This window comes from Tachyglossus aculeatus, chromosome 17 (assembly GCF_015852505.1).
Source record: "Tachyglossus aculeatus isolate mTacAcu1 chromosome 17, mTacAcu1.pri, whole genome shotgun sequence".
NCBI classification, from domain to species: Eukaryota; Metazoa; Chordata; class Mammalia; order Monotremata; family Tachyglossidae; genus Tachyglossus; species Tachyglossus aculeatus.
The window spans coordinates 43,426,346-43,545,557 of NC_052082.1; the positions used below are offsets into that span (position 1 = coordinate 43,426,346).

A 119,212-nucleotide genomic window follows, 5' to 3' on the forward strand; every position below is an offset into this window, starting at 1 on the left:
GTGACTTTGGGCAATCACTTCCCTTCTCTGTGCCTCAGTTCCCTCATCTGTAAAATGGGCAGTCACACAGCCGACTCTCCCCCTCCCCACAGCACCTGTATATCGATCAATCGTATTGATTGAGCGCTTATTGTGCGCAGAGCACTGTACTAAGCGCTTGTTGCCAATCTGTACTTCCCGAGCGCTTAGTACAGTGCTGTGCACATAGTAAGCGCTCAATAAATACGATTGATTGATTGATTGATTGGGAAGTACAAGTCGGCAACATAGAGAGAGCTCACCTCCTCCAGGAGGCCTTCCCAGACTGCCCCTCTCCATCCCCCATCTTACCTCCTTCCCCTCCCCACAGCATCTGCATATATGTATATATGTTTATACATATTTATTACTCTTTATTTGACTTGTACATATCTATTCTATTTATTTTATTTTGTTAGTATGTTTTGTTCTCTGTCTCCCCCTTTTAGACTGTGAGCCCACTGTTGGGTAGGGACTGTCTCTCTATGTCGCCAGTTTGTACTTCCCAAGCGCTTAGTACAGTGCTCTGCGCACAGTAAGCGCTCAATAAATATGATTGATTGATTGATACAAGTTGGCAACATATAGAGAGCTCACCTCCTCCAGGAGGCCTTCCCAGACTGAGCCCCTTCCTACCTCTCCCCCTCGTCCCCCTCTCCATCCCCCCCATCTAAACTCCTTCCCTTCCCCACAGCACCTGTATATATGTTTGTACATATTTATTACTCTATTTATTTTACTTGTACATATCTATTCTATTTATTTTATTTTGTTAGTATGTTTGGTTTTGTTCTCCGTCTCCCCCTTTTAGACTGTGAGCCCACTGTTGGGTAGGGACTTTCTCTGTATGTTGCCATCTTGTACTTCCCAAGCGCTTAGTACAGTGCTCTGCACACACTAAGCGCTCAATAAATACGATTGATTGATTGTGTGACTTTGGGCAAGTCATTTCACTTCTCTGTGCCTCAGTTCCTTCATCTGTAAAATGGGGAGTCACACAGCTGACTCTCCCCCTCCCCATCCCCTCCCCACAGCACCTGTATATCAATCAATCGTATTTATTGAGCACTTACTGTGTGCAGAGCACTGTACTAAGCGCTTGGGAAGTACAATCAATCAATCAATCGTATTTATTGAGCGCTTACTGTGTGCAGAGCACTGTACTAAGCGCTTGGGAAGTACAATCAATCAATCAATTGTATTTATTGAGTGCTTACTGTGTGCAGAGCACTGTACTAAGCGCTTGGGAAGTACAATCAATCAATCAATTGTATTTATTGAGTGCTTACTGTGTGCAGAGCACTGTACTAAGCGCTTGGGAAGTACAAGTTGGCAATATCTAGAGACAGTCCCTACCCAACAGTGGGCTCACAGTCTAGTTTGTACATATGTTTGTACGTATTTATTACTCTACTTATTTATTTTATTTGTACATGTTCACTCTTATTTTGTTAATATGAGAAGCAGCGTGGCTCAGTGGAAAGAGCACGGGCTATGGAGTCAGAGGTCATGGGTTCGAATCCCGACTCCACCACATGTCTGCTGTGTGACTTTGGGCAAGTCACTTAACTTCTCTGAGCCTCAGTTCCCTCATCTGTAAAATGGGGAATAAGACTGTGAGCCCCACGTGGGACAACATGATCACCTTGTATCCCCCCCCAGCGCTTAGAACAGTGCTCTGCACATAGTAAGCGCTAAACAAATGCCATTATTATTATTATATGTTTTGTTTTGTTGTCTGTCTCCCCCTTCTAGATGGTGAGCCCACTGTTGGGTGGGGACCGTCTCTATATGTTGCCAACTTGTACTTCCCAAGCGCTTAGTACAGTGCTCTGCACACAGTAAGCGCTCAATAAATATGATTGAATGAATGAATGAATAATGAAGACTGTGAGCCCCCCGTGGGACAACCTGATCACCTTGTATCCCTCCAGCGCTTAGAACAGTGCTTTGCACATAGTAAGCGCTTAACAAATACCATTATTATTATTACTATTATTATTATTATTATTATTATTATTATTATTATTAAGCACTGGGGTGGGTACAAGAAGAAGCAGCGTGGCTCAGTGGAAAGAGCCTGGGCTTTGGAGTCAGAGGTCATGGGTTCAAATCCCGCCCCCGCCCCTTGTCATTCATTCAATTGTATTTATTGAGCGCTTACTGTGTGCAGAGCACTGGACTAAGCGCTTGGGAAGTCCAAGTTGGCAACATATAGAGACGGTCCCTACCCAACACAGTCACAGTCTAGAAGGGGGAGACAGAGAATGAAACAAAACATATTAACAAAATAAAATAAATAGAATAAACATGTACAAATAAAATAGAGTAATAAATACGTACAAACATATATACAGGTGCTGTGGGGAGGGGAAGGAAGTAAGGCGGTGGGGAGGGGGACGAGGGGGAGAGTCAGCTGTGTGACTTTGGGTGAGTCACTTCACTTCTCTGTGCCTCACTTACCTCATCTGTAAAATGGGGATTAAGATTGTGAGCCCTCCCGTGGGACAACCTGATCACCTTGTAACCTCCCCAGCACTTAGAATAACTGTGAGCCCATTGTTTCTAGACTGTGAGCCCACTGTTGGGTAGGGACCGTCTCTATATGTTGCCAACTTGTACTTCCCAAGCGCTTAGTACAGTGCTCTGCACACAGTAAGCGCTCAATAAATACGATTGAATGAATGAATGAATAATAATGATGATGATGGCATTAAGCACTTACTATGTGCTCTGCACACAGTAAGCGCTCAATAAATACAATTGATTGATTGCAAAGCACTGTGCTAAGCGCTGGGGAGGTTACAAAGTGATCAGGTTGTCCCTCGAGGGGCTCACAGTCTTTAATCCCCATTTTCCAGATGAGGTAACTGAGGCACAGAGAAGTGAGGTGACTTCCCCAAAGTCACACAGCTGACGGTGGAGCCGGGGTTTGAACCCGTGACCTCTGACTCCAAAGCCCGTGCTCTTTCCACGGAGCCACGCTGCTTCTCTAGCAGAGTGCTTTGCACATAGTAAGTGCTTAATAAATGCCATTATTATTATTATTATTGTTATTGTCAGCTGTGTGACTTTGGGCAAGTCACTTCTCTTCTCTGGGCCTCAGTTGCCTCGTCTGGAAAATGGGGACTGTGAGCCCCCCGTGGGACAACCTGATCACCTTGTAACCTCTCCAGCGCTTAGAACAGGGCTTTGCACATGGTAAGTGCTTAATAAATGCCATTATTATTATTATTATTGTTATTGTCAGCTGTGTGATTTTGGGCAAGTCACTTCACTTCTCTGGGCCTCAGTTGCCTCGTCTGGAAAATGGGGACTGTGAGCCCCCCGTGGGACAACCTGATCACCTTGTAACCTCTCCAGCGCTTAGAACAGTGCTTTGCACATAGTAAGCGCTTAATAATTGCCCCCATTACTACTATTATTATTACAAGCAAAGTAGGTTTAACGCCAAGCACCCTTTCATCCCCGGTTTACGGATGAGGCCCAGAGAAGTGAAGTGACTCGCTCAAGGTCGAACAGCCGACAAGCGGCCGAGCCGGGATTATAACCCGGCACCTTCTGAATCCCAGGCCCGGGCTCCACTGAAGCAGCGTGGCTTAGTGGAAAGAGCCCAGGCTTGGGAGCCAGAGGTCGTGGGTTCTAATCCCGACTCCGGCTCTTGTCTGCTGTGTGACCTTGGGCAAGCCACTTCTCTGCGCCTCATCTGTAAAATGGGGATGAAGGCTGTGAGCCCTACGTGGGACAACCTGATGACCTTGTATCTCCCCCAGTGCTTAGAACAGTGCATAGCACATAGTAAGCGCTTAATAACATCATTATTATTACTATTAGCCACTATGCTAGGGTCACCCCCTTTACCACGTAAGCTCCCTCTAGACCATAAACTCGTCATGGGCTGGCGAATGTGTCTGCCAAGTCTGTCGTATTGTGTTCTCCCAAGCGCTCAGAACAGTGCTGCACAGAGTAATAATAATATGTTGCAAATTTGTACATATGTTGCCAATTTGTACTTCCCAAGCGCTTAGTACAGTGCTCTGCACATAGTAAGCGCTCAATAAATACGATTGATGATGATAATAATAATAATGATGGTATTTGTTGAGCGCCTACTAGGTACCAGGCACTGTACAAAGCCATGGGGTGGATACAAGCAAATCGGGTTGGACGCAAACCCTGTCCCACCGGAGGCTCACAATCTTAATCTCCATTTTACAGATGCACAGAGAAGTGAAGTCACTTGCCCAAGGTCACACAGCCGACAAGTGGCAGAGGCGGAATTAGAACGCAGAACCTTCTGACTCCCGGGTCTGTGCTTCATCCACTGTGCCACGGTCACCCCCTTTACAGCGAAAGCTCCCTCTGTACCGTAAACTCGTTATGGGCCGGGGAATTTGTCTGCTAAATCTGTTGTACTGTGTTCTCCCAAGCGTTCAGAAGTGTGCTGCACATCGTAAGCGCTCAATACGTTCCAGGTGATAAGCACCTGGAGGGCAGGGAAGGTGTCAGTTATTCCGACACTGCACCAAGAGGGTGCTCAGTAAATGTGGGTCCTACACCTCCTGTTCTCGTTGATATTTATTAAAATAAGCAAATGTTTATTTTAGGACTCACTCGGACCTGCCAGTATCAAGGAGATGACGTCTTGGGGCCTTAGAGTCCTCTCCCTGGTGTGGTTTCTTTTTTGTTTTTAATAATCATTTTAATTAATAATAATTTGGGTATTTGTTAAGCGCTTACTACGTGTGAAGCACTGTTCTAAGCACTGGGGGAGATACAAGGTAATCAGGTTGTCCCACATGGGGTTCACAGTCTTAATCCCCATTTTCCAGATGAGGTAACTGAGGCACAGAGAAGTGACTTGCCCAGTCACACAGCTGATAACTTGATAACTCACCCACTTGTACTTCCCAAGCGCTTAGTCCAGTGCTCTGCACACAGTAAGCGCTCAATAAATACGATTGATAATGATGATGATGATGATGATTATTGATGATAAGTGGTGGAGTCAGGGTTAGAACCCATGTCCTCCGACTCCCAAGCCCACGTTCTTTCCGCTTCTCTTGTAACGGTAGCTGATAAGCACTTAATGTGCGCCAGGCACTGTACTAAGCACTGGGGCAAGATGGGTTGGACCCAGTCCTTTTCCCACATAGGGATCTTAATATCAAGTTAAGTGACTTGCCCAAGGTCACACAGCAGGGGTGTGGCGGAACCGGGATTAGAACCCACGTCCTCTGACTCTCCGGGCCCATGGTCTTTCCACCAGTTGGCTGTTTCATTTAATTTTAGAAGGAAAAGGGCCCACTCCGTTCCGTTTCCCAGATGGGGGAAACGGGATGCTGCTGCCCGGATTATCTTTGTCCAGAAACGCTCTGGACATATTACTCCCCTCCTCAAAAACCTCCAATGGCTACTGATCAATCTGCGCATCAGGCAGAAACTCCTCACCCTGGCTTCAAGGCTGTCCATCACCTCGCCCCCTCCTCCCTCACCTCCCTTCTCTCCTTGTCCAGCCCAGCCCGCACCCTCCGCTCCTCCACCACTAATCTCCTCACCGTACCTCGCTCTCGCCTGTCCCGCCATCGACCCCCGGCCCACGTCATCCCCCGGGCCTGGAATGCCCCCAATCCCTCTGCCCATCCGCCAAGCTAGCTCTCTTCCTCCCTTCAAGGCCCTGCTGAGAGCTCACCTCCTCCAGGAGGCCTTCCCAGACTGAGCCCCTTCTTTCCTCTCCCCCTCGTCCCCCTCTCCATCCCCCCGTCTTACCTCCTTCCCTTCCCCACAGCACCTGTATATATGTATATATGGTTGTACATATTTATTACTCTATTTATTTATTTATTTTACTTGTACATTTCTATCCTACTTATTTTATTTTGTTGGTATGTTTGGTTCTGTTCTCTGTCTCCCCCTTTTAGACTGTGAGCCCACTGTTGGGTAGGGACTGTCTCTATGTGATGCCAATTTGTACTTCCCAAGCGCTTAGTACAGTGCTCTGCACATAGTAAGCGCTCAATAAATACGATTGATTGATTGATTGATTGATGGGGGAAAGGGGAATCTCTCCTCGGAAGAGCACCAACTTTGGATCCCCTCCCTCCTTCCCGCTTAGAAACAAAACGTGACCATCACGGACCACCATTCGGCCACGGAGGCCTTCATGATGTACATGCGGGACGAGTACGGCTCCCGGGGGGGCTGCCCCGCCGACTGGGTCTGGCTGGTGCCCCCGATCTCGGGCAGCCTCACTCCGGTATTTCGTCAGGAGATGCTCAGCTACATCTTGTCTCCTTTCTACTACTACCAGGTACGCAGGCCGGAGGGAGGGGACTCCCAGCTGGGGGGGGCCAGGCGAGCGAAGGGACGCAGGAGGAAGAGTAGAGAGTCTGTATTTACCATCATCAATCGTATTTATTGAGCGCTTACTGTGTGCACAGCACTGTACTAAGCTCTTGGGAAGTACAAGTTGGCAACACAAAGAGACAGTCCCTACATAGAGACAGTCCCTACCCAACAGTGGGCTCACACTCTATTTATGTCATTTTGTTAATTTATTTTGTCCTGTTGTCTGTCTCCCCCTTCTAGACTGTGAGCCCGCTGTTGGGTGGGGACCGTCTCTATATGTTGCCAACTTGGACTTCCCAACCGCTTAGATCAATCAATCAATCGTATTTATTGAGCGCTTACTATGTGCAGAGCACTGTACTAAGCGCTTGGGAAGTACAATTGGCTTAGAGCGCTCTGCGCACAGTAAGCGCTCAAAAAATACGATTGAGTGAATCATCATCATCATCATCAATCCTATTTATTGAGCGCTTACTATGTGCAGAGCACTGTACTAAGCGCTTGGGAAGTACAAATTGGCAACATATAGAGACGGTCCCTACCCAACAGTGGGCTCACAGACTAAAAGGGGGAGACAGAGAACAAAACCAAACATACTAACAAAATAAAATAAATGGAATAGATATGTACAAGTCAAATAAAAAAATAGAGTAATAAATATGTACAAACATATATACATATATACAGGTGCTGTGGGGAAGGGAAGGAGGTAAGACGGGGGGATGGAGAGGGGCACGAGGGGGAGAGGAATGAATGAATGAATGAATGAATATCAATCTGCATTTTACAGATGAGGTAACTGAGGCACAGAAGTTAAGTGACTTGCCCAAGGTCTCACAGCAGACAAGTGGCAGAATCAGGATTAGAATCCAGGTCCTCTGGCTCCCGGACCTGTGCTTTTCCCACTAGGCCATGCTGCTGGTATGGTCACTAATTTAAGTCGTCTAACTGCCTGCTTCCAAATTTGAACTGCCGAAGGAAGGAATAATTAATACTTTTATAGTGTCTTGAAATTCTTAGGGTGACAAACTTAAAGTGCCGGTAATTATTACACTACAACAAGTTGACTGCGTCACCTCTAGACTGTATGCTCCCTGTGGGCAAGGGGACGTTTCTACCAACTCTGTTCTAGTATACTCTCCCAAGTCCTTAGTACGGTGCTATGCACGCATAAATATGACGGACTGATCACGTTAAATTCCTCCGACTGCCTTTGAATTTTACCCTCCTAGTTAAGAGCTCGCTACCATTAATCCAGGGATGCAGATTAAGCGTTCTGATCTTCCTGGTGCCAGTCTTGAGACTGACAATAAAAGGACCCCTTCCTTCCTCTGGCTATCTGAAATGAACTGCATTATGCTCATATGCCGTTTCCTCTTTCTTGCCCTCTCCACTTCGCCTGTGGACTGACGGGGGTCTGTTTAAAAACTCTGCCAAAGGCTTTGAGCTCCTCAGATGTAAGTGCTACGGTATTTAAAAATAAGGCAACATGTTAGTATGTTTGGTTTTGTTCTCTGTCTCCCCCTTTCAGATTGTGAGCCCACTGTTGGGTAGGGACTGTCCCTAGATGTTGCCAATTTGTACTTCCCAAGCGCTTAGTACAGTGCTCTGCACATAGTAAGCGCTCAATAAATACGATTGATGATGATGATTACCTTTTTTCTTAGCAACTCAGGGCAAATACATTCACCATTGAGAGTAGGCTAGAACTGTTATACTGACCTTTAAGGATGACTTTATCTCAGGGAAGTCTTAATTGAAAAACAGCTTCTGGCATCCTCTTCCTCCCTTCCTTCTTCCCCTTCCTCCCCCCCTTCCCCTCCTTCCATCTCCCCTGCTCTACCCTTCGGGCGACTCCCACCCCCCATCACTTGCCCACAGTGGGCATTATCTGTCATGTAGACTTGCTATGACATTGTGTGGCCATTGTGGAGTAAGAGATACGGTGGAAGAAGCATTGTTGAACCACAGAGGTAAACTAAGTCAGTCATCTTTCCCCCTCCAACTATCCTTGCTCTTTTTCCTCTTCAACCCAGCCCGCACACTTCACTCCTCCAACACCAAACAACCTACTTGTACCTTGATATATCATATTATTATATTAAATGTCTCACATCTTCCTTCTGGCTGGCCCGGAATTCCCTCCCCCTTCATGCCCGACAGACCACCACTCTCCCAATCTTCGTGGCCTAGTGGATAGAGCACGGGCCTAGGAGTCGGAAGGACCTGGGTTCTGCTACTTGTCTGCTGTGTGACCTTGGGCAAGTTACTTAACTTCTCTGTGCCTCGGTTACCTCATCTGTAAAATGGGAATTAAGACCGTAAGCCCATGTGGGACATGGACTGTGTCCCAACCTGATTAGTTGGTATCTACCCCAGAGCATAGTACAGTGCTTGGCACATAGTAAGTGCTTAACAAATACAGTGCTCCGCACACAGTAAGCGCTTAATAAATATGATTGAATGGACAAATACCATTAAAAAAATACATATATATCCAGGAGGCCATCTCTGAATAAGCCCTTTACCCCCACCCTATTCGCCCTCCCCCATGAGTCACCTATGCAATTGGGTATGTATCCCTTAAGCAACTTTGCTTCTTACCCAAACCCCTTGGCACTTATGTCCATATATACTCTGCTTTTTCGGCTATCTGCAAGTTAGCACCGGTTTCCCCCACTAGATTGTAAACTCCTTGAGGGTAGGGATAGTGTCTACCAACTCTACTGTATCGTACCCTCCCAAGTGTTTAGTTCACTGCTCTGCACACCTAAGGGCTCAATAAATACCACTGTTTGGTAACGGACTGTGATTTTCAGTTGAATGTTTTGTGTGGGTAATAGGATTGGACTGCACAGTTTCCGGGAAAAATTCACCTTCAGCAAAAACTCTGGAAAACGTCTTTCAAAGCACCTCATGTTTTGTGAAATAATGAGTTTGAAGGACAATAATGCAAGTGATTTCTGAGGTTAGAGGAGCTCATATAAGAAAACCAATCTCATTGCCCTATTAAAACCAGTTAGGATCCATTGGTGTGCATTGGTCAATTCTACGAAAAAGGACAAGCTTTGTAAATAGTATTCCCTGCAAAGAACAGTTATTGCTCTAGGAATTCAAATTTAATTTTGGACGTGCAATTCAGATTCAAAACGTATCAAATATAAAGTCAGATAAATCCTATGTGAGACTACCTTCTTTTGGATTTGGGTTTTGGGTGGCTTTTTCAGTCTACTGAGTAGCAGTTTCTCATCTGTTCTTCCTCCTACTGAGTCTGTGAGCCCCATGTGGGACAGGGAGTGTGTCCAACCTGAAAAACTTAGGGCAGCACTTGGCACACAGTAAGAGCTTAACAAAGGCCATCGTTATTATTATTATTACCTAGTAGGTTGCGACTCCTAGAGCAGTCACCAGGATGACATGGAGTCTCTTAAATGAGATGAGAGTACCTGGGAGGGGAAGGGGAACTGTAAGCTCACTGTGGTCTGCTAATTGTTGTATTGGACTCTTTCAGCCACTTAGTAGAGTGCTTTGCACACAGTAACCGCTCAATAAATATCATTGATGATGCGGATGAATGAAAAACTGTCCACTCTGCAAGCATATTGAGAACTGGTGGTGGTGGTAATGTAAGAGGGTGAAAGCAGGGCTCCATGTCTCCACTGTCATCACCACAAGTTTACCCACTTGTCGTTTGGCTATTATCACTTTCAAGCCACTGGGCGGATGGGGGAAAAGAGACTTCATGTCCCCAGCGGGGTTTTAGGCAACTATGGTGTCACCTTTTTTGCAGAGGGGAAACTTCAGGGGCAGTGGGGTGTCCTGCATTGGCTGGGCCTAATTCAAATGCGTCGGCAGGGAAGGCTGTGGCTACACGTGGAATGAGAAAGCCCATCTTGTTATCCAGATTCCTAAGGAACAGGAGACTGTCATATTTATTTATGTCTATTAATGTCTGTCTCCCCCTCTAGACTGTGAGCTCGTTGTGGGCAGGGAATAGGTCTGTTGGTTGGTATATTGTCCTCTCCCAAGCACTTAGTACAGTGCTTTACTCACAGTAAGCATGTAATAAATACAGCTGAATGAATGATGAAAAAGAACAAATGTTTACGTTTGTTTTCATCATTGGATAACGTACTTTATACTAACTACCTTGTGAAAATGGGAGCCCAATCAGTTGGTGCCTCTTGCCCACTTCTGCTCGACTATGAACAAACTGTTGTGCAGCACTGGAACTGTGACTTTACCGGCCAGTGAACCGATCACCTTCCTTCCCCGAATTACATTTGCATGTTTGAATCGTACCGACTAAAATGCCTAACTTCTTATATTAATTTTAAAATTAAAATACAAACTAAACTTCTTTTCTTCTTCATTCATTCAATTGTATTCATTGAGTGCTGTGTGCAGAGCACTGTACTAAGTGCTTGTAAAGTACAATACAGCAGTAAAGAAAGACAATCCCAATGGGCTTACAGTCTAGAGGGGAAGCTCCTTCAGCATTAGGCAGAGCATCCTAAATCACCTGAAAATGGAAAAAAAAAATAAATATAGGTGAACAGCAGTTTGCTAATATAAATTTCATAAATTCTCAACTTCAGTAGAGGAAACAAAAAAATACACTAATCACTAAAACACTAATATACCATAGGTATATTTTAATGGCTTTTCAAATCTGGTAGTAGAGACCTGAAACCAAATACTACATCGAGATAACGTGTTAAAAATTAGCTGTCGTGTGACATCTGCCACGAACGTGATCATCAGAAAGGGTTTTAAAAGCATGTTGGCTTTTTCCTGTTCCAAGAGAACACCAATTTCCCATCTTCCCGAGGCTCTCCAGGGCCAGATGTAGACTGGGAACACTGTAGTTATCCTAGGATCCCAGAATCACAGCAAGGCCTATTTTACTGAGGGGGGATTCAAGCCCCCCAAGTGCCTTATGACCAGGAGGAAGGAGCTAGAGACTTCCAGTATGGGGCTTGTTCCATGTTGGAGAATGTTATTTTGGTGTACTGTACTCTCCCAAACAGTACAGTGCTCTACACATAGTAAGCGCTCAATAAATGCCATTGATTGATTGATTGTAGTTCCTAAATTGCCTGCTTTCAGAAGGAGTCTCCCTTCCCAAGTGAGCCCTCCTTCTCGCTCCCCCATTCCTACATTTTGGGGGGCCCCAACCTGAAAACGTAGCCCAGGACCCATGGCAAAGTTGTTCAGTTGATGGGTACATCTCTTCCAATGATCCAGATTTAGTGTGCCTATCCAAATGATTCTGGATCATCTAGAGTTCTGGGTATTTCTCAATTCTGGGCATTTCTCAAACATCTGCTTCCCCCCGCCCCGAAAATGGACACAAAAAAGCACTAGTAAAACCGTATATGGATTCACATCTGCTCTGAAGAACACAACCACCACCCATCAGGTAAGATTTGAAATGACCTAATAATGGAAGAAGGAAAATGAGTTTGGGGCCTCTGGCTAGGAAAGAGAACTCCACAGCACAGCATGGATGTATCTATGCTGCATGGTATTCTCCCAAGTGCTTAGTACAGGGCTCTGCGCACAGTAAGTGCTCAATAAATATGATCGAATGAATTAATCTCACCAAAGGATCCCAACTTTTGTTGGGTAATAACTTCCCAAAAAAGGATTACTAACCCTTAGTGCATTTTCTTAAATTTTATTCCAAATTCTACTTTATTTTTCTGAAGGCAATTATTTCTATAAAATCTGAAATCATATCTGTAATACCTCATAATGAGAGATAAAAGCTGGATCTCATTTAGGTCTATTTTTAGAGCCCTTTTTTCCCCCCATCTCGTGTTGTCTGATAGTCTACAATATTAGCATACGGCTTCCTTGCCATTCTTAGACGCTCAGGTTTACACTCAGTCTAAAATGGTTTCCTTAGCAATAAAGAATCAGTTAGTTTACCCTGCTGACATTTAACGGGGAGTGATCTTGGGGCTGTTTCTTCTCTGTCAGTTAAAGGCTTGAATAGCGTTAATGCTCATCAAATGAAATATCATCCACTCACGCTATGGTGTTTTAGGAAACAAAAATCTTACAGACAAGGATTTGAGACTGATTGTACTTTTAAAATAAAATTGAAGTCAAACCGTCTGTTATTAACAGTCGATATATTTTTCTCCCTTACGCTTTTTGAGGGTCACTAATTGAGAACACATCGTTTCACCGCTTACCACCATTTTACAGTCACACTTTGTATATGTAGCACATACATAATTAAACAGTTGCTGAACATATACAAATGAAGCAGAGATAGAGTCCATGAGGTGCTGCTGTTGAGAGTATCGACCATCATGTTTACCAGGCCTGTCATGACGTTTGCCAACAAAAAGAAAAGTAACTGGTTTCGGTTAATAGCGGCAATTAAACAAAGATTTAGAGGTTTTCTTTCCTTTTCTGGGGTTGGAGAGCCTGTTTCACGCTTCTTCACCGCACCGGAGGATTGGATAAGATTCCAAGAACAAGGCACGTCCACCCCTTTTATCAGAAACTTCGAGAGGACTAAAAGCACATCACCCAGTAATAAAAAACTGAGAAACGACAAGCACTGAGCAACTGTCCAGATGCCAAAAGCTAGATTGGCCATCCTGCGAGACACGGGGCCTATATAATCTTGTGTTACGTGAAGAAACGTGAAAAGGCCTGAAACTATTAGAAGCAGGCTACCTATGGCTCTAATCCAATCGCTAAGGAGAGTTCTTGTTTTCAGCATGAATAGGCCCGTTTGTACACCGGCCAGATAAATTGCCAGATATCCCCAGATGGAGAATATTCCCTCTCGGTTGGCGTTGAGCATACCAACCCTTGTGCCTTTGCCGTCACTGCCATGTAAAAGGAGCACCTTCAGCTGGGCAAGGTCAAGAGCTATCTGGTAAAACACAGCAAGACCCGTGGCGACGACCCAGGATTTATGCGGGGAAACTAGAACCAGGAGCAGTGAGGCTGCCACTTTCACGACTGCTAAGGTGAAGAAGAAGTTCCAGTGAACTCCATACTCGGACAAATGTTCGTGATACCCGACGGATTTTACGCTGATCAGTCGTCCCAACCCTAGGAAAACTAAGGGCCAAACGGAGAACAGTTGCCTTGCGAGGTAGTGGAACTTGGACCGCCCAGTTCCCGGGCCTCTCCTAACCTCCGGGCAAATGAGGGCATTCCCAAAAACGAAGGCTCCCACTCCTAAGTCCATCACTCCCGTTCCGTACACTTCCGTCTTGGCATACCTCCGGGGGTACAGTGGAAAATCTACCGCCAAGATGCTGATGGCGGTGAGCACGTTGATAAATACGCGGAAATGAGTGACGGCCGGGATCCGCTCGGGCTCTAGCCGCGTTTTCAGGAATTCCTGGATGATTTTCCGAGGGGGGGCCCTGAGGTGGCAGTTTCTCCTGTTGTAGATTTGGTAGAACATACCTGCACCTAAGGAGGTTAGGATAAGTGGCACAAGGGAGAGGACCGGAGACAGAACAGTACAGGAAGTCACGAGCGGAACTACTAGGATGGCAAAGTCCACGAGGAGATGTATGCCCCAGGTAGAGTGGAGCTGGGAGAGAATGAGTAGCAATCCCCTGCACACTGTACAGATGGGGGGCAAACTCAATCCCAGCGTAATTTCCAGTAGATTAGTTCCATTGAGGTTGCTGACAAAGGCTTCTTTCATCTGCCTTTGGGACATTTCTTCTTCCTGGGAGACAAAGGAGCAAAATAGTCGATGAAAGGGAAAAGCAGCATATCCCAGTGGATAGAGCATGGGGCTGGCAGTCAGAAGGACCTAATAATAATAATAATGGCATTTACTAAGCACTTGCTATGTGCAAAGCACTGTTCTAAGCGCTGGGGAGGTTACAAGGTGATCAGGTTGTCCCACGGGGGGCTCACAGTCTTAACCCCCGTTTTACAGATGAAGGAACTGAGGCACAGAGAAGTTAGGTGACTTGCCCAAGGCCACACAGCAGGCAATTGGCGGAGCCAGGATTTGAACCCGTGACCTCTGACTCCAAAGCCCGGGCTCTTTCCACTGAGCCACGCCCCAGCAGCACCACTTGTCCGCTGCGTGTGGCCTTGGGCAAGTCACACCACTTCTCTGGGCCCCAGTTTCCTCTTCTATAAAATGGGGATTAAGACTGTGAGCCCCATATGGGACAGGGACTGTCTAACCTCATTAGCTTGTAGTTACCCCCAGCGTTTAATACAGTGCCTGGCATATAGGAAGCGCTCAACAAATACCATTAAAACCCCCCACAAACAAACACTTTCTTGTGCTTTGGTTTTACCCCTAGGAAGAGTTTATGACTCTGCTCATTTTACAGATAAAGAAACAGGGAGTTTAAGTGTTTTGACCAAGGTCCCAGAGTGAACTGTGGCAGCACTCAGATGTTCTATTTTTTAAAAAAATAAATGGTATAATAATAATAATGTTGATGGCATTTATGCGCTTACTACATGCAAAGCACTGTTCTAAGCGCTGAGCACTGTTCTAAGTACCTGTTTGGACTTGCCCCCAAGTCCAGTGTTCTAGCCACTCACTCAATCATATTTATTGCACACTTACTGTGTGTAAAGCACTGTACTAAGCGCTTAATAGCCGCTCGACAGCTGGCTGCCCTTGTACTGGCTATTGAAAAGACTTGAAATATCATCTTAAAAATCTAGGCATCTAGAATACACCCTAGGTATAAAACTAATCATTATTATTTATTAATTATTATTAATATCAATAATAATAATAATCCTTTCGTGATCTGTTTAGGATGAAACAATGACAGATTTCCAATTCAAGTTCATAGCAATAATACAACTAATTGTGGTATTTGTTAAAATGTTTCTGTGTGCCAAGCGCTGGGGTCGATCCAAGCTATTCATGTTGGACACAGTCCCCGCCCAACACTTTTGCATGTGAAACTGCTAAGTTTCCATGCGATACCAAGGGTCTGTATTGCTTATGCTTTTTGACTTGCCCTATCAAGAATTTCAATTAAAAAGCTGCTGAACATTTAGGGGAGATCCAGTAAAGATTATGCGCTTCTAATTGGGAGCACCAAACAAATCATTTAAAAACAAATTCAATTACGTTTTTAAATCTATATACATACATATCTATATGCATATATATGTACATATATATATATATATATATATATATTTATATGCCAAGTGTAAGAAGGGAGAGGAAAGAAAACGAACACTGTTTTGTGGAACAAAAGTTCCCCAGCCTGAGACTACCGGGTGTGAGCCCGCTGTTGGGTAGGGACCGTCTCTATATGTTGCCAACTTGTACAGTGCTCTGCACACAGTAAGCGCTCAATAAATACGATTGAATGAATGACTATTACTGACGGAAAGCTTCCCTCGGTCGAAGAAGACACCAAATATCCCTCCAACAAAGGCACGTTTTCTGGCCTCTCCCCTAAACGCCACAGTCCGCTGCCTTCTCCCCAACCCGGCTGGTCGTCTCTCGGGACCCTCCGCGCGCTTACTACAGTGTTCTGCACGCGGTAAACGCCCAGTAAGTACCACCGAACGATGGATTGAACCGAGGGGCCTACCAGTCCCATCACCAACCTGTGGCTAAGAGCTGTAAAGCTCTTTTATCCAGGACTGGATAGAGGGAGAGTCCCAGGCCCTGGAGTGGTGGAAGCGCCTGGCCAAGCTAACCCAGGACTGGGGACTCCGACAGGGGACGGGGGGCCGCAAAGGAGACCCCAGCCCCTCCCACCCTCCCCATTCCTTCATCTTCTTCTTCTGGTTGCAGAACTGGTCCGGCTGCACAAGAGGTAAACGCATCCTTCCCTTCTGAAACACAGTTTCACAGCTGCCAAGGCGGCCCAGCCCGCCTTTCCCGTTGGCCGATTCCACACGCGCTGTCCCTGAGAGGGCTGTCACGTCCAAGCCAAGGCCAGCATCATCTCCCCATTTTAGGCCACGCCGGACGGAGATGCTGAGGCCCAGGGCTGGGAACCTCCCGCCCAAATCTCAGAATTGGGACACATGGAGGAGGGAGGGCCTAGTAGAGGCAGGCCACCCCTGTGTCCCTTCTCAGAAACCTTTGCTGTGGCCCTCCTCTCCTCCCTTCCTGCCATCTTTAACCCCTTACTCACCTTCTGCTTTTATTTAATGCCATTTGTTCAGTACTTTGCTCTTGCGCCAGTCACTGGACTAAGCTCCGGGGTAGATGCAGCGCTAACCGCTTAGTACGGTGCTTTGCACACGCTAAGCGCTCAATAAGCGCTCCCCCCCCCCCCTTTTAGACTGTGAGCCCACTGTTGGGTAGGGACCGTCTCTAGGTGTTGCCAATTTGTACTTCCCAAGCGCTTAGTACAGTGCTCTGCACATAGTAAGCGCTCAATAAATACGATTGATGATGATGATGATGATGATGATAAATATGAGAAGCAGCGTGGCTTAGTGGAAAGAGCCCGGGCGTGGGAGTCAGAGGTCGTGGGTTCTAATCCCCGCTCCGTCCCTTATCAGCTGTGTGACTCTGGGCAAGTCACGTTACTTCTCAGTTCCCTCATCTGTAAAATGGGGATTAAGACGGTGAGCCCCACGTGGGACAACCTGATTGCCTTGTATCTACCCCAGCGCTTGGATCAGTGCTTGGCACATAGTAAGCGCTTAATCAATCAATCAATCATATTTATTGAGCGCTTACTGTGTGCAGAGCACTGTACTAAGCGCTTGGGAAGTACAAGTTGGCAACATATAGAGACGGTCCCTACCCAACAGTGGGCTCACAGTCTAGAAGGGGGAGACAGAGAACAAAACAAAACATATTAACAAAATAAAATAAATAGAATAGATATGTACAAGTAAAATATATAGAGTAATAAATATGTACAAACATATATACAGGCTATACATAGATACAGGCTTAACAAATACCATCATTATTATTAATAACTAGGACTGACTGAATGAATACAAGACAGGATGGCCGCAGTCCAGGCCCCACGTGGGGCTCACAGTCTTTATCCCCATTTTACTGCTGAGGGAACTGAGGCTCAGAGAAGGGAAATGACTTGCCCAAGGTCACACAGCAGACAAGTGGTGGAGCCAGAATTAGAATCCAGGTCCTCTGACTCCCAGGCCTGTGCTCTTGCCACTGGGCCAAGCTGCTACTTCTAGTTCAATTTCCTCTGCTTCTAAACACACTTGAGTCTCCCATTCTAAAATAAACACGTAAATAAATTCTGGCTTCCAGCTGCACCTTCTAATTATTGCCCCATCCACTACTTGCTTCTCCAACTCTCTCCTTGGTCTTTTTTTTTTTATGGTGTTAAACTCTTACTATGTGCCAGGCACTGATTTAAGTGCTGGGGAAGTCACTCAAGTTCTCTGGGTCTCACCTCATCTGAAAAATGGGAATTACCACTGTGAACAAATTGAGAGGCCTGCATTTATCCCCCTGCAGCTCAGTTATGAGGCTTAGGTAGAGGGGTCACCGATGACCCTCCCAAGTCAAGGAAACCCTTGTGACATCACAAATACTGTGCTGGGCACTCAGTGTAATGTGACGACATCATAACTTCTATTTAATAATAATAATGGTCTTTAAGTACTTACTATGTGTCAGGCACCGTACTAAGTGCTGGGATGGATACAATCACCCTAGTCGGAGACAGACCGTGTCTGTTGTGAGGCTGACGGTCTCAATCCCCATTTTCCAGATGAGATCACTGAGGCCCAGAGGAGTGACTTGCCCAAGGTCACACAGCAGCTTGTGTGGAGGGAGGATGGAGGGAGAGCTAGAACCCATGATCTTCTGTGCTCTATCCATTAGGCCACGCCGCTTCTCTAATAACAACATTTATGGCATTTGTTAACTGCTTACTGTGTGTCCAACACTGCGCTGCTTCTCTAATAACGTTTATGGCATTTGTTAACTGCTTACTGTGTGTCCAACACTGCTCTAAACGCTGGGGTAGATAGATACAAGACAATCAGGTTGGACGCAGTCCATGTCCCACATGGGGCTCCCAGTCTTCATCCCCACTTTACAGATGAGAAGCAGCGTGGCTCTGTGGAAAAGAGCCCAGGCTTTGGAGCCAGAGGTCATGGATTCAAATCCCGACTCCGCCAATTGTCAGCTGGGTGACTTTGGGCAAGTCACTTCACTTCTCTGGGCCTCGGTTCCCTCATCTGTAAAATGGGGATGAGGACTGTGAGCCCTCCGTGGGACAACCTGATCACCTTGTAACCTCCCCAATCAATCAATCAATCAATCGTATTTATTGAGCGCTTACTATGTGCAGAGCACTGTACTAAGCGCTTGGGAAGTACAAATTGGCATCACATAGAGACAGTCCCTACCCAATAGTGGGCTCACAGTCTAAAAGGTCTCCCCAGCGCTTAGAACAGTCTCCCCAGCGCTTAGAACAGCGCTTTGTACATAGTAATCGCTTAATAAATGCCATTATTATTATTATTATGAAGGAACTGAGGCCCAGAGCGAGAATACTCATCATAATAACGGCGGTATTTGTTTCGTGCTGACTCTGGGCCAAGCACCGGGCTGAGCTTTGGGGTGCCTAAGAGCAGGTGGTATTATAGAACAGTCCTTTGCACATAGTAAGCGCTTAATAAATGCCATCATTATTATCATAGGGCAGAGCGGCCGTGGCGGTTGGGGCTGAGGGAGCCCCCCCCGCCCCCCCGTCTTTGGGCGGGGAGGGGGGGGGAGGGGGGGGAGGCGGGGGCCCCGCCCCTTCCCCCGGGGAGCTGGGCCCACGTGCGGCCTCCGGCCGGCCGGCCGGCTTGGGGCCGGCTTGGGGCCGGGCACAGCGCGGCGGAGCAGGACGAGCCGAGCCTGCCTCTGCCCCCGGCCCCGGCCGAGCCGGCCGACGGGACCTTCCCTCTCCTCTATCCTCCGCCAACTCCACTTTTCTCCTCCCTTTCCCTGTCGTCTTCTCTCTTCCTTCTCCTCCTCCTCTTCCCTCTCCACCCCCTTCCCCCTCCTCTTTTCTCCCTCTCCTTTCTCCTCCCCTTCCCTCTCCTTTCTTCTCCCTCTCCTCTTTTTTCTCCTCCCCTTCCCTCTCCTCCCTCCTCTCCTCTTTTCTCCTCCCTTTCCCTCTCCTTTCTTCTCCCTCTCCTCTTTTCTCTTCCCTTTCCCTCTCCACCTCTTCCTTCTCCTCTCTTCTCCCATTCCCTCTCCTCTTTTCTCCTACCCTTCCCCCCCCTTTTCCCCCTCCTCCCCCCTCCCCTTCTCTATCCTTCCCTCCTCTCCCCTTCCCCTCCTCTTTTCTTCCCCTTCCCCCTCCTCTTTTCCCCTCTCCTCCCCTCTCTTTTCTCCTCCCTCTCTTCTTTTCTCTTCCCTTTCCCTCTCCACCTCTTCCCTCTCCTCTTTTCTCCTACCCTTCTCCCTCCTCCCCCTTCCCCCCTCCCCTTCCCGCCTTCCCTCCCCTCTCCCTTTCCCTCTCCTCCTCCCCTTCCCTCTCCTCCTCCCCTCTCCCCCCTTTTCTCCTCCCCTTCCCCCTCCTCTCCCTTTCCTTCTGCCCCTCTTCCCCTCCCCTCTCTTCCCGCTCCCTCCCTTTCCGTGCCCTGCCCCGCGGTCCCCTTGCGGTTCCCCGCCCCTCCCCGCCCTCCTTCCCTCCCGTGTCCCTCCGGTCCCGTCCCGTGTCCTCTGTCCCGTGTCCCCCGTCCCCAGTCCCCTGTCCCTCCGCCCGCCCGTCCCCTGCTGTGCCGGTCGGTTCCCCCCGCTCCCCTCCGCCGCCGCCTCCGCCTCCGCCTCCGCCGGGCCCGGGGTCCCATGGGACCGGTAAGCGCCGCCCCCGTGTCCCCGGTGTCCCCGGTGTCCCCGTGCCCCCCCCGCCCGCCCGGGCCCGACCCCGACCCCCCCCTGCCCTCCGGCGGGCAGCGCCCCCAGGCCCTCTGTCCCCCGGGCCGCAGCCCCCCGGAGGCCGGCCTGGAGGCGGAGGTCGACCCCTGTTCCCGGCCCCCTCCTTCCCCACCCCGTCCCCCGGCCTTGCCGCACCCTTTCAGCCCCTTTCCCCGTTTTGCCCTTGAGTCGGCCTTTCCCTTTCCAGCAACGCCCGCCGGTTTGGCAGCCTCCCTGCCGGGGCAGAGCGGGAGGAGCCCGCCCCGACCCCATTTCCAGCCCGGGCTCGGGAGCCAGAGGTCAGGGGTTCGAATCCCGGCTCCGCCACTCCTCGGCCCTGTGACTCCGGGCAAGTCACTTCACTTCTCTGGGCCTCAGTTCCCTCATCTGGAAACTGGGGATCGAGTCTGTGAGCCCCACGTGGGACAACTTGATTATCTACCCCAGCGCTTAGAACAGTACTTTGCACGTAGTAAGTGCTTAATAAATACATTATTATTATCATTATCACCTCTTTCTGACATTTCTGGACTCACCTGGGATCCGAGTGAACCCAGATTCTCTATCACATAATAATAATAATAATAAATTATGGTATTTGTTAAGCGCTTACTATGTGCCAAGCACTGTTCCAAGCACCGGGATAGGTACAAGGTAATCAGGTTGGCCCAAATGGGGCTCACAGTCTTAATCCCCGTTTTACAGCTGAGGTAACTGAGGCACAGAGAAGTCAAATGGCTCGCCCAAGGTCACACAGCACAAAGCCAGAATTAGAACCCAGGACTTCTGCCTTCCCAAGCCCATGTTCTCTCCTCTATGACTTCAGGCTGTCTGTGCTCCCTCCCCCTTATTTACCATGCAGCCATTCAGTAGGCAAGGTGGCTAGGTGGATATAAAGGTGATTTTTTTTTTAAGGTATTTGGTAACTAGGTGCCAGGGACTGTATTAAGCACTGGGGTAGACATGAGCAAATCAGATTGGACACAATCCATGTCCCACTTGGGGCTCCGGCCTTGATCCCCATTTTACAGAGGAGGTAACTGAGCCCCAGGGAAGTTAAGTGACTTACCCAAGGTCACACAGCAGACAAGTGGCAGAGCCAGCGTTAGAGCCCAGGTTCTTCTGATTCCTAGGCCTGTGCTGTAACCATTAGGCCACACCGGCTACCCTTCCCTCTCCACCCCCACAATAGCACCCTGACTTTGAGGAGGAGCTCCCGTGGGAAGAGCGTGTAAAATTTCCCAAACTCGTGGGGTGCAGGGCAGATTTCTTCTTTGTGGGGGCAGGAAGGGGGGGGTCTCTCTCTCTTTCTCTGCCCTTCAGGGTGACCTTATTGTCAGCCTGGCAGGGCCCGGCTCTGCAGGAGGAGCGGTAAGCTGACTCAGAGCCACCCGGAACCTGCCCCAACTAGGGCCCGGCATTCCGGGATGTGTTTTTTCCCCTGCTTTCTTGGCTCTACCTATTCCTCCCCTCACTGGCTTCCCTTTCTCTATTACCGTGAACCAGCCTCGTCAAAGCCTTCCTGGACCAAAGCCTGTGTTCCGACCGACCGACACGTGGTGGTAGCGTCCCCCAGCCCTCTCAGAGTGCCGGACACCAGAAAATATGCTTAGAAAGGTAAATGTCCTGCCTCCAAACAGGGCGATTCTTAACCTAAGTTAATGGGGGTGGGTGACTGTTGTTGTCTTAAATAATAATAATAATAATAATAATAGCATTTATTAAGCGCTTACTATGTGCCAGGCACTGTTCTAAGCGCTGGGGAGGGTACAAGGTGATCAGGTTGTCCCACATGGGGCTCACAGTCTTAATCCCCATTTTACAGATGAGGGAACTGAGGCCCAGAGAAGTGACTTGCCCAAAGTCACACAGCTGGCAGTTGGCGGAGCTGGGATTTGAACCCATGACCTCTGACTCCAAAGCCCGTGCTCTTTCCACTGAGCCATGCTGCTTCTAAAGGTTTAAGGCCAGGGAAACCCCAAATTCAGTCATTCACTCCAGTGTCTTTTCAGCCCGTCCAGACCGTAAGCGCCTTGCGGGCGGGGAATGTGTCTACCGATTCCACTTTATTGTATTAATTCATTCATTCCCGGCTCCACCACTTATCTGCTGTGTGACCTTAGGCAAGTCACTTCTTTGTATGTCAGTTACCTCATCTGTAAAATGGGGATTGAGACAGAGTCCTTGGCACATAGTAAGCACTTAACAAATACCGCTATTATTATTATTCATTCATTCAATCTTATTTGAGCGCTTTCTGTGTGCCGAGCGCTGTACTAAGCGCTTGGGAGAGTACAACTGTTGTACTCAATTGTTCTAGTGTACTGTCCCAGGCGCTTAGCACAGTGCTCTGCACACAGTAAGTGCTCAAATACAATTGATTGATTTTTGACGGGGAGTTCAACCTGTGTTTAAAACCTCGGTCCTTTTTACTGTAGTCTTTTCTGCCTTCAGGAGAGTATAGGGAAGAAGGTGGTTTCTGTCGTGTGGGTAACAAACCAGAAGAGAATTAAGGGGAATGAGGGCGTCCCCCCTGACAACACACACGCTCCCCTTCCTATCCCATCGTTCCCTCATTTCCCCACAGGATTCGCCCTCCCTTCTGCATCCTCTCTGCACTTGGGTCGGTATCCCGTCACCCCCTGCCCCCAGCGCTTTTGTCTATATTGTTATACCCTTCCGTTTCTCCTCTCTCGTGTATTTTAATGCTCATCTCCTCCTGTAGACTGCAGATCGATTAATTGATAATGTCTACCAACTCTGTTGTAGCATACTCTCCCAAGCGCCTAGTACAGTGCTCTGCACACCTTGAGCACTCAAATACCACTGATTGATTGATTTTTCTATTTGGACTAACTTATTTAGTATTCAGCCAGTCGATCATATTGATTGAGTGCTTTCTGGGTCTGGAGCACTGTACTAAGCACTTGGGAGAGCACGATATAATGATAAACAGACACATTCCCTGCCCATCAGATAACTCGGGGAACGACCCTAGCTGGATTCCAGGGGGTGCGATTTCAGGATAGGTGTCTGCCCCCTCAACAGTGCTCTCATCATCAATCGTATTTATTGAGCGCTTACTGTGTGCAGAGCACCGTACTAAGCTCTCCTGAACAGAACATGTACCTTCCCGAAGAACTTGGAAACAGACCCTGAAGGCTCGCTCAAGTTCTTGCACGTCTCAACCCGGGGCTTACCTGTATCTGTTTGCCTTGGTGTTCAGTGGATTTCAGCTTGGTATTTATTTACAGTGGATCCTAAAGACGATAGCATGTGAAGCCACCCTAGGTTCATGCAGGGTCTAATCAAAATGCTTTATTCAATTCATTAATAATACTGGTTGGGCACTTACTGCGTGCAGGACGCCGTTCTAAGCTCTGGGGAGAGTACAATAAAGTCGTTAGACCCGATCCTGCTCTCAAGAAGCATTCATCTAGCAGGGGGAAACAGATATTAAAATAAGTTGTAGATAGAAAGTGCTTAGACATCAAGAGCATTTAGACATCAAGAGTATAAATAATAATAATAATAATGATGGCATTTATTAAGCGCTTACTGTGGGCAAAGCACTGTTCTAAGCGCTGGGGAGGTTACAAGGTGACCAGGTTGCCCCACGGAGGGCTCACGGTCAATCCCCATTTTACAGATGAGGTAGATGAGGCACAGAGAAGTTAGGTGACTTGCCCAAAGTCACACAGCTGGCAATTGGCGGAGCCGGGATTCAAACCCATGACCACTGACTCCAAAGCCCGGGCTCTTTCCACTGAGCTACGCTGCTTCTCAATCAGTTGTATTTATTGAGCACCTATCATCATCATCATCATCAATCGTATTTATTGAGCGCTTACTATGTGCAGAGCACTGTACTAAGCGCTTGGGAAGTACAAATTGGCAACATGTAGAGACAGTCCCTACCCAACAGTGGGAGCATTGTAATAATGGTAATTATTATGTGCAGAGCATTGTCTAAGGCTCTAGGAAGAGTGCAGTGTAACAGAGTTGGAAGACCCATTCCCTGCCCACAAGAAGTTTACAGTCTAGAAAGGAGAGATATAAATATAAATAAATTACGGATACGTGAATGCTGTGGGACCCCTAGCCCTCACAGCTTTCGAGAGAAAGGGTTTGGTTTGGCGGTGTGGCAGTAAGGCCTGATCTTGGGCACGGCCGCTTGTGTTTGGCGGGGAGAGATTTGTGTCCCTGCCACGTGAGCGAGGATGTGGTTGTGAACACTGTGGGCTGGGCACGAGTCCTAAACGGCCCCACCTTGTCGGCAACTGACTGAACTGAGGTGAGAGTAAATCCCTCGGAGCAGAGGGAGAAATTTACAAGCTTCTCACTGTGGTGTCCTGCTTTAACGTCTCTGTGCCTCAGTTACCTCACCTGTCAAATGGGGATTGAGACTGTGAGCCCCAAGTGGGACAACCCGATACGCTTCTTTTCCACCCCAGTGCTTAGTACAGTGCCTGGCACGTAGTAAGAGTGTAACAAATACCACAGTTATTATTATAAGTGCTGAAGGGTTTAGGGTGGAGTATCAGATTGTTTAATGTATATATGTTTGTACATATTTATTACTCTATTTTACTTGTACATATCTATTCTATTTATTTTATTTTGTTAGTATGTTTGGTTTTGTCGTCTGTCTCCCCCTTTTAGACTGTGAGCCCACTGTTGGGTAGGGACTGTCTCTCTATGTTGCCAACTTGTACTTCCCAAGCGCTTAGTACAGTGCTCTGCACACAGTAAGCGCTCAATAAATACGATTGATTTAAGGCGTTCAGATCCAGGTGCGTAGGAAAGGCAAAACGGAGGGGAAATGAAGGGTTATACAGGGAGATATGATTTCAGGGTAGGGCTTTGACTATGGGAAGAGTGAGGGTGTGTCAGTTATGAAGGGGGAGGCATTCCCACGCAGCGGAGAGGGGGTGGGAAAGGGGGTCCAGCAATCTGTTGTCTTCCTGTGAGACGGGGGGGGGGGGGGGTCCTGGCTTCTGGCCTTGATCGGGGTGACGTAAAATATAATCGGTTGATTGTTGGAGGGACCTTACTGTACCTAATAATATCATAACTGTGACATTTGTTTAAGCACTTACTATGTGAGGCAGCGTGGCTCAGTGGAAAGAGCCCAGCCTTTGGAGTCAGAGGTCATGGGTTCGAATCCCAGCTCCGCCAATTGTCAGCTGTGTGACTTTGGGCAAGTCTCTTAACTTCTCTGTGCCTCAGTTCCCTCATCTGCAAAATGGGGATTAAGACTGTGAGCCCCCTGTGGGACAACCTGATCACCTTGCAACCTCCCCAGCGCTTAGAACGGTGCTTTGCACATAGTAAGTGCTTAATAAATACCATCATTATTATTATTATTATTATGTGCCAGGCACTGTACTAAGCACTGGGCTAGAGACAAGATAATCTGGTTGGGCACAGTCCCTGTCCCACATGTATGAGCTCGGACCAGGGAGTTACAGGACCTGGGTTCTAATCCTGCCTCCCCCGCTTGTCAGCCGTGTGACCTTGGGCAAGTCACTTAACTTCTCTGGGCCTCGGTTTCCTCATCTGTAGAACAGGAATCCAATAATTACCTAGTCCACCTAGGCCAGCCCTCCGCTCCAGTTCCGTGGGCCACAGTCTATAGGTCATGGCTGGAGGAACCCCAGCAGAGAGAAGGAGTGTGGTCTAGTGGCTAGAGCCCGGGCCTGAGAGGCAGAGGACCTGTCTGCAGTGCGGCCTTGGGCAAGTCACTTCTCCAAGTGCCTCAGTTACCTCATCTACAAAACGGGGATGGAGACTGTGAACCCCACGTGGGACAGGGACTGTGACCAAACTGATTAGCTTGTATCCACCCCAGCGCTTAGGACAGTAGTGTCTGGCACATAGTAAGCGCTTAACAAGTACCACAGTTATTATTGTGACCCATAGGCCACTGCCCTGAGATGGGATCAGAGGGCAGTCCATGTTGGTGGATGGTCTGGGAAGGGCCAAAGCCGCACTTCTTCTCCCATGCCCCCTCTGCTGCCATTCCCAGAGTGTGGCTTACTAGAGAGGCCAACCAATCCCCAGCCAGAGAACTTGCCCATCATCATCATCATCAATCGTATTTATTGAGCGCTTACTATGTGCAGAGCACTGTACTAAGCGCTTGGGAAGTACATAATTGGCCCATTGAGGAGAAAACGGCCAGCCGATCTGGTTACCGGCCCCTCCCAGCTTCTAAATCAACTGCTTCTACTTGCCCGCGGCCATCCTCGTTGGTCCCCGTCCACCGTAGCCGACCGGGGAGGAGGTGGGTGGGAGGGGAGAGGGAGGGCCCACGGTGGGAGAGGAAGAGACCCATCCCTGCTCACCTGATCCCTCTCTTTTCCTTCCTCCCAGGTCGAAGATCGCCAGTCCAACTCTGCCACCAAAGAGGGGTCCATCCCCGGGACCCTTTCGGGTGACAACCTCCAGGCTTTTCTGAGTGACGAGGGGCAACTGCTCCGACTGGACGACCTCACAAAAGTGAACCCGGTCACCCCGGCGACAGGTACCGCAATCCCCCGGAGAGGGGACGGGGTGGGTAGCCAGCTCAGCTCCTCGCCCTCCGGGGTCCCCTCTGTGCCCAAGGGGCGTCTGCCCCATCCACTCCTTGTCTTCCCCAGCATCTCTTGGGAAGCGGGGGCCTGGCCTACTCCTCCCTGGGCTCCATCGTGGTCTGATGGACATTAGTTAGCTGGTCTCTTGTGAAAGTACCCTGAGCTAATAGTGGGTGGAGGGCAATTTAGATGCCCCTAGCAAAGGCCGTGGGCTGGTATATAGGGAGTTCTCCTCTAACTTGGGTCTACTCCTAGCTTCACCGCTTGTCTGCTGTGCGACCTTGGGCATATCACTTAACTTCTCTGAGTCTTAAGTTACCTCATCTGGAAAACGGGGATTACTACTTACTGTGAGCCCCTGGTGGGACGTGGGCTGTCCAATTCTGATCAGCTTGTGCCTATTCCAGTGCTTAGTAAGTGCCTGGCACATAGTAAGCACTTAATAAATACCCTAAATTTTTTTTTTTTTAAATGTCGGTGTTAGGTAAGAACTTCAGGCCTGGGGAAAATCACATTCTAGCTATGGCTGACTCCTTGGGAATTAATGGGTCAGTGGACAGGCTGTTTGAAATGCCACCGTGAACATTTTTCAGTACGAATTCCCAATTATAGTTGTGGTATAAATACCACAACTTGTGTATAAATACCACAAGTTGTGATATAAATATCGCAGTTTAGTTGTGTATAAATACCACAACTACAATTGGGAATTTGTATTGAAAAATGTGCCAATCACTGTGCTAAGCACTGGATAAATACAGTCAGGTCAGGGACAATCTCTGCTCTACATGGAGCTCGCGGTCTAAGCGGGAGGGATTAATCCTCATTTTACAAATGAAGAAAGTGAAGCACAGAGAAGTTAAGTGGCTTGCCCAAAGCCACATAGCAATCTTGGCCTTCAGAGTCCTAGACTCTTCCCACTTGGCAACTCTGTTTTCTCAATTCCTCTATACATTCCTATGCCATTATTACGTCCCTCGGTACTTGAGTGCAAGCAGCGTGGCTCAGTGGGAAGAGCACGGGCTTGGGAGTCAGAGGTCATGAGTTCAAATCCCGGCTCTGCCGCTTGTCAGCTGTGTGACTTTGGGCATGTCACTTAACTTCTCTGTGCCTCAATTACCTCATCTGTAAAAGGGGGGTTAAGATTGTGAGCCCCTCATGGGACAACTTTGTATCCTCCCCAGCGCTTAGAACAGTGCTTTGCACATAGTAAGGGCTTAACAAATACCAAAATTATTATTAATTATTATTACTCCCCTTTTTTAATCATATTTTGGTGCTTGCTTGCATAATGCTTGCTATATACCAAGCACTGTACTAAGCACTGGGGTTGATACAAGATAATCAAGTTGGATGCAGACCGTATCCCACACTGGGTTCACAGTCTTAATCCCCATTTTACAGATGAAGTAACTGAGGCCCCGAGAAGTGAGGTGACCTACCTAAGATCACACAGCAGATTGAGCGGAGCCCCATGCTCATCCGGGCAGGGCCCAGACCTCCGCCCGTGTACTTCCCAAGCGCTTAGTACAGTGCTTTGCACACAGTAAGCGCTCAATAAATGCGATTGAATGAATGAATTTAGCTTTAATTCTGTCTGTTCTGACAACTTGACACCCGTCCACGTGTTTTGTTGTCTCCCCCTTCTAGGCTGTGAGCCTGTTGTTGGGTAGGGACCGTCTTTACATGTTGCCAACCTGTACTTCCCAAGCGCTTAGTACAGTGCTTTGCACACAGTAAGCGCTCAACAAATATGAATGAATGAATGAATGGCAGAGCCAGACTTAGAACTCAGGTCCTTCTCCCAGGCCCGTGTTCATTCCATTAAGCCTTTCCATTGCTATTTTACTGTATTAAATACTGTTAAAGTGGCAAAAACATAAAGAAACATAAGGCACTGAACAATCCAGCAAGTCTGAGGCAGAGGCTGGGAAGGGAGGCAGCGTTCACACCTTAGCTAATACCTCGCTCATGCTTTCCGTCTTCCCCTGTTAAGGTGCCTGTGCCAACTTTGGATCACGTGGGAAGGACATTCTATAATTCTTACTGTGAAAGCACCGGTTATAGCCGACCTGAGTGTAGGAGAGAGACAAAGGTACAGAGGGATGCTCACACATACACAAACACGCACATACGTGGGCACTCACAGAGGAAGAAGGGCACACATGGCTGGAGGAGGGGAGTGGTTTGGGTGGAGGAAAAGGATGGGGGTTGTGGGTGGTACCAGAGCACTTGGGATGAGATGAAAGAGGCAGGTGGTTAGAGCCTGAGAAAGGATGGAAGGGACCGGGGCTACGGGAGTGACCTTGGGCAAGTCCTTTTTCTGTGCCTCAGTTCCCACATCTGTAAAAGGGGACTTTTACAGCCCTATTTGGGACAGGGACTATATCCAACCTGATTACTTTGTATCTACCCCAGCGCTTAGTACAGCGCCTAGTAAGAATTTAACAAATACCATTTAAAAAGAAGGGGAGGGGCATGCGAAGGGAGGGGGCATAGTGGAGGTCCTGGAGTCTGGAGGCCAACCTCCCTCTGCTTATCTCTCTGGGCTCTTAATAAAAATAGCTATTATGGTATTTAAGTGCTTACTGTGTATCAGGCACCGTACTAAGCGCCGGGGTGGATACAAGCAAATCAGGTTGGACACAGTCCCTATCCCACAGGGGGCTCACAGCCTCGATCCCCATTTTCCAGATGAGGTAACGGAGGCTTAGGGTGACTTGCCCAAGGTCACACAGCAGACAAGTGGCGGAACCGGGGTTGGAACCCATCGCCTTCTGATTCCGAGACCCGTGCTGTAGTCACTAAACGATGCTGCTTCCCTTCTGGGTTTCCTCGGTAGCCCCCAGGCCTGCTAAAAGCCCCCCTTTTAGACTGTGAGCCCACTGTTGGGTAGGGACTGTCTCTATATGTTGCCAATTTGTACTTCCCAAGTGCTTAGTACAGTGCTCTGCACATAGTAAGCGCTCAATAAATACGATTGATGATGATGATGATGATTCTAGCAGGAGCCCTGGGGGCCCAGTTGGCCCTGACCATAGCCACAATCCTCCTTCTGGTCAGCCGGTGATGGAGGGGTCATTGGGGAGGCGCTGTGGAAATAATAATAATGATGGCATTTATTAAGCGCTTACTACGTGCATTGCACTGTTCTAAGCGCTGGGGAGGTTACAAAGTGATCAGGTTGTCCCACGGGGGGCTCGCAGTCTTAATCCCCATTTTACAGATGAGGTAACTGAGGCACAGAGAAGTTAAGTGACCGGCCCAAAGTCACACAGCTGACAATTGGCAGAGCCGGGATTTGAACCCATGACCTGTGACTCCAAAGCCCGGGCTCTTTCCACTGAGCCACGCTGCTTCTCTAGCCATGCTGCTTCTCTAGTGCTTCTCACGCTAGAAAGGAGGAAATGACCTCCTTTCTAGCGTGAGGTTTGTGTGCCCGCAAGGAGCTACCTGACCATCCGCGGTGTGTCTGTTTCAGTCCTGAAATGCCTGCAAGTGAGATACGCGGCCAGTCTGTTCTACACCACTGCTGGCTGTACCCTAGTGGCCCTCAACCCGTTCCAGCACATCCCGCACCTCTACTCTACTACGCTGATGAGACTGTACCACTGCACCCCTCTGCCCCAGGTAAGACCCCCGCCCCCTCCTCTGCGGGGGCAGATTCGGGGGGTGCTCCGGGCTCCCCCCGCCCAGAGCCGTTCTGGGACTCGGGGACCGTTTCTCACCGTGCTCGCTGCCCGCCCTCTCCGGTACGGCTTAGCGGCTAGAGCCTGGGCGTCAGAAGGACCTCAGTCCTAATCCCGGCTCTGCCGCTTGTCGGCTGTGTGGCCTTGGATGAGTCACTTCACTGGGCGAGTCACTTCTCTGTGCCTCAGTTACCTCATCTGTAAATTGGGATTAAGACTGTGAGCCCCACGTGGGACAACCTCATCACCTTGTAACCTCCCCAGCGCTTAGAACAGTGCACATAGTAAGCGCTTAATAAATGCCGTTATTATTATTATTATTATTATTATTATTATTTTTATTCTCTGGGCCTCAGTTCCCTCGTCTGTGAAATGGGGATTTCAGACTGTGAGCCCCCTTTAGGCAGGGGACTGTGGCCTCATCACCTGCCTGCTGCGTGACCTTGGGCAAGTCACTTCACTTCTCTGGGCCTCAGTTCCCGCATCTGCAAAATGGGGATTTCAGACTGAGCCCCATGAGGGACGTGAACTATGTACCACCTCCTTAGCTTGTGTATACCCAGCACTTAGTACAGTGCCTGGCACATAGTAAGCGCTTAACAAATACCATAAAAAATTTTTTTTGAAAAGGGGAAGGGCTTCCACTCCTCAGTCCCACAGTGGCCCTACTCCAGGACACCCATGTTCTGAATCCCACCCTGCCCAGAGGCAGGCAGCCTCTCACCCCACACCCTACCTGCAGGTCCTGGGTGCGAACCTTTGTGTCTCCCCTTTCAGGAGCTTCCGCCTCACATCTTCACCGTGGCCGAGCAAACCTACAGGAACATCAAGAGTTTAAGCGAACCTGTCAACCAGTCCATCATCATCAGCGGGGAGAGTGGTGCTGGGAAGGTTTAGAAGCTGATTTTGACTTTGACTGCCCCTGCCGCTCCCACCCGCCTCTTAACAACCAGCTTGGCATCTGGGTTGTTGTTTGGCAGGGTTTGGGTAGATTTCAGTTGCTTTGGAAGCTTTACCAGTTCAGCACTGTATATAAGTGCTGCTTCTCAAACCCAGGCAGATATGGTCGTTCTCAACTGACTCACATAAGGGGGAAGGAGGATATATATCTATATCTCTAAATATCTATCTACATATAGATATATCTATAGATGCCTTGGTAGATAGATCTATAGATATCTTTCTACAGATATATAAGTGCTGCTTCTCATATGGTGATACTCAGCTGACTCATGGAAGGGAGAAGGAGGATATATAGGTGTATAGATACATCTTTATAGATGAATCTATTTATAGGTGTACCGATAGATATATAGATGTATCTATAGATAAATATCTAGATGTATCTATAGATACATATATAGATGTATCTATAGATAAATATATATATGATATATAAATTTACCGGGCTATAAGTCCCTTATCAGGCCCCACTGCTGGAGAAAGTGCACTTAAAAATTGGGCAAGAAGTTCAACCAGTCAGACGTGGTTCAGCCCAGCCCTTCCCCCCGCAAAAAGGGCAAAGGTGAGAAGCTGCCGGGGCCCCAACTGACTGGGGTCGGCCCCATTGTCTCTTGGGACCAGGAGACTTGAATCAAATCTTCGCCCTGGCTGTTGCATTTGGGGTTGGGAGGAGAGGGGTAAAGATCCCCTGGGAGCGGGAAAACAAGGCTGTCTTCCCCCACAGACCTGGACAACCCGCTGCCTGATGAAGTTCTACGCGACGGTCGCTGCCTCTTCCATCTCCCAAGGGGGAGATGCCACCGTGGAGAGGATCGAGAGGCGGGTTCTGGACTCCAACCCTATCATGGAGGCTTTCGGTAAACGCTCGCTCAGTCTCCCCCTCCCCATCCTGCCTTCCTTCTGTGTCACGCTCCGCCCCACCCCTCCCTCCATTGTCAGGATGACTCACCCAGCCTCTTCCCACTGCAGCTTAAGTCCATTCGTCTGCTTCTGCCCTCGGGGGCGGGGAGACCAGCTTCTGGTGAACCCCCACTTCCTCCCCCTCGTGTTTTAACTTGGAGGCTTGGAGGCGGGGAGAGGGCCCAAGGGGTTCTGCCGCTTTCAGCCTGGAAGGTGGGAGGCAGGATGTCACATGGCCTAAGCGATGGTGGGGAAAGGATATCACACGGGAATTCCAATGGGAATATATATCTCCCATTGGGATATATAGATATGTGTGTGTGAATACTGAGGTGGGGGGTGGTGATTTTTAGGAAATGCCTGTACTCTGAGGAACAACAACAGCAGCCGCTTCGGGAAGTACATCCAGCTCCACCTGGACAGGTAGCCATCGCAAGATCCAACCACCACGATGCTTGGCCGCCTGTGGCCAGCAGAGACCCGGCCCCGACGCGGGCAGACACGGGGATCCCTCAAATGGGAAAACGTCGGCAAAATGTCCCCTCCCAGTCCCTGCCCGGTTGGAGTTCGCTGCCCTCTTTTCGCTCCCCAGAACTCAGAATGAAAAGTTGGGCCCGGCGCCTCTGACCGCAGCAGGAAACAGGTTGCAGCTCAATTGGTTCCCGGCTTTAAGCCAAGCCCCTTTGGCCCTCCGCTCTGCTTGCCCTTGAAGCTCAGCTGGACACTCCACATTGACCTCGCCCCCACCCCTCCACCGTGGGTGCGTGTTGGGGGAGCGTGGTGGGGGGGCTCTGACTTGGCCGGGACCCCTCCCCAGAGACCAGCAGATGACCGGTGCCTCGATCCAGACCTACCTCCTGGAGAAGACGCGTGTGGCCTATCAGGCTCCCTGTGAGAGGAATTTTCACATCTTCTACCAGGTACCGCCCAGCGGAGGTGAGGCTCTGCCCAGGCTCGAGGCTGGGAGCCTCTCACCTGTCCTCCGCCCACTTCCCGTACCTTCCCAGCGTGTCGGGCCGCTCTGCCGACTGGCAGTTGGGCCATCTGCTTGTCTTGTTGTCCAGATTGCCAAGGGTGCCAGTGCAGAGGAGAGGCTAGAGTGGGAGCTGCCCGAGAATGCGGACTTCTGCTGGCTGCCCAATTCCTCCAGGACCCTGACAGGTAGAGGGGTGCCAGAGTCTGGCCAGCAGCGCCGCGGCCCGTGGTTAGACTCGACGAGGTCGGGGTCTTGAGCAGGGGGCCGGGAGTCAGAAGGTGGACGGTTTCCCCAAGTCTCCTTAGGGCTCTGTAGTCAGATCCCAGCCTCTCCGCTTCAAGTGGATCGAGCACAGGCCTGGGATTCTTGCCCCGGCTCTGCCACTTGCCTTCTGGGTGACCTTGGGCAAGTCGCTTCACTTTTCTGGGCCTCGGTTACCTCATCTGTAAAATGAGGATTGTGCCTGTCGAGCCCCCTGTGGGACGTGGACTGTATCCAGCCTGATTACCTCAGCGCTTAGAACGGTGCCTCGCACATAGTAAGTGCTTAACAAGTACCGTAAAAAAAAAATGAGAGCGAAGCTCTAGCTGCTGTCAGGGAGAAAATGTCCCTGGGTCCCTGCTCCCCTCAGACCCTTATGGAGCCAGCCCCTGCCCAGGCTCAGGATGGACCTTATTTAGCAAAGGAGGCATGGAACCAGGGGGTTGGGACAGATCTGGATTTGGGGGCAGGCAGGAGGGAGAGGAATTTGGGGGCTTTTGGTTGGGCTGTGGCACAGTGTGGGTATAACACTGGCCTTGGGCATGATGAGGGTTATGGGTCATGATGAGAGAGAGAGAATGTGTGTGTGTGTGTGTGTGTGTGTGTGTGTGTGTGTGCGCTCTTCAATCCAATATTTTCTAAATTTAGTTGACCACAAAAATTTCCAAGTTCAAACTTTCCAGTCAGTAATAATAATAATGGAACTTGCTAAGCGCTTACCATGTGCCAAGCACTGTTCTAAGCACTAGAATAGATAATCAGGTTGGACACAGTCCCTGCCCCATATGGGGCTCACACTCTTAATCCCCGTTTTCCAGATGAGGTAGATGAGGCCCAGAGAAGTGAAGTGACTTGCCCAAGGTCACACAGCAGACAAGGGGCAGATCTGGGATTAGAACCCAGGACCTTCTAACTCCCAAGCCCTGCTCTCTATCCACTACGCCATGCTGCTTTTCAAAACATTCACTGTAATAATACTGTGGTCACGTGTGTGCTGCTCTCTTGCAGAAGATTGCTTCCAGGTGACAAGAGATGCCATGCTCCATCTGGGTATTGACTGCTCTGCACAGAACAATATTTTTAAGGTGGAGTGGGAAAGGCGCTCTAAGGGAGGGGAATGTGCTGGGATCTGGTTGGGGAGGGAATTCCCGCCTTCTCTTGGCCAGCTGGGGAATCGGCTGCCCCCGGCAAGCCGTGGGGCTGGAGGAAGAAGCATTGCCCTGGGAGTCGGGGACCCGGGTTCTAATCCTGCTCTGCCACTTATCTACTGTGTCACCTTGGACGTGTCACTTAACTTCTCAGGATCTCAGTTTCTGCAACAGCCAAATGGGGATTCAATACCTGGTCTCCCTCCCCCTCAGACTGTGAGCCCCATGGGAGTTGGGCAGTGTCCGACCCGATTACCTTGTATCTGCCCCAGCGGATAGCGCGGCGTTCGGCACATATTAAGCAATCAGCAACTATGACGGTCGTTACCTGGTGTCCCCCCAGGTCCTCGCGGGGCTGCTGCACCTTGGGAATGTCCGATTCGCTGAACCTGAAGATGAGGCAGAGCCCTGCTCTCCCAAGGATGGGGCCAGAGGTGAGCGGGGACCCCAGCCTGCCCATCCCCAGCCGGAGCCACTCCAGGTGGCTTCACTTTTGGACCGTGCCCCTGACATGTCGGAATGCCAGGAGCCGGGACGGCAGGAAGCGGATCCCCTTGGGACTGGCTGAAGCGACCCCCAGGGGATAACACCGGGAGAGACTCCCCCTGAGTGACCATGGCCCCCTGAGTGACCATGGCCTGTGGTCCCAGGGTCCGTGGAGACGGCGTCCCTTCTGCTGCAGGTGCCCCGGGAGCCGCTGCTGGCCGGCCTACAGATCCGGACTCTCACGGCCGGGAAGCAGCAGCACATCCTCAGGAAGCCCTGCTCTCGGGCTGAGTGCGAGACCCGCCGGGACTGCCTGGCCAAGGTCACCTATGCCAGGTACTGGGCAGCCTTCCCCTCCCTTCCCCTCCCTTCCCTACTCTCTTCCTCCCTTCTCTCCCTCCCTTCCCCTTCCCCCAACCAGACGCATCTCCTCCGAGAGGCCTTCCCCGACTAAGCCCCCCTTTCCTCTTTTCCCACTCCCTTCTGTGTCGCTCTGACTCGCTCCCTTTTTCTTCTCCTCTCCCAGCCCCAGAGCACTTATGTAAATATCTGTCATTTATTTATTTCTACTCATGCCTGTCTCCCCCTTTAGATTGTAAGCCCGTTTTGGGCAGGGAATATGTCTATTGTTGTATAGTACTCTCCCAAGCACTCAGTACAGTGCTCTGCACACAGTAAGCACTCAATATGACCGATTGACTGACTTCCTCTTCCCTTTCCCCTTTTCCTTCCTCTCTCTCCCCCTCTTGTCTTCTCCTCTCTCATTCCCCTTCCATCCTCCTCCTCCTCAATCAATCATATTTATTAAGTGCTTACTGGGTGTGGAACACTATACTGTGTGCTAGGGAGACTACAATATAACAAAATTGGTAGACACATTCCCTGCTCTCAAGGAGTTTACAGTCTAGAGGGCAAGACAGACATTAAAATAAATTACGGTATGTGCTGTGGGGCTGAGGGTGGACGGAATAAAGGGTACAAACCCAAGTGCGAGGGTGACAGAGAATGGAGAGGGAGAAGGGAGGAGACTTTCCAAGAGCTTAGTACAGTGCTCTGCCCACAGTAAGCACTCAGTAAATACGATTGAATGAATGAATGTGATTTTAATAAGGCTTTGAAGATGGGGGGAGTGATCGTCTGTTGGATATGAAGGGGGAGAGAATTCCATACCAGAGAAAGGATGTGAGCGAGAGGTTGGCGGCGAGGTAGATGAGACTGAGGTACAGTGAGTAGGTTGGTGTTAGAGGGGCTGGGTTGTGGTAAGAAATGATTGAGGTAAGGTAAGAGGGGAGACAGTGATTGGGGGTTTTAAAGCCAATGGTGACGAGTTTCTGATCGATGCAGAGATGGATGGGCAACCACCGGAGGTTCTTAAGGAGTGGGGAAACATGGACTGAACATTATTTTTAAAAAATGATCCGGGCAGCAGAAGTATAGACTGGAGCGAGGAGAGGCGGGAAGCGGGGAGTTCGCAACGAGGCTGCTGCAATAGTCAAGATGGGGTAGAATAAATGCTGGTATCAGTAGTTTGGATGGAAAGAAAAGAATGGATATTAGCTATGTTGCGAAGGTAAAGCTGACGGGATTTGGTGACACGGAATGTGAGGATTGAACGAGAGTAATGAGTCAAGGATAATGCCAAGGTTATGGGCTTGTGAGACAGGGAGGATAGTGGTACTGTCTATAATAGTGGCAAAATCAGGGGAAAGACGGGGTTTGGGTGGGAAGGTGAGGAGTCCTGCTTTGACCCCACTCCTTCACCCACAACCCACCAACCCCCTCATGGTCCATTTCTCATCATCATCTCTTTGCAAGCATGAGAATAGGGTGGGTGTCTAACTAGTGATGTCAGTGCTTGGCACATAGTAAGTGCTTACCAAATACCATCATCATCCAACCCTGAACAATACACCTGAGCTCTAGAAAAGCCCAAGAAAGCCGGCCATTTCCTCTCTGACCCCCTGTCCTCAAATCTAACCGGATTTCTCCGCTCCCCCAGGCTGTTTGATTGGCTGGTGTCCGTGATCAACGGCAGCATCTGCTCAGAACCTACCTCGTGGACCAACTTCATCGGTGTGCATCCTCAGTAACCGCCCCTTGGCGCTTTGGTCTAGGCTGAAATGATGAAAAAGCCACAGTAGAGTCTTCTCTCTGGGGACCTAGGAGCAGGGTGGGGGTTAAATCATCATCCTCATCATAATAACTGTGGTATTTGTTAGGGAAGCCGTGTGGCCTACTGGATAGAGACCGGGCCTAGGAGTCAGAAGGACCTGAATTCTAATCTCAGCTCCACCGCTCATCTGTTATGTGACCTTGGACAAGTCACTTAACTTTTCTGTGCCTTGGTTAACTCATCTGAAAAAAATGGGCTGTGTGTAAAGCCCTTGGGAGGGATCCCACCTCTTTCCTTGGTTCCTTTAGCTCTGCAGGACATGGGGGAGTGAGATAATGAGGGAGGTGAAGGGAGGGAAGGAGTTTTTTTTTTAAATGCATTTATTAAGCGCTTACTATGTGCAAAGCACTGTTCTAAGCGCTGGGGAGGTCACAAGGTGATCAGGTTGCCCCACGGGGGGCTCACAGTCTTAATCCCCATTTTACAGATGAGGTAAATGAGGCCCAGAGAAGTGACTTGCCCAAAGTCACACAGCTGACAATTGGCGGAGCCGGGATTTGAACCCCTGACCTCTGACTCCAAAGCCTGGGCTCTTTCCACTGAGCCATGTTGAGTTATTTCCTTCAAGTGGCTCTTGGCCTTTGAGTCCGATCCCTGTGCCCTGCCACCTCCACCTGTTTCGCAGGTCATCCCGACTGGGAGTCAGAGGCTGTGGGTTCTAATTCTGGCTCTGCCACTTCTCTGCTGGGTGCCTTTGGGGAAGTCACTTTGGTTCTCCGTGCCTCAGTTACCTCAGCTGTAAAATGAAGATTTGAGACTGAGCCCCACGTGGGACCAAGACTGTGTCCAACCTGGTTTGCTTGTGTCCACCCCGGCGCTTCGTACGGTGCCTGGCACATAATAAGTGCTTAACAAATACAATAATAATGATAATGATATCATTATTATTATTCTCTGTGCCTGTTATATCATCTGAAAAATGGGAATGAAGACTCTGAGCCCCATGTGGGACAGGGGCTGTGTCCGACCTGATTACCTTGTATCTACTCCAGAGATTAGAACAGTGCTTGGCACATAGGGCTTAACAAATACCATTATTATTATTATTATTATTATTATTATTATTATTATGGTTACAAGACTGTGTCTTCCCCCCCACCCTCTCCACCTCCACAGGTCTGCTGGATGTGTACGGGTTTGAGTCCTTCCCCAGTAACAGCCTGGAGCAGCTCTGCATCAACTATGCGAACGAAAAGCTTCAGCAGCACTTTGTGGCCCACTACCTGAAGGCTCAGCAGGTAGGACTTGGGGTAACCATGTTGGCAGGGTTCAATCAATCAATCAGTCGTATTTATTGAGCGCTTACTGTGTGCAGAGCATTGTACTAAGCGCTTGGGAAGTCCAAGTTGGCAACATATAGAGACGGTCCCTACCCAACGGTGGGCTCACAGTCTAAAAGGGGGAGACAGAGAACAAAACCAAGCATACTAACAAAATAAAATAAATAGAATAGATATGTACAAGTCAAATAAATAGAGTAATAAATATGTACAAACATATATACAGGTGCTGTGGGGAAGGGAAGGAGGTAAGATGGGGTTCCCCCCTCCCTCACCGCCCCCGGCCCTGGCAAGGCGGGGAGCCCGGTCTGAGGTTGGGGCCCAGAAGGGTCCGTGCTGGGGGCGTAAAGGGAACACTCGCCACTTTTCTTTTTTAACGATAGCATTTATTAAGCGCCTACTATGTGCAAAGCACTGTTCTACGCGCTGGAGCACTGTTCTACTTCTCTTCTCCCACTCTCTTCTGGATTGCCCTGACTTGCCTCTTCATTCAGGGAAGCAGCGTGGCTTAGTGGAAAAAGCCCGGGTTTGGGAGTCAGAGGTTGTGGGATCTAATCCCGCCTCCACCGCTTACCAGCTGTGTGACTTCGGGCAAGTCGCTTCACTTCTCTGTGCCTCAGTTACCTCATCTGTAAAATGGGGATTAATAATAATAATAAATAATGGCATTTGTTAAGCGCTTACTATGTGCAGAGCGCCGTTCTAAGCGCTGGGGAGGTTACAAGGTGATCAGGTTGTCCCACGGGAGGGCTCACAGCCTTAATCCCCATTTTAAAGGTGAGGGAACTGAGGCCCAGAGAAGTTAAAGTGACTTGCCCAAAGTCACACAGCTGACAATTGGCGGAGCCGGGATTTGAACCCCTGACCTCTGACTCCAAAGCCCGGGCTCTTTCCACTGAGCCACGCTGCTTTGCTGTGAGCTCCACCTGGGACAACCTGATTACCTTGCATCTCCCCCAGTGCTTGGCACATAGTAAGCACTTAAAGAATAACATTATTATTACTATTATCATTTATTCTTCCAACCCGGGCTTTGGAGTCAGAGGTCATGGGTTCAAGTCTTGGCTCCGCCACTTGTCAGCTGTGTGACTTTGGGCAAGTCACTCACTTCCCTGGGCCTCAGTTACCTCATCTGTAAAATGGGGATGAAGGCTGTGAGCCCCACGTGGGACAACCTGATCACCTGGTAACCTCCCCAGCGCTTAGGACAGTGCTTTGCACATAGTAAGCGCTTAACAAATGCCATCATTATTATCTGTAATTTATTTGTTTATCTTTTAATTTATTTATATATATATATATATATATAAATGTCCATCTCCCCCTCTAGACTGTGAGCTTGTGGGCTGGGGATGTATCTGTTGTTGTATTGCACTCTCCCAAGTGCTAAATACAGTGCTTTGCATCATCATCATCATCAATCGTATTTATTGAGCGCTTACCGTGTGCAGAGCACTGTACTAAGCGCTTGGGAAGTACAAGTTGGCAACATATAGAGACAGTCCCTACCCAGCAGTGGGCTCACAGTCTTTGCACACAGTGAGAGCTCGGATGAGTACCTGTGGTGAGGCGCAGGGGGACGGCGGGGGGCTTCTCTCCCAAGTCCCAAGCGCAATTTGTACTTCCCGAGCGCTTAGTACGGTGCTCTGCACATAGTATGTGCTCAATAAATACGATTGATGATGATGATGATGATGAAGTCCCAGCAGGAGGCCACTGTTCACCCCGCTCCCGCCCGCTTCCGCTCCAGGAGGAGTACGCCGCCGAGGGCCTGGAGTGGTCGTTCATCAGCTACCAGGACAACCAGCGCTGCCTGGACCTGATTGAGGGGAGCCCCCAGCAGCCCATCAGCATCTGCTCCCTCCTCAACGAGGTGGGAGCGGCCCAGGGAGCCGTCCCGGCTGTCCTGGCGGGGGCTGGGGGGGTGTGTGTCTCGGTGGGAGGGGCCCCTTACCGAGCCCCCCGACCCTTTTCTCCCCACCCCGGGCAGGAGTGCCGCCTGATGAGGCCGTCCAACGCGGCCCAGCTCCAGGTCCGCATCGAAAGCGCCCTGGCCGGGAGCCCCAGCCTCGGCCGCGACAGGCTGAGCCAGCAGCCCGGCTTCACCGTATCCCACTACGCCGGCCCTGTCCGCTACAACCTCCACGGCCTGGTGGAGAAGAACAAGGTGAGCGGCGCCGGGGGGGGGACCTAGTGGATCCAGCTCGCTCCTGGGAGTCAGCAGGTCATGGGTTCCAATCTCGGCTCTGCCACTTCTGTGACCTTGGGCACGTCGCGTCACTTTTCTGGGCCTCAGTTACCTTCTCTGTGAGACTGTTAGCCCCGTGTGGCGTCCAACCCAGTGCTTAGGACGGTGCCTGGCACCTATTATTAGTAACAGTAATAATAATAGTGATAACAAATACCATTAAAAAAAGCTCAACAAGAGGCAGTCTCCAAGTAAGGCGGTAGGGAGTTCCCTAGCTGGAACGGTAAGGGACATAATGGGAGTCAGAAGGTCAGGGGTTCTAATCCTGGTTCCACCACTTTCCCGCTGTGTGACCTTGGGCAAGTCGCTTCACTTTTCTGGGCCTCAGTTACCTTCTCTGTGAGACTGTTAGCCCCCTGTGGCGTCCAACCCAGTGCTTAGGACGGTGCCTGGCACCTATTATTAGTAATAGTAATAATAATAGTAATAACTAATACCATTAAAAAAAAGCTCAACAAGAGGCAGTCTCCAAGTAAGGCGGTAGGGAGTTCCCTAGCTGGAACGGTAAGGGACATAATGGGAGTCAGAAGGTCAGGGGTTCTAATCCTGGTTCCACCACTTTTCCGCTGTGTGACCTTGGGAAAGTCGCTTCACTTTTCTGGGCCTCAGTTACCTTCTCTGTGAGACTGTTAGCCCCCTGTGGCGTCCAACCCAGTGCTTAGGACGGTGCCTGGCACCTATTATTAGTAATAGTAATAATAATAGTAATAACTAATACCATTAAAAAAAAGCTCAACAAGAGGCAGTCTCCAAGTAAGGCGGTAGGGAGTTCCCTAGCTGGAACGGTAAGGGACATAATGGGAGTCAGAAGGTCAGGGGTTCTAATCCTGGTTCCACCACTTTTCCGCTGTGTGACCTTGGGAAAGTCGCTTCACTTTTCTGGGCCTCAGTTACCTTCTCTGTGAGACTGTTAGCCCCCTGTGGCGTCCAACCCAGTGCTTAGGACGGTGCCTGGCACCTATTATTAGTAATAGTAATAATAATAGTAACAACTAATACCATTAAAAAAAAGCTCAACAAGAGGCAGTCTCCAAGTAAGGCGGTAGGGAGTTCCCTAGCTGGAACGGTAAGGGACATAATGGGAGTCAGAAGGTCAGGAGTTCTCATCCTGGTTCCACCACTTTTCCGCTGTGTGACCTTGGGCAAGTCGCTTCACTTTTCTGGGCCTCAGTTACCTTCTCTGTGAGACTGTTAGCCCCGTGTGGCGTCCAACCCAGTGCTTAGTACAGTGCCTGGCACCTATTATTAATAATAGTAATAATAATAGTGATAACTAATACCATTAAAAAAAAGCTCAACAAGAGGCAGTCTCCAAGTAAGGCGGTAGGGAGTTCCCTAGCTGGAACGGTAAGGGACATAATGGGAGTCAGAAGGTCAGGAGTTCTAATCCTGGTTCCACCACTTTTCCGCTGTGTGACCTTGGGCAAGTCGCTTCACTTTTCTGGGCCTCAGTTACCTTATCTGTGAGACTGTTAGCCCCGTGTGGCGTCCAACCCAGTGCTTAGTACAATGCCTGGCACCTATTATTAGTAATAGTAATAATAATAGTAATAACTAATACCATTAAAAAAAGCTCAACAAGAGGCAGTCTCCAAGTAAGGCGGTCGGGAGTTCCCTAGCTGGAACGGTAAGGGACATAATGGGAGTCAGAAGGTCAGGGGTTCTAATCCTGGTTCCACCACTTTCCCGCTGTGTGACCTTGGGCAAGTCGCTTCACTTCTCTGGGTCTCAGTTCCCTCATCTGGAAAACGGGGATGGAGAAGTTAAGCCCTATGTGGAACAGGGACTGAGTCCAATCTGATTAGCTTGAATCCACCTCAGCGCTTAGTTCAGTGCCTGGCATACAGTAAGCACTTAACAAATACCATTAAAAAAAAAAAAGGCTCATTAGGGGCCGGTCTCCGAAGAGGGACTCTGTGATATTTATTTTATTTTGTTAGTATGTTTGGTTTTGTTCTCTGTCTCCCCCTTTTAGACTGTGAGCCCACTGTTGGGTAGGGACTGTCTCTATATGTTGCCAACTTGTACTTCCCAAGCGCTTACTACAGTGCTCTGCACACAGTAAGCGCTCAATAAATACGATTGATATGAGGAGAAGCTAGAGCCAACAAACCCTTCCTCCTCTGCAGGCTTTTCTTTAGGGCTGCTAACAGGGAGAAAAGCGGGGTTCAAGTTTCACCCTCCCTCTAAGGTGACTAACAGGGTGAGGGCAGCAGGAGGGTGAAGCAGCAGTAGTCAGTCATTCAATTGCATTTATTGAGCATTTACTGTGTGCAGAGCACTATACTAAGCGCTTGGGAGAGTACAATATAACAATAATCAACACATTCCCTGCCCACAGCAAGCTTATAGTCTAAGGAAGCGGGACAGCCCTTTTGTTGCCTGGGATGGACTGTTTGGTGATGGGCACTTAGGGCACTTCTGTGGGCACTTAGGGTAACCACTGGCACCAAAGGAACTGTACTGGATAACAGCGTTGGCCTTAGTTTCTGGTCTTATTGAGGGGTCACTTGCCCTCAGTCTGCTAGCTCTCTTCCTCCCTTCAAGGCCCTACTGAGAGCTCACCTCCTCCAGGAGGCCTTCCCAGACTGAGCCCCTTCCTTCCTCTCCCCCTCGTCCCCCTCTCCATCCCCCCCATCTTACCTCCTTCCCTTCCCCACAGCACCTGTATATATGGATATATGTTTGTACATATTTATTACTCTATTTTACTTGTACATATCTATTCTATTTATTTTATTTTGTTAGTAGGTTTGGTTTTGCTCCCCCTCTTAGACTGTGAGCCCACTGCTGGGTAGGGACTGTCTCTATATGTTACCAACTTGTACTTCCCAAGCGCTTAGTCCAGTGCTCTGCACACAGTAAGCGCTCAATAAATACGATTGATGATGATGATGATTCCTCAGTCTGAATCTAGACATTTGATTTTCACCTCACCCTCAGCCCCACAGCACTTCCGTATACATCCATAGTTTATTTTAATGTCTTTCTCCCCCTCTGGATTGTAAGACACGCAGGTAAGCGTGTCTACTAACTCTGTTGTCTTGTCCTCTCCCAAGCACTTAGTGCAGTGCTGTGCACACAGTGAGTGCTCAATAAATACCGCTGAATAATCGGTAGGCCCACGCTCCTCTGCTGTGGGGCTTCACCCCCTGAGGAACAATCTCCCGAGCTTTCTTCAGAGCTGGGTCTCTGGGTTGCCTGGACTCCCAAGCTACTGTCTGGGCTCCAGCCTTGGGGTCTTGAGCCAGTCGTGGGCCCCTCTGGACCTCTTCTACATCTGGCCCGTACTGAGCTGACCGGCCCCTTCTCCCCGGTACGCCTCTCCCCCAGGACCCGGTGCCCCCGGAATTGCTCCAGCTCCTGCAGGGCTCCCGGGACCCTTTGCTCCAGATGCTGTTTCCCGCCCAAGAGACGGAGCAGAAGGACCCGACGGCTCCGAGGAGGGCCACCGTGGTCTCCAAGTTTAAAGTGCGTGCAGGGGGGGCGGGGGGCGGGGTTCCACTCTGATCCCTGCTCCCATCGCCCCCCACCTACCCACCCCACCCCTCGAGCCTCCATTTGGGCCAACGGGTCCCAGCCCGACCGACAAGCACCCGGTGCTCACCGGAGGGCACGTGAGGTTTCGCTGGCTCCAACTTGCGGGGACCCCTTGCTGCCTAAGGTGACGGGGTTCCCTCGGCAGCAAGGGGCTGGGTCGCGCCTGGACCCCCCGGCTCCCCCCTCCCGACGACTCCATCCCTGTCTGCCCGTTTCCCAGGACTCCCTCGATCAGCTGATGGAAATCCTGCACAGCACCACTCCGCACTACGTCCGCTGCATCAAGCCCAACAGCCAGGGCCAGGCCCAGACCTTTCAAACCCAGGAGGTAATGCTTGGGAGCCCCTCTCCCTCTTCTCCCTACCTCTGTGCACCTTGGGCGCCTTCCTCCGTCATCCTGGCCCAGGAACGGGAGCTGGGATTTAGATTCAGCAGTGCAGGGACACACGTGCGTTCGCCTACACGCGTGCACGCGTGCTCTCACCAGCCAGGGAGTGGAGAGTGAACTCGGATCTGTAGGGGGAGGGGATGGATCGCAGGACCTCTCCAACATCCCCTCTCCTCCCCCCGCCTCCCGCTGCAGGTCCTGAGCCAGCTGGAGGCCTGTGGCATCGTGGAAACCATCCACATCTGCGCCGCCGGCTACCCGGTCCGGTGAGTCGGGCTTGCGCCACGGGTCTGTGGCTGGTTGCCGGTTTTAGACTGTTGGGTAGGGACTGTCTCTATATGTTGCCAATTTGTACTTCCCAAGCGCTTAGTACAGTGCTCTGCACATAGTAAGCGCTCAATAAATACGATTGATGATGATGATGCCGGGGAGGGCGGTGTGGTGGCAGAGGGGGCGGGACAACAGCCCCGGCGGGAGGAACGCGTAGGTGAACCCGCGGTGCTCCCCGTAAGCCGGGCGTCCCCGCCGGCAGAGCGCGGAGGACCGGGACGTGAGCCGGGCACGTTTTCCGTTGCCTCTCAGGGTCTCCTTGCGAAGCTTCATCAAGCGATATCAGCTGCTGCGAAGACCCCACCTCCCTAAGGCAGAGGTCGCCCATGGAAGCCGCGGCTCCTCAGCCCCCGCGGGGCACCCAGGTGAGTGGGGGAATCCCCCAGGGCGTGTGTCGGGGACACCCAGGGCGTGAGTGGGGGGCCACGACAGCGGCTTCTCAGAACTAACTGCGCGTCCAAGGCATCCCGGAGTATCCTCTCCGGGAAAACGGCCGGCTCGAGCGATGGGAGTTTTCATTTTAAGCCTTTTTATTGGGGGGGGCCTTGTCTCGTTACTCTCTGGTTCTCTTTCTCTGTCTCTGTCTCCCCCTCTGTCTCTCTCTTTCTCCATAGCTTGCTCTCCTGTTCTGTGTCTCTTGTCGAAAGGCCACCCCGGGCCCTAGGGTAATGGACCCTGACCTGTCCTCCCAGGGTCTCTTCTGGCCCACTTCCCTGTTGGAGTCTTTTTCCACAAAGAGGCCAATCAGGTAAACCCACACTATCTCCTTTCCTGTGAGTTACTCTGAGAGCTAGGAGGAGGAGGAAGAGAAGGAAGAGGAGTCTTTCTTGAGTCAGCCAGTCAGTCGTATTTACTGAGTACTTACTATGTGTAGCTGTACTAAGTGTGCTTGGGAGAGTGCACTGTAACAATAAATAATAGACACGTTCCTTGCCCACAACAAGCTTGCGGTCTAGCGAGGGGAAACAGACATTAATTTAAAAAAATAATAGGTATCATCAGTCGTATTTATTGAGCGCTTACTGTGTGCAGAGCACTGTACTAAGCGCTTGGGAAGTACAAGTTGGCAACATATAGAGACAGTCCCTACCCAACAGTGGGCTCACATAAGTGCTGTGGGGCTGGAAGAGGGGAATGAATAAAAGAAGCAACTCAGGGCGACACATAGGGAATGGGAGAAGAGGAAAGGAGGTCTAAGTTAGGGAAGGAAAACATGTACTTTCAGTAAGGCTTTGAAATGGGGGAAAGTAATGTCTGTCTATTGAGCACCCTCTTGGTACGGAGCACTGTACTGGATGCTTGGCCAGTACAGAACAAAGTGACGCACTTATTGTCAACAGGGAGCTGACACCCACCGAACATCCCTTGCATCGGTGGTATTTATTGAGCGCTTACTATGTAAAGAGCACTGTTCTAAGCGCTTGGGAGAGTACAATAGAACAGAATTAGGAGACACGTTCCCTGCCCTTAGTGAGCCTCCAGTCTAGCGGGCAGCGGTGTGGTTCCTGATCCTGGAAGCCATGGCCCTTTTCTATGACTGTTGCAGGAGACAGGAAGGGGGCAAGGTGCCGGGACTGTTGGGGAGGCAAAGTAATAGACGGCTCCCATTCAGTCAAATTTATTGAGCGCTTACTGCGTGCAGAGCACGGTACTAAGCGCTTGGGAGAGTGAGTACGATATAACGATAAGCACATTCCCCTCCCACAGCGAGCTTACAGTCTAGAGGGGGAGACTGACATTAATATAAATGAATAACTAAATTACCGCTATGCACATAAGTGCCGGGGGGATGAATAAAGGGAGCAAGTTTAAGGACTTACAGTTTAAGAGCTCTGAGAGGAAGACAGGCCTGAGGTCCGCTCAGTTTCTTCCTGAGCCGCACGATGCGATCGGTCCCTGTGCTGCTGCAGAGACCGGCCATGCCTGGTCGTTCTCTGACCCGGGGCCCCGGCGGGGTGGCCGAGGTTCCCCCGCTGTACGTTGTTGGCAGGCAGCGGCCCAGCCAAAACCCCTTGCTCGGTCCCCGCTATCGTCAGTCGTTGGTGCTCAAGCCTTCTGCCGGCTTTGCCGTGGCCCGCAGATGGGGCGGAGGAGGGGTGCTGAGCCCTGGGTGGGTCCTGGCAGGAGGAGGGCTCGGCTGGTGGGTGGGTTGGGGACGTAGCGGCCCGGGAAACCGAGGCCGAGGCGGTCAGTCATCCCATTTTCCTGATTCAAAGGGTGACAGGTAGAGATGGCCCGAGAGTGATGAAGTCAGGGTGGGTGGCTCTCAGGTGAACCTGTGGGTGATCTCGTCTTCCTGTCCCCCAGGGGGGTGCCCGGCAACCGACGCCGAGCTGCGCTCCTTCGTCACGGATGTGCTGCAGACTCTGGCCCTCGAGCAGGAGGCCACCGCCGCCCCGCCCCCCCGGTCAGGGGGTGGGCCGGGCCCCGTCTCCGTGCACTGCGGCAAGACCAAGGTGTTCATGACCGACTCCGTGGTGAGCGTCGCCCCGGGCCCGACTTGCCCACACCCACCCAGAGCTTTGGGGACCAACCAACCCGAGGACAGGGGGGCTGGGCAGACAGGGCAGGGCTCGGTTTTGACGGCTACGGGATCCCTGTCATTCATTCAATCGTATTTATTGAGCACTTACTGTGTGCAGAGCACTGTACTAAGCGCTTTCCTCCCTCAGAGATAAGGAGGCTCAGAGATCAAGGAGGGAAAAGGAGAGACTGGCCCCTGAGTAAAACAGAGAAGGGGAAGGGGCCTGGACACTCGTCCTTCTCGTAACAGGGGTTTGGACAGGGCAAGACAAGGGTGAGGTTGGAGCCGACCTTAAGTCACCAGATCTTTGAGGTGGGATGCGTTTTCCCAGAAACATGAAGAGCTGGGTGTCGGGTGGAAAGGCCAGCCCACAGACTCCACCGCGCTCCGCGCAACGCGATCTCCCCCGCTTCTAACCCTTCCCGTAGCTGCGGCTAACGCTTCTGGGTAGGAGCCCCGGGAGAGCTGGGCTTCCTCACCGTGGCCCCCCGGGCACTGACGCGATCAGTCCGCACCAACACTGACTTCCCCCGATCTGACACAGCTGGACCTCCTGGAACGGCGTCGAACCCGGGCCCTGGCCGAGCGCGCCCGCCGCATCCAGTGCTGCTGGAGGCGGCACCGGGCCAGGAAACGGGGAAAACAGAGGCGGGCCGCCACCCTCATCCAAGCAGGTAGGATTTGCTGGCCAGACCCGGCGGGAAGCAGCTTGGCCTACTGGATAGAGTCCAAAGGACCTGAGTTCTAATTCCTGCTGTGTGACACTGGGCAAGTCACTTAATAATTGAGGATTAAGACTGTGAGCCCCATATGAGCCCCATATGGCTCTGTCCAACCTGAGTAGCTTGTATGTACCCCAGCGTTTAGAACAGTGTCCGGCACATAATGCTTAACACATACTATTATTATTGTTATTATTATTAGGCCAGTGGGCTAGGCAGGGAGGAGGGGCAGGGGTGTTCGCTGTCCTACAGGGAGAATTTCAGCAGAATTTCACTGGGCCGCCACACCAGAGAACTAGCAACTCTCCAATAAAAAGGGAGCTAAAGGTGATCCTAGGAATCACAAAGCAGTTAAGTTTCACTTCTTATATGCCTGCACATTAGTAGCATTCGTAATGAAGTTTAGGAGTAACCAAATGCAGAAAAGCACAACCTACCCGGGGTGGGGGAAGGCAACATTGTTTTTGGAAGGAAAAATCAGCCGCATTTTGCTGGGGTTATTTGAAAGGGCCAGTAAACACATAGATAGAGGGGAGCCTGCAATCCAGAGTTCCACTCCTAAGTCTAAGAAACAGAGCCATCAGAGGATAGGCAGGAATTTTTTTACGCTGGTCAGGAAACTGGCTAAAAGTAGGAAACAAAAGGAGAGGGCTAAAAAGTCACTAAGTAGCCTCCTTTCAGGTGGAAGGATTGTTTTTACCGTGGGGTCCCTCAAGAATCAGGGCGAGAAGCATTGGGAGCCTAGTGGAAAAAGCACGGGCTGGGAGCCAGGAGACCTGGGTTCTAAGCCTGGCTCTGCCACTTCCCTGCTGTGTGACCTTGGGCAAGTCACTTAATATCTCTGTGCTTCAATTACCTCATCTGAAAAATGGGGATTAAGACTGGGATAGGGACTGTGTCTGACCTTTTCTTCTTTTTCAATGGTATTTTTTTTAAGCTTTGCTATGTGCCAATCAATCAATCAATCACTCGTATTTATTGAGCGCTTACTGTGTGCAGAGCACTGTACTAAGCGCTTGGGAAGTACAAGTTGGCAACATATAGAGACGGTCCCTACCCAGCAGTGGGCTCACAGTCTAAAAGGGGAAAGTAAAGGGGAAAGTAAAATGCCAGGCACTTTACTAAGCCCTGGGGTACATATGAGCTAATCAGGTTGGGCACAGTCCTCGTCCCACATGGAGCTCGCAGTCTTAATCTCCATTTCACAGATGAGGTAACTGAGGCCTAAAGAAGTGAAGTGACTTGCCTAAGGTCACACAGCAGACAAGTGGTGGAGCCAGGAATGGAACCCACGACCTTCTGGCTCCCAGGCCCGTGATCTACACTAGGGCCTGCTGTTTCGGGGTAGATATTAGATTAGATTGGGGAAGCAGTGTGGCTCAGTGGAAAGAGCACGGGCTTTGGTGAGGTCATGGGTTCAAATCCCGGCTCCACCAACTGTCAGCAGTGTGACTTTGGGCACGTCACTTAACTTCTCTGCCTCAGTTACCTCCTCTGTAAAATGGGGATTAAAATTGGGAGCCCCCCGTGGGACAACCTGATCACCTTGCAACCTCCCCAGCACTTAGAACAGCGCTTTGCACATAGTAACCGCTTAACAAATACCACCATTATTATTATTATAACCAAGTTGGGCATTGTCCAATCTTAATCCTCATTTTACAGCTGAGGTAACTGAGGCACAGAGAAGTGAAGTGCCTTGCCCGAGGTCCCACAGCAGACAAGCGGCAGAGGCGGAACTAGAACCCAAGTCCTCCGACTTTCAGGCCCATGTTCTATCCACTAGGCCACCCTGCTCCACTTTGGTCAGCATCACTGTGGACCAAAAGGTGATCATCATCATCAATCGTATTTATTGAGCGCTTACTGTGTGCAGAGCACTGTACTAAGCGCTTGGGAAGTACAAATTGGCAACATATAGAGACAGTCCCTACCCAACTGCTGCTGTTTGTGTAAGAGCACCTGATAAGAACTGAGTCACTGCATCATCAGCCCTCTGCGTTAGGATGGCGGGCTGCTGATTCTCTAACTAGACTTGTTTCCCTCGAAACCCATCAGCTGTTCGCTCCTGGTTAACTCGGAAACGGATCCGGAGGATGCACCGTGCTGCCACCATCATAAAACAAGCATGGAGGAAATGGAAAGTGAGTATCCTTACCTCTTGGAACCCAGCATATCTCAGCTCCATGAGTTCAAGTCTAGCCATCGATTGTATGTATTGAGCGCTTACTATGTGCAGAGCCATGTAGGAGAGTACATTATAGCAGAGTTGGCAGACATATTCTCTGCGTCTGAGGACCTTACATTCTAAAAGGAGAAACAGGCATTAAAATAAATTGTGGATATGAACATAAGTGCTGTGGGACTGAGGGTAGAGTGATTGTCAAGCGCTTAAAGGGAACAAATCCAAGTGCAAGGGCGATACAGAAGGGTCTGTGTCTGAGGACCTTACGTTCTAAAAGGAGAAATAGGCATTAAAGTAAATTGAGGATATGAACATAAGTGCTGTGGGACTGAGGGTAGAGGGACTGTCAAGCGCTTAAAGGGAACAAATCCAAGCGCAAGGGCGATACAGAAGGGTCTGTGTCTGAGGACCTTACGTTCTAAAAGGAGAAATAGGCATTAAAGTAAATTGTGGATATGAACATAAGTGTTGTGGGACTGAGGGTAGAGTGATTGTCAAGCGATTAAAGGGAACAAATCCAAGTGCAAGGGCGATACAGAAGGATCTGTGTCTGAGGACCTTACATTCTAAAAGGAGAAATAGGCATTAAAATAAATTGTGGATATGAACATAAGTGCTGTGGGGCTGAGGGCAGAGTGATTGTCAAGCGCTTAAAGGGAACAAATCCAAGTGCAAGGGCGGTACAGAACGGAGTAGGAGAAATGAAGGCTTAGTCGGGGAAGGCCTCTTGGAGATGTGATTTTAATAAGGCTTTGAAGGTGGGGAGAGTGATGGTCTGTTGGGTTTGAAGTGGGAGGGAGTTCCTGGCCAGATGATGCAGGATGTAGGTAGGTAGATGAGGTAAAAGGAGTAGGTTGGCGTTAGCAGAGCGAAGCAAAGGTGCTGGGTTGTCGGTGAGGTAAGCTAGGAGGGAACAAGTGACAGAGGGCAGGAAAGCCAGTGGTAAGGAGTTTGATGCCAAAGTGGATGGGCAACCACTGGGGGTTCTTGAGGAGTGGGGAAACATGGACCGAACATTTTTTTTTTTTTAGAAAAAAATGACCGGGCAGCAGCGTGAAGTATGGACTAGAGTGGAGAGACAGACAGCAGGGCGGTCAGCAAGGGGCTGATGCAGTAGATTGCAGTGGATTAATGTGGTAGCAGTTTGGATGGAGAGGAAAGGGTGGATTTTAGCAATACTGTGACAGATTGAATATGCGGGTTGGATGGGAGAGATGAGTCACGGATAATGCCATGGTTACAGACTTGTGAGAAAGGGAGGATGCTGCTGCTGCTGCTGTCTACAGTGAGGAGGAAGGCATGGGGAGGACAGGGTCTGCGTGGGAAGAGGAAGAGGTCTGTTTTTGACGTGTTAAGTTTGCAATGTTGAGGGGGCAGCCAAGCAGAGACGTCCTGAAAGCAGGAGGAAAACACCGAGTGGGATAAGGGCTGCCTTCAGGAGGAAATACAAGGCTGCACTTGGCACTCTTCTCCCAGGAAACTTTCCCTCACAAGGGTGAAAGAAATTCAAGGGTCTGAGGATCATAGTACAGTACTAAACGCTTAGTACAGTGCTCTGGACACAGTAAGCGCTCAATAAATACAATTGAATGAATGAATGAATCTTTTTGTCCCAGGGCTTTCACCTGGATTTCTTCCTAGGTTCTCAGATCTTTCCTCTTAGCTCTGTACTAGAATTAAGCGGTTTACTTGTGGCTGGATCCTAATCCCTCTATAAAATTGAGTTCTCCTTCCTCAGAATACTGCTTCAGTGTAAAACCAGGGGGTTAATCAATCTATGGTATTTATTGAGTGCTTATCGTGTGTACTTGGGAGAGTGTAGTATGAGATGATAGACATAATCCCTGCCCTCAGTTTTACAGTGTACCCCTTAAGCGGGAAAAGTGCTGTAGTTTATAAACTATTTTAAGGTTTTCCACCAAGGTGCAGTTACAGTGTGGCCTAGTGGAAAACGCACAGGATTGGGAGTCAGAGGACCTGAGTTCTAATCCCAGCTCTGTCACTTGTCTGCTGTGGGACCTTGGGCAAGTCACTTCCCTCGTTTGTGTCTCAATTCCCTCATCTGTAAAATGGGGATTAAGACTGTGAGCCATTTGTGGGACAGGGACTGTGTCCAACAGTCTTGTACCTACTCCGGCACTTAGTACAGTGTCGGACACATAAGTGTTTAACAAATATCACAATTATTACTATTACTTAAAATCCCTTGGGCTCATTATTTTAGATTCCCAGATGGCTTCCTCAGTTTATGTAGGAGTTCAGGCCACCCACTAGGGTTTTATTCCGCCAACTCCCTTAGGGAAAAGCGCCAGCATTCATCACTAACTATTATTATTTTTTTTTTTGCATCTCAAGGTAAAAATGGACTTCCTCGTCTCCAAGGAACTGGATGCGGTGGAAGGGAAGCCTCTCACCTCAGGATTCCAGGCCTCGATTTCCTCCGCCCCGCCAGCCAACAGCACATGGCCTCTGAATACCATCATCCGGCTCTGGCCTCTTGGGCTTGTCCTGTTCAACGCGCCTGTGAGTTGTAGGGGCGGGCGGAGAGACTTCTGCCTCCGGGCCTGCCTCTACCTGCCCCAGTGCGACAGCCTCTGCAGAGCCAAAGTGGAGGTGGCTCAACGTGCCCAAGTTGGCATTGCGTCTGTCCGAGCCCACCCCCAGGTAAGCATGCCCTCCCACCCGCGAAAACCACCACCTGGGGAGAATTTCAACTCGTGCCCAAAACCGACCCTGGGATCCTACCCAGAAGAGACAACGTGGGGTGTTTTGTTTTTTTTCTTCCCCACAAAGGAAAGCTAAGGTGAGAGAGAGCATGGTAACTGGAAGCAACCTATTTTGGGGACTTAGTTACAGCTTTTTTTTTTTCTTTAAGTGGGCACCATTCCTCTTCAACCCTCCAATTTTTCCCTATGACCCATGTTCAATGACTAGGGTATTCACTATGGGCTTATGAGCTGGACACTTTAAGCACTAGGGCAGTTTAGACCCAATGTTGCTCCAAGTCATTTCTCTGTGATTGCAATTCGTTGGGTTTTTTTAAAAAAAAATCAAGGTCACAAGGTCCTAAATGTATATTGTGATCCTCACCTCCCTCCTACGTTTAATGCTGTGGATCTTACATGCCCAGAACTGAGTGAACCTGAGCCTGACTTTTTTTATGGTATTTGTTAAGCTCTTGCTGTATGTCAAATGCTGTTCTAAGCACTGGGGTAAGTACAAATTAATTAGGTCAGACATAGTCCCTAGGGCTCATAGTCTAAGCAGCAGGGAGAACAGGTATCCCCATTTTACAGCTGAGGAAACTGAGGCACAGGGAAGTTAAATGACTTGCCCATGGTCACACAGCAAGCAATTGGCGGAGCCGGGATCGGAACCCAGGTCCTTCGGACTCTGAGGCCCAGGCTCTCTCCATTTTATTTTGTATTCAAAGGAAGTCCTGGGGGAGTGGGTGTCTCCTGGGCCTCCTTCCACTCACTTTACAGCTGGAAGAGCGACTATTGGTAGTTTGGACTGAACTTCCAATGCCCGAGTGTCTCCATCTCGTTTACTCAGCCCTAAGCGAATGCCTTTGTCAGCGGGAAGGAGCAGGGCTGTGTCTGGACAGAGGGTTAGCTCTGTGCCCTCCCTTCATTTATCTCCCTAGGGCTCGGTCAGATTTCACTGCAAGAAGTCCCCGCTGCTCTACGCCAACATCAGTCCCGATCGCCAGACCGGAGATGTGACCGGCTTCAATCAGATCCTGCTAGAAAAACACAAGCCGATTGAAGTTTGAGCTCTCCGCCCTCCCCCGGGGCTGGATCGTATCCTTCCTGCACTTTCAAGGACTCGTTTCTTTCCCGTCGCCTTCCCGACGCATTTTAATCAGCCCATGGAAGTTCTTCCCCGCTGTCAACTTTTAAGTGCCCACGTTGGTATGTACAGAACTGCTCCAGCACAGAGCCTAAATGCAGAAACACGGACACTGCATTCCCACCAGTGCTCCTTCTTCACCTCAGTCTTTCCCAAGTGTGGAGAGACGAGGATGGGAGAGGCTAGCGGTGGTTGGGATTTTTTATGTGGGTCCGAAAAGGGCCTGGGGGGATAAGACCCAACCAATCTGTGGTACAGCTGGTTTTCACACGGAAGGCAACGGGTCTCACCACCAAAGTCATAATTTATTCAAGTTTAGACTATGTTCGCCAACCCGGTCCTCGTACTGGATTCTCACTACCACCCAAAGTCATAATTTAAGTCGAGAGAAAATGTTCGCTGATCTGTTCAGTCCTTTAGTCCAAAGTCATAATTTATTCAAGTTTAGACTATGTTCGCCAACCCGGTCCTCGTACTGGATTCTCACTACCACCCAAAGTCATAATTTAAATCGAGAGAAAATGTTCGATGATATGTTTAGTCCTTTAGTCCAAAGTCATAATTTATTCAAGTTTAGACTATGTTTGCCAATCCTGTCCTAGTACTGGGTTCTCACTACCACCCAAAGTCATAATTTAAGTCGAGAGAAAATGTTCGATATGTTTAGTCCAAAGTCATAATTTATTTAAGTTAGGTGATGTTTTATAACATTTTGTCCTTTAAAGAATAAAAGCTTGTAGGAAAGAAACCACGACGTACTAAAAAAAAAAGTGACCCTCTGCGTCCCATGCTGGTGGAAGCATGTTGCGTGCAGCTGGGTCTCGGGAGTGAAGGTTTGAGCGTTTCTAAGCCTGGTTACACGGCCCGCAGTGAGCTGCCCCTGTTGGGAGGGACTGGGGCCAGCCCGCCAGTCACACTGGACAGCCATCCTCATCCTCAGGAGGGTCAACTATTCTCAGGCAACAGTCTGCAAATTCCACAAACAGCGGCTCCTGCATGTATTTTTTCATGAGCACCTCTTTCTCTTCTGCTTGATCTAAGGTGAGGAGCAACGTCCTGAGATGGGGGTTGAGGAGGAGGTTTTTCAATTCTTCCGATTTCCCTATTTTTTTTTTTTTTTAAAAAAAAAGGGGTAAGCAATGGAGGAGAGTTTTAGACACCTGGCAGTGAATGGGGGCAGTTCTTTAAAGTCCCACAGTAAAAGCATACCTAGCACTAGAGACATACCGGGTAAAGTATGATTGGAACAGAATGACATTCAGGACAAGATTTGGTAGCATTTGAAGCAATCTGCCAGAAGTTTACTAGTGGGCACCTGAGCAGAGATGAGCCAAAAAGCCTCTTTGAAGTTAGGAAAAATTCTGTTCTCCTCTGTAACTTTGGCAATAACTACAGACTGTTTCAGGACTAAGTTACTCATTAACTTTTACCCAGAACACTCAGAGGCTAAAGAGCTGCTTGCTCACAAACCCACGACCCAGTGAACTGCGCTAAATTGGTTAATTTCTTTAAATCCAGACTACCTAGGGCTGGGGGAAACTACACCCCAACTAAGGAATCAGGTAAACTGCTCAGTTAACCCATCCGAAACTCCAGGCAAGAATACATTTAAGCCACCATCCCGGTTTAAAAATGATTAACATTTCAAGTGTAGATGGTTGGGAATCTTCTAGTGTGGGGACTTGATTGGATCAAAAAGAATAAATGATACTGTAAGCTCAGAGAGACCTGCACTTAAATTCTTTTAAACTACCCTAGATACTAACAATGTAAATCACATACGACAAACCCACTGCTTGACTGCTACTGCAGTGCTGTCCTCGACTCTTCTGAATCTGCAAAGACAGACTTTAACACGATATAGTTACCTAGATGTTTTAGCTTCTGAATGGAGATTCTATCTTCTTCATCATCACTGGTGAGAAAGTCAGACCACTCACCACCTGAGAAGGAAACTTTTTTGTTTTAGCAAGTGGAGCTCAACCTCAAGGCCATCATCCGTCATGAGAAAACAGTTCTTGCTTTCCTGTCAACGCGGGCGAGCTTAATGAGTATTCCACGAGACGCTTTACATAGGGAAACCACCCGAATGAATGAAAACACCAGCCTTACTATAGCAGGAGATGATAAGCGGAGACATGCGGGCACAACCCAACATGCACTAAGCGCTGACATCGGCCCTGTCCCCAAAGCTATGTCCACATGTGCCCTATGGAAAAGACTGTGACCTGGGTTCTAATCCTGGACCCACCACATACCTGCTGCGTGACCTTGGGCAAGTCACAAACTACTCTGGGCCTCAGTTTCCTAAAATGTAAGTTCCATGCGATACACGGACTCCGACCTGATTTAGCTTGTATCTACTCCAACACTCAGAACAGTGCTTGACACATAAGTACTTAAATACCATTAACCCCCCCCAAAAAACTACTACTGCCAGGTAAGTCAACACCCTCCTCTCTGGCTGCTTGGTTAAGCTCCCCTCACACCAATCAGCTTTCCAACTCCCCTAAGCCCCAGCCAATTTTTTTTTAAACCCTGCTCAAGCTGTGAGCTGCTGCCAACGGCAGGAAAATGGTCCGAGGGTCTCGGCTGCGACCAAAATGCCTGGGTCCCGTCCTGGTTTGAGCCCGGTGACTCGGACCAAACTCCCAACCTGCCTTCTCTCTCCCACAACGTCCCCAGCCCTGAAAAACTCTTCTACCCTCGCAGAGACACCTTGTCTTCCCCCAGTCCATCACGCCCCATTTGGACTTTCTGCTCAGCCTCTCCTCTCCATGCACAAATCCACCCGTCAACGTCGGTCTCAGCTGACCTTTCACCCTAAGGCCTGGGTGACGGAGCAGTATCACGGGAGAACGGCGGGTCACCCCTCACCGCTTGGGACCAGGAGGCAGGGCCAGAGAGGGCATGTCTGGCCCCTGGGAGGGTCCGGTGACATTTTCCTGTCCCCCCTCTTCCCGGCAACGGTGCAGAGGTTGAGCCGGTTACGCTAAGGGGAGGAGAAGGCACTGAATGGGAAAATGTTCCCCACAATAGAGCCTCACTTGGGGGAAATGCCTGCAACTGCACTCGATAATCAGCCTACTCCTTCCTATAAAAATGGGGCAGGAGGAGCAATTTTACGTGGCACCAAATTACGCGTCGAGATCAGAAGAGGAAAATCTCCCTCCTGGTTTTCTTTCCCTCTTTTCCCCATCCTCCCCCGAGTCCTCTACCCTCAGGACAGACCACCAATGCCCTGCAGGCTGGTGCCGGGGCTTGACACCTTTCTGGAAGGGCAAGAGGCTGGATTTACTGCCCACAAGTCCCCTTCCGAACCCGGTCGATAGGAAGTACCAACCCACCTTTGTCTTCCAGCGGTTTCGGTATTCTGGCATTTGGGGAAGTTCCTGGATTTATCCTCTCTGACGCTTGAGCTGGTGTGGGGTTGCACTGTTCTGTGGGGAAAAAAAACATACATCTTAACAGAGAACATCTTCTTTGCAGCCCATAAAGTCTGAGTCTCCGTGGTGATTTTTGTTTTTAGTTTTTATTATGCGTTGACCAGGTGCCAAGCGATCTGCTAAATGCCGGGAGAGCTACGAAAAAGCCAAAGACGCATCATCTGTCCCACAGTGGAGGGGGCGGGGGAGAGTCCAGATTGAAGGAGAGAGAGCAAGCATTTCATCACCACTTTACCGATGACAAAACTAAGAACAGAGATCCCAAGTGACAACACCCAAACGATGCAGCACAGCAAACCCTAATTTCCCTTACTCCCAGCCTCTTCCCCGAGGGCTCCAATGCGGTGGGAGCGGCCGACATCTTTAACACCATGTTAAAGGCAGCCGAGAAAGAAAAACTCATCCAAATCCTGCCCAGGCTTTTCGCTTGGGGTAAGGTTACATCTTCCCTTGGGCTAGTAGCAACAGTTTTTATTAAGCTCTTACTAGGTGCAAAGCTCTGTGCCTCGGTTTTCCCATTTGTAAAACGGGGATGAAGACTGAGCCCCTTGTGGGACAGGGATCTTGTCCAACCTAATTAACTTGAATCTACGCCGGCACTTAGTACAGTGTCTGGTAAATAGTTTCCCTTCCTTCTTGCTAGCAAGGCTTGCTCCCTCATGCTCTCTCCATCAGCTCCAAGACTTGAAGCTTCTTTTTGTCTGTGTTGTTTGAATGCTTCATCACTACTCTTGTGTTTGTCTCCAATCCTTTCTCCCCACTTAAGCTTTTAGATTTTGAGCCTCAGTGAGGACAGGCATCCCGTTTATTTTCTCCCGGCACCCAGTACAGTGCTCTGCACGGAGTAGGCGCTTTATAAGCACTATTACTACTACGACTAAAATGCTGGTGCGATTGCAAAAATCGATCAATAGCGCTTATTGGATGCCTGCTGTGTGAAGACCCCTAAACCAAGCACTTGAGGAGGCACGAAAGAGTTAGAAGAGACCATCCCCAACTTTCCACCTACCAGGGAAAATGATCTAAAATAATTTACAGTGATGGGAGGGGGATGTCACAGCGTGGCCTAGTGAAAATAGCATATGCCAGGGAGTCGGAATCACATTCTATTCATTCAGTCGTATTTATTGAGCGCTTACTGTGTGCAGATCACTGTACTAACCGCTTGGGAAAGTACAACAATAAACAGACACATTCCCTGCACACAGCTAGCTTACAGTCCCCCATATCCCCCACTTTCCATGGGGAGATTGTAAGCTTATTGTGGGCAGGAAACGTGACTACCAACTCTTATCTCCAGCTCCGGCCCTGATCTCTCTCCCTCTCTCCAGTCTCACATCTCCTCCTACCTTCCAGACATTCATTCATTCATTCATTCAATCGTATTTATTGAGCGCTTACTGTGTGCAGAGCACTGGACTGAGCACTTGGCAACATATAGAGACGGTCCCTACCCAACAACGGGCTCACAGACATCTCCCATCACCTCAAACTGAACATGTCCAAAACAGAGCTTCTTATCTTTCCACCAAACCCTGTCCTCCCCTTGACTTTCCCAACACTGTAGATGGCACCGCCATCCTCCCTGTCTCACAAGCTCATAACCTTGGCATTATCCTGGACTCCTCTCTTTCATGCAACCCACATATTCAATCCATCACTAAATCCTGTCGGTCCCACCTTCACAACATCACTAAAATCCACCCTTTCCTCTCCATTCAAACCACTACCACATTAATACAATCACTCACCCTATCCCACCTGGATTACAGCATCAGCCTCCTTGCTGACCTCCCAGCCTCCTGTCTCCCCCCACTCCATAGTTCACTCTACTGCCCGGATCATTTTTCTATTTAAACATCCAGGATACGTCACCCTTCTCCTCAGAAGACTCCAGACTCATTCATTCATATTTATTGAGCGCTTACTGTGTGCAGAGCACTGTACTAAGGGCTTGGAAAGCACAATTCAGCAACAGAGAGACAATCCCTGCCCAACATCGGGCTCACAGTCTAGAAGGGGGGAACTGCTCTGAGACCTCGGGCAAGTCACTTCCCTTCTCTGTGCCCCAGTGACCTCCTCTGTAAATGGGGACTAAATCCTCTTCCCTTCAATTTGCGCTGCAAGTCCTGGGTAAGCGCTTGTATCCTACCTTGCAGCAACCCTGGCGCTTAGTACAATACCTGGCATGCAGTAAGCACTAAATAAGCCCATGCACCTCCACATCAAACAAGAACTCCTCACCACTGGCTTTAAAGCACTCCATCGCCTTGCCCCATTCTACCTCATCTCGCTCACTCCTCTAGTGCTAAACTTCTCACTGTGCCTCCATCTCGCCTGCCTTGCCCCGGACCCGAACCCACGTCCAGCCTCCTCAAATCCGACAATTACTCTCCCCCGTTCCTTTAAAGCCTTACTGAACGCCCATCTCCTCCGAGAGGCCTTCCCTGACTAAGCCCCACCTTTCCTCATCTCCCACTCCCTTCTGCATCTCCCTTTCTCTTCCCCTCTCCCAGCCCTCAGCACTTATGTACATATCTGTCATTTTATTTATCTGTACTAATACCTATCTCCCCCCAAGACTGTAAGCTTATTTATTGTTGTACTATCAATCATATTTATTGAGCACTTACTGTGTGCAGAGCACTGTACTAAGCGCTTGGGAAGTACTATGATCTCCCAAGTGCTTAGTACAGTGCTCCGCACAAAGTAAGCACTCAATACGACTGAATGAAGGAACTGAATGACTAGTACAGTGCTCAGTACACGGTAAGCGCTCAATACGACAATGAATGAATGTTAAATTGCACTCTCCCAAGCATTTAGCACAGAGTTCAGCACACGGTAAACATTCAATAAATACGATTGATTGAGACCCTGGAAAGCAGGGAGAAGGACTTAGACCCCACCCACTGCTAAATCAGCAGTCAGCAACGACACCCCTAGTCCAGAACCCGTAGAGGAGGGTTCCAGATCCTTTGACACCGAATTGGGAACCGGCGTGGCCTAATGGAAAGAGTCGGGGGACCTGAGTTCTAATCCCAGTTCCACCTCATTCATTCATATTTATTGAGCGCTTACTGTGTGCAGAGCACTGTACTAAGCGCTTGGAAAGCACAATTCAGCAACAAAGAGACAATCCCCGCCCAACATCGGGCTCACAGTCTAGAAGGGGGGAACTGCTCTGAGACCTCGGGCAAGTCACTTCACTTCTCTATGCCTCAGTGACTCCCTCTGTAAATGGGGACTAAATCCTCTTCCCTTCAATTTGCGCTGCAAGTCCTGGGTAAGCGCTTGTATCCTACCTTGCGGCAACCCTGGCGCTTAGTACAACACCTGGCATGCAGTAAGCACTAAATAAAACCGTTAAAAAAAAACCCAACCCTTACCTTTGTGCTTCTTGTAGCAAGGGACGGAGCAGCTGCAAGAGAAACAGCACAATGTTAGTTATTCCCAGGCACGTGATTGTTCCTGGAGCAACCGGGCTGGACTTCATCAATGGTATTTATTGGCCGCTGTGTGCAGGGCACTGCACTAAGCGCTTCGGAGGGTACAATACAGCTGAATTAATGGACAAATTCCCGGCTCATAAGGAGCTTCCATGCCCACCCTGCAGTTGGCTTGGCTCCGTGGAACTTCGAGGCCCCACCCAACCCTGTCTCGCTTAACAAATACCACAATTATTATTTTTTCCTAAGAATAATAGGAGGTGGATGAGCCAAACCAAAGTCGACCAAGTGAATCTGCGCAGCCCCCTGCCTCATTGCCCCCAAAATAAATGGTATTTATTGAGCTCTCACTACATGCGGTCACTCAATCAACTTACTGAGCGCTTACTGTTGTTTGTATCCCACCCCAGTGCTAGAAGCAGCATGGCATAGCGGATAGAGCTCGAGCCTGGAAGGACATAAATTCTAATCCTGGCTCTGCCACTCTCTGCTCTGTGACCTTGGGCAAATCACTCCACTTCTCTGTGCCTCAGTTCCCTCATCTGTAAAATGGGGATTGCAACTGTGAGCCCCGCGTGGGATGGGGACTGTATCCAACCTGATTTGTTTTTATCCACCCCAGTGCTTAGAACAGTGCTCAGCGCTTAGAACAGTGCTCAGCACTTAGACCAGTGCTTTCAGCGCTTAGAACAGTGCTTTGCACGTAGTAAGCGCTTAATAAATGCCATTATTATTACTAGTAGTAGTAGTACTGTGCCTAGCACATAGTGAGCACTTAAATACCAACATTACTGTTATTATGTGGGACAGGGACTGTGTCCCACCCGACTTGTTCGTGTCCACCCCAGCGCTTAGTACAGTGCCCAGTGCGTAGTAAATGCTTAACAAATACCATCAGTATTATTACGTGGGACAGGGACTGTGTTCCACCCGACTTGTTCATATCCACCCCAGCGCTTAGTACAGTGCATGGCGCACAGTAAGCGCTTAACAAATACCATCACTAAAGAGCCCGGGCTTTGGAGTCAGAGGCCAGGAGTTCAAATCCTGGCTCTGCCATCAATCAGCTGTGTGACTTTGGGCAAGTCACTTCACTTCTCTGTGCCTCAGTTCCCCCCGTGGGACAACCTGATCACCTTGTAACCTCCCCAGCGCTTAGAACAGTGCTTTGCACATAGTAAGCGCTTAACAAATACCATTATTATTATCAAATACCAACACTATTACGTGGGACAGGGACAGTGTCCCACCCAACTTGTTCGTACCCACCCCGGCGCTTAGTACAGTGTCTGGTGCATAGTAAGTGCTTAACAAATCCCATTATTATTATTATTCTCCCCAAATGGTCTTCTGGGTTGAGGCTGCGGCCTGGGCCTGTCCTGTGCCCTGGCTGCCCTCATTCATTCAATCGTATCTATTGAGCACTTGCTGTGTGCAGAACACTGTACTAAGCGCTTCAAGAAGCAGCGTGGCTCAGGGGAAAGAGCCCGGGCTTTGGAGTCAAAGGTCATGGGTTCAAATCCCAGCTCTGCCACTTGTCAGCTGTGTGACTTTGGGCAAGTCACTTCACTTCTCTGGGCCTCAGTGACCTCATCTGTAAAATGGGGATTAAGACTGTAAGCCCCCCTGTGGGACAACCTGATTCATTCATTCATTCAATCGTATTTATTGAGCGCTTACTGTGTGCAGAGCACTGTACTAAGTGCTTGGGAAGTACAAGCTGGCAACATATAGAAACAGTCCCTACCCAACAGTGGGCTCACAGTCTAGAAGGGGGAGACAGACAACAAAACAAAAGATATTAACAAAATAAAATAAATAAACACGTACAAATAAAATTGAGTAACAAATATGTACAAACATATATACATATATACAGGTGCTGTGGGGAGGGGAAGGAAGTAAGGTGGGGGGGATGGGGAGGGGGAGAGGAAGTAGGGGGCTCAGTCTGGGAAGGCCTCCTGGAGGAGGTGAGCTCCACCTTGCATCCTCTCAGCGCTTAGAACAGTGTCTTACACACAGTAAGCGTTTAATAAATGCCATCATCATCATTATTATTATTATTGGGAAGTACAAGTTCATTCATTCATTCAATCATATTTATTGAGCGCTTACTGTGTGCAGAGCACTGTACTAAGCGCTTGGGAAGTCCACGTTGGCAACCTATAGAGATGGTCCCTACCCAACAGTGGGCTCACAGTCTAGAAGGGGGAGACAGAGAAGAAAACATAACATATTAACTGTGAGCCCACTGTTGGGTAGGGACCATCTCTATATCAATCAATCGTATTTATATGTTGCCAACTTGTACTTCCCAAGCGCTTAGTACAGTGCTCTGCACACAGTAAGCACTCAATATGATTGAATGAATATTAACAAAATAAAATAAACATGCACAAATAAAATAAATAGAGTAATAAATACATACAAACATATATACGGGTGCTGGGTGCTGTGGGGAGGGGAAGGAGGGAAGGCGGGGGGGAGGGGGAGGAGGGGGAGAAGGAGGGGGCTCAGTCTGGGAAGGCCTCCTGGAGGAGGTAAGCTCACCTTGTATCCCCCCAGCGCTTAGAACAGTGCTTTGCACATAGTAAGCGTTTAATAAATGCCACCATTATTATTATTATTATTATTATTATTATTGGGAAGTACAAGTTCATTCACTCATTCATTCAATCGTATTTATTGACCACTTACTGTGTGCAGAGCACTGTACTAAGCACTTGGGAAGTACAAGTTGGCAACATATAGAGACGGTCCCTACTGAACAGCAGGCTCAAAATCTAGAAAGGGGAGACAGATAACAAAACATATTAACTGTGAGCCCACTGTCGGGTAGGAACCGTCTCTATATGTTGCCAACTTGTACTTCCCAAGCGCTTACTACAGTGCTCTGCACACAGTAAGAGCTCAATAAATACAACTGAATGAATATTAACAAAATAAATAGAATAAACATGTACAAATAAAATAAAAAAATAGAGTAATAAATCCGTACATACATCTACACAGGTGCTGTGGGGAGAGGAAGGAGGTAAGGCGGGGGGGGGATGGGGGGGGGAGGAGGGGGCTCAGTCTGGGAAGGCCTCCTGGAGGAGGTGAGCTCACCTTGTATCCCCCCCATTGCTTAGAACAGTGCTTTGCACATAGTAAGCGCTTAATAAATGCCATCATCATTATTATTATTATCATCATCATCATTATTATTGGGAAGTACAAGTTGGCAACATATAGTAACAATAATGGCATTTGTTAAGCGCTTACTATGTGCCGAGCACTGTTCTAAGCGCTGGGGGGGGAGATACAAGGTGATCAAGTTGTCCCATAAGGGGCTCTCAGTCTTAATCCCCATTTTACAGATGAGGGAACTGAGGCACACAGAGAAGTTAAGTGACTTGCCCAAGGTCACACAGCAGCCATGTGGCGGGGCCAGGATTTGACCTCACGACCTCTGACTCCAAAGCCCGGGCTCTTTCCACTGAGCCATGCTGCTTCTCCATTCATTCATTCAATCGTATTTATTGAGCGCTTACTGTGTGCAGAGCACTGTACTAAGCGCTTGGGAAGTACAAGTCGGCAACATATAGAGACGGTCCCCACCTAACGGCAGGCTCACAGTCTAGGAGGGGGAGACAGACAACAAAATCAAACATATTAACAAAATAAAATAGAATAGATATATACAAATAAAATAGACTAATAAATACACAAACATGTATACATATATACAGGTGCATATATATATATAATATATATATATGCATACATATACATATATGCAGCGTGGCTCAGTGGAAAAGAGCCCGGGCTTTGGAGTCAGAGGTCATGGGTTCCAATCCCGGCTCTGCCAATTGTCAGCTGGGTGACTTTGGGCAAGTCACTTCACTTCTCTGGGCCTCAGTTCCCTCATCTGTAAAATGGGGATGAAGACTGTGAGCCCCCCGTGGGACAACCTGGTCACCTTGTAACCTCCCCAGCGCTTAGAACAGTGCTCTGCACATAGTAAGCGCTTAACAAAGGCTATTATTATTATTATTGTTATATATACAGGCCTAGTGGAAAGCACGTGCTTGGGAGTCAGAGGTCCCGGGTTCTAATCCTGGGGTCCACCATTTCAGTCAATCAACCGTATTTATTGAGCGCTTTCTGTGTGCAGGGCACTGGACTAAGCGCTTGGGAAGTACAAGTTGGCGACATTATAGAGACGGTCCCTACCCAACAGCGGGCTCACAGTCTAAAAGGGGGAGACGGAGAACACAACCAAACATACTAACAAAATAATAGAATAGATATGTCCAAACATATCACTCGTATTTATTGAGCGCTTACTATGTGCAGAGCACTGTAGTAAGCGCTTCGGAAGTACAAGTTGGCAACACACAGAGACGGCCCCTACCCAACAGCGGGCTCACAGTCTGGAAGGGGGAGACAGACAACAAAACGAAACACACTAACAAAATAAAATAAATGGAATAGATATGTACAAACATATAAATATACATATAAATATATGTTTGCCTGCTGAGTGACCTTGGGCAAGTCACTTAACTTGTCTGTGCCTCAGTTCCCTCATCCGTAAAGTGGGGATTAAGACTGCGAGCCCCACGTGGGATGGGGACTGTGTCCGGCCCAATTATGTTGTAACTACCACTTCCACCATCATCGTCATCATCAATCGTATTGATTGAGCGCTTACTGTGTGCAGAGCACTGGACTAAACGCTTGGGAAGTACAAGTTGGCAACATAGAGGGACGGTCCCGACCCAACAGGGGGCTCACAGTCTAGAAGGGGGAGACAGAGAACAAAAGCAAACCTACTAACAAAATAAAATAAATAGAATGGATATGTACAAGTAAAATAAATAAATAGAGTAATAGTACACCATTTAGTACAGCGCCCGGAACATGGTATACATCTCTCTCTCTATATATATATATATATATACACATATATATATATATGTACATATATATATATGTACATATATATATATATGTACATATATATATATATGTACATATATATATGTATATATATATATATATGTGGCGCCGTCCCCGGACTCACTAGGGCGTGCGGCAGGCGGGGCAGCGGTACTTGGGGCCCCGGTCGCACAGGCCGCAGCCGGCGCCGCTCCACAGGGACGCCATCTTCGCCGCCGCCATCGCCGTCCCCTTCACCACCGCCAACTCCGCCCGTCTGCGCATGCGCCCCCCGCCCAGCCAATCCCCACCCGCCTCCCACCCGGCCGGCCAATCATCAACGCCGCCCCCTGCGTGCGCATGCGTCCTCCGCGCCCATGCGCCTCCACGGCGACCCCGCCCCCCACCCAGCCGGCCAATCATCAATGCCGCCCTCGCCGCTGCCCGCCCCCCTGGGCGCGCATGCGCCCTCCGCGCTCACGTGCCTCCACGGCGGCCCCGCCTCCCGTCCAGCCGGCCAATCATCAATGCCGATCTAGACCCCGCCCCCGCCGCTGCCCGCCTCCCCTTGGTGCGCATGCGCCCTCCGCGCTCACGTGCCTCCGCGGAGGCCCCGCCCTTTCCCCGGCCAGCCAATCCCCGTCCGCCGGCCAATCATCAATGCCGCCCTAGACCCCGCCCCCGCCGCTGCCCGCCCGCCTGGGTGAGCATGCGCCCTCCTTGCTCAAGCGCCTCCACGGGGGCCCCGCCCCCTCCCCGGCCAGCCAATCCCCGCCCGCCGCCCATCCAGCCGGCCAATCATCAATACCGCCCTAGACCCCGCCCCCGCCGCTGCCCGCCCGCCTGGGCGCGCATGCGCTCTCCCCGCTCACGCACCTCCTCGGCGGCCCCGCCCCTTCCCCGGCCAGCCAATCCCCGCCCGCCGCCCAACCAGCCAATCCCCGCCCGCCGCCCAACCAGCCAATCCCCGCCCGCCGCCCAACCAGCCAATCCCCGCCCGCCGCCCAACCAGCCTTTCGCTAATAATAATGATGGTATTTGTTAAGCGCCTCCTATGTGCTAAGCGCTGTTCTAAGCGCTGCGGTAGATACAATCAATCAATCAATCAATCAATCAATCGTATTTATTGAGCGCTTACTATGTGCAGAGCACTGTACTAAGCGCTTGGGAAGTACAAATTGGCATCGCAAGGTGATCAGGTTGTCCCCCGTGGGGCTCACAGTCTTCATCCCCATTTTACAGATGAGGGAACCGAGGCACAGAGAAGAATCCTAATTTTGGTATTTGTTAAGCGCTTACTACGTGCCCAGCACTGGTCTAAACGCTGGGGGTTACGAGGTCATCAGGTTGCCCCACGTGGGGCTCACAATCTCAATCCCCATTGTACAGATGAGGGAACTGAGGCCCAGAGATTAATAATAATGATGGGATTTGTTAAGCGCTTACTATGTGCCGAGCACTGTTCTAAACGCCGGGGGGGATACAAGGTCATCAGGTTGCCCCACGTGGAGCTCCACAATCTTATTCATTCATTCAATCGTATTTATTGAGCGCTTACTGTGTGCAGAGCACTGTACTAAGCGCTTGGGAAGTACAAGTTGGCAGCCTATAGGGACGGTCCCTACCCAACAGCGGGCTCACAGTCTAGAAGGGGGAGACAGACTACAAAACAAGACATATTAACGAAATAAAATAAACAGAATAAATATGTACAAGTAAAATAAATAGAGTAATAAATACGTACAAACATATACGGGTGGCGTGGAGAGGGGAACGAGGTAAGGCGGGGGGGATGGGGAGGGAGAGGAGGAGAAGAGGAAGGAGGGGGCTCAGTCTGGGAAGGCCTCCTGGAGGAGGTGAGCTCTCAGTAGGGCTTTGAAGGGAGGAAGAGGGTGCTCGCACACAGTAAGCGCTCAATAAATGCGATTGAATGTGTCGATTGGGCTGGGACTGAAGCCCCCATTTTACAGATGAGGGAACTAAGGAACAGAGAATCATACTAACGATAGGATTTGCTAAACACTTACTATGTGCCGAGCACTGTTCTAAGCGCTGGGGGGGATACAATGTCATCAGGTTGCCCCACTTGAGGCTCACAGTCTTCATCCCCGTTTTACAGATGAGGGAACTGAGGCACAGAGAATAATAATAATTTTGGTATTTGTTAAGCACTTCCTATGTGCCAAGCACTGTTCTAAGCGCTGGGGGAAATACAAGGTGATCAGGTTGCCCCACGTGGGGCTCACAGTCTTCATCTCCATTTTACAGAGGAGGGAACTGAGGCCCAGAGAAGTGAAGTGACTTACCCAAAGTCACACAGCTGACAGTTGGCGGAGTCGGGATTTGAACCCATGACCTCTGCCTCCAAAGCCCGGGCTCTTTCCACTGAGCCACGCTGCAGGTTGGACACGGCCCTTGTGAGCGCTTCCCGTGTGTAGAGCACTGTACTAAATGCTTGGGAAAATACAATACAACAAAAAGCAGTGACATTCCCTGCCCACAACGAGTTTACCAAACCCACCCCGGGGGCTGGGCTAAAGGGCTTTTTATAGCCTAGAGGAGTGGTAAATTATAGTAGTTTTCTGTGGTATTTGTTAAGAGTCATAATGAATGGAAAGCATTAATTCAATCGTATTTATTGAGCGCTTACTGTGTGCAGAGCACTGTACTAAGCGCTTGGGAACTACAAGTCGGCAACATATAGAGACGGTCCCTACCCAACAACGGGCTCACAGTCTAGAATATAGCAATCATAAGATTTCCATCTAAAAGTAAAGAAAGAAAATCAAGAAATAAATGATATATTCACAGTGGCTAAAAAAATCTGGTCGAATCTTTCAGATTAATTACATTCTACTGAATCTTGTCTATGGTTTTTTTTTGGATTCAGTATATCCACAGGAACGCTGTCCATATGATTCCTATTTTAAATATGACCTGCTATCTGGTTTTAATCAGTATTTTACAAGTTGAGTTTCAAAATACATGAAAATAGTTTAAATCGACAGCCCTGTGCAGACTTGGGAAGTCCAAGTCGGCAACATATTGAGAAGCAGCGTAGCTCAGTGGAAAGAGCCCGGGCTTTGGAGTCAGAGGTCATGGGTTCGAATCCCGGCTCCGCCACTTGTCAGCTGTGTGACTTTGGGCAAGTCACTTCACTTCTCTGGGCCTCAGTTCCCTCATCTGTAAAATGGGGATTAAGACTGTGAGCCCCCTGTGGGACAACCTGATTGCCTTGTAACCTCCCCAGCGCTTAGAACAGTGCTTTGCACATAGTAAGCGCTTAATAAATGCTATTATTATTATATAGAGACAGTCCCTACCCAACAGTGGGCTCACAGTCTATTGCTAGCTCAATAAACCCAAATCCTTCGTCTCGTCTGGAAAATTTGTGAGTTATTCATCAGCAGGGTCACTTTCCTCAGGCCAACCCTCAGCCAGTTCGGCCTCGTTGGGCAGGAAGCTTAACTCCCTTCAGTGGACTGCAGTGACTCCAACCCATCAATTGTATTTATTGCAGCTACTAATACTAATAATAATGGTATTTGTTAAGCGCTTACTATGTTCCAGGAAGGGGTAGATACAGGATAACTGTGTTGGACACAGTCCCTGTCCCGTACGGGGCTCAGAGTTTTAATCACCATTTTAATAATAATAATAATAATAATGGTGGTATGTGTTAAGCACTTACTATGTGCCAAGCACTGTCCTAAGCGCTGGGGTAGATACAAAGTAATCAGGTTGCCCCCCGTGGGGCTCACAGTCTTCATCCCCATTTTACAGATGAGGTCACTGAGGCACAGAGAAGTGAAATGCAGCACCTGTATATATGTATATATGTTTGTACATATTTGTTACTCCATTTATTTATTTATTTTACTTGTACATATCTATTCTATTTATTTTATTTTGTTAGTACGTTTGGTTTTGTTCTCTGTCTCCCCCTTTTAGACTGTGAGCCCACTGTTGGGTAGGGACTGTCTCTCTATATGTTGCCAACTTGGACTTCCCAAGCGCTTAGTACAGTGCTCTGAGCGCTTACTGCGTGCATCATCATCATCATCAATCGCATTTATTGAGCGCTTACTAAGTGCTCTGCACATAGTAAGCGCTCAATAAATGCGATTGATGATGATGATGATGCACGCAGTAAGCGCTCAATAAATATGATTGATGATGATGATGAAGTGGCTTGCGCAAAGTCACACAGCTGGCAAGTGGCGGAGCAGGGATTAGAACCCGCAATCTCTGACTCCCAAGCCCAGGATCTTTCCACTGAGGCACAGAGAGGCTAAGCGACTTGCCCAAGGTCACACAGCAGACAAGTGGCGGAGCACTTATTCCCACATGGGGCTCACAGCCTTAATCCCCATTTTTGAGAAGCAGCGCGGCTCAGTGGAAAGAGCCCGGGCTTGGGAGTCAGAGGTCGTGGGTTCTAATTCCGTCCCTGCCACCTGTCAGCTGTGTGACCTTGGGCGAGTCACTTAATTTCTCTGTCCCTCAGTTCCCTCATCTGTAAAATGGGGATGAAGACCGTCAGCCCCACGTGGGACAACCTGATTATCTTGTATCTACCCCAGCGCTCGGCAGATAGTAAGTGCTTAACAAATACCAACATCGTCATTTTACAGATGAGGGAACTGAGGCACAGAGCAGTAAAGTGACTTGCTCAGGGTCACAAAACAGATGAGGGGCAGAGCTGGGATTAGAACCCAGGTCCTTCTGAATCCCAGGCGCGTGATTTATCCATTTGACAACGCTGCTTCTAATGGTTGATGGTGATTCTCCAAGAAATTCCAGTCCAACAGGGGAAGATATCCCGGAAGGATAGCCAGAGCACAGTTGGCCAGAAGTATCCATCAATCAATCAATCGTATTTATTGAGCGCTTACTGTGTGCAGAGCACTGTACTAAGCGCTTGGGAAGTACAACGTGGCAGCATATATAAGTATGGTCAGTGCTATCCTTCTGCGGGCCTGAAACTGGACGTGGCAACCCTTTGTCACAGCCAGGTAGCTCTCCACACCAATGCCGACCAGCTTGTAGAGTGCAAAAGCAAGATGGGCACGGGATAGAGGGCAAAGTCTGGGCTGCTGAGAAACAGCTGGAAGAGTCAGAGGCCAGAAGTGCTCAACAGAAGATCGGAAAAAGCAAGTCGCCCAAGAAATTGAAGACGACCCGTGCCAAGTCCTGAGACCCCATGATGACTGCGGCGACTCCAGTCCATACTTCGCGCTGCTGCCTGGATCATTTCTCTACAAAATCATTCAGCTCATGTTTCCTCACTCATCAAGAACCTCCAGTGGATCATCATCATCATCATCAATCGTATTTATTGAGCGCTTACTATGTGCAGAGCACTGTACTAAGCGCTTGGGAAGTACAAATTGGCAACATATAGAGACAGTCCCTACCCAACAGTGGGCTCACAGTCTAAAAGGGGGAGACAGAGAACAAAACCAAACATACTAACAAAATAAAATAAATAGAATAGATATGTACAAATAAAATAAATAAATAAATAAATAAATGAGTAATAAATATGTACAAACATATATACACCATCCACCTCTGCCTCAAATAGAAACTCCTTATCAGCGGCTTTAAAGCACAATATCACAGAATTAGCAGGCGGGATCCCAGCTCACAACGAGGTTACGGTCTAGAATTCGATATCCCCTACAAGGATGGATGCTAATAAAAGTAATAATAATTTTGGTATTTGTTAAGTACTTACTAGGTGCCAAGTACTACACTAAGCACTGAAGTAGAGAGAGGATAAACAGATCGTTAGATAAAACACAGTCGATCAATCAATCAATCGTATTTATTGAGCGCTTACTGTGTGCAGAGCACTGGACTAAGTGCTTGGGAAGCACAAGTTGGCAACATATAGAGACGGTCCTTACCCAACAGTGGGCTCACAGTCTAGAAGGGGGAGACGGAGAACAAAACCAAACATACTAACAAAATAAAATAAATAGAATAGATATGTACAAGTAAAATAGAGTAATAAATATGTACAAACATATATACATATATACAGGTGCTGAGGGGAAGGGAAGGAGGTAAGGCGGGGAGGATGGGGGGGGGACAGGAAGGAGGGGGGCTCAGTCTGGGAATCAATCAATCAATCATATTTATTGAGCACTTACTGTGTGCAGAGCACTGTACTAAGCGCTTGGGAAGTACAAGCTGGCAACATATAGAGACAGTCCCTACCCAACAGCGGGCTCACAGTCTAGAAGAGGGAGACAGAGAACAAAACCAAACATACTAACAAAATAAAATAAATAGAATAGATATGTACAAGTAAATAGAGTAATAAATATGTACATGGGCTCAACCTTCCTTCATTCATTCAATCATATTTATTGAGCGCTTACTATGTGCAGAGCACCGTACTTAGCACTTGGGAGTGTACCATGCAACAACAAGAAGACACAGTCCCTGCTCACAGTGAACTTACAGCCTAGCAGGAGGGAGACGGGCATGAATACAAATAAATAAAATTACAGATATGTACATAAGTGCTGTGGGGCTGGGAAGGGGGGAAGAGCAAAGGGAACAAATCAGGGTAACGAGGAGGGAGTGGGAGATGAGGAAAGGTGGGGCTTAGTGAGGGAAGGCTTCTTGGAGGAGATGGGCCTTCAGTAAGGCTGTGAAGGAGGGGCAGAGTAATTGTTCGTCAGATTTCAGGAGGGAGGGCGTTCCAGGCCAGAGGTAAGTTGTGGGCAAGATAGGTGAGATCGAATCACAGTGAGAGGTTACTACTACAGCGGGGAAGTGTGCAAGCTGGGTTGTAGAAGGAGAGAAGAGAGGTGAGACGGGAGGGGCCAGGGTGATTGAGTGATTTGAAACAGACGGTAAGGAGTTTCTGTTTGATGCAAAGGTTGGATGGGCAACCACTGGAGCTTTTTGAGGAGCAGGGTGACACGTCCTGAACGTTTCTGTAGAAAAATGATCCGGGCAACAGAGTGAAGTATGGACTGGAGTGGGGAGAGACAGGAGGCTGGGAGGTCAGCAAGGAGGCTGATGCAATAACCAAGGCAGGATAGGATGAGTGATTCTATTAACGATGTAGCAGTCTGGATGGAGAGGAAAGAGCAGATTTTAGTGATGCTGTGAAGGTGAGACTGACAGGATTAAGTGTTGGATTGAATATGTGGGTTGAATGACAGAGAGAAGTCAGGGATAACGCCAATGTTGCAGGATTGTGAGACAGAAAAGATGGTGGTGCTGTCTACGGTGATGGGAAAGTCAGGGAGACGACGGGGTTTGGGAGGGAAGATGAGGAGCTTTGTTTTGGACATGTTAGGTTTGAGGTCATAGGAGGGCATCCAAGTAGAGATGGTTTGAAGGCAGGAGGAAATGCGAGACTGGAGAGAGGGAGAGAGGGCAGGGCTGGGGCTGTAGACTTAAGTATCATCCACATAAAGGTAGAAGTTGAAACCATGGGAGTGAATGAGTTCTCCACGGGAAAACAGAAGGGAACCATGTGGGAAGGCCACAGTTGTCGGGGGAGGGAGGCAGAGGAGGAGCCCGCAAAGGAGACTGAGAATGAACGGCCAGAGGGATAAGAAGAGAACCAGGAGAGGACAGAGCCAGTGAAGCCAAGGTTGGATAATATTTCTAGGAGAAGGGGGTGGTCTGCAGTGTTAAAGGCAGCTGAGTGGTCGAGGAGGATTAAGGTGAAGTAGGGGTGGTTGGAGATTGTTGTTGGAGAAACAGAAATGTCTCATAAGGACATAAATGACCCGAGTATATAAACCGGTGACACAGAGAGATGGTGATGGGGGGACTGGAGACACCAGTATCCCATGGGGTAAATCTGGGAAGGCCTCGTGAAAGAGTAGAGCATTGAAGGAAGTCCCCCTTCTAGACTGCGAGCCCACTGTTGGGTAGGGACTGTCTCTATATGTTGCCAACTTGTACTTCCCAAGCGCTTAGTACAGTGCTCTGCACACAGTAAGCACTCAATAAATACGATTGATTGATTGATTGATTGAAGGAGGAACACATTTTGGCATCCATTTTGGGAGGCCAGGCTAGACATTCTGCTCCCCCGGCCCACCCCAGTCTCAGGCTGTGGCAGCAGATAGAAAGCCCAGAATAATTGAGAGTAATAATTATGATACTCACTGAGCACCTACTATGTTCCAATCATTGTTCTAAGTGCCGGGGTAGTTTCAAGCTAATCAGGTTGGACCCAGTCCCTGTCCCACAGTGGGCTCACATTCTTATTCCCATTTTACAGATGAGGTAGCTGAGGCACGAGAAGTGAAGTGACTTGCCCAAAGGTTACACAGCAGACGTGCGGCAGAGCTGGGATTAGAGTCCAGGTCCTTCTGACTCCCAAGCCGGGGGTCACTGAGCCACGCTGCTGCTTCTCGGACAGAGAAGAGGGAGAGGAGTCTCTCAAAGCTGAGGAACCTGGTCCAAGGTTCCCTGACAGTCCCTGAGTCGAGGGTCAGCATCTTCTTTGGGTCTAAAAGGTCTCCAGGAGGAGGCCGGAGGCTGGGCGGAAATACCCTGAAGGGAAAGTGAGTGTCTCATCCTCATCATCATCAATCGCATTTATTGAGCGCTTACTATGTGCAGAGCACTGTACTAAGCGCTTGGGAAGTACAAATTGGCAACACATAGAGACAGTCCCTACCCAACAGTGGGCTCACAGTCTAAAAGGGGGAGACAGAGAACAAAACCAAACATAGCAACAAAATAAAATAAATAGGATAGATATGTACAAGTCAAATAAATAAATAAATAAATAGAGTAATAAATATGTACAACCATATACCCCAGGCAGACCCTCCCCTCCCCTTCCCTCCCTTCTGGCTGGACTTCCCAGGGCATCTGAGCTGGTGTTATGGCAGCAGAGGTCACTGTCGTCCTAAAAACACACACACACACACACACACACACACACACACACCTGCCCCCCCAACCCTTCCATTCATTCATTCAATCGTATTTATTGAGCGCTTACTGTGTGCAGAGCAATCAATCAATCAATCGGATTTCTTGAGCGCTTACTGTGTGCAGAGCACTGGAGTAAGCACTTGGGAAGTACATGCTGGCAACATATAGAGACAGTCCCTCCCCAACAGTGGGCTCACAGTCTAGAAGGGGGAGACAGAACAAACCCAAACATACTAACAAAATAAAGTAAATTGAATAGATAGGTACAAGTAAAATAAATAAATAAATAATAGAGTAATAAATATGTACAAACATATATATATATATACAGGTGCTGTGGGGAAGGGAAGGAGGTAAGATGTGGGGGATGGAGAGGGGACACACCCGCCCCCCCCAACCCTTCCATTCATTCATTCAATCGTATTTATTGAGCGCTTACTGTGTGCAGAGCAATCAATCAATCAATCGTATTTATTGAGCGCTTACTGTGTGCAGAGCACTGTACTAAGCGCTTGGGAAGTACAAGTTGGCAAGATATAGGGACAGTCCCTACCCAACAACGGGCTCACAGTGTAGAAGAGTGTTTACTGTGTGCAAAGGGCTGTACTAAGTGCTTGGGAAGTACAAATCGGCAACAAATAGAGATGGTCCCTACCCAACAATGGGCTCACAGTCTAAAGGGATTTTCAAATGTCACTGCCGCGCAGACAAAGCAGTTGACTTCCCTCAGGGTTTCTGCAGCGGATACATCGACGGACTTTACTCTAGCCAGTCGAAGCCATCCTTGAATCTGATACATTTAGTTCCTGAAAACCGTCATAAATCGAAATGGAAATAGGAATGTACCTTCTCAAAACAACAATGGTTTAAAGAGGAAATTGGCTTCTGAACCCACATTACCACCCTAATTCAAATTTTTTCTTCTTCCTACTGTTACATAAGAGCTTACAAAATTCTGCCTCCGTTTTCCAGTAGCTTCTGTGTTTTGTCCCACTGCCCCACTCCAATCCATACTTCATTCATTCACTCATTCAATAGTATTTATTGAGCGCTTACTGTGTGCAGAGCACTGTACTAAGCGCTTGGAAAGTACAAGTTGGCAATATAAAGAGACGGTCCCTACCCAACAGTGGGCTCATCTAGCTCCTGAAAGGAGCCCCAAGCAGGTTGCGGGACATCTCACTGAAAATGCACAGAGACCTTGTCCAGGACTTGACACCTCCATGTTCAGGATCTTTCTTTCTTTCCTTTTCTTTTTTTGGGGGTATTTGTTAAGCACTTACTATCATTCCAAGCACTCTACTAAGTTCTAGGGTAGATACATGCTAATAATAATAATGATGGCATTTATTAAGCGCTTACTATGTGCAAAGCACTGTCCTAAGCGCTGGGGTAGATACAAGGTAATCAAGTTGTCCCACGTGGGGCTCACAGACTTAATCCCCATTTTACAGATGAGATAACTGAGGCCCAGAGAAGTTAAGTGACTACCCAAAGTCACACAGCTGTCAAGAGGCGGAGTCGGGATTTGAACCCATGACCCATGAACTCCAAAGCCCGTGCTCTTTCCACTGAGCCAAGCTGCTTCTCATATCAGGTTAGATACAGTCCATACCCCACACGGAGCTCACAGTTTTAATCCCCATTCTACGGATGAGGGAAGAGAAGTTGAGTGATTTGCACACAGCAGACAAGTGGCAGAGCATTGATTAGAACCCAGGTCCTTCTGACTCCCAGGCGGTTGCTCTATCCACTAGACCCCCCTGCTTCACTACATTCTCTGCCCAGGCCCTTCCAGGTCAAAGCTCTACTGCCTGCTGACCTAGCCACCCAGGGCCTTTAACTTCTTCTGGGCTCAGGCTCCCTGTCAGGTAATCAATCAATCAATCAATCAATCAATCGTATTTATTGAGCGCTTACTGTGTGCAGAGCACTGTACTAAGCACTTGGGAAGTACAAGTTGGCAACATATAGAGACAGTCCCTACCCAACAGTGGGCTCACAGTCTAAAAGGGGGAGACAGAGAACGAAACCAAACATAATAACAAAATAAAATAAATAGAATAGATATATACAAGTAAGATAAATAAATAGAGTAATAAATATGTACAAACATATATACATATATACAGGTGCTGTGGGGAAGGGAAGGAGGTAAGATGGGGGGGGATGGAGAGGGGAACGAGGGGGAGAGGAAGGAAGGGCTCAGTCTGGGAAGGCCTCCTGGAGGAGGGGAGCTCTCAGTAGGGCCTTGAAGGGAAGAAGAGAGCGAGCTTGGCGGATGGGCAGAGGGAGGGCATTCCGGGCCCGGGGGATGACGTGGGCCGGGGGTTGATGGCGGGACAGGCGAGAACGAGGTACGGTGAGGAGATTAGCGGCGGAGGAGCGGAGGGTGCGGGCTGGGCTGGACAAGGAGAGAAGGGAGGGGAGGTAGGAGGGGGCGAGGGGATGGACAGCCTGGAAGCCCAGGGTGAGGAGTTTCTGCCTGATTGATTGGTAGCCACTGGAGATTTTTGAGGAGGGGAGTAATATGCCCAGAGCGTTTCTGGACAAAGACAATCCGGGCAGTAGCATGAAGTATGGATTGAAGTGGGGAGAGACATGAGGATGGGAGATCAGAGAGAAGGCTGATGCAGTAGTCCGGACGGGATAGGATGAGGTAATAAGCTTTCTGCAATCCCTTTGGTCCTGGTGACAGCGTGGAGAAAGAGAAACCTGCCAAATCTACCCCACCATCAAAGCCTCACTGAAGCCTCATCTCCTCCAAGAGGCCTTCCCTGACTAAGCCCTTATTTCCTCTTCTCCCACTCCCTTCCGCATCGCCCTTGCACTTGGATTTGTTCCCTTCATTCACCCCTTCCTCAGCCCCACAGCACTTATGTATATATCCATAATTGATTTATTTATGTTCACGTCTGTGTCCCCCTCTAGGATGTAAGTTCGTTACGGACAGGGAACCTGTTTGCCGTCTCTGTTATATTGTACTCTTCCAAGCCGCTTAGTACAGTGCCCTGCACACAGTAAACCCGCAATAAATATGGTTGATTGATTGACTGAAATCTAAGGCCTGTTCATCAACTTGGCAGTGATGTTTGAGTGCTAACATTTGAGAAGAGAAGAATAAAACAGAATAGAATAAAATAGACTGGGGAAATGGTCCGACCAAACCTCAGCAAAACGCAGTAATAAAATGAAGAATATGTTAGTTAACTCGTCTTGTGCTCCCAACAACCCTGTGAGGCAGGGAGGAGCAGGTATTATGATGAGGAAACTGAGGCACAGAGAGGTTAACAGCAGAGAGCTGTCTAACAGCAGACACAGGGCAGAGGTGGCACTGGAACCCAAATCTCTTTACTTCTGGACTATGCTCTTTCCACTAGACCATGCTGTTCATCAGGGTCATTGGAATGAGACAAAAAAATAAATCAAGGCAGAGGAAAGACTGACTAAGCCCAAAACACAGCAGAAAAAGCCCTGGGGTTAGAGCCCATCCTGAATTGCGAGTCAGCACTGTAGTGTCATTATTTCAGATAGCACACGTGGCACTGGGATATATTTTCAGCGTGGCTCAGTGGAAAGAGGCCGGGCTTTGGAGTCAGAGGTCATGGGTTCAAATCCCGGCTCTGCCACTTGTCGCTGTGTGACTTTGGGCAAGTCACTTCACTTCTCTGAGCCTCAGTTACCTCATCTGTAAAATGGGGATTAAGACTGTGAGCCCTATGTGGGACAACCTGATCACCTTGTAACCTCCCCAGCGCTTAGAACAGTGCTTTGCACATAGTAAGCGCTTAATAAATGCCATTATTATTATTATTATTATTGTATTACCATCAATATGGCAGGAGAGAGTAGAAGTAGTAGCAATTGTACTTATTATTTAAAATATTTACTGAGCGCTTACTGTGTGCAGAGCACTGTTCTAAATGCTGGGAAATAATACACAGGGGAAAATTAGACTAGCTAGAAGGGGAAGAAATGTGGCTTAACTGGCACAAATGGTAATTTGGGGGGATATCTTCCCGCTGATATAAACTGGGAAGTCTTTCTTCAGCCTGCTCTGAGAGCTTATTATACTATTATACTATTACTACTACTACTGCTACGACTAGTATGACCACCACCACCAGAAGGACCTGGGTTCTAATTCCGGCTTGGCCACCTGTCTGCTGTGTGACCCGTCTTCTGCGTATACCTCACCTGTAAAATGGGGAGGAAGACTGTGAGCCCCAGGTGGGACACGGACTGTGTCCAACATGATTAGCTTGTCTAGTAAGCGCTTAGCAAATGCCATTACCCACTCCCCCTCCCCGCCCAAAACTACCCCTACTACTACTAGGGCCTTTTGGCTTTCCCATTTTTTTTTTGGAGTAACTCGAAAAGATCCAGAAAAAAGATGGTTTAAAAAGGTCAAAGGCGTTAGTATTATTAGATAGAAGCCTGCTGGGGCCCAAATCCTGAAAGCCGGCTCCAGAGGGAAGCAGTGTAGCCTGCTAGAAAGAGCGCAGGCCTGGGACTCAGAGGCCCTGGGTTCTAATCCTGACTCCACCGCTTGTCTGCTGTGTAACCCTGGGCAAGTCACTTCACTTCTATTTTTACCTCATCTGTAAAATGGGGGTTGAGACTGCAAGTCCCACGTGGGACAGGGACCGGGTCCAACCCGATTGGCTCGTACCCACCCAGCGCTTAATACGGTGACTGGCACATAGTAAGCGCTAAACAAATATTATCACCATTCTGATTAAGTGCCCAGCTGCTCTACTTGCTCAAAGCCACCATCCTTCTCCACCCTTGACCTGAAAGAAAGGGGAGCCAGAAATTCTGGCCAGAGCAAGCACAAAACATAGGCCCCTTTCCCAGCATTTTTACATTCTTTTGAAGAGAGCAGAGCAGAAGCAGCCTGGCACAAGTGCTCAGAGAGAGCGGAGAGCGGCAGATGGACTGGCTACCAGGGCAACCCGCACCGTAGTACACCACGTTGGCGTTTTTAACAGAAGCCTTGCCCGGCTGACTCACGCTCAGCTTCTGGTTACCGCATCCCATGTTTTCTGCTGTGCTTCTGCTCCGTCAATCTCAGCCCATCCCGTACTTGCGATCTTTGTGTTCTGCTCCCTAACTGCACCCCTCCCTACTGAATTTCATCCTGTTCCCGTAGGATGGATTTTCCGGTTTACCTAATCCTTTTGAAACCCACTCCTGTCTTCCCCTGGTGTTGGCGAAACACCCGGATTCGATCCGATCTAAAAATCGGGAAGAAAATGGGGAGCAGTGTGGCTTAGTGGAAAGTGCCCGGGGCCTGTGAGTCGGAGGGCCTGGGTTCTAACCCAGGCTCTGCCTCTTACCCGCTGTACCACGTTGAGCGAGTCGCTTAACTTCTCTGTGCCTCAGTTACCTCATCTGTAAAATGGGGATTGAGGCTGTGAATCCTATGCAAGACAGGGACCGTGTCCAACCTGATTAGCTAGTATATGCCCCAGTGCTAAGTACAGTGCCTGGCATGTAGTAAGCGCTTAACAAGTACCATAAAAAAATGAATAAATTTTACTCCCTCCTACTTAGCCTGGGGAGCCCCTTGAGGGAAGGGGACTGTATCCAACCTTATTAGCTAATATCTACCCCAGTGCTTAGTGAAGCGCCTGGCATGTACTAAGCACTCTAGACTGTAAACCCAGTTTGGGCAGGGATTGTATCTATTGCTGAATTGTACTTTCCAAGCGCTTAGTACAGTGCTCTGCACACAGTAAGCGCCCAATAAATATGATTGAATGAATGAATGAAATACCATTAAATAAATGAATAAATCTTATTCCCGCCTACTTTCATGCATTCAATCGTATTTATTGAGCGCTTACTGTGTGCAGAGCACTGGACTAAGTGCTTGTTAGACTGGGGAGCCCCTTGTAGGACAGGGACTGTGCCCAGTTAGGTTATGTTGTATCTCCCCTAGCGCTTAGTACAGTGCTTGGAACATAGTATTACTCTATTTATTTATTTTACTTGTAAATATCTATTCTATTTATTTGATTTTGTTAGTATGTTTGGTTTTGTTCTCTGTCTCCCCCTTCTAGACTGTGAGCCCACTGTTGGGTAGGGACTGTCTCTATATGTTGCCAGCTTGTACCTCCCAAGCGCTTAGTACAGTGCTCTGCACACAGTAAGCGCTCAATAAATACGATTGATTGATTGATTGATTGATTAACAAGTACCAGTAAAAAAATTATCCTTTGACTGAATAATCAATAATGCTATTGAACAAAAGCATGTCCTAGTCCGATCTAGTCTGTGGGTCCCTACTCGATAAACCGTCCCAGAGACGACTTCCTCATTGTCAGTGTGACAAGACGCAGATGGGAGGTCATTGCACTTGCACCCCTGAAGTTTTTCTGAAAAAGAAAACCTCCATCCCGGGCAACTTGGGCGTTCTCCCACATGAAGACCGGGGTGAGATTAGATGATTTCTCGGGGTTCTCCCTTCTCTATGACTCTAAGTCTGCAGCCCAAGCAAACAGCCCAGGGCCTGGAGCCTCACCCAAGCCGGGTGCCGTGAAGCTGCTAGAGAGCGGGAAGATGGGCAAGGGTGGGCTCTGGGTCTCTGTTTTGACAGGCCCAACTGTTTCGGTTCTTTTCCAGGTTGGAGAGGGCCCACCGTCTTCTCCACGGTGACCCCCCCAGGCCCCGGCCCTGGCCGGAGTTGCTGTCCGAAGAGTGGAGCGAGGGGGAGGCCGCCAGACCTCCCGGCCCCCGGACGGAGACAGGAAAGGCGTGTTTGGGCGGCCTCGGGCCGTGTTCGTCCGTCCCATCTTTCCTCTGGACTCGGGAGGGCCGGAGAGGCCTGGGCCCGCGGCCAAGAGGCCGTGACGCGGTGGGAATGTGGCCGGCTGCAGGGCACGAGGAGAGGACAGCCCGAGGAACCGGACTTCAAGGATGCCCGTCAGGGATCGCACCCTGGGTCAGCGATGGTGCCTTGGGGCCCGGCAGAGGCCCTGGCTTCCCAATTTGAGCAGGGGACGAAAAAGGGGCAGGGGGGCCGTGAGGATTAGGAGGAGTCAGACTTCAAAGAGAAGTAGTGTTGCCTAGTGGAGAGGCCCTGGGAGCCAGAAGGCCCTGTGTTCTGATCCCTCTTCCACCACCTGTCTACTCTGCGAACCTGAGCGAGTCGCTTTACTTCTCTGAACCTGTTACCTCATCTGTAAAATGGGGAGTAAGAGTATGAGCCCCACGTGGGACAGGGACTGTGCCAACCTGATCAGCTTGTATCTACCCCAGTGGCACTAAGCACTTGGGAGAGTACAGTACAATAATAAACTGACACATTCTCTCCCCACAACAAGCTCACAGCCTAGCGGGAGGGGAGACAGACGTTAATATAAAGTATAGCTATGTACATAATCAATCAATCAATTGTATTTATTGAGCGCTTACTGTGTGCAGAGCACTGTACTAAGCTCTTGGGAAGTACAAGTTGGCAACATATAGAGACAGTCCCTACCCATCAGTGGGCTCACAGTCTAAAAGACTGTGTCTTTTGTCTATGACTTTTAGACTATGACTTTAGACTTATGTCTAAAACACATAAGTGCTGTGGGGCTGGGAGGGGGTGCTGAACAAAGGGAGCAAGCCAGGGTGATGTAGAAGGGAGCAGAAGAGGAAAGTGGGGCTTGGTTAGGGAAGGCCCCTTGGAGGAGATTGCCTTCAATAAGACTTCGAAGAGGGGGAGATTGATTGTCGGATTTGAGGAGCGAGGGCATTCCAGGAAAGAAGCAGGACACGAGCGAGGGGTCGGCGGTGAGATGGAGGCACAGTGAGAAGGCTAGCCTTGGAGGAGCAAAGCGTGCAGGCTGGGTTGTAGTAAGAGAATAGCGAGGTGAGGTAGAAGGGGCCAAGGTGATTGACTGCTTTAAAGTCAACGGTGAGGAGTTTATGTTTGATGTGGAGGTGGATGGGCAACCACTGGAGTTCTTTGAGGAGTGGGGAGACAAGTCCTGAACGTTTTGGTAGAAAAATGATCCAGGCAGCAGAGTGAAGTACGGACTGGATTGGGAAGAGACTGGAGACTGGGACGTCAGCAAGGAGAATGATGCAGTAATCCAGGCGGGAGAGGATGAGTGATTGCATTAACACGGTAGAAGTTCGGATGGAGAGGAAAGGGCGGATTTTAACGATGTTGTGAAGGTGGGACCGACAGGATTTAGCGTTGGATTGAATACGTTCGTTGAATGAGAGAGAGGAGTCGAGGATACCGCCAAGGTCAGGGGCTTTTGAGTTGGGAGGAATAGTGGTGCTGTCTACAGAATGGGAAAGCCATTGGGAGGACAGGGTTTGGGTGGGAAGATAAGGAAGGTAATGGGCAAAGTGTGAATTTGCTCTGTGTCCAAACTTCTCTGGAAGACACCCGTTGCTGAGGGAGAAACTGAGGGTACTATGGGAGCTGTTATCAATCAATGGCATTTATGGAGTGCTTACTACATGCAGAACACTGTACTAAGCGCTTGGGAGAGTACATTATAAGAGAAATAGCAGAGACGTTCCCTGCCCATAATGAACTTACAAATCTAGAGGGGGAGACAGACATTAACATAAATAAATGAGTAATTTATAATATATAAAGATATGCAGGTAAGTGTGGTGGGGTTGGGGGTGGAGAGAATATCAAATGTCCAAAGGTCACAGATCCAAATGCCTAGATAACACAATAGGAAGAGCCAATGGGGGGAAAGAGGGCTTAATCGGGGAAGGCCTCTTGGAGGAGATGTGACCTTAAATCGGTGGTATATACTGAGCGTTTACTGTATGCCAAGCACTGTACTAAGTGCTGTTGCTGTTCTTTCCGGCATCGCCCACCCTCGGGGTGCCAACGCTGAGTTGTTTATCGTCCCTAAGCCCAGAGGGAACTGGGCATCGGGGTCGGCCTTCTCAGAGGACTGACAGGAGCAGGTCAGAGGGGCCACGCAAATCTGGGAGGACCCGCCGCTTTCAGGCCCTCGGTGTGGGGAGCCCGTAAGGGACGGGTAGGGGAGGATCTCTCCGGCCGATCCTTCTCAAGCTCCTCCTCCGACTCCCATCCCTGGGGGTCCCTCGAGGTTCAGGTCTTGGTCCCCTTCTTTTCTCCATCTCCATCCACTCTCCATCTCCATCCATTCAGTCACATGGCTCCAGCTATCACCTCGACGCGGATGATTCCCCAATCTACATCTCCAGTCCCGATCTCTCTCCTCTGCAGCCTCGCCTTTTTTTTCCAGCTTTCAGGACTCCTCTAACTTGAAGGTCCCACTGACCCCTCAAACTCAACCTGCCCAAACGAGAACTTCTTCTCACTCCCACCCTGTCCTCCCCCGACTTTCCCATCACTGTAGACAGCACCACCACCCTTCCCGTCGCACGAGCCTGTAACTTTGGCATTATCCCTGACTCATTTACCCGATTCAATCCACATATTCCATCTATCACCAAATCCCGTCGGTTCAACCTTCACGGCATCGCTAAAATCCACCCTTTCCTCTGCATCCGAACAGTTACCACGTTAGTCCAAGCACTTATCCTATCCCGTCTTGATTACCGTCTCTCCCCACTCCATTCTTCCCTCTGTTGTCCGGATCATTTTTCGACAAATACGTTCAGCCCAGGTTTCCTCACTTTTCCAAATCCTCCAGTGGTTGCCCATTCACCTCGGTATCAGACAGAAATTCCTTACCATCTGCTTTAAAGCAGTCCCTCACCTACCCACCTCCTACCTTACTTGGCTGCTCCCCTACTGCAACCCAGCCCACCTACTTCACTCCTCTAGTGCCAACGTACTCACCGTACCTCGATCTCCTCTATCTCTCGGCCACCGATCTCTCGCCCGCATCCTTCCACCAGCCTGGACACCCTCCCCTTTCATATCTGACAGTCACTCTCCCCCCTTTCAAAGCCTTTGTAATAATAATTATTACTATGGTACTTGTTAAGCGCTTACTATGTGCCAGGGACTGGGTGGATACAAGCAAATGGGGTTAAAAACAGTCCCTGTCCCACTTGGGGTTCACAGTCTCAGCCCCCATTTCACAGATGAGGTGACTGAGGCACAGAAAGGGAAGTGACTTGCCCAAGGTCACCCAGAAGGCAAGTGGAAGAGGCAGGACTAGAACCCACGACCTTCTGACTCCTAGGTTCTTGCTCTATCCACTATGTCGTGCAAGCCCATCTCCTCCGAGAAGCCTTCCCTGACTGAGTCCTAGTTTCCCCTTCTCCCACTCCTCCATATCACCCTTGCCCTTGAATTTGCTCCCTTCATCTATCCTTCCCTCAGCCCCACCACACCTACGTACGCCTCCATAGTTTATCAATCAATCAATCGTATTTATTGAGCACTTACTGTGTGCAGAGCACTGTACTAAGCACTTGGGAAGTACAAGTTGGCAACATATAGAGACAGTCCCTACCCAACAGTGGGCTCACAGTCTAGAATAGTTTATCTAAATAGTTTATCTATTTAATGTCTGCCTCCCCCTTCACACTCCCTGTGGGCAGGGGACGGGTCTACCGACTCTGTTACGGTGTACTCTCCCAGCCGCTTAGTACAGTGCTCGGCATACAGTAAGCATTCAGTGGAGATGACTGATTAATTGTTTGATTGATGGAGGAAGCTGAAGGCCAGCTCACAGGTTGGCCCGGGTTGTAAGCCTGACGGGGCCAGCGCTATCTGCACCTGGCCTCCTGGGATGGGATGATTCATCCCGATTTATGGCCTCGCTGGATGCTCGGAAATGGGAAGGAAGCTGGACGGGACAGGGTGGGAAAGCCCGGAGCGTCGGTCTGCCGGCGCCCTCTCCTCATCTCTAGCTGGATTCCCGCTGTGCTCCGGGCCACCCTAGGGCCATGCCTTGGCCTTCACCCCGCCAGCCGGCCTTTCCCACGGTCACCCAGGTCCTGCCCGGCTGTGGGATGGGGAGGGCTGTGCCCCTCGGACCTTCGCCTAGCCCTCTCTGGGCAGGCCGGCGGCAGCGACTGGCCACGCGGGATGGGGCCTGAGCCCCCGAAGCCCACCCGCAAACCTGCCCCAGAGTCATCCAGCAAGTTAACGAGTGGGAAGCCGGACACAAGGTGGAGATGGGGTGGGGGTCGGGGGCACCCTAAGGAAGAGGCGGGGGGTCTCCCCGTATGCCTGTGCCCCCCTGAGCCGATTATAGTCTTTTGGCTCTGGCCTCCAAAATGCAGTCAGAGGTCTTGGGCCAAGGCCCTTCTCTCATCATCAATCATCAATTGTATTCATTGAGCGCTTACTGTGTGCAGAGCACTGTACTAAGCGCTTGGTACTCCTCCACTAGCGAACACACCAAGGGTCGGAAACCCTCTCCCCGCTTCACCCCACCCCCTCTCTCTCTTCCTCCTCTCCTCCCCTTTCCTATTCCTCTCTTCTGCTCCCTTTCCCTACCACCCCATCTCTCTCTCCTTCCCTTCTCTCCTTCCCTCCCCTTCTCCCCTCCTCCCCTTTCTTATTAAGACTTATAATCATGGTATTTGTTAAGCGCTTACTAGGTGCCAGGCACCCTACTAAGGCTGGGGTGGATACGAGCAAATTGGGTGGGACGCAGTCCCTGGCCCACATGGGGCTCACAGACTCAATCCCCATTTCGCAGATGAGGTAACTGAGGCCCAGAGAAGTGAAGTGGCTTCCCCAAGGACACACGGCAGACGAGTGGTAGAGCTGGGATCAGAACTCGTGACCTTCTAACTCCCAGGCCCATTCTCTACCCACTAGGGAAAGCTGCTTCTCTGCGTATATATGTACACATTTATTATTCTATTTATTTTATTAATGATATGTCTCTCTCATTCTATTTATTTATTTTGATGCTCTTGATGTTGTTGTTTTGTTGCCTGTCTCCCCGCTTCTAGACCGTGAGCCCGTTGGTGGGTAGGGATTGTCTCTAGCCCGCTGTTGGGTAGGGACCGTCCTATATGTTGCCAGCTTGTGCTTCCCAAGGGCTTAGTACAGTGCTCTGCACACAGTAAGCACTCAATAAATACGATTGAATGAATGAATGAATATTGCGGAACTGTACTTTCCAAGCGCTTAGAACAGTGCTCTGCACACCGTAAGCACTCAGTAAATACGACTGAATGACTGAATGCTTATTCCTCTCTTCTTCCTTTCCCTATCACCCCTTCTCTCTCCTCCCCTTCCCTCCTTCCCTCTCCTTTCCTCCCCCTTGCTCTCCCCTCCTCTCCCCTCTCTCCCATCCTTAGGCGGCCGCACTTTTCTGTAATTTATTTATTTGTACTGATGTCTGTCTTTCCTCCATCCCCCCACCCCAAGACTGTAAGCTGGTTGTGGGAAGGTGATGTGTCTGTTTATTGTTGTATTGCACCTTCCCAAGCATTTAGTATACTGCTCTGCACACAGTAAGCGCTCAGTCAATACGATTGAATGTTGCCAACTTGTACTTCCCAAGCGCTCAGTACAGTGCTCTGCACACAGTAAGCGCTCAAGAAATACGATTGATTGATTGATTGATTGTAAAAAGGGGATTGAGTCTGTGAGCCCCACGTGGGACTGTGTCCAACCCCATTTGCTTGTCTCCACACTAGCGCTTAGTACAGTGACTGGAACATAGTAAGCGCTTAACAGTAACCAAAATTATTATTATTATTTTCGCTCTGACCCCAGAGGTTCCCGAGGGCCGGCTCTGGCTCTGGCAGCAGGTGGGAAAGGGTCAAGGTTCAGGGAGAGGAGCCATCGGGCCGGAGTGAGAGGGACGGACACCACTGGGCCTCCCTCCTCTCTGGCTCACATTTCCACAATTTCAGCTCTTCCCCTTTGTACATCCTCCTACTCGCGCCCTTCCCCAGCCTTTGTCACTAGTCATTCATTCAAACGTATTTACTAAGCGCTTAACGTGTGCGGGGCACTGCGCTAAGCGCCTGGGAAAGTTCAATACAGCGATAAAAACTGACAATCCCTGCCCACAACGAGCTCACAATCGGGGGCAGGGGTGCTGGTAGAGGAGAAACAGACATCAATCCAAATAAACAGACATCAATATAAATAAATAAAATGACAGGGATATAAATGTAAATTCTGTGAGGCTAGTGGCGGGGAGCAAAGGGAGCAGGGGGGCATGAGAAACAGCGCTTTGCACAGAGTAAGCGCTTAATAAATGCCATAAAAAAAGCAGCGTGGCTTAGTGGCAAGAACCCGGGTTTGGGTTCTAATCCCGGCTCTACCGCTTGTCAGCTGTGTGAGTTTGGGCAGGTCACTTCACTTCTCTGGGCCTCAGTTCCCTCCTCTATCAAATGGGGATGAAGACTGCGAGCCCCAGGTGGGACCACCTGATGACCTCGTATCTACTTCAGCTCTTAAAACAGTCCCTGGCACACAGTGAGCCCTTACCACATACCATCATTATTATTATTAAGGGAGTGGGAGATGAGTCCAACAATAATCCTCCCCTGCCTGCTCTTTACACTAGCCTTAACCCTCCTCACACGCACGCACACACACAGGCACACACACACACACACACGCCCAATTACACTCGCCCACACGCAATGCCCACCTACACAGGCCTACAGATAATAATAATAATAATAATAATAATAATAATTATTATTATTATTATTATTATTATGGCATGTGTTTCAAATCCCGGCTCCGCCAATTGTCAGCTGGGTGACTTTGGGCAAGTCACTTCACTTCTCTGTGCCTCAGTGGCCTCATCTGACAAATGGGGCTAAAGACAGTGAGCCCCCAATGGGACAACCTGATCACTTCTTCTAGACTGTGAGCCCACTGTTGGGTAGGGACCGTCTCTATATGTTGCCGACTTGTACTTCCCAAGCGCTTAGTACAGTGCTCTGCACACAGTAAGTGCTCAATAAATACGATTGAATGAATGAATGAATGAATCACCTTGTCACCTCCCCAGCGCTTAGAACAGTGCTTTAAGTCTAGCCCCTTCTGGACTGTGAGCCCGTTGTTGGGTAGGGACCGTCTCTATATGTTGCCAACTTGTCCTTCCCAAGCGCTTAGTACAGTGCTCTGCACACAGTAAGCGCTCAACAAATACGATTGAATGAAGGAATGAATGCTTTGTACATAGTAAGCGCTTAATAAATGCCATCATTATTATTACTACTATGTGTTAAGCGCTTACTATGTGCGAAGCATTGTTCTAAGCGCTGGGCCAACCCTCATAGGCCCTTGCCCACGCGCACATAGACAGACGGGGTTCACACAGGCAGCGTGCGTGCACCCCTAAAGTCCACTCCCACACCCTCACCCAGGGGGCCACACTCTTGCCCCAGGGCGCGCGCGCGCACACACACACACACACACACACACACACACACACACACACACACACACACACACACACACACACACACAGAGGCAGACCCGCACATTGCTCTGGTGAGAGTGGGACGGACAGAGCCAGGCCGCCCACCTTGCCCCCCGTCCCCCCTGGCTCAGTGGAAAGAGCCCGGTCTTTGGAGTCAGAGGTCATGGGTTCAAATCCCGGCCCCGCCAATTGTCAGCTGTGTGACTTTGGGCAAGTCACTTCCCTTCTCTGGGCCTCAGTTCCCTCATCTGTAAAATGGGGATTGACTGTGAGCCCCCCGCCGTGGGACAACCTGGTCACCTTGTAACCTCCCCAGTGCTTAGAACAGTGCTTTGCACATAGTAAGCACTTAATAAATGCCATCATCATTATTATCATTATAACGGACAGCGTTAACCCACTAGGGCCCGGAGGCCCGAGAAGGCCGGAGCCGTTAATGAATTTTGTTAATGATGTGCATCTAGCTTTACTTCTATTTATTCTGATGACTTGTCACCTGTCCACCTGTTTTGCTTTGTCGTCTGTCTCCCCCCTCTAGACTGTGAGCCCGCTGTTGGGCAGGGACCGGCTCTAGATGCTGCCAACTTGTACTTCCCAAGCGCTTAGTCCAGTGCTCTGCACACAGTAAGCGCTCAATAAATACGATTGAATGAATGAATGTTTCCCACCCCAACCCCCCGACCTGTCCCCCTCCCCACGGGGGGGGGCTGGTCCCCCGGAAGGCCCATCCCCGACTTTTAGGACCGGTCCAGGGTGATGGGGCGGGGGTCCGGCCAGGTGTCGAGAACAGCAGCCGTGGAAAGGTCAGGAGGCCTTCCCAGACTGAGCCCCCTCCTTCCTCTCCCCCTCTTCCACCTCTCCATCCCCCCCACCTTACCTCCTTCCCTTCCCCACAGCACCTGCATATATGTATATATTTGTACGTATTTATTACTCTATTTACTTTACTTGTACATACCCTATTTATTTTATTTTGTTAATTTGTTTTGTTCTCTGTCTCCCCCTTCTAGACTGTGAGTCCACTGTTGGGTCTATATGTTGCCAACTTGTACTTCCCAAGCAGCGTGGCTCAGTGGAAAAGAGCCCGGGCTTTGGAGTCAGAGGCCATGGGTTCAAATCCCGGCTCCACCAATTGTCAGCTGTGTGGCTTTGGGCAAGTCACTTAACTTCTCTGTGGCTCAGTTCCCTGATATGTAAAATGGGGATGAAGACTGCGAGCCCCCCGTGGGACAACCTGATCACTCTGTAACCTCCCCAGCGCTTAGAACAGTGCTTTGCACATAGTAAGCGCTTAATAAATGCCATTATCATTATTATTATTATTATTATTATTGATACAGTGCTCTGCACACAGTAAGCGCTCAATAAATACGATTGATTGATTGATTGATTCCTCTCCCCCTCCCCATCCCCCCGCCTTACCTCCTTCCCCTCCCCACAGCACCTGTATAGATGTTTGTACAGACTCATTACTCTATTTTACTTGTGCACATTTACTATTCTATCTATATTATTTTGTTAATATTCATTCATTCAATCGTATTTCTTGAGCGCTTACTGTGTGCAGAGCACTGGACTAAGCTCTTGGGAAGTCCAAGTCGGCAACAGATAGAGACGGTCCCTACCCAAAGGCGGGCTCACAGTCTAGAAGATGTTTTGTTTTGTTTTCTCTCTCCCCCTTTTAGACTGTGAGCCCACTGTTGGGTAGGGACCGTCTCTATATGTTGCCAATTTGGACTTCCCAAGCGCTTAGTACAGTGCTCTGCACACAGTAAGCGCTCAATAAATACGATTGAATGAATGAATGAATGAATGAATTTACTATTCTATTCATTTTATTTTGTTAATATGTTTTGTTCTGTTGTCTGTCTCCCCCCTCTAGACTGTGAGCCCGCTGTCGGGTAGGGGCCGTCTCTATTTGTTGCCGACTTGTATTTCCCAAGCGCTTGGTCCAGTGCTCTGCACACAGTAAGCGCTCAATAAATACGATTGAATGAATGAATTTACTATTCTATTTATTATATTTTGTTAATATGTTTGGTTTTGTCGTCTGTCTCCCCCTTCGAGACCGTGAGCCCGCTGTCGGGTAGGGACCGTCTCTATCTGTTGCCGACTTGGACTTCCCAAGCGCTTGGTCCAGTGCTCTGCACACAGTAGGCGCTCAATAAATACGATTGATTGATTGCCCCCTGCCCCCTACTCCCTGCCCCCTGCTCCCTGCTCCCTGCCCCCTTTCCCTGCCCCGTACTCCCTGCCCCCTGCCCCCTACTCCCTGCCCCGTCCCCTATTCCCTGCCTCCGCCCCTGTCCCCTTCCCCCTACTCCCTGCCCCCTGCCCCCTGTTCCCTATTCCCTGCCCCCGTCCCCTACCCCCTGCCCCCTACCCCCTGCCCCCGTCCCCTACCCCCTGCCCCCTACCCCCTGCCCCGTCCCCTATTCCCTGTCCCCTGTCCCCTGCCCCCTGCCCCCTGCCCCCTGCCCCTACCCCCTGCCCCCTACCCCCTGCCCCGTCCCCTATTCCCTGTCCCCTGTCCCCTGCCCCCAACTCCCTGTCCCCTATTCCCTGCCCCCTGCCCCCTACTCCCTGCCCCCGTCCCCTATTCCCTGCCCCCCGCCCCCTGTCCCCTGCCCCCCGCCCCCTGTCCCCTGCCTACTCCCTGCCCCGTCCCCTATTCCCTGCCCCTGCCCCCTACTCCCTGTCCCCTATTCCCTGCCCCCCGCCCCCTGTCCCCTACTCCCCGCCCCCGTCCTCTACTCCCTGCCCCCTACTCCCTGCCCCCGTCCCCTATTCCCTGCCCCTGCCGCCAACTCCCCGTCCCCTATTCCCTGCCCTCTGTCTCCTACTCCCTGCCCCTGCCGCCAACTCCCCGTCCCCTATTCCCTGCCCCCTGTCCCCTATTCCCTGCCCCTGCCCCCTACTCCCCGCCCCCTATTCCCTGCCCCCTGCCCCCTGCCCCCTACTCCCTGCCCCCTATTCCCTGCCCCCCGCCCCCTGTCCCCTCCTCCCTGCCCCCTGCCCCCTGTCCCCTGCCCCCTCCTCCCTGTCCCCTGCCCCGCTGCCCCCCTCTCCGTGGGCGGCTGCGGGGTGCGGCCCCCGGGGGCGGGGCCCGGGGATGGCAGGGGGTGGCAGGGGAGGGGAGGGGTGGGGCCGGGGGCGTCTCCCCCGTCCGCGGCTGTAAAGGCCGGGCCCGGGCCGGGGGCGGCCCCAGGGGGGTCCTGCGGGCCCGAGGATGCGGACCGAGCCCCGGCCCCTGATGCTGGCGCGGGCCGCCCGGCCCCCCGGGACCCCTGTGCCCCCCGGGACCCCCGTGCCCCCCGGGCCCCCGGTGCCCCCCGTGGCCCTGCTCCTGGCCCTGCCCCTGGCCCTGCCCCTGGTCCTGGCCCTGGTCCTGCCCGCCGCCGCTGCCGCCTCCGGCCCAGGTAAGTCCTGCCCCCGGGCCCCGGGCCCAACTCCCACCCGCGGACGGGGGGCATGGGGGCACCGCGGGGGGCACCGCGGGCGGAGGAGGAGGAGGAGGGCCTGGGGGCACCGCGTCCTCGCCCGGCCCGCCGCCGCCCCCCGGCCCCCGGCCTCCCCCTGGCCCGGAGTGATGCCCCCCCCCCCGTCCCCACATCACCATCCTCAGAATGATGACTGCATTTGTTAAGCGCTTACTATGTGCAAAGCACTGTTCTAAGTGCTGGGAAGGTTACAAGGTGATCCGGTTGTCCCCCGTGGGGCTCACAGTCTTCATCCCCGTTTTACAGATGAGGGAACCGAGGCCCAGAGAAGTGAAGTAATAATAACAATGATGATGATGGTATTTGTTAAGCACTTACTATGTGCCAAGCGCTGTTCTAAGCGCTGGGGGGGATACAAGTAATCAGGTTGGCCCACCTGGGGCTCACAGTCTTCATCCCCACTTTACAGATGACGGAACCGAGGCCCAGAGAAGTGAAGTGATAATAATAATGATGGTATTTGTTAAGCGCTTACTATGTGCCAAGCACTGTTCTAAGCACTGGGGGGGATACAAGGTAATCGGGTTGTCCCACGTGGGGTTCACAGTCTTAATCCCCACTTTACAGAGGAGGACACTGAGGCCCAGAGAAGTGAAGTGACTTGCCCAAAGTCACACAGCTGACAAACGGCAGAGCCGGGATTAGAACCCATGACCTCCGGCTCCCAAGCCCATGCACTTTCCACTGAGCCACTCTGCTAAGTAAGTGCTTAACAAATGCCAACATTATTATTATTATTAGAGATAGAGAGAGACACTAAATTTGCGGGACCCTGGGCGTGACACACCGCCTATTGTAGAAGGGTATCGGTGCGAGAGACACCTTCTGGATCCCTAAGCGCTTAGTCCAGTGCTCTGCACACAGTTACTGCTCAATAAATACAATTGAATGAATGAATAAGTGCTTAGTACAGTGCTCTGCACACAGTAAGCGCTCAATAAATACGATTGATTGATTGATTGATTGAATGAGTGTCTGAACGGTTGGATCTGTAACGTGGGGGGCGGAGGAGGGGTGTGTGTGTGTATGCATGCATGCACGTATGTATGCATGCATGTTTCAATGTTAAGGTTGGGGGCGAAGGAGGGGTGTGTGTATGTATGCATACACGTATGTATGCGTGTATGTATGCATGCACGTATGTATGCGTGCATGTTTCAATGTTAACGTTGGGGGAGGAGGAGGGATGTGTGCACGCATGTATACATTCATGTTTCAATGTTAACGTTGGGGGCGGGGGAGGGATGTATGCACGCATGTATACATGCATGTTTCAATGCTAACGTTGGGGGCGGGGGAGGGGTGTGTGTGTAGAATAATGATGGTATTCGTTAAGCACTTAGTATGTGCCAAGCACTGATCTGTATATATGAATGCATGCACGTATGCATGCTTCAGTGTTAACGTTGGGGGCGGAGGAGGGGTGTGTGTGTGTGTATGTATGCATGAATGCTTCAATAATAATAATAATAATAATGGCATTTGTTAAGCGCGTACTATGTGCAAATCAATCAATCGTATTTATTGAGCGCTTACTGTGTGCAGAGCACTGTACTAAGCGCTTGGGAAGTACAAGTCGGCAACATATCATCATCAATCGTATTTATTGAGCGCTTACTGTGTGCAGAGCACTGTACTAAGCGCTTGGGAAGTACAAGTTGGCAACATATCATCATCAATCGTATTTATTGAGCGCTTACTGTGTGCAGAGCACTGTACTAAGCGCTTAGTACTGTACTAACACTGTACTAACATATAGAGACGGTCCCTACCCAACAGCGCTAGGGAGGATACACGGTGATCGAGTTGTCCCGGGGGGCTCACAGTCTTAATCCCCATTTTCCGTATGAGTTAACTGAGGCTCAGAGAAGTCAAGTGACTTACCCAAGGTCACACAGCAGACAATGGGCAGAGCCGGGATTTGAACCCACGACCTCTGACTCCGAAGCCCGGGCTCTTTCCACTGAGCCACGCTGCTTCTCTCTGTCCTGCCAGGCTCTGGAGGTTGGGGCTCCGGTGGTTGGGCCGGTGTGGGGGTCCATCTGGGGACGGCCCCGGGGGGCGAGGGGGGTCCAGGAGGGGCCCCCGGCCCCCCGGCCCCCTCTCCTGAGCCGGTTTTCGTTGAAAGATGAAAAGGCAGCCGTGGGGGCGGAGCAGGGGTCACTCTCTGGCCTGGTGAGCCGGGAGCCCCCACCGCCAGGGCCCTCCTGGGTTCCAGCCCTAAGCGGGCCTCAGTTTCCCTCCCGGCACAGAGGAGAAGAATAATAATAATGGCATTTATTAAGCGCTTACTATGTGCAAAGCACTGTTCTAAGCCCCGGGGAGGTTACAAGGCGATCAGGTTGGCCCACGGGGGGCTCACAGTCGTGATCCCCATTTTACAGATGAGGTCACTGAGGCCCGGAGAAGTGAAGCGACTTGCTCAAAGTCACACAGCTGATCCCTGCGCAAGGATGACACGCAAATTCGTGAAGCGTTCCATATTTTTCTCCCTTCAAGGCCCTACTGAGAGCTCACCTCCTCCAGGAGGCCTTCCCAGACTGAACCCCCTCCTTCCTTTCCCCCTCCGTCCCCTCTCCATCCCCCCCGTCTTACCTCCTTCCCTTCCCCACAGCACCTGTATATATGTTTGTACATATTTATTACTCTATTTATTTTGCTTGTACATATCCATTCTATTTATTTTATTTTGTTAATATGTTTGGTTTTGTTCTCTGTCTCCCCCTTCTAGACTGTGAGCCCACTGTTGGGTAGGGACTGTCTCTATATGTTGCCAACTTGGACTTCCCAAGAGCTTAGTACAGTGCTCTGCACACAGTAAGTGCTCAATAAATACGATTGATTGATTGAAGTGGCGGAGGCAGGATTAGAATCCATGACCTCCGACTCCCAAGAAGCACCCCCCCCCCCCCCCCCACTGTCGTCGGCCGCCCGGGCGGGGCTCTGGGGTGGGGCCGGGTTGGGGACCGACCCCCCGCCCCTCTGACTCGTCTCTCCCCTCCCCCATTTCCCACAGCACCTGTATATATGGATATATGTTTGTACATATTTATTACTCTATTCATTTATTTTACTTGTACCTATCTATTCTATTTATTTTATTTTGTTAGTATGTTTGGTTTTGTTCTCTGTCTCCCCCTTTTAGACTGTGAGCCCACTGTTGGGTAGGGACTGTCTCTATACGTTGCCAATTTGTACTTCCCAAGCGCTTAGTACAGTGCTCTGCACACAGTAAGTGCTCAATAAATACGATTGATTGATTGATTGACTCCCTCCCCCCCACTAATGCATAGAGCGGGGCTTAATGCATACAGCACAGGCTTGGGCAGCAGAATGACTTGGGTCTCTACCCCAGTGCTTAGAACAGCGCTCGGCACAGAGGAAGCGCTTAACAAATACCATCATCATTATTATTATTAATAATCCTGACTCCGCCACGCTTCTGCTGTGTAACTTCTCTGCCCCCCCGTTATGTCATCTGTAAAATGGGAATTAAGAGCCCCATGTGAGATAGGGACTGTGTCCAACCTGACTAATTTGGACCTTCCCCAGGGTTTAGGACAGTGCTTGGCACATAACAAGCGCTTAACAAATACCACAGGGACTGTGTCCAACCCTATTTGCGTGTATCTACCCCAGTCATTCAGTCGTATTTATTGAGCACTTACTGTGTGCAGAGCACTGTACTAAGCATATAGTACATATAGCCTGGCATATAGTAAGCACTTAAATACCACAGGGACTGTGTCCAACCCTATTTGCGTGTATCTACCCCAGTCATTCAATCGTATTTATTGAGCGCTTACTGTGTGCAGAGCACTGTACTAAGCATATAGTACATATAGCCTGGCATATAGTAAGCGCTTAACAAATGCCACAATTATTGCCCTTGTTATTATCATTGGCTCAGTGGAAAGAGCACGGGCTTTGGAATCAGAGGTCATGGGTTCAAATTCCGGCTCCGCCAATTGTCAGCTGTGTGACTTTGGGCAAGTCACTTCACTTCTCTGTGCCTCAGTTCCCTCATCTATAAAATGGGGATTAAGACTGTGAGCCCCACGTGGGACAACCTGATCACCTTATATCTCCCCAGCGCTTAGAACAGTGCTTTGCACATAGGAAGCGCTTAACAAATTTGTGGCTCAGTGGAAAGAGCCCGGGCTTTGGAGTCAGAGGTCATGGGTTCAAATCGCGGCTCCACCACTTGTCAGCTGGGTGACTTTGGGCACGTCACTTCACTGCTTTGTACTTCCCAAGCGCTTAGTACAGTGCTCTGCACACAGTAAGCGCTCAATAAATACTATTGATTGACTGATTGATTGATTCTCTGGGCCTCAGTTCCCTCATCTGGAAAATGGGGATTAAGGCTGTGAGCCCTATGGGGGACAACCTGATCCCCTTGTAACCTCCCCAGCGCTTAGAACAGTGCTTTGCACATAGGAAGCACTTAACAAATTCCATCATTATTATTACACCGCTCCCAGCTCTAGACAGAGGACAGCCTCTCCGCCCTCCAGGCTTCCTTCTCCTCCACCCTTTTTTCCCCTTCTGGCTGGGACTCTGGGCCTTCCTGGAAGCTCACTGCAGACAAGGAATGTGTCCTTTTATTTTTCCATTTTACTCTCCCAAGCGCTTACTACAGTGCTCTGCACACAGTAAGTGCCCGATAAATACGATCGAACGAACGAATGCAAGGGTACTGGAAGCCCAGAGCGGTTCCAAAAGGCGAGACCCCTAAAGCTGGATAAAGGCCCTCCGCCCTGGCATCGTCCCGTCTCCCAGCCCCTGCTCAGGCCTGGGGTTTGCAGGGTACGGGGGTAGGTCGGGAGACCCCCCTCAACCCTTCCTCCCCAATCCTGGAGCCAATCAATCAATCAATCGTATTTATTGAGCGCTTACTGTGTGCAGAGCACTGTACTAAGTGCTTGGGAAGTCCAAGTTGGCAACATATAGAGACAGTCCCTACCCAACAGTGGGCTCACAGTCTAAAAGGGGGAGACAGAGAACAAAACCAAACATACTAACAAAATAAAATAATAGAATAGATATGTACAAGTAAAATAGAGTGATAAATATGTACAAGCATATCATCAATCGTATTTATTGAGTGCTTACTGTGTGCAGAGCACTGTACTAAGCGCTTGGGAAGTCCAAGTTGGCAACATATAGAGACAGTCCCTACCCAACAGTGGGCTCACAGTCTAAAAGGGGGAGACAGAGAACAAAACCAAACATACTAACAAAATAAAATAATAGAGTAGATATTTACAAGTAAAATAAATAAATAAATAGAGTAATAAATATGTACAAACATATATACATATATACAGGTGCTGTGGGGAAGGGAAGGAGGTAAGCCGCCCCACTGACCCCAATGGCTCTGGGAAGAGGGCTGCAGACCAAAGTTTTCATTCCCCAGGGCTCGCCGGACTCTCCTCTCGCCTCTTCAGACCCCGGGGAGGGAGGGCAGAATAATAATAATAATGACGGTATGTGTAATGCAGTTACTATGTGCCAAGCACTGTTTTAAACGCCGGGGTATGTATTCATTCAATTGTGTTTATGGAGCGCTTGGGAAGTACAAATCGGCAGCATATAGAGACGGTCCCTACCTAACAGGTCATCAGCACCTGTATATATGTATATATGTTTGTACGGATTTATTACTCTATTTATGTATTTATTTTACTTGTACATATCTATTCTATTTATTTTATTCTGTTAATGTGTTTTGTTTTGTTCTCTGTCTCCCCCTTCTAGACTGTGAGCCCACTGTTGGGTAGGGACTGTCTCTATATGTTGCCAACTTGCACTTCCCAAGCGCTTAGTACAGTGCTCTGCACACAGTAAGCGCTCAATAAATACGATTGATGATGATGATGATGATGAGGTCCGCCCTGGCCCCTGGTCTCCTCCTCTCGGCCCTCGGGGGAGGGTGGCCGGCGGAGTTCACGAAGGCCAGAAGTGACCAGAGACCAGATAGGAGAAGCAGCCTGGCTTAGTAGCAAAAGCACAGGCTTGGGAGTCGGAGGACGTGGGTTCTAATCCCGCCACCGCCACTTGTCTGCTGCGTGACCTCGGGCAAACCACTTGACTTCTCTGCGCCTCAGTGACCTCATCTGTAAAATGGGGATTAAGACTGTGGGCCTCCTGCGGGACAACCTGATTACCTCGTAACCACCCCAGCGCTTGGAATGGTGCTTGGCACATAGTAAGCGTTCAAAAAACGACATCATTATTATTATTTGAGGCGAGGCAGGGGAGGGAGAAATTATCGGGAAAGCCACCACTCACTGAGGGGGCTTTGAGTTCGGTGCCAATGGCACAGCCCCTTACTGCCTGGAGGAGGAGGGCTGAGTACTTAGTACTTACCTTCCCCTCTCCGCCCCCCTGCCTCCATCCCACCTCCCTCAGGCACAGGGACCTCAGGACCAGGGGCAGTAAGGGAAGTGTGGCAGTTACCTTAGCTGAGGCGGCTACAGAAGGGTGAGGGTTCTGGTTACAGTATGTCCTCAGACATCCCCCCCCGCAGGGGTCCAGATGCGAATTGATTGATGGATCGATTGATTATCAAGCTGCACTCTAACTCTGGAGGATCGCAAGGCCTCAGTCTCCCTGGTCACCCAGCTCCCAACTACTGGCCGGACCCCCAACACCCACCGCTCCATAGCTCTTTGCTGCGCCACACATTAAGTGCTCAATACATACCACTGACGGATTGAGGAAGCAGCATGGCGCAGTGGCCCGGACGTCAGAAGGTCATGGGTTCTAATCCAGACTCCACCATTTGTCTGCTGTGTGGCCTGGGGCAAGGCACTTCACTTCTCTGGGCCTCAGTTACCTCATCTGTAAAATGGGGATTGAGGCTGTGAGCCCCACTTAGGACAGGGGCTGTGTCCCACCCGATTAACTTGTGTCTACCCTAGTGCTTAGAACAGTGCCTGGCACAGACTAAGCGCTGAACAAATTCCATAACTATAATAATAATTATTATTCATTCCCTTGCCACTGGATGGGGGGAAGATTAACAGCAGAGCTTACACACTTCACTCCTCTAATGACAGCTAGTTCACTGTGTCCCAATCTCGACTGTAAGCACTGAACAAATACCATAACTATAATAATAATTATTATTCATTCCCTTGCCACTGGACGGGGGGAAGATTAACAGCAGAGCTTACACACTTCACTCCTGTAATGACAGCTGGCTCACTGTGTCCCAATCTCGACTGTCATCTCACTGCCGACCCTTTTCCCCCCATCCTCCCCCTCCGTACGCACCAGACCACCCCTCTCTCCACCTTCGAAGTCTTATTAAGGTCGCATCTCTTCCAAAAGGCCTTCCCCGATTAGGCCCTCTTTTCTCTTGCTCCTCCTCCCTTCCGTGTCGCCTCTGCACTCGGATCTGTGACCTTTGGGCACGGTATTCACCCCAGGTCTATAAATTCGATATTATAAATTACTTATTTATATTAACCTCTGTGATCCTCCTCTAGACTGTAGCTCGCCGTGGGCAGGGAAGGCGTCTGCCAACTGTCCAGTTGTACTCTCCCAAGTGTTTAGCGCAGTGCACTGCACACATTAGTCGCTCAATTCCATTCATTGAGCGGAGGAAAAAAGGGGGAACCTGGCCAGGGTCAATAAATAGCCCTGCCTCACCCAGCCGGGCCAAGCCCCTTCCCCTTCCAACCTAAACTGTTAGAGGGGATTTCTTGCCCCAACGGCCTCCACCCTGCCTTCTGGACTTCAATTCCTCTGTCTTTGTCTCACTCCTTTCCCTCTTCACTTGCCCTTATCCCTCCTCTCCGCATCTCCTCTCCCTGTTCTCTCTCCCACCCCTTCTCTCTTCCTCTGCCCCCTCTCCCTTTCCCTCTCTGGTTTCCAAAGGAAACGAACCATCCTACTCAACGCGAGGGGAAACCTTGCCAGATCCAGGTAGTGTTACCAACCGCATCTCCGGATGACCTTGCGGGCAGCTTCTCAACGCCCTGACGAGGCTGGACAGTTCTGACCCCACCTTGCCAGCTCCCCTGGATGCTCAGCGACTCACAGGCCTGGATCCCTCCACTAGCCCCCAGTCCTTTGGGCGGCGAGCGGTAGAAACCCCAAGATTGGGTGGAGCCCCCTCCCAGCCCCACAGCACTTATGTCCAATAGACCTTATTTATTTCTTATTAATAAAAAATAGACCTTATTTCTATTAAGGTCTGTCTCCCCGCTCTAGATCGTAAGGTCGTTGTGGGCAGGGGATGTGTCTTTTATATTGTACTCTCCAAAGTGCTTGGCACAGTGCTTTGCACACAGCAAGTGCTCAATAAATACCATTGATTAATTCGATTTGGGGTAGCTGGAAACAGGACAGAGGACACTCAGTGCCCCGGGGGTAGAATCCCAGGGAGTGGATTATCCCCAAACATCTTGCTCTGGAATGCCCTCCCTCTGCCCATCCGCCAAGCTAGCTCTCCTCCTCCCTTCAAGGCCCTACTGAGAGCTCACCTCCTCCAGGAGGCCTTCCCAGACTGAGCCCCTTCCTTCCTCTCCCCCTCGTCCCTTCTCCATCCCCCCCATCTTACCTCCTTCCCTTCCCCACAGCACCTGTATATATGTATATGTTTGTACATATTTATTACTCTCACTTGTACATATCTATTCTATTTTGTAGTATGTTTGGTTTTGTCTCCCCTTTTTAGACTGTGAGCCCACTGCTGGGTAGGGACTGTCTCTATATGTTGCCAATTTGTACTTCCCAAGCGCTTAGTACAGTGCTCTGCACACAGTAAGCGCTCAATAAATACGATTGATGATGATGATGATGATGATCTTGCTCTGGTCCTCCTTTTCCTCCCTGCCCTCTCCTCTCTCACATTCTCTGACTGTCCTGTCAGTCTCTGTTTTCCTGTTTATCTCCTAATCTCTGTTTGTTTCCTAGCCTGTTTCCCTGTCTCTGCTGTATCTCCAAGCCTCTGTCTCTCCATCTCTGCCTCTCTAGCTGTGTTTCCCCCTCTGTCTCTCTACTCCTAGTCTTTCTGTCTCAGTCTCTCAGTCTCCCTGTCTCAGTTTCTCTGTCTTGGCATTTTCCAAGGTGGTGCACTAGATGGTAAGCTCCTCGAGGCCGGGATCTTGTCTATTGTACTCTCCCCAGTGCTTAGTACAGTGCTCTGCACACAGTAAGTCCTCAATAAATACCATCGATGTTGGTGCTGATGAGAATGATGATGGTGGTGATGACAGCAGGGAGATTCCATCCATGAGCTTGTGCCAAGGAGAGCAGGCTTTTCCACCCTGTGCCCCCAGAGTTGGCAGGCTGCATTTTAAGCCCCTTCCCCGTCAAGGAGAGCAGGAGGGAAGTGGGAGAAACGGGAAAGGAGAATTCAGCAGCGGCGAGGGCAGCTGGGGAAGGGAGGAGGGGGAACAGTCGGCTAGTGGAGATGTCTCTGCACATAGTAAGCGCTCAATAAATACGATTGATGATGATGATGATGATGTCTCTCCCAGCCCCTCCATCAGCCTGGGGCAGCCAGAGGTGCCTTCCCCCCGACATGGACTCTTCCACCTAAAGGTCCGCCCCTCTCTGCTGTGCCCAGGAGACCCAGCTGGACTCCCCCTCCGCCCCCCAAGCTTCCCAGGCCCCCTCTGTCCTGCCAGGGGATTTAGATCTCAGGTCATTCGGGGACAGGGGGTTGCCTGGCTTGCAGGCCAACAGGCAGAGCTAGCAGGAAGGCGGGCGTGGAGGAGGGCATGGAGGCGGACAAGCTTGTTTGTTTAAGGATGTGAATGTCTCAGCAGAAGGACCAGGCGTCCTCAGTCCCCACTAAGCCCTCTTCCCAGGGGCAATGAGGGGGAGGGAGCTCAGGACTAGCTCTTGTGTTCTTCATGCAGCTGGATTCCCACCAGTGACCCGCTCTTCTCCTCCCTCCCTCCTTGCTCCACCTCCTAAGTTCATGTATGAAGGCTGGGAGGCCCTCATCATCCCCTCTTCAGTCAGCCCTTATCTGGTCAGTCCCTCTCCGGCCAGCTCTCCAGGCAGCTAGGACAGCCCCTGCCAAAAAAGCCTCATGGCTGAGGAGCCAGAAGGTCATGGGTTCTCCTTCCCACAGCATGTGTGTATAATAATGATGGCACTTGTTAAGCGCTTACTATGTGCTAAGCACTATTCTAAGCGCTGGGGAGGATACAAGGTGATCAGGTTGTCCCACGGGGGGCTCACAGTCTTAATCCCCATTTTGCAGATGAGGTCACTGAGGCAAAGAGAAGTGAAGTGGCTTGCCCAAGGTCACACAGCTGACAAGTGGTTGAGCCAGGATTTGAACCCATGAACTCGGACTCCCAAGCCCGTGCTCTTTCCACGGAGCTATGCTGCTTCTCCGTATCTCTGTTCATCTTTATTATTCTGTTAATTTTATTAATGATGTTTATATATCTATAATGCTATCTATCTATTTTGATGTTATTGATGTTATTGTTTTGTTTTGTTGTCTGTCTCCCCCTTCTAGACTGTGAGCCCGTTGTTGGGCAGGGATTGTCTCTGTTGCCGAACTGAACTTTTCAAACGCTTAGTACAGTGCTCTGCACACAGTAAGTGCTCAAAAAATATTGATTGATTGACAATGAATGGGTGGGTTCGAATCCCGGCTCCGCCACTTGTCTGCTGTGAGACCTTGGGCAAGTCATTCCACTTCTCTGTGCCTCAATTGTAAAATGGGGATTAAGCCTGCCACTCTTATGTGGGACGGGGATTGTGTCCAACCTGATTAGCTTGTATCTACCCCAGCGCTTAGTACAGTGCCTGGTACATAGTAGAGCACATAACAGATACTATAAAAATAAAAAGAGAGAGAACTATGGGGAACCATGTCTCCGCTCCCTGCTGCCTCCTCTCCAGAGTGGACTGGAGTTCCCAGCCCCAAGTTGGGCTGGAGCAGACCCCCTGACTCTGCCCTTTCTGGGTTTCTTCATCCCCCGGGCCTGGAATGCCCTCCCTCTGCCCCTCTGCCAAGCTAGCTCTCTTCCTCCCTTCAAGGCCCTGCTGAGAGCTCACCTCCTCCAGGAGGCCTTCCCAGACTGAGCCCCTTCCTTCCTCTCCCCCTCGTCCCCCTCTCCATCCCCCCATCTTACCTCCTTCCCTTCCCCACAGCACCTGTATATACGTATATATGGTTGTACATATTTATTACTCTATTTATTTATTTTACTTGTACATTTCTATCCTATTTATTTTATTTTGTTGGTATGTTTGGTTCTGTTCTCTGTCTCCCCCTTTTAGACTGTGAGCCCACTGTTGGGTAGGGACTGTCTCTATGTGTTGCCAATTTGTACTTCCCAAGCGCTTAGTACAGTTCTCTGCACATAGTAAGCGCTCAATAAATATGATTGATTGATTGGTTCTTAGAGAAGCAGCGCGGTTCAGTGGAAAGAGCCCGGGCTTGGGAGTCCGAGGTCATGGGTTCGAATCCCAGCCCCACCACTTGTCAGCTGTGTGACTTTGGGCAAGTCACTTAACTTCTCTGGGCCTCAGTTCCCCCATCTGTAAAATGGGAAGGAAGACTGTAAGCCCCACGTGGGACAACCTTGATTACCTTGTATCTCCCCCAGCGCCTAGAACAGTGCTTGGCACATAGTAAGCGCTTAACAAATACCAACATTATTATTATTATTGGTTACAGGACACTGGTGTTACCAGTCACAGGTTAAGGCTGAATCTTGTCAAGGTGAGTCGGGGGGCTGGTGGGGGGGGGGGGTGTTTTTGGGGGATGGGGGTGGTCCCCCTGAGGCCCTGGCTTCTATCACCTCTCTCCCTTCCCTGGGGGGGGGGATACAAGCAGGGGGTGCCCCAAACTGCCGTGCCCGAGGCTGTGAATGGCAGGAGGCCTGGGGCTAGGGCTGAGGGATGAATTTTCTGTCATCATTGAAAAATGTGCTTGCCCATCTGCAGCCTGATTTCCCTCAGCTCTGGTCTATTTCCGTGGGCCAGTGACCATCTGTTAGGGGGCCAGTCTAGGCCCTGGACACTCAGAGCGGGCTGGGGAACGCTGCTGGACTCCTCCCTCGATTTCGACAGGGGTGTTGGGGGTAGTCAGGGCTGGGCCTTCTCTCCCCCTCCATCTTTTCCTCAAAGCCCCTAGACTGTAATAATAATGGCATTTATTAAGCGCTTACTATGTGCAAAGCACTGTTCTAAGTACTGGGGAGGTTACAAGGTGATCAGAGAACAAAACCAAACATACTAACAAAATAAATAGAATAGACATGTACAAGATAAATAGAGTAATAAATATGTACAGACATATATACATATATACAGGTGCTGTGGGGAAGGGGAGGAGGTAAGATGGGGGGGATGGAGAGGGGGACGAGGGGACTTCACTTCTCTGAGCCTCAGTGACCTCATCTGTAAAATGGGTTTTAAGACTGTGAGCCCCCCTTGGGACACCCTGATCACCTCGTAACCTCCCCAGTGCTTAGAACAGTGCTTTGCTCATAGGAAGCACTTAATAAATGCCATAATGAGTAGCAGTAGTAAGTACGCACAAGTATAGTGAATAGAGTAGTATGTACAGTGTTGCCATATGTTGCCAATTTGTACTCCCCAAGAGCTTAGTACAGTGCTCTGCACGTAGTAAGCGCTCAATAAATACGATTGATGATGATGATGATGTACAAGTAGAATGAATATAGTACATATGTACAAGTATAATGAATAGAGTAGTAAATACGCACAAGGAAAATGAATAAATCTGTAGAAATGTATACCAGTGCTGTGGGGAGGGGGGAGCAGAGCGTTCATTCATTCCTTCCTTCCTGCAGTCGTCTGTCCGGAGCGCTTACAGCGTGCAGAGCACTGCGCTAAGCGCTGGGGACTGTATAAGTCGGCAACAGAGAGAGCCCCGGTGGGGGTGTCCCGGGTACATCTCAATCCGCCCCGTCCCCGTGGCTCACCCCCTCCACCCCTTGCAGGGCCCTGGGAGTGGGCGCAGCTCTCGGACACCCAGTGCAACGGCTCCGAACAGTCGCCCATCAATATCTTAACGGCCCAGGTCAAGTACAACGCCTCTCTGGGGCCCTTCTCCTTCCACGACTATGACAAGGAGCAGAAATGGACTCTCAAGAACAACGGGCACTCGGGTCAGTCTCTGCCCTGGCCGGGGGGCTGCCGGCCTCGGGGGGCTTTCTCCTCACCCCTTTTTTGAACCCGGGGGCAAGGTGGGAGGAAGCAGAGGAAGGACAAGACAATGAGAGGCCCCCTGGAGTAGCATCCAGCGGCTAAATACCCTCTCAAGCGCTTAGCACAGTGCTCTGGCATATTGGCTAGAGCCCCGGGCCCGGGAGCCAGAAGCTCGGGGGTTCTAATCCCAGCTCTGCTGCTGCTTTGTGGCCTTGGGCAAATCTTTTAGACTGTGAGCCCACTGTTGGGTAGGGACTGTCTCTATATGTTGCCAATTTGTACTTCCCAAGAGCTTAGTACAGTGCTCTGCACATAGTAAGCGCTCAATAAATATGATTGATGATGATGATCACTTCACTTCTCTGTGCCTCAGTTACCTCATCTGTAAATTGGGGATTAAGCCTGTGAACCCCATGTGGGACAGGGACTGTGCCCAACTTGATTTGCTTGTACCCACCTCAGCGCTTAGTGCAGTGCCTGGCACACTCTAAGGGCTTAAAAGATACCACAATTATTATTATTAACACAATAAGTGTTCAATAAATACAGTTGACCAGGGAGGGGAGGGAGAGGGCACCCTCAAGTTCAAAGACCATCACCCCCTACCCTCTGGGACCGGATTGCCCAGGCTCCACTCTCTGTTGTGCCAACCGCCTTCCAGGCGTCTGAGAGTGGGAGAGAAGAAAGGGAGAGAGGGAGAAGATCAGAGGGAACAGGAATGGGGAGGAGGTGTTGCTTTGGGAAAATCGTTGAGCTACCCACCCACCCCCCCCATGCCATGGGAGAGGGGTCTCCCTCAGGGGGCCAAGGTGCAGGGATCTGCTTCCCTCACTTCCTTCCCTCCCCTTCCTTCTCCAGCTGGCTGCAGAGCCCTGGGGATCCAAGCTCCTCCACCCCAGGGCCCTGCTTCGGGCAATTCCTTTACTTTCCTAAGGAGCGGCACCCCGAGGAATCTAGTGGGGACTCGGGGAGGGGGCCTGGATGGGAGGGGCCTGGGGAGCAATCAATCAATCGTATTTATTGAGCGCTTACTGTGTGCAGAGCACTGGACTAAGCGCTTGGGAAGTACAAGTTGGCAACATATAGAGACGGCCCCTACCCAACAGTGGGCTCACAGCCTAAAAGGGGGAGACAGAGAACAAAACCAAACATACTAACAAAATAAAATAAATAGAATATCAATCAATCAATAAATCAATCGTATTTATTGAGCGCTTACTGTGTGCAGAGCACTGGACTAAGCGCTTGGGAAGTACAAAAGTTGGCAACATATAGAGACGGTCCCTACCCAGCAGTGGGCTCACAGTCTAAAAGGGGGAGACAGAGAACAAAACCAAACATACTATCAAAATAAAATAAATAGAATGGATATGTACCAGTAAAATAGAGTAATAAATATGTAAAAACATATATACATACATACAGGTGCTGTGGGGAAGGGAAGGAGGTAAGATGGGTGGGGGGATGGAGAGGGGGACGAGGAAGGCCCAGTTCCACAGCCTGGGAGAGGAGTGGGGAGCTGGCCCTGACCTTTGTCCCCACTGTCTCCCTCCACCCCGGCAGTGGAAGTGACGTTCGAAGACCCGCTCGGGCTGTCGGGCGGGGGTCTGCAGGGGACCTACAAGGCCGTCCAGTTCCACCTGCACTGGTCAGACTCGGTGGAGCGGGGCTCAGAGCACACTCTGGATGGGGACAGCTTTGCCATGGAGGTACGGGGGCCCAAGGTGGGTGGCAGGGGTGGGCATGGCTGCCCGGGGCCTCTCTCCCAACAGGGACCGGGTGGCAGGAGGCCTTCCCTTCTACCAACCCGGTTCTCCTCAAATGTTGTCCCTCCAAGCCTCATACCCGACCATCTCCTCCTTAGAGAGCTCGTTGTGGGCAGGGAATGGGTCTGTTCGTTGTTGTATTGCACTCTCCCAAGCGCTTAGTACAGTGCTCTGCCCACAGTAGGAGCTCAGTAAATACAACTGAATGAATGAAAGGCCTTTAACCCTGGTGTCCCCAGATCCCTGCCCCCAACCGGCCCAACAGACTGTAGACTCTCCTCTTCCTTCCTCTCTTTCTTCCTATTTGTTACGCACTTTTTTCCTGTGGTGTTAGTTAAGCGCTTACTATGTGACAAGCACTGTTCTAAGTGCTGGGGAAAATGCAGGATAAATTAGATACATCCCCCGCCCCGCATAGGATTTACAGTCTAACTCAGCAGGAAGAGGGGTTAACTCCCCACTTTACAGTTGAGGTAACTGAGGCCCAGAGAAGTTAAATGATATGCCCAAGGTCGCACAGCAGACAAGTGGCAGGGCAGGGATTAGAACCCAGGTCCTCTGACTCCCAGGACTATGTTCCCTCCACTAGGCCATGTTTTTATGTGTCAAGCACTGTGCCAAGAAGTACTGGGGCAGATACAAGGTAATCAGGCTGGACACAACAAGTTGTTGCCAACTTGTACTTCCCAAGCGCTTAGTACAGTGCTCTGCACACAGTAAGCGCTCCATAAATACGATTGATGATGATGATGACACAGTCCCTATCCCATTTGAGTCACAGCCCTTAGACTGTCTAGGGACCAGCAGTAAGGAGTAAGATTTAATTCCCATTTTACAGATGAAGAAAGTGAGGCCTCACAGCAAAGTGTCAGAGGAGGATTAGAACCCAGGTCCTCTGACACCCAGGCTCTTGCTCTTTCAACTAGGCCATACAGGGCAAGGATTGCGTCTGTCATCTCTCTTGTACTGTATTCTCCCCATCACTTAGTACAGTGCTCTGCTCACGGTAAGCACTTAATAAATGCCATTGATCGATGGCTTGGACATTGGAGGGCATCAGGGGAAGAGTCCCACTTCCCACCATCCCCCAGCCAGAGAGGGGGTTAAGGATGACCTAACCTCTGCCCTAATTTGCCCCCCACCCCCTTCTGGCTCTGTCCGTCCCCTCTGTCGTTAACCCCTCTCCTCCCATTCTCCATCTCTCCATCTCCAGTGCTCAGAACATTGCTCAGCGCTTAGAACATTGCTCTGCACATAGTAAGCGCTTAATAAATGCCATCACTATTATTATTATTATTATCTCAGATACACATCGTCCACATCAAGGAGAAATTCCAAAACCTGGCAGAAGCGTCGGCGGGGGATGACCGGGAGGGTATTGCCGTGCTGGGCTTCCTGGTCAAGGTCAGGATGCTTCCCCCACCCCGGTCCATCGCCACTCCCCTGCCGGCCCCCCACATCACCGGGGAAAGAGATGTTTGTGTTCACTCCGCCTGCGAGTGTCTGTCTCTACCTGTCTCTGGGTGGCTCTACCTGTAGCTTCTAGATCATTGAGAAAGGGAGGTGGGGATTGAGTGTGAGCAGAGGGAAGGTAAGGCCTTACTTCCCCTCCGCCTCCCCGCCGGGTTCCCCGCGGGGTCACCTGGAGCCCTCCCCCCCAGGCCAGACGACCCATCAGGTCAGACCTGGTGGCCCAAGGTGGGGTCTCAGCACCCCGACTTGGTTCCTTTTTCAGAATGGGTCTGAAAACCCCGCCTTCAGAAACGTAATCAACTTGCTGACGAAGATCCAGGAGAAGGGTAAGGGAGGACACTGCCCCCAGGGTGGCAGATGGAGGAGGCCCCCCATTCTCTGCCCCCTTTGCAGGGGAAGCCCCCCGGGGAAGGTGGGTCCTAGGGGAAGGGGTGGTACTCCTCCCCGCTGTTCCACGTGGATGGGAACCAGTGTTCCCCTGGCCCAGTGTGCCCAGCGGGGAGGGGGGGGTCCAGGGGTGGCCGGGGAAAGGGTGGGGTGGCTGAGACTCCCAACAGCCCGGTGCCCCCCCCCCCCACCTCTGTCCTCCGCTGTGCCCACTCCAGACGAGTCGTCCACGCTGCCCAAGGCCCGCCTGTCCGACCTCCTCCCCAGCACGGACAAGCTGAAAAGATACTTCCGCTACCTGGGCTCCCTGACCACGCCCGACTGTCAGGAGAAGGTGATCTGGACCCTATTCAAGGAGCCGATACAGCTCGACGAGAATCAGGTATATCCGGCCCGCCAGCCCCTTCCCTCACCACCTTCTCTGCCCGAGCCAAACCCAAGAGACCAGAGGACTTCCAAGAAACCCAATTCTATCCTGGTCCCGAGGAGGCCTCCTCCCCAAACTCAGGCTTCTCTGAAACTCTCCCTCCCACTACTACCCCTGGGGAACAAGTGAACTCAGGACAGACCCATCTGGCCGCCCCTCTCCCTACAGATGGGGTCTACATCCACGAAAAGGGGATGGGTGGGGGGCCCTGGGAAGGGCAGATGGGCTCAATGGTCAGTCATGGGGCCAAGCTGACTGACAGGCCCGGCTCCCCGACAGATCACCACCTTCTCCAAGACGCTCTTCTATGACAATAAGAAAACAACGTCCATGAAGGACAATTTCCGGCCCGTGCAGATCCGGGGGCAGCGCAAGGTGCAGGACTCAGGGGCCGGGTCCCTGCTCCCCTCAGCCCGGGCCGTGACCCTGGCACCCGCCCTCGCCGGCCTCTTGGTCTCCCTCCTGCTCTGAGCGGCCCCGCGCCCGGACTCCATCCCCGGACCCTGGACCTTTCCAGCCCAGAAGATGGTGGGGAGAGCTCTGTGTGGGATTTTTACCGGTTTATTTGGGGAGAAACTCCCCCACGCCTCTCGCCGTCCCTTTCGCTCAGCCTCATCCTTCCGGGGCCTGGGGGTGGAGAAGAGGCCTGGAGTTTGCTCCGAGGGAAACCGTGCTGAGCTAGATCCCAGCCAGCCCCTCAAGTCCAGTGGGCTCCACCCCTTCCCCGGCCTGCACAAGACCCCAGCATGTGGTGAGGCCCCTTCCCCTTAACTCAGGATCATGAGGGTGGCTCCCAGCCCTCTGCCCCCCAGGCACGGCCTTCTCCCACCACCCTCACGTAGAGGGGACACTGGGCCCGCTGGGCCTCTGCATGGGGGCCCAAAGAAGTGGGAAGTGACTGTCAATAAAAGCAGATAAATTTGGCAGTGATGTGTCCTCTGCGCCTGCAACGGGAAGTTGGGGGATGAGGGTGGGGCGCCCGCCGCCCAGCCCCTACACACGTTCACTCCCATCCCGGTTCCCGGAGGGTTCCTGGGCAGCCGGGACACGATGGCCACTTTATTACCTCTCATCCACTCTACTCCAGCCTCTGCCGCCTTTCCCCACCATAGGATCTCGGCCACAAGCTCAGACCCAAGCCAGGGGCCAAGGGCCCAACGCTGACCCTGAGTCTCCCTTCTCTCTGACACTCCACTCTCCTGCTTTCTCTGCTCCTTCAATCAATCAATCATTGGCACTTATTGAACACTTACTGTGTGCACAGTAGACCGTGAGCCCACTGTTGGGTAGGGATTGTCTCCATATGTTGCCAACTTGTACTTCCCAAGCGCTTAGTACAGTGCTCTGCACACAGTAAGCGCTCAACAAATACGATTGATTGATTGATTGCATATCACTGTACTAATAACTTGGGGAAGTTCACCCCTGCCCACAATATTAATGGTATTTGTTAAGTGCTTACTATGTGCTGGGCACTGTATTAAGCACTGGGGTGATTGTAAGCAAATCAGGTTGGGCACAGTCCCCGTCCCCCATGAGGCTCACGGTCTTAATCCCCATTTTACAATGAGGTAAATGAGGCACAGAGAAGTTGAGCAACTTGTCCAAGGTCACTCAGCAGCCAAGGGGCAGGGCCAGAATTAGAACCCAGGTCCTTCTGACTCCCAGAAGGAGAAGCAGCGTGGCTGAGAAGCAGCGTGGCTCACCGGAAAGAGCCCGGGCTTTGGAGTCAGAGGTCATGGGTTCGAATCCCGGCTCCACCACTTGTCAGCTGGGTGACTTTGGGCAAGTCACTTCACTTCTCTGGGCCTCATCTGGAAAATGGGGATTAAGTCTGTGCGCCCCACGTGGGACAACTTGATTGCCTGGTATCTACCCCAGCGCTTAGAACAGTGCTTTGCACATAGTAAGCGCTTAATAAATATCATCATCATCATCCCAGACCAATGCTCTATCCACTAGGCCACGCCGTTTAGGTGTTTTGTACAGTGCTCTGCAAACAGTAAGCACTCAGTAAATACAATTGCTTCTCAGAAGGAGCTTACACTCTAAAGTGCTTAATAAATGCCATTATTATTATTATTACTATTAACGGCAGGGGGGCGGGAGGCGGGGTGATTGATCGACTAACATTAAAGTGAATTAGGGGTAGGTGAAATAGCAGAGTATAAGAATATTTACATCAGTACTGTGGGACTGGGGTGGGTATTGAATAAAGGGGTACACAGTCATAGTCGAAGCTGAGGGGAGGCTCAGAGGGGGTTCATAGTCAGCCCGGAAGAGAGGGCAGGTAAGGGAAATAAAGGGCTTAATCTGGGAAATGTCTCTGGGAGGAGGTGTGATTTTAGGAAAGTGGCGGACTGTCGGATATGAAGGGGGCAGGAGTTCCAGACCCAAGGGGAGGATGTGGGCGAGGGTCGGTGGTGGGATAGATGCGATGGAGGTACGGAGAGTAGGTTGGCGTGAGAGGAGCAGAGTGCATTTATTATTTATTTATTAAAATATATAATATATATTATATATCATATATTATATTATATTATTATATTATTATATTATTATATTATATATTATCATATATTATATATTATCATATATTATATATTATATATAATATATATTATATGTATATATAATATAATATATAAGTAATAACATAATTACTCTATTTATTTATTTATTTATTTTACTTGTACATATCTATCCTATTTATTTTATTTTGTTAGTATGTTTGGTTTTGTTCTCTGCCTCCCCCTTTTAGACTGTGAGCCCACTGTTGGGTAGGGACCGTCTCTATATGTTGCCAATTTGTACTTCCCAAGCGCTTAGTACAGTGCTCTGCACATAGTAAGCGCTCAATAAATATGATTGATGATGATGATGATGGTGTATGGTTTGGGTTGAACTAGGTCACCGTTGAGGATAGACAGGAGGGAGAGATCCGATTGAGCGCTATTAAAACTGGTGTTACGGAGTTTCTGTTTGATACAGAGGTGGATGGGCAACCACTGGGGGTTCTTGAGGAGTACGGAGACGTGGACTGAATAATTTTTCAGAAAAATGATCCGGGCAGAAGAGGGAAGTAAGGACTGGAGAGGGGAGAGATAGGATACAGGTAGGTCAGAGAGGAAGTTAATGCAGTAATAATAATAATGATGGCATTTATTAAGTGCTCACTATGTACAAAGCACTGTTCTAAGCGCTGGGGAGGTTACAAGGTGATCAGGTTGTCCCCAGGGGGGCTCACAGTTTTCATCCCCATTTTACAGATGAGGTCACTGAGGCCCAGAGAACTCAAGTGACTTGCCCAAAGCCACACAGCTGACAATTGGCAGAGCCGGGATTTGATCTCTGACCTCTGACTCCACAGCGCGGGCTTATTCCACCGAGCCACGTTGCTCAGTGGTCAGGGAGGGAAATGATGGGAACTTGGATCAGCAGGACAGCAGTTCGGATGGAGTGGAAAGGGCGGCTTCTAGAGAGGTCGTGAAGGTAGAATCGACAGATTGAACGTGGGGGTTGAAAGAGAGAGACGAATCGAGGATAACGACAAGATTACAGGCTTGCGAGAAAAGGAGTCTAGCGGTATTGTCTACAGTGATAACCAAGTCAAGGGAAAGATGGGGAAGCAGCGTGGCTTAGTGGAAAGAGCCCGGGCTTGGGAGTCAGAGGTCGTGGGTTCTAATCTAGTCAGCTGTGTGACTTTGGGCAAGTCACTTCACTTCTCTGTGCCTCAGTTACCTCATCTGTAAAATGGGGATTAAGACTGAGCCCCACGTGGGACAACCTGATTACCTTGTATCTACCCCAGCGCTTAGAACGGTGCTTCGCACAATAGTAAGCGCTTCATTCAATCGTATTTATTGAGGGCTTACTGTGTGCCGAGTGCTGTACTAAGAGCTTGGGAAGTACAAGTTTGCAACATATAGAGACGGTCCCTACCCAACAGCGGGCTCACGGTCTAGGAGGGGGAGACAGACAACAAAATATATAAACCAAATAAAATAAGTAGAATAAATATGTACAAGTAAAATAAATAGAGTAATAAATATGTACAAACATATACATACAGGTGCTGTGGGGAGGGGAAGGAGGTAAGGCGGGGGGACGGGGAGGGGGAGTAGGGGGAGAGGAATTGGGGGAAGCACTTAGATACCATCATTACTATTATTATTATATGGGGTTTGGGTGGGAAGATGGGGAGTTCTGTCTTGGACACGTTCTTCCTTCTTTATAGGTGGGCAGAAGAGGAATGGGGAGGATGTGGGATAATTCTGGGGTGTGATGGAGATGGGGGGGTGGGAGTTTGGAGTGGAGCAGGGGGTGGGGGACACTGGAGAAGAAAGAGGCGGTGGCAGGGGAAGCTGGAGGGGCAGGCAGTGAAGAGGAAGACAGGAGCTTGGCCATAGTCCCTGGTGGGGGATACCCTTGTGGCCCCCCAGAACCTTCCTATAAAAAGCCATCCGAGCCAAGGGGTGGGAGGGAGCGATCTCCCAGGCCAGGACCAGCTCCGCCACCTTCCCAGACTCCAGAATGCCTGGGAAGGGACGAGCTGGTGGGATGGGGGTGGGAGCTGGATGGCGGGACGGGGGTGTCCCCGTCCCCAGGCCTCTGGCCCCCAGGCCTCTCTGGCTGCTGGTCAGGAGTGACGGGCAGCTGGGCTTCCAGCCCCCAACCCTCAGCGTGACCGTGAATAAGAGGCCCTGAAAGCAGCCCCCGCCCTCGCTGCCCGGTCACCGCTGACCACACGCCCTCGGCCCCCGGCGGCCGGCCCGTTTCCATGGCAGCGGCAGAGGCCCCTCCGTCAGCCCCGTGGGAAGGAGGGAGGGTTGGGGGGTGGCGGTGGGTAGGGGGCTGGGGCCTTGGCTCGGCCTGGTCCTCCCGGCCCCCAGCTGCTCACTCTTTCCCATGGTTTTCCCCCACCCTTGTCACAGAGTGAAGCGCTTGGAGATCCCCAATGACAAGGCCCACTTCCCCTTGCTCCCTCCACCCTGTACCAACCCATGGGACGGCCCCGGCCACAGTGCTGGGAGAACAGGCCTGGCAGGAGCCCCCCGACCGGGACAAGGCCCCTCCTCCTCCTGGAGCAGAAGGCAGCCGGCGGGGACGGTGGCACTGTGGGTCACGGTTCAGGGAAGAGGGGTCGGGATGGAGTAGGTGCCCATGCACTGACTCCCCCAAGGTCACCGCGATGGCTGGGAAGAGTCCAGAGCGCCCTGGCTCCCAGCCCTGGACAGCCTCGCTGCTCCCTGGAAGCCCTGAGTGGGAAGGCCCTGATGCCACCTGCCCCCCTCGGAGAAACTCGGGGGGCTGCCGGGCTCACCGGGGAAGATAGCAGCGTGGCCTAATGGATGGAGCATGGACCTGAGCTGGGAGCAGGGAATGTGTCTGTTTATTGTTATACTCTCCCAAGTGCTTAGTACAGTGCTCTGCACACAGTAAGGGCTTGATAACTAAGATTGAATGAATGGTTCTATCCTGCCTCCGCCCTTCGTCTGTTGTGTGACCTTGGGCAAGCTACTTTTCACCTCTCTGGGCCTCGTGTTACCTCATCAGGTATATCCGGCCCGCCAACCCCTTCCCTCGCCGCCACCTCTGCCTGAGCCGAACCCAAGAGACCAGAGGACTTCCAAGAAACCCCAAAATAGGGATTAAATAGGGATAGTAAAACAGGGATTAAGACTGTGAGCCCCACGTGGGACAAGGGAGAGCATCCAACCTGAACAACTTGTACCTACCCCAGAACTTAGTACAGTGCTTGGCATATAGTAAGCGCTTAACAAATACCATAAAAAAAGGAAGGAAAAGAAGGAAAACAGCTGAATGCGCCCCCTCCTCCCAGAGGGCCAGAAGTCCTGGATCCTCTCAGCCCAGGGGCTATCCCGAGTCATCTCATTCAGCCCCCTGCCTCCAGGCAGACCTCCCCTAGCCCCCCCAGACCTTATCCTAATAATAATAATAATAATGATGATGGCATTTGTTAAGCACTTACTATGTGCCAACCACTGTTCTATGTGCTGGGGTAGATACAAGGTCATCAGGTTGTCCCACGAGGGGCTCACAGTCTTCACCCCCATTTTACAGATGAGGTAACAGGCACAGAGAAGTCAAGTGGCTTGTCCAAAGTCACACAGCTGATAATTGGAAGAGCCTGGATTTGAACCCATGACCTCTGACTCCAAAGCCCGGGCTTTTTTCCACTGAGCCACGCTGCTTCTCTAGCCTCAAAGTCCCCCGCCAGGGTAGGAGAGAGGCTATGTCTCTGCTTGGCTTTCCTCCTCCGGGACATCAGCACTAACTCTGATGTCTTCCCTGCTGCTTTCCTAAGCGTTTAGTACACTGCTCTGCACACAGTAAGTGATTGAATGAATGCCTTTCCCCTCCCCTGTTGCCACCATCCTCTGATGCCCTCAGCTGGCTCTGAGCTGGAGGGGAGCCCAGGTGTGCCGGGCTCGGAGAAGCCACCCTATGCCCCCCTCAGACCCCTGAATCCCTCACGGCCTCTGAAAAGCCAAGTCCAGGCACTTCCTGGATCAATCAATTGTATTTATTGAGTGCTTACTGTGTGCAGAGCACTGTACTAAGCGCTTGGGAAGTCCAAGTTGGCAACATATAGAGACAGTCCCTACCCAACAGTGGGCTCACAGTCTAGAAGGGGGAGACAGAGAACAAAACCAATCATATTAACAAAATATAAAATAAATAGAATGGATATGTACAAGCAAAATAGAGTAATAGATATGTACAAACATATATACAGGTGCTGTGGGGAAGGGAAGGAGGTAAGACAGGGGAGGATGGAGAGGGAGACGAGGGGGAGAGGAAGGAGGGGGCTCAGTCTGGGAAGGCCTCCTGGAGAAGGTGAGCTCTCAGTAGGGCCTTGAAGGGAGAAGAATATGGAACGCTTCACGAATTTGCGTGTCATCCTTGCGCAGGGACAGCTGTGTGACTTTGAGCAAGTCACTTCACTTCTCCGGGCCTCAGTGACCTCATCTGTAAAATGGGGATCACGACTGTGAGCCCCCCGTGGGACAACCTGATCGCCTTGTAACCTCCCCAGCGCTTAGAACAGTGCTTTGCACATAGTAAGCGCTTAATAAATGCCATTATTATTATTATTCCTCCCACCCTGGGCCCCCGCCCCCATCAAAAAGAAACTCCGGAGGACCCTGAGTCAAGCAACTAGACTGCAACCTCGTCGTGGGCAGTGAAGGTGTTTAATTACTGTTATATGGTACTCTTCCAAGTGCTTAGTACAGTGCTCTGCACACAGTGAGCGCTCCATAAATATGACCGAATGAAACACAACTCCTGGTCACCCCAGGAACCCGAGGAAGGAGAAGGGGGATGCAGGGAAGGAACCGGTGCTCCAGCCGGGGTGTAAGCCTTAAATAAATAATAATAATAATAATTTTGGTATCTGTTAAGTGCTTACTATGTGCAAAGCACTGTTCTAAGCGCTGGGGAGGATACACGGTGATCGGGTTGTCCCATGTGGGGCTCACAATCTTAATCCCCATTTTACAGATGAGGTAACTGAGGCCCAGAGAAGTTAAGTGACTTGCCCAAAGTCACACAGCTGACAAGCGGAGGAGCCAGGATTTGAACCCATGATCTCTGACTCCCAAGGCCCTGCTCTTTCCACTGAACCACGCTGCTTCTCTACATAGAGACATTCAATCGTATTTATTAAGCGCTTACTATGTGCAGAGCACTGTCCTAAATGCTTGGGAGAGGATGCTGGTTCTGGGAAGGAATGTGTCTGTCTGTTGTTATATTGCGCTGTGCCAAGCACTTGGGACAGACAGTGCTTTGCGCACAGTAAGTGCTCAATAAATACAATTGAATGAACGAATGACTACAACAGAATTAGCAGCTACGTTCCCTGCAGTCTTTTTAAAAGACTCCTTTGTTTCTAAAGGTGGAGAAGCAGAGGATCCCTGCAAAAATAAAGCTGAGGGAGAAATGGGGGGTGACACTGGGCTTCTGCACTGGCCAACTTGATAAGGGAGGTCTAAAGTGGGTGCCACTTTGGATGCCCTAAGCAGAAGGGTCAGAAGCATTATGACTCCCCCTCCACACACTGCCCTGAGGAGAGCGCTTCCCTCACTCGCTATCTGAAATGGCAGCAGCAGCCGGGTTCAGTTAAAAATTGGAAAAGTTTGCCACTTTGGAGTCCCGTGTCAAGGAAGGGGCTCCTAATAATAGTGGTATTTGTTAAGCACTATGTGCCAGGCAGGAGTAGATCAGGCAGAAACTCCTCACCCTGGGCTTCAAGGCTGTCCATCCCCTCGCCCCCTCCTACCTCACTTCCCTTCTCTCCTTCTCCAGCCCAGCCCGCACCCTCCGCTCCTCTGCCGCTAATCTCCTCACCGTACCTCGTTCTCGCCTGTCCCGCCATCGACCCCCGGTCCACGTCATCCCCTGGGCCTGGAATGCCCTCCCTCTGCCCATCCGCCAAGCTAGCTCTCTTCCTCCTTTCAAGGCCCCACTGAGAGCTCACCTCCTTCAGGAGGCCTTCCCAGACTGAGCCCCTTCCTTCCTCTCCCCCTCGCCCCCTCTCCATCCCCATCTTACCTCCTTCCCTTCCCCCCAGCACCTGTATATATGTATATATGTTTATACAAATTTATTACTCTATTTATTTTACTTGTACATATCTATTCTATTTTATTTTGTTAGTATGTTTGGTTTTGTTCTCTGTTTCCCCCTCTAGACTGTGAGCCCACTGTTGGGTAGGGACTGTCTCTATATGTTGCCAACTTGTACTTCCCAAGCGCTTAGTACAGTGCTCTGCACACAGTAAGTGCTCAATAAATACGATTGATTGATTGATTGACACAGGGGGCTCAATCCCCATTTTACAGATGAGGTAACTGGGGGACAGAGAAGTGAAGTGACTCACCGAAGGTCACACAACAGACAAATGGCGGAGGCAGGATTAGAACCAATGACCTTCTGCCTCGCAGGCCTGGGGGTCTATCCACTAGG

The 119,212-nt window shown here is 50.2% G+C and overlaps 5 protein-coding genes across 8 annotated transcripts; 3 read left to right on the plus strand and 2 right to left on the minus strand.

The window, feature by feature from the left end:
* Positions 1–12,487: 12,487 nt before the first annotated feature.
* On the minus strand, positions 12,488–31,331 carry PIGW (phosphatidylinositol glycan anchor biosynthesis class W). 3 transcript variants are annotated; one of them, XM_038759335.1, is made up of 2 exons: positions 31,210–31,331; positions 12,488–14,080 (listed from the first exon to the last, which is right to left on the minus strand). In XM_038759335.1, exon 2 carries the CDS (start codon positions 14,069–14,071, stop codon positions 12,566–12,568), a length of 1,506 nt encoding a protein of 501 aa, XP_038615263.1. In that variant the 5' UTR covers positions 14,072–14,080; positions 31,210–31,331; the 3' UTR covers positions 12,488–12,565. The 3 variants fall into 3 exon arrangements, with proteins under 3 accessions (XP_038615263.1, XP_038615264.1, XP_038615262.1); XM_038759336.1 differs by lacking the exon at positions 31,210–31,331 and adding an exon at positions 23,565–23,581; XM_038759334.1 differs by lacking the exon at positions 31,210–31,331 and adding an exon at positions 15,958–16,054.
* MYO19 (myosin XIX) lies at positions 21,721–54,899 on the plus strand. Of its 2 annotated transcripts, XM_038759338.1 has the most exons (24): positions 21,721–21,826; positions 26,585–26,735; positions 30,266–30,414; positions 31,251–31,364; positions 32,161–32,293; positions 32,690–32,759; positions 33,154–33,256; positions 33,401–33,497; positions 34,582–34,658; positions 35,065–35,155; positions 35,372–35,543; positions 37,207–37,280; positions 38,497–38,618; positions 40,411–40,533; positions 40,651–40,827; positions 44,242–44,379; positions 44,669–44,776; positions 45,032–45,102; positions 45,419–45,531; positions 47,474–47,643; positions 48,235–48,364; positions 50,471–50,556; positions 52,953–53,261; positions 54,244–54,899. In XM_038759338.1, the coding sequence occupies exons 1-24, from the start codon at positions 21,815–21,817 to the stop codon at positions 54,370–54,372; spliced, it is 2,919 nt and encodes a 972-aa protein (XP_038615266.1). In that variant the 5' UTR covers positions 21,721–21,814; the 3' UTR covers positions 54,373–54,899. The 2 variants fall into 2 exon arrangements, with proteins under 2 accessions (XP_038615266.1, XP_038615265.1); XM_038759337.1 differs by lacking the exons at positions 38,497–38,618; positions 40,411–40,533; positions 40,651–40,827; ... (7 more) ...; positions 52,953–53,261; positions 54,244–54,899 and having other exon boundaries at positions 35,404–35,543; positions 37,207–37,269.
* A 91-nt stretch (positions 54,900–54,990) lies between these two features.
* Positions 54,991–66,514, minus strand: ZNHIT3 (zinc finger HIT-type containing 3). Its single transcript, XM_038759339.1, has 5 exons — positions 66,413–66,514; positions 61,285–61,316; positions 57,797–57,889; positions 56,318–56,392; positions 54,991–55,551 (listed from the first exon to the last, which is right to left on the minus strand). Exons 1-5 carry the CDS (start codon positions 66,508–66,510, stop codon positions 55,361–55,363), a joined length of 489 nt encoding a protein of 162 aa, XP_038615267.1. The 5' UTR covers positions 66,511–66,514; the 3' UTR covers positions 54,991–55,360.
* Positions 66,515–66,550: 36 nt separating this feature from the next.
* On the plus strand, positions 66,551–71,461 carry LOC119939058 (basic proline-rich protein-like). Its single transcript, XM_038758826.1, has 2 exons — positions 66,551–67,301; positions 71,307–71,461. The coding sequence occupies exons 1-2, from the start codon at positions 66,551–66,553 to the stop codon at positions 71,459–71,461; spliced, it is 906 nt and encodes a 301-aa protein (XP_038614754.1).
* Positions 71,462–92,909: 21,448 nt separating this feature from the next.
* CA4 (carbonic anhydrase 4) lies at positions 92,910–111,138 on the plus strand. Its single transcript, XM_038759425.1, has 9 exons — positions 92,910–92,926; positions 100,895–100,942; positions 104,670–104,714; positions 105,961–106,128; positions 107,732–107,877; positions 109,240–109,338; positions 109,670–109,733; positions 110,013–110,176; positions 110,501–111,138. The coding sequence occupies exons 5-9, from the start codon at positions 107,872–107,874 to the stop codon at positions 110,690–110,692; spliced, it is 525 nt and encodes a 174-aa protein (XP_038615353.1). The 5' UTR covers positions 92,910–92,926; positions 100,895–100,942; positions 104,670–104,714; positions 105,961–106,128; positions 107,732–107,871; the 3' UTR covers positions 110,693–111,138.
* Positions 111,139–119,212: the final 8,074 nt, after the last annotated feature.

Coding starts and splice junctions, on each gene's coding strand:
- MYO19 (XM_038759338.1), top strand. Junction 45,532..47,473: donor AGCCCCCGCGGGGCACCCAG/GTGAGTGGGGGA, acceptor CCTGTCCCCCAG/GGGGGTGCCCGGCAACCGAC. Junction 47,644..48,234: donor TGTTCATGACCGACTCCGTG/GTGAGCGTCGCC, acceptor GATCTGACACAG/CTGGACCTCCTGGAACGGCG.
- CA4 (XM_038759425.1), top strand. Junction 109,339..109,669: donor TGCTGGGCTTCCTGGTCAAG/GTCAGGATGCTT, acceptor TTCCTTTTTCAG/AATGGGTCTGAAAACCCCGC. Junction 110,177..110,500: donor TACAGCTCGACGAGAATCAG/GTATATCCGGCC, acceptor GCTCCCCGACAG/ATCACCACCTTCTCCAAGAC.
- PIGW (XM_038759335.1), bottom strand. CDS start 14,071: ATGTCCCAAAGGCAGATGAAAGAAGCCTTTGTCAGCAACCTCAATGGA.
- LOC119939058 (XM_038758826.1), top strand. CDS start 66,551: ATGCGCCCCCCGCCCAGCCAATCCCCACCCGCCTCCCACCCGGCCGGC. Junction 67,302..71,306: donor TTTCGCTAATAATAATGATG/GTATTTGTTAAG, acceptor AATGCCGACCAG/CTTGTAGAGTGCAAAAGCAA.
- ZNHIT3 (XM_038759339.1), bottom strand. CDS start 66,510: ATGGCGGCGGCGAAGATGGCGTCCCTGTGGAGCGGCGCCGGCTGCGGC. Junction 61,317..66,412: donor CCCGCCTGCCGCACGCCCTA/GTGAGTCCGGGG, acceptor TTTCTCTTGCAG/CTGCTCCGTCCCTTGCTACA. Junction 55,552..56,317: donor TCAGAAGCTAAAACATCTAG/GTAACTATATCG, acceptor AAAAAAAAATAG/GGAAATCGGAAGAATTGAAA.